The 131,760-nt window shown below is 43.1% G+C and overlaps 1 protein-coding gene across 1 annotated transcript; it reads right to left on the bottom strand.

The window, feature by feature from the left end:
* Nucleotides 1-12,503: 12,503 nt before the first annotated feature.
* Nucleotides 12,504-120,171, bottom strand: HS3ST2 (heparan sulfate-glucosamine 3-sulfotransferase 2). Its single transcript, XM_010358207.2, has 2 exons — nucleotides 119,238-120,171; nucleotides 12,504-14,315 (listed from the first exon to the last, which is right to left on the bottom strand). Exons 1-2 carry the CDS (start codon nucleotides 119,720-119,722, stop codon nucleotides 13,697-13,699), a joined length of 1,104 nt encoding a protein of 367 aa, XP_010356509.1. The 5' UTR covers nucleotides 119,723-120,171; the 3' UTR covers nucleotides 12,504-13,696.
* Between the last annotated feature and the right edge of the window lie 11,589 nt (nucleotides 120,172-131,760).

Raw genomic sequence — 131,760 nt, 5'->3', positions numbered from 1 at the left:
ATGACTCCAGCCCTTCATGACCAACCACCAGGTAGGTCAACTGTCCTAACATCTTGGGAATGGGTGCATGGGGCTGGGAGAAAATTTCCTTGGTGTCACCACATGTGGATTTGAAAACTTGGGCCTCCCAGACAGCTGTTAGATAATGCAAAATAAGATCCTGATGTCAAAGATTAATAAGCATGTAAATAATATCATTTCATAAGATTTGAGGGGAAAAGCAGTATTTTAAATTCATATATTAATGTAATTTTAAATACAATCCATCAGAGTAACTAAAATAAATGAGACATTACAAGCAGATGGCTATCTCATCTAAATTTCTAAAAGTTTGTATTATGTTGAAACGTACGAAATTGCTACTTTTGTAAGTCAAAACAGCTAAGTATTGGCAATTTCATGTGGTTCAACTTTACAAACTCAAATTGGCAGAATACTTTAAAAAATACCATTGGGAAAATAGTGGATCATGTTAGTGGGGGCAGGCATTTATGCTACAAGGTGAAAGTGGCACCTTGGAAGTATCTGACCTCAGAATCTTTAAGGATAGGGCCGTGATGGCATTTTGGAGATTCAGTGGAGTGTTTGTTGAATTTTTTACTTAACTGAGAACATTTTGGGAGACAAACTCTTGGCTCTTGACTCTCGGTGATATGGAAATGGAAATGGAAATGATATGGATATGGAAATGTTGGATGTACACAATCTGTTGTAGGGTCATCTTAACCAGCAAGATATGAAGTGATTTCATATTTCAATTATGATGATATACCTAGAAATTATAATGTCTGTTGACTATTTGCCCAATTTTTTTGACAGATAGATCTTCTTTCATACAATGTCATAGAATACTTGTCTTTCATACACTCACCAGTGACGTTAGTGGCAAATTGCTTGCCTCCAGCTAATGCCAAAATTGAATGGTGGAGGTTCTAGGGAGAATAAGATCATCACTCTTCATCTCTTGGAATTCTACCGGCTTTCTCACTCTGTCAACCCATACCACCTATAATTTGCAGTTCTTGCACTGTATCACCTTGATCCCCCCTAGACTCGCCCTAATAGAACCATTATTTCATACGCTTTCTAATTCATACTTATCATTAGTTTGTATAGAAAATAGCAATATGAGGATTATCCTAGGATTTCCGGTGAAAATAATTATAGAAGATCCACTATGTTGACCACCATCTCTTATATAAAGAGGAAATGAGCCCTGTCTCCTTGGAGCTCACATCATTAGACCAGATGATGTCGTAAGAGACACATCACCCATCAGGTTTCCTCCTTGTTTTTGCTGTTAGGAAACTCACATCTATGTTTGAGCTCAATCATCAGAGAGCTTTTCTCACTATAGTGTTTCTTTATACGATTCTACCTCCCTCTTGATTCCACGTGAAATTGCCAATACTTGGGTATTTTGACTTATAAAAGTAGCTATTTCATAATATATTTCATACGTCTTAACATAAACTTTTAGAAGTTTAGATGAGATAGCCATCTGCTTATAATGTCTCATTTATTTTAGTTACTCTGACGGATTGAATTTAAAATTACTTAACTTTTTGTCAGGAATTTTGTGTTGACCCCTGTAGCAACTCCACCCCCAAATGTCAGCTTAGTTTTGGAGAGCAGGCTTGGTCACATTCCCATGCTATACCCCTGTCTGCTTGTTTTTGTTGCTATAAACAGAGCACCAGGATTTTTGTCTGATTTCTTAGTATGAGCTCCACTTCTCCGTTAGTAATATACTGGACTTAATGAACAGTAGGAAAAAGACAACGTATATCTGTTCTCCCAGGTCTAACAAATTTGCTGATGGCAAATTCTTCTTAAAAGACAATTTAAATTTTACTGTTGCAGCATACATCTTTTCCTCATAAAGATAAGAAATTAGAGTTAGAAGTTGTTGATTTGAGCTGGCTGTGTAACCTCAGACAAGTCACCTCTAAAAAAACTTCTGGGATTCAATTTCTGTCCTCTGTAGAATGGGAATAAAAATCTTTGTTATTACAAAGATTAAATGATATAAAGTATATGAAAGGACTTTATTTCCTTAAGCCAGTATACAAGTCATGTTACAATTATTCAAAGGCAGGAGGAAAATTGAAGTCTTGTATAAAATACCTTTGTGCCCTAAGTACTTTGCCCTAAGTATCTTTGTTTCTTCTTATTACCCAGAAGCTCCTTGCTATACTTCTGTCCAAGGGCTTGAGTGGCTACAGCTTTTGGAAAAGGATCCAGGACTCTGACGGTGGAGTGTATTGCCCTTAAAGCCACTGTGAGGACCCTGGAACTCTACCCCATGAGGGCCAGGTTCATCTGAGTACAGTGAGCTGCAGAGCCCATGCTGATCTGCGACACAGCAAAATGCCCAGCGTGGAAGGGTAGTTAGGTCAGGGGCTGAGCTGCAGCTACAGTCAAGCTATAAATACATCCTTCCCTCTAGGCCTGGAGAGGAACAGAGTGTCTTCCTAGAAGCCTGAGGGCAGGATAGCAGGCCCATCAACAGATGGCAAGATGCCAGCCCACGGCAAGGCTGAGCATATGTCAATTGACTGGAACTCCACAGATAAGCTGCAGACAGGTGTGCTGGGGTGGGTGCTATCCATTAAGTATGTGTCAGTCAGCCATGATCTAATTAGTCATGTGCAGTCAATCATGTTCTGGTCAGATGTGGATCAGCCAGACACATGTCAGTCACACAGACTCATCTCCAGTTCTTCAAGGCTTGTGGGAGTAAAATAAACGTCAGTCACACACACGTCCACTGGGTGCATTTCCATCAAACACTCTGTTGCATGAGAAAGGGGCACAAACCACGTGCCCCCAGCAGCATGCAGGAAAAAGGCTAATGTAAGAATTAAGAAGTTGCTAGAAGCCCTTCCATCCTCCCTGGCTCTTCTCTTACCACCTTTCTGGTCCCTTTTCCTGCAGTCTGAGTGTGCTATGTACCCAGCAGTGCAGATGCCACATGGTGGGGGACAAAGAAAGTGGAGCGGCATCTTACTCAGAGATTGGGTTCTGGAGTGAACAGGTCAGATGACAAAGGCACAGAAGCAAAGTCGCCTTGAGAAATCCCCTCAGTCCAACTTCGCCAGTTTTACCTTCTGTGCATTTGGGCTGCTATACAAAATACCACAGATCTGACAATTTGTAAATAATAGAAATGTCTTTCTCACCGTTCTGAAGACTGGGAAGTTCAAGATCAAGGTGTTGACAGATTTAGTTTCTGGTGAGAGCCTGGTCTTTTCCGAGATGGCATCCTGAACACTGTGTCTTCGCACAGCGGAAGGGATGGAAGAGCCAAAAGGGGCCAAACGCACTCCCTCAAGCCCTTTTTAAAAGAGTGCTAATCCCGCCCATGAGGGCGGAGTCCTTGTGGCCTAAACCTCCCCAAATCCCCAATACTGTTGTATTAGGGATTCAGTTTCAACATGAATTTTGGAGAGGACAAACACTCAAACCATACTGCCTTCCATCATTGCTGCACATTGCTGTTGATTCAGTTGGTCAGAGGAAGTAGGCGGCTTGCGTTTGGGGACCACAGAGGATAAAAAATAAGTAATAACTAACATTAGAATCACAGTTAGTAGGGAAAAATGCTCACACCGTGAAGGGTATGCCGAGATCAAAAGGACAAAAGGTCTATGTCTCCTTTCTCATGGTTATCCTGCAGGATATGTTCATGAACAAGATAGCAGGTAAAATTGCTTATACCATTTAAGTCATCTCTTTTTTTCTCAGTTCGACAGAATAGGGTTGGATTTAGGTGAGTTAAATGCTTTATGAGATGACTCCCTTGCATCATCAGATGAAATGCAATCTGATTTGCTTTAGAGGTGTTGAAAATGTGTTTGGTCCAGTTCCCAGAGCTCAGGCTAAATCCAGGCACCAGGCCCACAAGTGCATAAGAAAACTCCAGGGCCTCAATGTGTTCTCTCAGGTGTTCCCTGGCTACGGGAAGCAGGGAGAGTGGTGTGCCTGAGCTTGCTAGTTCTGTCTCCTGAGAGCTGATTGCACTTGTCTCTTCCTAATTTGCATGCAGCGATGCCACTTTGGTAGCTTGAAATTGGCCCAGGTGAGTGTATTTACACCAGGGAAATTGGCAGATGCTGCAAATCAGACGTCTTTCCTTCCCCTGATACTCCCTCAGAGAGCTAGTTTATGAGCTGGAGATAAAGGCAGGGAGAAGTTGGTGCTGGGGGCACTTGCCTTGAGAAGTCAAGTGGAAGGGATAGTGAGACAAATTGGAGGTCTCTAATGTGGGAGGTGCTGGAGTCATTTTGAAGATTGGTTGGAAAGTGTTGGTAAGCTAAGAGACAGCTTTTCCAAATAGTTGAAGTTTCATTGTAACACAGATTGTTAAATTTTCCCCCAATATTCATTCTCTCCTTCTTCCGTAGCAGAAACTCCAATTCTGGGTTGTCAGGGAAGCAATGTGTTCAGCTAAGAGATTACATTTTCTGGTCTCCTCTGTAGTTAGAGGTGGCCAAAAAGATGTTCATATAAGTCACTGGGCCAGGTGTGGTGGCTCACTTCTGTAATCCCAACACTTTGGGAGGCCGAGGCAGGTGGATCACCTGAGGTCAGGAGTTCGAGACCAGCCTGGCCAAGATGGTGAAACTCTGTCTCTACTAAAAATACAAAAGTTAGCCAGGTGTGGTGGTGCTCACCTGTAATCCCAGCTACTTGGGAGGCTGAGACAGGAGAATTGCTTGAACCCAAGAGGCGGAGGTTGTAGTGAGCCAAGATCACGCCATGGCACTCCAGCCTGGGCAGCAAGAGCTAGACTCCATCTCAAAAGAAAAAAAAATGAAAGAAAGAAAAAAAAGAAATAAGTTACTGGGTAGAATTTCTGGGAAATATCCTCAAGGGGGGTTGATTTAGTTAGAAGGGGTAATTTCTTTCTTTTCCTTTTCTTTCTGGCTACAACATAGATAGGATGGTTGGAGCCCCAGCAGCCATTTTGGACCATGAGGACGGAAACCATGGAAAAGGATGGTGTGGCAGAAAGACCAAAGGAGGCTGAGTCCCTGATAACATAATGGAGCTGCTGCACCAACTTTTAACTGACTCCAGACTTCTTTGATTTGAGAGACTAAATCCCAGATTTATTTAAGCCACTGTTGTCAATAAAAAGCAGTTAGGAATACAGTTCCTAGGCCGGGCGCGGTGGCTCAAGCCTGTAATCCCAGCACTTTGGGAGGCCGAGACGGGCGGATCACGAGGTCAGGAGATCGAGACCATCCTGGCTAACACGGTGAAACCCCGTCTCTACTAAAAATACAAAAAAACTAGCCGGGCGAAGTGGCGGGCGCCTATAGTCCCAGCTACTCGGGAGGCTGAGGCAGGAGAATGGCGTCAACCCGGGAGGCGGAGCTTGCAGTGAGCTGAGATCCGGCCACTGCACTCCAGCCCCGGCGACAGAGTGAGACTCTGCCTCAAAAAAAAAAAAAAAAAAAAAAAAAAAAAAAAAAAAAAAAAAAGGAATACAGTTCCTAGAAGGCACATTCATAGTTTCATTTCACACTAGAAAAATGGAATAAAATGTGTTATAAGTTGTTTGCGGCAGGAAGGGGGCTTGCTTTTTTCCCTCGAGGTGATAAAAGCAACATGTTCTCAGTATTTACCAGGAAACCAAAGGCAAAGTTCATTGTCACAATGTGAGGAGCCCCACTGAGACAACTATTTATTGGCCTAAATTGGTTTTTCGGATCTCTGGTGCTGAACACTGGGAGGTGGTGTGAGAGGGTGAGGAGACTGCATATGTCTACCTAGGAAGGGGACTAAACAGGAAGGAGACCAGCAGCCCATCTTATCCTTGGAAAGGTGGGTTTGTATTTCTGCCCCTAGTACAGGTAGGTAGGATGTGAGATCCACCTTGAATCTATGGGAAAGCTGAGTATACTCCCTGGACTGGGATATGGTGTAGATGGGTCTGGGGTCAAATCTTGTGACCAGAATTTAGCCCAGTGGCCTTAATTCTTGGTCCCCATTTCCCCCACCTAAAACAATCATGCCTCCAGGTGCTTTTCAGACTGGCATGTAACACTCTTCCAAAAGATGAAAATTGCTCTCATTCTTTAAGACAGGGCTCTGCTGTCACCTCCTCCTATCCCGATTTTCACCAGGAAAGTCTCCACTCTCTTCTCTGTGCCCTTCATCACATAGATTCCACTTATTACATTAAATAGTAATTATTTGTTTATACGACTCTAATTCTCATTAGTTTGGGGGCTCCATGGGGGTGCAGGAAGGAAGGCCAATATGACTGTGCATCTCTGGAGCCCGGCTAGTACACCTAAGTGTTCAAGGCTAAGTGAATTAAATCCCATCAATTATTCATTTTTAAAAATTCATCTAGTAGGTTCTTCATCAAGTTTAAGGAAAAAATGTAACCCCATTGTCCCTCTGGGGCAAGCTTGTCCAATGAACAATTTGGTTCAGCTTTTATGTAACAAAGTTGTGAGTTGTTTCTCAGCTGCCCAAACCCTCAGCTCATGTAACCTAAGCATGCTCACATGAACCAAGCTTGCAACTTCTGAGGAAACCTAAGTGACCAGACCAAGGAGCGGGGACTGAATGGAGAAGCAGATATCACACGGCAGGATCCAGAATCCAATCAGATCAGGCTCTGCTGTCACCTCATGGCAGGACCCAGTCAGATCAGGCCTCCTGACATCACCTTATTTCAAGATCCAATCAGATTGCACCTCATTACCCTATGCTTATGAAACCTGACCCAGCCCCAGCTCGAGGAGGCACTGCTTTGGAAGCTATCCCTGGTGTTCCTCTTACTGTTGCGAGTAATAAAAACCCCCTTGTTAAACCCCTCTTGGTTGTGGTCATTGGGCTGTCACTGGCCAAGCTACAAAACCTATCCATTGTGTGGGTAACAAGCTGAACTTCATCTAAGAGGTTGAGAGATTTATCATAAGTGGGAGAAGAGTGGGAGAGTATTCCATGGCCTTCTTCATGAAGTTCTTGCTGATTCTGTGTTGTTCTCCTCGTTTATATGACCATAAATTCTTGCATTGCTCCAGTTATTGCACTTTGCTCACTGTCTCATGTGTCTCCTGTGTGACTTGCTCCAGGACAGTGCTTATACTCTGGCAATCAAGGGTGTAGTCTTGAGACTAGAGCCTGACTTGACTCCTGGCTCTACCAGATGTGAGAACTTTAGACATTTTCTTTACTTTTTTTAAGCCTTACTTTTCTCATCTCAAAATGAGGAGAGCATCAATATCAGCTATCACGTTTGAGTGTGATTCCAAGCACTTCATATGAATTAAATTTGTTGAATCCTCATGAAGCCACTATGATATCGGTACAATTCTTAATCCCCCTATTTTATAGATGAGGAAACTGGCACAGGAACCTAAAATAACTTGCTTAAGGTCTCAGAGTAAGAAAGTAGTAAACTAGGGATAGAACTTAGGCATCCGTGGTCTTAACCACCACACTGAATAGTTTTACTTTTGACTACACTTTGAAATAGTACTTGCCTTGGCCGGGCGAGGTGGCTCATGCCTATAATCCCAACACTTTGGGAGACCAAGACAGGCGGATCACAAAGTCAGGAGATCAAGACCATCCTGGCTAACATGGTGAAACCTCGTCTCTACTAAAAACACACAAAAAATTAGCTGGCCTGGTGGCGGGCGCCTGTGGTCTCAGCTACTTGGGAGGCTGAGGCAGGAGAATGGCGTGAACCTGGGAGGCAGAGCTTGCAGTGAGCCGAGATCGTGCCACTGCATTCCAGCCTGGGCAACAGAGCCAGACTCCGTCTCAAAAATAATAATAATTAATAATAATAATAAACTATTAACAAAAAGGAAATAGTACTTGCCTTACAGAGTTATTGTAAGATATGGAAAGCACAATTGCTGGCATACAAAAAGCATTCAATAAATGTTACCTGTCATTACATCTGCACTTCCCTTTTGCACACATTCAGTAAATTTTTGTTGAATAGTTTTGAGTGTTAATAAGTGTTTATGAGGATGTAATAAAGAGACACATACACACAAGAAGACACAAAACCACACATAAGTATGCATCCATGGAGAGACACACATGTGCATACCAAAAGGACTGAATGTGGAGTATGAGGAATCACTAAGGATCACAATACCAGCAGAGTTGGAGAAGCTCCTGAAAGGCAGAGCTAGACAAATAGAAAGAGTCTTGGATGTCCAAAGGCAGAAGTATCTCAGTGCTAATTTCCAGATCATTCAGGGACATGGAATCCCAGTGAATGGGGAGGAACTGTAGACAGGGCTGCCATGCAAGACTGCAGTTTGTGCCTTACAAAAAGATGCCAGCTGGGGGCTGGGGGGCAGAGCGGGGGCTGATATCCAATCTGTACTCCATTCACCATGCTGTATACTCAAAATGCTGTGTCCACCCCAAAGACACACCTTTTCCCATTTATCTGCCAATGAAGAGTGCCTTTTTCTAACCTCACAAAGGCTAATGATGGCAATAAAGATCCCAAGAGACCTGAGTGATTTCAGGCAGAAGATAGAGCCGAGGAACAGGGTCTATTCTTGTGGTTAAGCAATGATCAAAAGGGCTAACATTCAGGTTAGAGAGCCCCAGAAGTTCATTCATGTACTCAAATAATTATTAAGTACTTATGTATGTCAGGCACTATGCTGAAAAATATGAGCATAGTCCCCACTCTCATGTAGCTCCCAGACCTCTAGAAGAGACAGATATCAAACAAGTAAACTAATATATAATGTCAGATAGTGATAAGTGCTATAATAGATTTTTAAGAATTACAAGATTGAGAGTGACTGGGGAAGACAAAGGGCAAGTTTTGAGTGGATATTTGAGCTTAGAACTGGATGATAAGAAAGGGATGGCCATGAAATCTTGAGGATTAGCCATTTAGGAGGAACAAGTTGGTGTCAGAGTTTAGGGACAATAAGGACACCCAGAGATTTACCATCCCAAGTGGGGCATGGTTGAGAGTGAAAGAGGCAATGTTGATAATTATGCCAGGACAACAGGTATAAACTGGGTCTGAACTGGGAAAATCAGAGTGAGAGAGCACCTTACCCTAGGGGGCACAGGGACTGGGTTTATCTGGCCAGAGACTCTGGAGCCCAGCGTTTAGACTGAGCCACTTGATCCTGGGTTGTGAAAGTGATTTAATTCACCCATTCATAGGAAGAAGGAAATTGCTATGAGCAGTTCGGTAGTTCTGTCAGAGCTGCAGCTGATCTCAGCCAACAGAAGTACTGGAGCGGTGGTGGATTCCACCTGCCAGGAATAAAGGGAATATGAATGGACTGCCTACTACGTGTGAGGCAAGTGTTTTCTCACTTAATCTTCACAACAAAAACCCCTTGTCATGCGTACAAATGTCCCAATTTACTGATGATACAATTGGCTCAAAGAAGTTAAATAATTTCCCCAAGGTCATGTAGCTAGGGAATGACAGAGGTGGGATTCAAACTCAGACCTATTGGGTCTGAGCAAATTGTGCTTGCTTCTATACCATATTGTCCTTAGACAGAGGCAGGGGAAAGAAAGCAGAGACTGAAACAGGTACAGACACATTCCAATATGTGTGGAGAAGCATACTCACATATTGACACAAAGCCACAGAGAGAATCAGAAACACCTGGAGGCTTTGCTACATTGATATGGTTCTGTGGCCAAGACAGCCAGATATCCCTCAATATCTGTTCTCCCCTTCTTTCATAGAATAGCCTAGTTTTAGCTCAGTATAGTGACACCCAAATTAAAGATTACACTTCCCAGCTTCCCACACATCTAAGTGTGACCAAATAACTATGTTCTACCCAAGAGGGTGTAAGTCAAAGTGGTACCACTACCTTTGCACAACCACAGGAGGCACCATTCACAATATGAAGATGCTGTGAGTAGAAATGATGTTGCAACCTCAAATGGAAGAGGCATGTTCTTCCTGTGCCCCTTTTTGCTCCTAAGAGATTGAATGTACCAACGAACAATGGCAATAGAACTCTGATCCACAACCTCTTCAGCAACCTGCTTGGGAAGCCAGACCACAATCCCTGCAGCAACTGGCCCAGAATGAGAAAGACTTGCTCAATAACTGCCAGCTCCTCCATTTTTTGTCCCTGCTTCCAACTCAGGACCAGACAGAGAGTCACATAAACCTCTGAATCAATCACATAAGATGCCCGTTTTTGTTTTGTTTGTTTTGATTTTTGTTTTTGTTTTAGATGTCCAGGCTACAGTGCAGTGGTGTAATCACAGTTCACTGCAGCCTCGACCTCCCTGGGCTCAGATGATCATCCTGCCTCAGCCTCCCAAGTAGCTGGGATTACAGGACATGGCACAATCCTAGCTATTTTTTTTTTTTTTCATAGAGACAGGTTTTCACCATGTTGCCCAGGCTGGTCTCGCACTCCTAGGCTCAAGGGATCTGCCAGCCTCAGCCTCCCAAAGTGCCGGGATTACAGATGTGACCCACTGCACCCAGTCAGATGACCCACTTCTAATGAGCTCACTTCCAGCTTTCCTATGCTAACTACCTACAATCAGGCACCCCTGAAGCCTTCTCTCTTTTCCAGTATGAACCTTTCCCACTGTTCTACCAGCCTGTGAGTTTCTGCCAAATGCAAGACTCCTTGCTAGAGCAAGCTCTGAATCGATGACCTCTGCTTGCTCTCTTTTGGATAGCCTTCATTTATTTCTACACCCTCTTCCTGCTGAGTGGAATGCAGATATAGTAGGATGCATGGGTCTCCAGTCTCTGGTGTCATGGAACTGCCGTCCACTCCAGGCTGTTAGTAAGAGAGAAATACATTTCAGCCTTTTAAGACACTGCCATTTTGTGTCTCTGTTTCAGCAACCTAACCAAACACACACACATGCACACACACACACACACACACACCCTGAGGAGCCTTTCTAGTTCAGATTGAACATTCAAACTTCATCTATTTAAAGCATACTAATTTGGAACTTGCACAAGTTTGCCCTGGGGCAACCTGGGTAAAAGGGTCCATTTGCACTGGATTAAAAAATCAGAGTTTGCTGAGCAGATTCATGTACTCCAGATTTTACTCATTTAAACTAGGATTTTTAAGCATCTTTCATTTGCATACAATGATTGAGATGATAATTACGAGAGACTCATACCTATTCATTAATACTTGAAATTTACTTAGTCCGGGCAGTCTGAGAGTGCTTGTCATGCAAAGGAATAAAGCTGCATTTATGCGCACAAAATTCAAAATTTTCATCAATTCTGACTGATCTCTTCAGAATAAACAAGCAAATTGCATTGACTCCTTCTTAGGCGATTCCTTTGTGTCTCAATGCACTTCTGTCTCCCATTGGATATGGCTTTGGCCCCTATAAGGCCCAGAGTTACAGAACACCAAATGCTTTTGGATGGGAAGTGTATAAGGGCAATTAATTAATGCCCATATACAGTCTGCCCTTTTTCTGATCACCAGAGGCTCAGGGCCCCAACTTCCAAGCAGGAATGGCTTGCACCCTGTCACTTCTCCAGATCCACAGGGAAAGCACAGAGGCAGACCTGCAGAATTGATTTCTTGATGCCACGGATCCAGTCATTTGATTCCCTGCAAGACACTTGGGTAAGGAAGATGGACCAAGATGCAGAGTTGTTGTATTACACTTTAGTGTCTTCCACCCTTATAAGTCAAAACTGATCTTCAAGGAGCCTCTACTGTGCCTGACAGAGCACACAAAGTCCACGCGGTCCCCAGATGTTCAACAATCCTTCCTTGCTTCCTATGGATACATGGAGCTATCTGGAAAGCATCACCCAGAAATGCAGTTCCTTGGGACACCCTTATCCACAACCCCAGACCTCCAACATCCATCCACCCTCTCACACATTCAACCATCACACATCTGCTATGTTCCTACTACATCTTAACAAGATATAGTCTTGACTCTTGAGGAGTTCATGGTCTATAGTGGAGGCAGAGATTTACACATTTACACAAATAATTATAATCTAGTATGATAAAAGCTGCCATTGAGTCATGTACAAGCTCCCCAGTGAACAGAAGAGTGAGCAGACAGCTTAGCTGGAGAAGGCTTCACAAATATCAAGCAAACGACACTTGAGTGAAGGGAGCATGGGTTTCCATTAGCTGGAGACGTGTCAGGGAAGAAAGCATTCCAGGTGAAGGAAATGGCATGGGAATAGGTATGGAGACTTGAAAAACGCAACAAAAGGCACATCGTTCTGCAAGGTTGGAACAGAGGATGAAGGAGAAACTGTAAGTTGGGGTCGTCTTGGGTGCCATGCTGGAGGATTTGGGCTTTACTGGAGGTTATGAGATACATTCAAGCCAGGGCTGGGAACTCAAATGCCTACAAGAGCCCAGCAAATGACAAGTCAGCAAAGGAGGGTGCCTACATGGGAGCTGTAAAACTGGGGAGTGCAGGTTCCATCCAAAGGCAGCAGCCAATTGTTGCCATGATGTGGGGCGGGCTTAGTGTAGTCAAGTCTCTCTCTCTTTTTTTAATAGGAAGCTGGAAATCCATATTTTTTACATACGAATGCTCCCAGTTTCTAACTGTTGACAGTTATTTCAAAATATCATCCTGGCCAAACAAAAGGATATCTGATGCCCCATCAACCTTTGGACCTTCAGTGTGGCACTTCTGATCTAAAATTTCTAAGCAGAGAATGAACACAGACTTCTGTTTCAGATAGAGGGTGTTCCCATAGATCTCACATGATCTTTCTGTCTCAGCTTCTGCCACCAAGAACTTCTTTCCTCATCTCCACCACTTTGCCTCTGCCCCAAGTAGTCCTTGCCCTCCTCCCTGACCCCTAGACCACCCCCAGCACCAGCTGCCTTCTAGCACTGGGAGAAGTTGAATTAATGAACTGTGCTGCAGACCCAGCTTACATAGAAAAACCCAGCATTAAGGACACAAGAGAGCCGTATTTATTTCACATGGACAAGCATGATTCCATTGCATGCTGAACATGAAAGCTCGAATGAGCAGAGTACCCGTAACAGCAGAATTATGTGCTTTTGTCCACAGGGAGCAGGGAGAATCACAAAGTGTTTTCAGAGACAGTGTTTTTCAAGCACAGTTGAGACCACAGGCTCTGAAGTCAATGGTTTATTTCATCACCAAAGGGTCTGTCTCCCAGGAGTGGCTGGAGGTGCTTTCAGCTTTGCAATCTCTCAATGAATTGCTAAGGTCTCAGGAAGGCTAAGGATGGTCTCCCATCCCACCACCCAGAGCATCTTGAAGAAATGAAGCTCAGAGGGAAGATACATGCCACTTGGATTTAACAAGGCCACTCCTGCATGGACAATGACAGAGACTGACCGCTGTGCCCATAGCAACAGAACCATCATCGCTTATAGTATCTATCATCACTGGAACATTCACTCTTCTTAAAGCAATTCCCCAAGGCCCCTTATGGGCAGAAAGGAGAATGATTCTGGAATTTACTGGACATGCCAGGAGCAGATCAACTTTGCTTGAACAGACTGATGAGAGATAGTGGCAGGGACTTTCTGTTCTCTCAGCTTTAGCTGGGCTTCCTGGTTCCAAGATGATGCAGCTCAAGGTGGGAAAGGGGGCTGGAGCTGAGATTTGTTGGAGGGAGAAGATCAGAGGGTCTGGGAGCAAATCTCATGGAAGAGATAAGCAGAAGAACCCTTGAGAGCCCTTTCCTCTCATGGGCTTATTCCCATCTGAAGTCCTGCCCAACAGTTTCATAAAATTTGATATTGTAAGGTCTATAAAATTCCCGGAGCTGGTCTATCACTTCAGGATCAATCTGTACATGAGTTCTCCCTTTTGATTTGCCCAGGCACCGAGGCAGGAGGCTCGATTCTGTTTTTTTCAAGCAAGGGAATCCTTTGGTCTTGTTGAAATAGAAGTGCTTGTCCGTGATGAATCTCTTAATGCCCAGGAAGTCCTGGACTCGCCCCATCTCGCCGGCCGGGTCAGTGATGAGTCGCTCGCCACTGACGAAGTGAATCTGAGCTAGCGGGAAGTACTGCAGCCAGCTCTCCAGGTGCAGCACGTACATGCCGATGCGGATGGCATTCCACGACACGTCCACCAGGCCCAGGGTGCGGTTGCGGAAGGAGAGGCCCTCAAAGGTCGGGATGTCGGGCTTCTTGGAGAGTGTCTGGGTGTAATCAGAGATGGCGCGGGTCACAGGGTTCCGCACGACCACAATCAGCTTGGTGTCTCGGGACATGTTGAAGATGCGTCGAGGAGCCTCTTGAGTGACGAAGTAGCTGGGCGTCTTCTCGAGCGTGATCTGGCTCTCCAGGGTCCTGGGCATCAGGCTCCTGTGTGGGCAGAAGGAACACATCATCAAATAGGTTTGCCTGGGGCCAGGCCTCAGGCCCAGCTACATCAGCCCTTCCACCCAGGGACCTGTTGCATCCCCCTCCTCGCCTCTGTTCCATTCAAAGCTCTCACCTGGTGAGGGACTCACTTTAAATCTTGTTGCTTTTCTTTTCTTTTCTTTTTTTCTTTTATTTTGAGACAGGGTCTCACTCTGTTGCCCAGGCTGGAGTGCAGTGGTACAGTCACAGCTCACTGCAGCCTCCAACTCCTGGGATCAGGCTATCTTCCCATCTCAGCCTCCCAAGTAGCTGGTACTACAGGTGTGCACCACCATGCCTGGCTAAGTTTTTCTATTTTTTTGTAGAGCAGGGTCTCACTATGTTGCCAGGCTAGTCTCGAACACCTGGGCTCAAGCAATCCTCCCACCTCAACCTCCCAAAGTGCTGGGATCACAGGCTTTTTTTCTTATTTAATGTTTAACCTGTTTGCTTCAAGACTGGAAACAATCTAAGCATCCATCATTGTGAGCTAAATAAATTGTGGAATAGCCAATTAATAGGGTTAGGTAGATCTGTATGCATTAATATGGAATGACTTCCAACATACAGTGTTAAATGAAAATAGGCAAGATACAGCTTGTACATCTTAGGAAGGTTACATAAGGAACCAATAAAAGCAGTTGCTTCTAGGGAGGAAACTCAAGGTGAGTGCAGAATTAGAAGATGAGGGATAAATGAGAATTACTTTTCTTTTTTTTTTTTTTTTAAGGGACAAGGTCTCACTGTATCTCCCAAGGTGCAATGCAGAGTTACAATCATGGCTCACTGAAGCCTCGAACTCCAGGGCTCCACTGATCCTCTCATGTCAAGAAGCCGGGACTACAGGCTCATGCTACCACTCCTGGCTGATTTTTAACAATTTTTTGTAGGATGGAGTCTTACTGTGTTGCCCAGGCTGGTCTTGAATTCCTGGGCTCAAGTGATTCTCCTTCCTCAGCCTCCTGAGCAGCTGAGATTACACGTGTAAACCACCATGCCTGGCTTATTTTTTGCATTTTTTTTGTAGAGATAGGGTCTCACTATGTTGCCCTGGCTGGTCTCAAACTCCAAGCTTCAAGTGATCCTCCTGCCTTGGTTTCTCGAAGTGTTGGGACCATAGGCACAAGCCACTGCACCTGGATAAGAATTACTTTTTATTTTATAACCTTTAAAACTGCTTGAAAATTTTAATGCATTTATTACATATTCAAAAATTACAAAGTAAGCCACTGAATATTGTTCTGGCAAAAGATATTTCTCCAAATATATTAAGAAAATCTTTTTTTGGGGAAAAAGTCTTGTCTTGCAGGAATAGCAACTGTTTTAGATATGAGTTCTGACGTCTTCTTCTGCTGAAAAACGGTTGAAATACATCCTTTGTGTAGGCTTGAACAAGCCAAGAACTCCAGGCTGGTTGGGACCTCAGTCAGGAGCCAGGCTATGTAACCTCTCTTTCCCTTGTTTTTTAATTTACTGGCTCTGCTTGAGACCTTAAGGGATCTGGGAAGAAGCACTGAAGTCTCTTTCCCGGGAGCATCTCATTCAGACCTTGATGGAGGGGAGCATCCCTGGTTCCCAACCGCTACTTCTTGATGAAGGTCACCGTTGATCCTTACGTGCATTTTTCTTAATTCTAGCTGCGCCTTAGAACTACCCGAGAAGTTCTTTTCCTTTCCTTCCTTTTTCCTTCCTTTCCTTTCCTTCCTTTTCTTTCCTTCCTTCCTTCCTCTCTCTCTCTCTTTCTTTCTTTTTCTCTCTCTCTTTCCCTTCCTTCCTTCCCCTTCCCTCCCTCCTTCCTTCCTTCCTTCCTTCCTTCCTTCCTTCCTTCCTTCCTTCCTTCCTTCCTTCCTTCCTTCCTTCCTTCCTTCTCTCTCTCTCTCTCTCTCTCTCTCTCTCTCTCTCTTTTTTTCTTCTCTCTTTCAAATATGTCTGGGCTCTGTCCTAGAACAACTGATTCAAAATATTCAGGGGGGAGATATACTTATATAAAGTTCCTCAGATCATTTTAATGGGAAGACAGAGTTGAGAAACACCTTTCCCAAGCCTAATGTGGTAGGAGGCGGGTCTAGACTCCAGAGGCAGGACTTGGATATGGGACCAAATTGAGGACTAGCTAAAACAGGGTGAGGTGGAAGCAGCTTTCCACAAGACACGCCCACCAGTGTGCCCTGTCAGCTTACCACTGCCATAGCAACGCCCGGAAGTGATCATCCCTTTCTATGGCAACAACCTGATGACCTGGAAGTTACCATCCTTTTCCTAGGGTGGTAAATTTCTGCCTAATCTGCCCCTTAATTTGCATGTAATTAAAAGTGGGTATAAATATGACTGCAGAACTGCCTCCAAGCTGCTACTCTGGATATTCTGCCTATACACTACCCTTGTAGGGTAGCCCTTCTCTGCAAGGAACAGTGCCTCTGCTTCTGCTGTACACTGCTGCTTCAATAAAAGTTGCTTGTCTAACAACACTGGCTTGCCCTTGAATTCTTTCCTGGGCAAAGCCAAGAACTCCCCGAGGCTTGCCTGCCCTGCATCACTAACACTATGATTTACCAACCCCCAGAACATTCATTCTCGCATCCTTTGGAATATCAACTCCCAGTTCTTAGCTTTCTGCTTCCCGGCTCCTATCACTCTCTCCACCCAATACCCTGGCCTCACAGTTCTTTGACCTTTGCTACTCCAAGTATTTCCATTTTCTCTTTCCTTCACCAACTCTTTTTCACGGCCATACCATGGGTCATGTCATGGAAATTTGCCTAACTCTGAAGTGGTTAATTCAGAAATTTCACTCTAAGACTATGTAGAAGTTTGAATGGTGACCCTCCAAAAGATATGTCCACCCACAACCTTTGTTCTGTTTTGGGTTTTGTGTGTGTGTGTGTGACAGAGTCTCAAGCTGTCACCCAGGCTGGAGTACAGTGGTACCATCAGGGCTCACTGCAGCCTCAATCTCCCCTGGCTTAGGTGATCCTCCCATCTGACAACTCCCGGGTAGCTGGGACTACAGGCACTCGCCACCACTCTTGGCTAATTTTTGTATTTTTTGTAGAGACAAGGTTTCACCATGTTGCCTAGGCTGGTCTTGAACTCCTGGGCTCAAGAGATCTGCCTGCCTTGGCCTCCCAAAGTGCTGGGATTATGGGTGTGAGTCACCATGCCCAGTCCACCCAGAACCTTTGAATGTGACCTTATTTGGCAAAAGGGTCTTTGTAGATGTAATTAAGGACTTGCAGATGAGATCATCCTGGATTAGAGTGGGCCATAAGCCCAGTGACGAGTGTCCTTGTAAGAGAAGGGAGGAAGAGTCACACATTAAATATGGTGACCTGAAGACGAAGGCAGAGTGTGAAGTCAGATATCTACAAGCCATAAACACCTAGGATTGCCACAAGCAGCCACCGGAAGCTAGGAGAGAGGCACAGGGCAGATTCTTCTCAGAGCAATCAGAAGGAACAAACCCTGTGAACAATTTGGTCTCAGACTTCTATCCTCTAGAACTGTGAAATAATGCATTTCTGTTGTTTTAAGCCACCCAGTTTGCAGTAATTTGTTGTGGCAACCACAGGAAACTACAGATTACAACCTCGTCCCTTTCTACCTTTTCCAGTCTCAAACTTCTTATACCCATTTTCAAATTCTCTTGATTTCACTTTATTCCATACCTTCCCTGGACCCAACGAACAATCATTTCAATAGCATCATCTTCATCCTCATCCATTTTCCCATTCTAATTGCTCTCCCCAGTCTCTAATAATGCATCCTTCCAGCCTTTTCTCCTTTCCAGGTCTGTCCCTGGGTTGCCAAACAGCAGTGGAGAAAATTGCTGGCATTTACAAGTAGATCCTTACTATGTTCATGGATTCTAGCTTCCATTGAATCTTCAATACTGCTCAGTGATCTTATATTTGTCTTATCAGGCCCTTTCCATCATTTTTCATAGTAAATGTTTCCAATTCTCACCATACACTCCCAGCCTGAATCCTGTCATCCATCCTTAATATGCAGCTAGTCTCCCATGACACTAGAAAGGCATAAGCTTTCAATCTAACACCTCAACTCCTTCAATCTGCCTCTACTCCAGCTTAAAGCTGATCCTTATGTGCAACCATCCTGAGTCCCTCCTGCTAGTCTCAGAGAACAAGGTACACAAGGGCTCACCCATCCACCTGTGCTTAGATCCCTTCCCCTTCTGCCTTTCCTGCAAACACACCCATTAGCGCCTTGAACCTTCTAATTCATTGCTAGGCTGATACAACTGATCTCTTACTTCCAGGCCCAAAGTCTATGTGGACCCTTTCTGGTTGATTGAAATAGTACTTATTCGTATTAAGTAGGACAATTTAAAAAAATAGTATTTATTAGTATTGAGTAGAACAATTAAAAACAATTTTTTAAAACTTGAGTAGAACTAATTTTGATAAAGTAGTATTGAGTAGATAGTTTGCATTATGTGCAAACAATCACAAGGGCACTTGAATAGAATTCTTTGGCTGGATTTTCTTAGAAATCAGGACATATTATATCGTGACTGTGGCATATATGGTAATTAGGTATTGGCCTGTATGACAGGAATAGATGAAATTACATAAGGGTAACAGTGCATTTAAACTGTGTTTAAAGACTTCCCAAACTCTACAGGGGCTATTGAAATAAAGGTCTTTCCCAGCACAAGGAAATTGACTTGACTTGCCACTAAACAGATTCCTTTGCAATATCCTTCAATACGCTAAAGAATATCCAAGAAAGGAATTGAGGACAGATTTTCTAAGCTTACTTGACTATAGAGCTGTGAAGCACCAATTAACATCTCTTTTTGTTACCAGTTTGGAAAATGCTGACCAAATCCAGTGATCTCCAAAGTACCACATTATTCCCCCATCTGTGCACTAAAGTGAAGCTCCATCCTTCTAATTTCTCTTTTTCTTTAATTTCCTTTTTTTTTTTTTTTTTTTTTTTTGAGACGGAGGTTTGCTCTTGTTGCCCAGGTTGGAGTGCAATGGCACAATCTCAGCTCACTGCAACCTCTGCCTCCCGGGTTCAAGCAATTCTCCTGTCTCAGCCTCCCAAGTAGCTGTGATTACAGGCATGTGCCACCACACCCAGCTACTTTTTTGCATTTAGTAGAGACAGGGTTTCACCATGTTGGTCAGGCTGGTCTCGAGCTCCCGACCTCAGATGATCCACACACCTTGGCCTCTCAAAGTGCTAGGATTACAGGCATGAGCCACCGCACTCAGCCTACCCTTCTAATTTCTAATTGGTGTTATCAGTTGCAAAACCAAATGGCAAATACTAAAGAAGATACAAAAATCAGGCTGCAAACACGCTGTAGTCATGCCACAAGTCAGAGGGCTCCTGGGTACTTCAAATTTTCTCTATCCCATCAAAAAACACCCTTGAATATTTATTTCTCCTTGTGTCATTGGAATAGAGTGTTGAAGTTCTGTGTGATGATAATGTGCAAAGGTACTGCGTATACCTTCCCATGCCCTGTGCACATTGGAGGAAGGCGTGATTAGACTTTGCCTTGGGGCTCATCTTTCTCCTTTATGTCACTATTTAAATTTTGCTTACTTGTTTCCAGCTGCTAGCAAACAGCTGAACTTTTCTCTCACCCTGCAACCCTTTTAAGTTTTTGCCTCCTTTGTTTTCTATGTAGCTCTGCAAAAGTTACTGAAAGAATAATCTAATGCTCATTGTTTGGACTTTCCTCCCATCTGTTATTTTAACTTGCTTAGAAACTATTTTCCCTACATCTGGTAACAGCCCCAGATTTTTCCTTGAGGACTACCACTCCAGCTTTGGACAAAATCTTGGTGGGCCAAGGGTGGGGGTACATGTCCAAAGTTAGGCTATTGGGAACCAATTGTGTTACAAAGACTAAAAAGGTGTCATAAAGATTGAAATTCCAATCAGATATAAAACCCTAGAAGAGATTCCTCATTAGTTTCTGTTGCCAAATCCCTGCAGCTATCTAGGTTCTTGCCCTTTCCGAGACCTGGCTCTTCCCCTTTCTTCTGGATTCTGTGAATTACTACACATCCTTCCAGTAAGTTTCTACTATTTTAAATTAGAGTTGGTTTTTGTTGCTTGCAATCCAAGAATTTTAACCTGTCTTTTACAGTCTGGCCTCTTGTGATGGTTTGAATATTTGTCTCCTCCAAAACTCATGTTGAAATTTAATCCTCAACATGGTACTATTGGGAGGTGGGGACTGTAAGTGGTGATTGGGTCATGAGGGTCTGCCTTCACAAATGGATTCATCTATTCATGGATTAATGAATTAAAGGATTAATGTGTTAATGAATTAGTGGTTTATCATGGGAGTGGAACTGGTGTCTTTATAAGAAAAGGATGAGAGATCTGAGCTAGTAAGTGAGCACACTCAATCCCCTTGTCATTTAATGCCCTGTGCTGCCTCAGGACTCTACAGAGAGCCCCTACCAGCAAGAAGGTCCTCACCAGATGGAACCCCTTGACCTTGAACTTCTCAACCTTGATAACTGTAAGAAATAAATTCATTTTCTTTATAAATCATCCAGTTTCAGGTAATCTGTTATGAGCAACAGAAAATGGACTAAGACACTTATTTTCTGTTGAAGCTATACTCACCACTTGATTATAAATTCCATGAGGGCAGGTCAGGGTGTATCTTAATTGCAGCTGTGTCTCCAGAGTCTACCACAATCCATGGCACAAGTAAGGTCTTTATCAATATATTTGAAATTTAAATGGAGTCAGCAACCTATCTAATCCATTTATGCATTGAAGCCCTCATCCCCTTTACAAATTCCTAACCCTTCCCAAACCATTCTGGAACTTCTCAATGGCCTGCATTCCACTTCTCTCATGCTGGTTTGTGTTTGTTTGTTTGTTTGTTTGTTTGTTTGTTTGTTTGACACAGGGTCTTGCTGTCTCCCAGGCTGCAGTACAGTGGCACAATCTCAGCTCACTGCAGCCTTGACCTCCCAGGCTCAAGCAATCCTCCCGCCTCAGCTCCCCAGGTAGCTAAGACCACAGGTGCCTGACTATTTTTTTTTTTTTTTGTATTTTCAGTAGAGACAAAGTTTCACCATGTTGCCCAGGCTGGTCTTGAACTCTTGGGCTCAAGCAACCCATCCACCTCAGCCTCCCAAAGTGCTGGGATTACAGGCGGGAGCCACTGCACCCAGGCCCACTTCTGTCATTCTATGTGATCCTCCTGGATGACCTCATTTCTTCCCCAGCCTTTAACCATCACCTAAGAGATGCTGACACACAAATCTGTAACTGCAGCTCCAACTTAAAGCTTTCCTATGTTCTTAACTGGAATGCCTGTCTATGGACTGGATACCTCAATTCAACAATTAACATTTTCCTCCCCAGATTTGTTTCTCTCTTTTGCCTGCTTTGCAAATATCATTATGAAAGGAGGAAAACTTCAGAATCATTCTTTTCTCTTCCTCAAATCAAATGCCTTTCATTCTTGTAAATTTACCTCCCCAACCTTCTGAAGTCTCCAGCCTCCTCCCTTAGTCCACGAACACAGCCGCAGGCCCTTGTCAACTCCTCCTCAGACCACAGATTTCTCTCTGCCCTCCATGTTCCTATTCTTTTTTCCCTTTTCAACTCATTTCATGTCCACCAGGGAATTCAATCATGGATTCTAAGCTTTCTGGAACAAATCCAATTAAGTCAGGCATCAGTGATTCTTTTGAATAAGGTCTGTATTCCTTGGCTTGGCATTTGAGGCCCTTGTCTACCTTTCTAGAATTAATCTCTTGCTCCTTCCTTGGTAGCCTGATGTTCATGCCATGCTGAACATAAAGTCCTCTCCCCAGACAGGAACCTGCCATTTCATGTGTGTTTTGCACTTGCCAAGTGTTTTATTTTTATTTTTTAAGACTCTGGTCCATCTTACTTGTCTCTCTTGCCCTGGTGAATGCCTACTCACATTTCCAAGTCCAAACCAAAAGTCACACACACCCTCTGTAAACCCTTCTTTGTAACCTCATGGCACTTTGTATAACCACCTGCTAGCACCATCATCCCCTTGTGTGGGAATTGTTAGTTATGCATCCATTTATGCCAACAGATCCTCAGCAACTTGCACGTCTCTTGTTCATTTTTACCTCCCTCACATCACACCTAGCATACCATAGGTGCTCAATAAATGGATCAAAGATCCGGTGTCAGAGTTGGGGCCCATTGAGAAGTGGCCCTTGAGTCCTCAGAAGTTGTCAGTGCTGTTTTATAAAGCTCAGCCCTTCTTTAGCATTCTGGCCTCAGGCAGCTAGTTCTGCAGGGAACTTTTCTGTTGTTTTTAAGATTTCATTGTGCCCACAGGGGCTCTGGCTCACGACTGAGGGGGAGTCCAAGCTCTACTTCACCAAACTTTCCAAATGTAGGAAGGTAGAATGAGATTTAAACGAACGTCTCATGCCATTTCTGTTTTGCCACATGTACACTGTCCCTAGCCCAAGGCTCTGCCCTGTGGCTGGTGGGGAGGGGGTGGTGAAGTTAAGCTGCATGCCAGGACCACTTGAGGGGGTTTTGGAGCAATACAAATGTCTGGGTCCCACATCAGACTAATTAAATCAAAAACTCTGGGCATGAGGCCCAGGTACCTGCAATTTTATTTATTTATTTATTTATTGAGACAGAGTCTCACTCTGTCGCCAGGCTGGAATGCAGTGGCGCAATCTTGGCTCACTGCCACCACCACCTCCCAGCTTCAAGCGATCTTCCTGTTACAGCTTCCTGTGAAGCCAGGATTACAGGCATGCACCACCACGCCGAGCTAATTTTTTGTATTTTTAGTAGAGATGGGTTTCACCATGTTGGCCAGGATGGTCTCGATCTCTTCACCTCGTGATCCACCTGCCTCAGCCTCCCAAAGTGCTGGGATTACAGGCATAAGCCACCGCACCCGGCTGGTACCTGCAATTTTAAAGCTCTGCAGATGATTCCAGTGGGCCACCAGTGCTAAGAACCACTGTGGCAGACTGCACCTTCCTTTAGCCACGTGTCCCTTAATACAGTTGCTCATGAGAATTAACTGGGTACATCTTGGAGAAAAAATTCCCAGGTCCCTCTTCGGTACATTCCAATTTCAGTGGGTTTGGGGTGCAGTTCAAGAATATGCATTTTAAACAAGCTCCCCCCGTGATTCTTATGATCAGAGAAGCTTGGAGCATACAACCTCAACAAACGGTATTCTCATAAGTAACATGGGCACACTCATTACTACCTAATATATTTGATGTTGATTCGCGTGTTTACTGTCCCTGGCCACACCCATCCCATCCCACGGCAGATGGTAAATTTTGAGAGTGAAAATTGCTGTCTATATTATTTACTGCTCTACTCTCTATGCCTGGACAAAGGCTGGCACTTAGTAAGGGTTCAGAAAATACTTGCAGAAGGGAAAAAATAATAAAGACAAGGCTTTAATCTTGGAACAATGAGGCAGAATCATACTGTTTGTACTGATGAAGATGTGTCCCTCTTTCTATGCTATAAAAGTCTGTACTCTTTCACCCTAAGGGAAACATCACAGACTTCCTATAGCCCCTTCCAAAAGAAAAAAGAGAAAAAAACCCACCCAAGTACTCTCTTGTCATCCTGAGGCTTTCTGGAAATTATATTTTTGACCCACACTGGGTTACCCAGTGGAACACAAGACAGCTCCCTTGGAACCCACTATCCACCGAAGCAACATCCCTTGCTCACACGTGCAACCTGCCTGATGTCGGGCCATCATCGGGAACTTACAGAGCTGGCACACCGCTAATTATTACTGATAGGATTCTCTGGAAGGTTTCATTTTCTGCTAAATTTGTACACTCTTTATATGTGTTCTGGAAGACCCGGCTGCCTGGAGGACTGTGGTGATTTATTAGCTTCTAACTGGGCAACCAAGCTCCTTGAAAATCATTGCAGTCTCCGGAGAGATAATTAAGAGCGGAAGAGGAGGGAAAAGGCCTTATTGCAGGAAACTGGTTCTTCAGACCAAACCTGCTAAAGCCCCACACACTGAGCCATGTGGCAGGCGCAGCACCTGTGGCCGTTTATCCTCGTCTAGTTGAGCGTAGTCATGAGCTCCCTCTCACACTGTGGGATCATTTCCTTCCAAGTCCACAGCCCCAAATCCTTACACTTACGTGACCCTGGAGCAGGTCACTAAGTTTCAGCTCAAACTCCAGCAACCATTCTCATTGCTCACAAAATAGAGACTTCACCAGGATTTCTGTGGCTCTTCCTGATCCTGCCCATGGCCCCTCCTGGGCTCTGGCTAGACTAGATTATTTGAAGCCAGTCTGTACTCCTTCAAAAACTGTATCTTTCAAGCTAAGGGAACTTTGACATGTTGTACCCTTTGCATGAAGCCCTCCTTAACCCGCCTGGCAAAACTTCATTTCTCAGCTCATCGTCACCTCCACCATAAAGCCTTCCCTGACTGTGCCCTGATTATTTCTCCCTTCCCGGAGGAGTTAGGTGTTGTTTTACTCTTGTGATTCCATGGTACCCACTACAGATATAACCCATTTTTGATACATCATCTGAGTCTATCATCCCTCTAGAGTTCATTGTCCCTGAAGGCAGGGATCATGACTGTGGCATCTCTATATCGACAGTGTCTAGTCCTCTGCTGGTGTGCAATCATGGATTCATTCATGAGGCAAGTGTTTACTCAGCACCTACTATATGCTGGGGATACAGAGATAAGTGAAGTGCAGTCTCTTTCCTCAAAGAGTTAACAGCTTTGTGTATCAACTGGGACAGGAGGTGGCAGGGTCCCCTTTTCCTAGTGTGAGGGGCTGCACCTAAACTTGGCTTCCTATAAGAAGCAGTAGCTTTCTTCCTCTGGCAGGAGAGGTTATCCTTGAACCCAGTTTCTCATACGTCCTCAGGTACTCAGGTGCTGGGCAGCTGGCTGTCCCAGATAACTCCTGTAAATAGCTGGTATCTAAATCCACTCAGCCAGTTGTTTGATTATTCCCCAACTGACAAGGCTGCTCTAATCCCTGTACTACAAGAGGGAAGTTGATAAAGCTGGAGGGGCAGAGTCCCTTCATCCTTGGGGCATATACCACATTGGGTCCAGGCCCCGGCAGTCCCCTCAATGAGATGGTGAGAAGAAAGGGTAATGTTGTCCTTCTCCCTCTTCTGTTGTGACCCACGGCTTGCAAATGTCCCCAGTAAAGCCTATTCCTTTATCCATCCCTTGTGTATTGTGGAATTTATCCCTAGTCCTGCTGTGTGACAAGTGGAGACTACAAAGGGATCCTTCTTACATGGCATGTCCACATAGAGGACCACTGAGCAAAGAGATTGCACCTCACTTATTTTTGTATCCCTGGTGTATAGTAGGTGCCCAGTAAACACTTGCCTCAAGAATGAATACACTACTGCATGCCAAGCACAGGATGAAGCATTGCCAATACAGAGATGTGACAGTCATGATCCCCACTTTCAGCTACTGGCTACTTTAATGGCTGGGTATGAGTATAGGATTTGGAATCAAAGAGACCTGAGTCTTGTCACTTGCTAACCATAAAAAATGGGTACACAGCAGTCATCAGACATACACGTGGTCATCGGTGCCTTGGTCATAAGACAATAGCTGACACATTGCACAGTGACTGTGGGCCACATGCTGTTCTAAACTCTAAATCATCTCACTTGATCTTCACAATAACCCTACAAAGTAGGAACTCACACTATTCCAGTTTTTGTGCTAAGGAAACTAGGACACAGAGAACTAAAGTAAATCAGCAAAGCAACACAGCCAGTTTGCAGAATCTAGATTCAAGTGTGACTCTCACACAAGAAGAAAACGTGAGAATATAAAAATGAATCTTGGCATGAGGACAGCCTTTCTAGGCATGAGACAAAAATCATGAAGGAAAACATGGAAAAGTTAGACTCTCAAAAAAATGTAAGTCCCTGGAATAGAAAAATACCATAAATAAAAAGAAAATGACTAATTGGAAAAATATCTGCAGCACCTACACTATAAACACAGAGATGATTTCATATCTATTTTTCATATATTTTTATGTTTTATATATTTTTACAGACACATTGCAAATCAATAAGTAAAGGAGAACCAGCCAGTAGAAGAAAGGATCATAGGCATGAGAAAAGAGCTAATAAAGAGCTATGAATAGAAAATAAACATATGAAAAGATAAATCTCTAAAATTAAGGAAACACAAACTAAAATCATGATGAGATACTATTAGTCACCTGTAAGGCTGGAAAAAATTGTTTTTAAAAATTGTAACAATTATGACAGCAAGAATGTGAAGAACTAACACTCTCCTAATTTTGGTAGGCATATACACTGATGCAGTCTTTAGGAAGACAATTATACATTATCTATCAAAATGTAAAATGCACATACCCTTTAACCCAGCAATTCCACTCCTGGAAATGTATTTGCACAAGTGCGTAAAGACTCATGTGCCAGCAGTTCATTGCAGCATTTGAAGTAGAGATGGGGAGGCATCTCCCAAGGACACCTGCATAGGTTGTTCCCAGAAGGCAGGTCTAAAAGGTAGAAAGGATATGGGAGAACACCTACAACTAGGAAACAACACCCTTGGACTATTGTCTAAGCAGGAAATAAACTTTTCCTAGGGATTTGCTTGTTATACCAGCTAGCATTAACTTAGCTACTGCAACATTGTAATAAAAAAAAAGAGGACATCTTGGCAAGATGGCCGAATAGGAACAGCTCCAGTCTCCAACTCCCAGCGCGAGCGACACAGAAGACCGGTGATTTCTGCATTTTCAACTGAGGTACTGGGGTCATCTCACTAGGGAGTGCTGGACAATCGGTGCTGGTCAGCTGCTGCAGCCCAACCAGTGAGAGCTGAAGCAGGGCGAGGCATCGTCTCACCTGGGAAGCGCAAGGGGAAAGGGAATCCCTTTTCCTAGCCAGGGGAACTGAGACACACAACACCTGGAAAATCAGGTGACTCCCACCCCAATACTGCGCTTTAAGCAAACGGGCACACCAGGAGAATATATCCCACACCTGGCCGGGAGGGTCCCACGGCCACAGAGCCTCCCTCATCGCTAGCACAGCAGTCTGCGATCTAACCGCAAGGCAGCAGCGAGGCTGGGGGAGGGGGCGCCCGCCATTGCTGAGGCTTTAGTAGGTAAACAAAGCCGCTGGGAAGCTTGAACTGGGTGGAGCTCACAGCAGCTCAAGGAAACCTGCCTGTCTCTGTAGATTCCACTTCTGGGGACAGGGCACAGCTAAATAACAACAACAACAAAAGCAGCAGAAACCTGTGCAGACGCAAACGACTCTGTCTGACAGCTTTGCAGAGAGCAGTGGATCTCCCAACACGGAGGTTGAGATCTGAGAAGGGACAGACTGCCTGCTCAAGTGGGTCCCTGACCCCTGAGTAGCCTAACTGGGAGACATCCCCCACTAGGGGCAGTCTGACACCCCACACCTCACAGGGTGGACTACACCCCTGAGAGGAAGCTTCCAAAGTAAGAATCAGACAGGTACACTCACTGTTCAGCAATATTCTATCTTCTGCAACCTCTGCTGCTGATACCCAGGCAAACAGGGTCTGGAGTGGACCTCAAGCAATCTCCAACAGACCTACAGCTGAGGGTACTGATTATTAGAATGAAAACTATCAAACAGGAAGAACACCTATACCAAAACCCCATCAGTACGTCACCATCATCAAAGACCAGAGGCAGATAAAACCACAAAGATGGGGAAGAAGCAGGGCAGAAAAGCTGGAAATTCAAAAAATAAGAGCGCATCTCCCCCTGCAAAGGAGCGCAGCTCATCACCAGCAACGGATCAGAGCTGGTCAGAGAATGACTTTGACGAGATGAGAGAAGAAGGCTTCAGTCCATCAAACTTCTCAGAGCTAAAGGAGGAATTACGTACCCAGCGCAAAGAAACTAAAAATCTTGAAGAAAGAGTGGAAGAATTGATAGCTAGAATAATTAATGCAGAGAAGGTCATAAACGAAATGACAGAGATGAAAACCATGACACGAGAAATACGTGACAAATCCACAAGCTTCAGTAACCGACTCGATCTACTGGAAGAAAGAGTATCAGCGATTGAGGATCAAATGAATGAAATGAAGTGAGAAGAGAAACCAAAAGAAAAAAGAAGAAAAAGAAATGAACAAAGCCTGCAAGAAGTATGGGATTATGTAAAAAGACCAAATCTACGTCTGATTGGGGTGCCTGAAAGTGAGGGGGAAAATGGAACCAAATTGGAAAACACTCTTCAGGATATCATCTAGGAGAACTTCCCCAACCTAGTAGGGCAGGCCAACATTCAAATTCAGGAAATACAGAGAACACCACAAAGATACTCCTCGAGAAGAGCAACTCCAAGACACATAATTGCCAGATTCACCAAAGTTGAAATGAAGGAAAAAATCTTAAGGGCAGCCAGAGAGAAAGGTTGGGTTACCCACAAAGGGAAGCCCATCAGACTAACAGCAGACCTCTCGGCAGAAACTCTACAAGCCAGAAGAGAGTGGGGGCCAATATTCAACGTTCTTAAAGAAAAGAATTTTAAACCCAGAATTTCATATCCAGCCAAACTAAGTTTCATAAGTGAAGGAGAAATAAAATCCTTTACAGATAAGCAAATGCTTAGAGATTTTGTCACCACCAGGCCTGCCTTACAAGAGACCCTGAAGGAAGCCCTAAACATGGAAAGGAACAACCAGTACCAGCCATTGCAAAAACATGCCAAAATGTAAAGACCATCGAGGCTAGGAAGAAACTGCATCAACTAACGAGCAAAAAAACCAGTTAATAACATAATGGCAGGATCAAGTTCACACATAACAATATTAACCTTAAATGTTAATGGACTAAATGCTCCAATTAAAAGACACAGACTGGCAAACTGGATAAAGAGTCAAGACCCATCAGTCTGCTGTATTCAGGAGACCCATCTCACATGCAGAGACATACATAGGCTCAAAATAAAGGGATGGAGGAAGATCTACCAAGCAAATGGAGAACAAGAAAAAGCAGGGGTTGCAATCCTAGTCTCGGATAAAATAGACTTTAAACCATCAAAGATCAAAAGAGACAAAGAAGGCCATTACATAATGGTAAAGGGATCAATTCAACAGGAAGAGCTAACTATCCTGAATATATATGCACCCAATACAGGAGCACCCAAATTCATAAAGCAAGTCCTTAGAGACTTACAAAGAGACTTAGACTCCCATACAATAATAATGGGAGACTTCAACACTCCACTGTCAACATTAGACAGATCAACGAGACAGAAAGTTAACAAGGATATCCAGGAATTGAACTCATCTCTGCACCAAGCGGACCTAATAGACATCTATAGAACTCTCCACCCCAAATCAACAGAATATACATTCTTCTCAGCACCACATCGCACTTATTCCAAAATTGACCACATAATTGGAAGTAAAGCACTCCTTAACAAATGTAAAAGAACAGAAATTATAACAAACTGTCTCTCAGACCACAGTGCAATCAAACTAGAACTCAGGACTAAGAAACTCAATCAAAACCGCTCAACTACATGGAAACTGAACAGCCTGCTCCTGAATGACTACTGGGTACATAACGAAATGAAGGCAGAAATAAAGATGTTCTTTGAAACCAGTGAGAACAAAGATACAACATACCAGAATCTCTGGGACACATTTAAAGCAGTGTGTAGAGGGAAATTTATAGCACTAAATGCCCACAAGAGAAAGCTGGAAAGATCTAGAATTGACACTCTAACATCACAATTAAAAGAACTGGAGAAGCAAGAGCAAACACATTCAAAAGCTAGCAGAAGGCAAGAAATAACTAAGATCAGAGCAGAACTGAAGGAGATAGAGACACAAAAAACCCTCCAAAAAATCAATGAATCCAGGAGTTGGTTTTTTGAAAAAATCAACAAAATTGACAGACTGCTAGCAAGACTAATAAAGAAGAAAAGAGAGAAGAATCAAATAGATGCAATAAAAAATGATAAAGGGGATATCACCACCGACCCCACAGAAATACAAACTACCATCAGAGAATACTATAAACACCTCTACGCAAATCAACTAGAAAATCTAGAAGAAATGGATAATTTCCTGGACACTTACACTCTTCCAAGACTAAACCAGGAAGAAGTTGAATCCCTGAATAGACCAATAGCAGGCTCTGAAATTGAGGCAATCATTAATAGCCTACCAACCAAAAAACGTCCAGGACCAGATGGATTCACAGCTGAATTCTACCAGAGGTACAAGGAGGAGCTGGTACCATTCCTTCTGAAACTATTCCAATCAATAGAAAAAGAGGGAATCCTCCCTAACTCATTTTATGAGGCCAGCATCATCCTGATACCAAAGCCTGGCAGAGACACAACAAAAAAAGAGAATTTTAGACCAATATCCCTGATGAACATCAATGCAAAAATCCTCAATAAAATACTGGCAAACCAGATTCAGCAGCACATCAAAAAGCTTATCCACCATGATCAAGTGGGCTTCATCCCTGGGATGCAAGCTGGTTCAACATTCACAAATCAATGAACGTAATCCAGCATATAAACAGAACCAAAGACAAAAACCACATGATTATCTCAATAGATGCAGAAAAGGCTTTTGACAAAATTCAACAGCCCTTCATGCTAAAAACGCTCAATAAATTCAGTATTGATGGAACGTACCTCAAAATAATAAGAGCTATTTATGACAAACCCACAGCCAATATCATACTGAATGGGCAAAAACTGGAAAAATTCCCTTTGAAAACTGGCACAAGACAGGGATGCCCTCTCTCACCACTCCTATTCAACATAGTGTTGGAAGTTTTGGCTAGGGCAATCAAGGCAAGAGAAAGAAATAAAGGGTATTCAGTTAGGAAAAGAAGAAGTCAAATTATCCCTGTTTGCAGATGACATGATTGTATATTTAGAAAACCCCATTGTCTCAGCCCAAAATCTCCTTAAACTGATAAGCAACTTCAGCAAAGTCTCAGGATACAAAATTAATGTGCAAAAATCACAAGCATTCTTATACACCAGTAACAAACAGAGAGCCAAATCATGAATGAACTTCCATTCACAATTGCTTCAAAGAGAATAAAATACCTAGGAATCCAACTTACAAGGGATGTAAAGGACCTCTTCAAGGAGAACTACAAACCACTGCTCAGTGAAATAAAAGAGGACACAAACAAATGGAAGAACATACCATGCTCATGGATAGGAAGAATCAATATCGTGAAAATGGCCATACTGCCCAAGGTTATTTATAGATTCAATGCCATCCCCATCAAGCTACCAATGAGTTTCTTCACAGAATTGGAAAAAACTGCTTTAAAGTTCATATGGAACCAAAAAAGAGCCCGCATTTCCAAGACAATCCTAAGCCAAAAGAACAAAGCTGGAGGCATCATGCTACCTGACTTCAAACTATACTACAAGGCTACAGTAACCAAAACAGCATGGTACTGGTACCAAAACAGAGATATAGACCAATGGAACAGAACAGAGGCCTCAGAAATAATACCACACATCTACAGCCATCTGATCTTAGACAAACCTGAGAGAAACAAGAAATGGGGAAAGGATTCCCTATTTAATAAATGGTGCTGGGAAAATTGGCTAGCCATAAGTAGAAAGCTGAAACTGGATCCTTTCCTTACTCCTTATATGAAAATTAATTCAAGATGTATTAGAGACTTAAATGTTAGACCTAATACCATAAAAACCCTAGAAGAAAACCTAGGTAGTACCATTCAGGACATAGGCATGGGCAAGGACTTCATGTCTAAAACACCAAAAGCAACAGCAACAAAAGCAAAAATTGACAAATGGGATCTAATTAAACTAAAGAGCTTCTGCACAGCAAAAGAAGCTATCATCAGAGTGAACAGGCAACCTACAGAATGGGAGAAAATTTTTGCAATCTACTCATCTGACAAAGGGCTAATATCAAGAACCTACAAAGAACTCAAACAAATTTACAAGAAAAAAACAAACAACCCCATCAAAAAGTGGGCAAAGGATATGAACAGACATTTCTCAAAAGAAGACATTCACACAGCTAACAGACACATGAAAAAATGCTTATCATCACTGGCCATCAGAGAAATGCAAATTAAAACCACAATGAGATACCATCTCACACCAATTAGAATGGCAATCATTAAAAAGTCAGGAAACAACAGGTGCTGGAGAGGATGTGGAGAAATAGGAACACTTTTACACTGTTGGTGGGATTGTAAACTAGTTCAACCATTATGGAAAACAGTATGGCGATTCCTCAAGGATCTAGAACTAGATGTACCATATGACCCAGCCATCCCATTACTGGGTATATACCCAAAGGATTATAAATCATGCTGCTATAAAGACACATGCACACATATGTTTATTGCGGCACTATTCACAATAGCAAAGACTTGGAATCAACCCAAATGTCCATCTGTGACAGACTGGATTAAGAAAATGATGCACTACGGAATATTATGCAGCCATAAAAAAGGATGAATTTGCGTCCTTTGTAGGGACATGGATGCAGCTGGAAACCATCATTCTTAGTAAACTATCACAAGAACAGAAAACCAAACACCGCATGTTCTCACTCATAGGTGGGAATTGAACAATGACATCACTTGGACTCAGGAAGGGGAACATCACACACCGGGGCCTATCATGGGGGGGGGGAGGGGGGAGGGATTGCATTGGGAGTTATACCTGATATAAATGATGAATTGATGGGTGCTGACGAGTTGATGGGTGCAGCACACCAACATGGCACAAGTATACATATGTAACAAACCTGCACGTTATGCACATGTACCCTAGAACTTAAAGTATAATAATAAAAAAACAAAACAAAACAAACAAAAAAAAAACCCAGAAACACCATGTCTATCAGAACAACAGTGAGGCCATATGACAGATTATGATTTGGCTGTCAAGAAATGAGGTGGATCTACAAATACTGATACCAAAAGGAGTCAACATAATATTAAGTGAAAAAAAGCAGGTTGCAGAACAGTAAGTTTAATATGTCCCTATTTACGTACAAAATAAACACATGCGTGCTAGTGCCTATATGCATAGACCTCTTCTAAAAGGATACACAATACATTTAACAGTTATTACCTTTGGAAAATAACCTTGGGGAATCTGGCCTGGGCTGTAGTGTAGAATGGGACTTTTTCACCTTTAGCCTTTTGCATTTGGATTTATTTTTCTCTTTGCCATGCACATGTATTTTTTGTCATTTAAAAAAAAACTAGCTAATGAAAAAGCTATTTTTAAAAGTCTCCATTGATATTATTTAGGATGAAGAAAGCCTCTACTGTGGAGTGAGGGGGAGGAAACATGTCTGCAGTGGCTGAGGTGTGGGCGGGAAGGAAGGATATGGAAGGTGAAAATGTATAGCTCCTTTCTCAAGAAGCTTGCTTGGAAAGGAGGAACGGTGATTGTGGGTGTTGAAGGAATGTTTTTGCTGCTGCGTATACAGCTCTGATAAGTTTCCAGGCAACTGGACTTCAATTTCTTCAGCCCCATCTGCAGCTGACCGTGGGACACTATCTGGAAGTAACTCCCAGGATATCTCTTCTTCTGTGGTCTGGGCTTAACTTCTCTCCCTGCCCTCCCTTCTCTCTGGAAGTGGACCCATAAGCCTGTGCCTCTCACACTTTAATGTGCATTTGAATTTGCGTGTTGGGTTCTTCTTGAAATGCAGATTCTGATTCAGTAGGTCTAGGGAGGGGGTGCTAAGAGTATGCACTTCTAGCAGGCTCCACGGTGAGGCTGATTTTCTGCTCCCTGGGCCATCCGTTGAATTGCAAGGTCTTAAGGCAGCCCCAGCAATACTGGTACAAAGGACATAGCCAATGAATATTTATTGCCTTAATCGGAATCGGCTAATTGATGTTGGGTGAAAAATTGCGGATGACTTGAATTCAGAAAGCCTGGATTGGAGTCCCAGCTTTTCCTTTTCCTGGCCATGTGACTTTCATGTTAGTTTCTTCACCTGCAATGTGTGGATCATGGTAATGCTGACTTCACCTGGTTGTTGTGAGGTCTAAGCTCCGAGAGTCCCATATAAAGTGTAATGCACTGTGACCATCTATCAGTGAGTTCCTCTTTCTCTACTTGATTTCCCCCTTTAGTTCAAGTCTTTTTCATTTTCAAAAAGCTAGCCATTTATCCCTTCACCTGCTCCTGCGACCGTCCTGTATATCTCCTTTTCTTCCCAGCCAGAGTTCTTGAAATAAAGCTCCATGGCTCCACTTCCTCACCTCACATTCATCCTCTTGCTCCGTCTCCTCCCACCCCATCACCCTCTGAAGCAGTACTCTCCGAACACAACCCTAAATGCTAACTCCACCTCGAATCTTGGTCTTGTTTCACTTTTCTGTGGCCTCTGAAGCACTTGCCTACTCCCTGCTTGTTGAAACTTGTTTTTCTTCCTTTGGGAACACATTCTTTCTTCCTCCCCACCCCTGCCTCCCACTGACCATTCTTTCTCCATACACACTTCAGTTATTTCTCCTCAACTTACCACTTCTGATGTCTCAATTAATGGCCCCACCATTCACCAGTTGTCCCAGCAACACCCATGTCTAATCTATAACCAAATTCAATTGGTGATCTCTCCTCACTCACTCCCTTCCGATGTCTGTCCCAGCCAGCTCAGGACACACCACAGCTCTCTTCACTCATGATCAGAGCTGTGGGGAGGAACTCAGTGCCTATCTCTAGCTAGGCTCTACTTTGTAGCTTCCAGCCTGAGGCAGCTTGCTCTCGTGAGATGTTCCCCAGTGACATTAGCATCCAGGAAACAAAATGGCACATGGGGACAGTGATGGTGCCAAGTGGAGGCCAAAGGGATCTTGATCCCCCTCTAGTCTCCGTCAGTCAATCAGAGTGAATGCATGCCCTGAAACAGCATGCATGGCAACTCCCAGACAAGCTTTCTATCCTTCCTCTGATGGGGCCACTCCTACCCCTTCCCCCATATAGAAATTTTGAAGCCACCACCTCCAGAGAGAATGATGGATCATCCCTGAGTACCTGCAGGAGACCCTCAAAAAGGGCCAGGAACCTGTACAAGAAGCTTCCTGAGGCAACACTGGGAGCCAGGAGCACCTGACTGCCCTCTCTTTATACTCAGTAGGGCAGAGCACTGCTGGAGAACACCTGAAATCACAGGTTGGTTCCACTCCAGACACCTGATTGCCAACACAAAGGGGGCTGATATGGTTTGGCTGTGTCCCCACCCAAATACCGTATTGTAGCTCCTGTAATTCCTGTGTCTTGGGAAGGACCCGCTGGGAGGTAATTAAATCACAAGGGTGGGTCTTTCCCATGCTGTTCTCATGGTAGTGAATAAGTCTCATGAGATCTGATGGTTTTATAAAGGGGAATTCTCCTGCACATGCTCTCTCTCTTGCCTGTTGCCATGTAAGACGTGCTTGTGTTCTTGCTTCACCTTTCACCATGATTGTGAGGCCTCCTCAGCCATGCTGAACTGTGAGTCTATTAAACCTCTTTCCTTTACAGACTACCCAGTCTTGGGTATGTCTTTATTAGTAGCATGAGAACAGACTAATTCAGGGGCCTTCAGTACACAGCACAATTCCGCCATGTGTCTCTGGACAACTGGCTCTCTCACTCTGCATGACTATTTCAGACCATTCCCATTCTCTGCAAATGACTAAACCCTGCCCTTTCCTGCCACTGTCAGTAGGTGACCTTGCATCCCATTCCACAGACAATATAGAAACCATTAGAATGTAATGCCCTCAATATCCTGCTACCAAGCACATAACGTTTCCTATTCTGCCCAGCACTAGGCTGAGGATGGAGCAGGTCAACCCAGCCGTTTCCTGATGCCAGCTTCCCTGCTCTGAAACCTCCCCCACCACCCAGTTTCCTGCCTGAATTGTCCACGTAGTCCCCACCCTCCACCATCTGCACCCTCATCCTTTCCCACCAGATCTGAAAGCTTCCCAGGCAAACTCCCCAGCCAACAACTGCATGAGTCAGTGAGTTTATTTTGTTTGTTAACACCAAGCTTTACAACCTCACACTTCAGAGTCCCCCGGGGGTATTAATGGTTTTGCAGGGATGAGTTCCGCAAGCCAGCCCCACTTCTTGCAGCATAGCAGCGCCCCCTAGTGGCTAGTGGGAGATGATCCAATTGCAGTGGTTGGAGCCAACACCTGTTGCCTCCCTGGAAGAAATTAACCAATGATAGGAATGCTTTCCATTCTGACTCCCGAATGTTGTCTTTGTATCAGGATACATTAAGCTCCATGATTGCAATGGGTGAGCAGGAGCTGGCTTTCTCATCATGGAGGGAGCAAGGGCCATGCACTGGGAAGTCAGCTGCCTACATATAATTCATGTCTCAGATGTGCCTAAAACCACATGTGTAGTTGTTGGGTCACTAATACTCCTGCGGGTTCAAGGCCTGCCTAAACTATACACATGTGAGTTCTTTTCTAGGCTTTTGTGTAGAATGGTCCAGCTCTGCACTTCAGTTCTGGAAGGCATTTGCAAAACCCAGCAACATGAACTAGCAGACACTCTTGAATCCCCCAGTCATTTCCTTTCTGTCTCTAGGGCTGTGCTGTTCTTTTTGCCTGGATCACTTTACTCTGGCTCTTCCTGTGGCTCAATCCTTCTCATGCTCAGGTCTCAGTTAGAATGTCACCACTTTCAAATGTCACTCTCTGAAGTGGCTTATTTCCTCATCACTCTAAGCACAATCTGTAATTACCTTGCCTCTCTGTTTATCTATTGCCTTCCCCCCTCCCCAGGTTAGACTGTGGACCCCATCGGGAAGGTACTGTGCCACTCTCTTAAGTGGCTTATTTGGCTTATTTCCTCATCACTCTAAGCACAATCTGTAATTATCTTGCATATCTGTTTATTGCCTCCCCCCTAGTTAGTCTGTGAACCCCATCAGGAAGGCACAGTGTCTTGCTTGCTGGCTGTGGTATCTTCAGTCCTTGTCACTGTGCCATGCCATCATAGGCAGGCAAAAGAGAATGAATCATACCTACCAAATATTTTGCTTGTTAAATGAATAAGATGGGAAGGAATCAAAGCCTAAATCAAGAAGATATGAGCTCCTGGAGGAAATGCAGCAGCCTGAGATCTTTAGAAAGAATTTCCCAAAGTGTGTTTACTTATCATCTGTGGCGCACAAGTGATTCATGGATGAAATTTACATTTTTTACAGTTACATGTTTATTTTAATATATTTTAGAAAATTGGAACTAGGACATCACTTTTACTTAACTGACTTCATTGTTTAGGATGAAGCTTAAATACATAGTGAAGGTAGAAAATGTAAATTGATCTAAACACAAATATTAAGTAAATAATAGTCTATGTCCTTGAATATGGTAAAAAGTTGATCCTTCAGTGACTAAAGTTTGGGAACCTCTAGCTCAAAACAATGTTGGTGCGGCCAAAGGGAATCTAAACCAGAGTAATACGAACTCAGCAAATATTTACTGAGCACCCACTCTTTGCCAGCCATCTTAATAAAAAAAATAATTACAACATGTGTTAAAGGAAAAGAAAGAGAACAAGCGTAATGAGGAAATTAATTGATCAGAGAAACCCTGGGGGACATTTGAGCAGAAGGACAAGAGGTGAGCACAGGCTTAAGCAAAAAGACAAGGGTAGCATGGCGGCACACGCCTGTAATCCCAGAACTTTGGGAGGGCTAGGTGACTGGATTGCTTGAGCTCAGGAGTTTGAGACCAGCCTGGGCAACATGGTGAAGCCATGTCCCTACAAAAAAACACAAAAATTAGCCAGGCATCGTGGTATACACCTGTAGTCTCAGCTACTTGATGGGGCTGAGGTGGGAGGATCACTTGAGCCCAGGAGGTCGAGGCTGCAGTGAGCTGAGATTGCGCCATTGCACTCCAGTGCCTGGGCAACCAAGCAAGACCCTGTCTCAATTAACAAAATAAAAAAAAGAAAGAAGAGAAAAGAAAGAAAACAAAAGAAAGAAAGAGAAAAGAAAAGACAGCAAGACGACATGAAAAAACAAGGTATGGATGAAGTAAGCTAGTACCAAAAAGAATAAAAAAATACAACTATACGGACAACAGTAAAGAGCAGGATTAGTGAGGTCAAAAATAAACATCAGAACAAACTGGAATCTGATCTTAGGCTTCTAAAATAAAATTCACGAGATTGAGCTGATGAGAGAGAAAGTGGGATGGTAGGCAACTTGTAGTTTGCTGATGTTATTGAAGAAGAAACCTAAAACAAATTGGACAGAGCTATAGGCAAAGATTTCATTAAAGAGACCTTCCCAGAGATATAAGATAGCTATGTGGGTATATTAGAAGGTCAGCCTAGTCCCAATGAAATAAAACTCACATCCGTGAGGCTGAATATCCATCATCCATCCGTCCATCCACCCACCCGTCCATCCACCCACCCATCCATCTATCATCTATAATACATAAATACACCAGGACAAACATTTTAAATTATAGGTAAAATTCCAAAATTCTACAAGTATTACAGGCACCCAGGGCAGATAAAGCAAACAAAACAGTTTTTCTACAAATTTAAGCCAGTCAAAGGCCTTTTAGCAGCATTAAATGCTAGAAAAACACATATTATCATCTAAAGAGTTTTGCAGAAAAAAATGTGTAACTCCTAATAACAATTATTATTGAGCTAACATGCTTGTGAAGGCAAAAGAAAAGTGTTTTATGGCATGCAAAATCTTGAAAAGCATTAGATCCTGCTCTTCAAAAAAATCCCTTGAAAAGTAAAACAACATCCCGAGTGATGGTGTGGAAAAGCTCAAGAATGGAAAAGTTGTATATGAAAGGACAGTGATGGGGTTAAACAAACACTAACCCCAAATAAATAATTCATGTAGCTTCTAATGTCAACGTTATGCTTTTAAAAAAGATACAGACAGGCATGGTGGAGTGCACCTGTAGTCCTAGCTACTTGGAAGGCTGAGGCGGGAGGATTGCTTGAGCCCAGGATTTTGAGTCCAGCCTGGGCAACATAGTTAGACCCTTTCTCTCTTAAAAAAATATAAAAATTAATAATTTGATGCATCAAATCCGCATTAACGAAGACTGAAAAGTTGGCAATACAGGAAGAAAAGGAGAAGGGACAGAGAAAAATTACACAAGTCTCTTTACTAAGAGATACTATCTACTCATTTACTCTATTAGAAAACTGCAAAATGAACTACTATAAACAGGATACATACTTTCCAAAATAGTGGAAAATGGAAAAGAAAAGAAAATCGTTTGGCTATATAACAAAAGACACAGGGGATAGGAAAGTGAAAAAAAAAAAAAAGCACACATTTTAGGGCAAGTTGAAGAAGTATAAAAGACGGATTGTATTAATATTAAAAATTGTTGGGAATGGGCCAAACACCACAATTTTCAAAATGACAACAATAAGAGCATTTGTGTTCACAAGACCACCCCAGAACACACAGGCAGGGACATTTTATACGAAAATGGAGAGGTGAAGATACATCACGAAAATGTAATGCTAAAGAAAGCTAGAGATAGGATATTAGGCCGGGCGCGGTGGCTCAAGCCTGTAATCCCAGCACTTTGGGAGGCCGAGACGGGCGGATCACGAGGTCAAGAGATCGAGACCATCCTGGCTAACACGGTGAAACCCCATCTCTACTAAAAATACAAAAAACTAGCCGGGCGAGGTGGCGGGCGCCTGCAGTCCCTGCTACTCCGAAGGCTGAGGCAGGAGAATGGCCTAAACCCGGGAGGCGGAGCTTGCAGTGAGCTGAGATCTGGCCACTGCACTCCAGCCCGGGCGACAGAGCAAGGCTCCGTCTCAAAAAAAAAAAAAAAAAAAAAAAAGAGATAGGATATTAATTCCACAGAAAGTAGAATCCTAGGAAAAATATATTAAATGAGACAAAGTGAAACATTCAATATTGAAAAAGGTGCCTGTAATCCCAGCACTTTGGGAGGCTGAGGCAGGTGGATCACCTGAGGTCAGAAGTTCGAGACCAGCCTGGCCAACATGGCGAAACCCTGTCTTTACTAAAAATACAAAAATTAACCGGGTGTGGTGGCAGGCGCCTGTAGTCTGAGCTACTCGGAAGTCTGAGGCAGGAGAATAGCTTGAACTCAGGAGGTGGAGGTTGCAGTGGGCTGAGATCGTGCCACTGCACTCCAGCCTGGGCAACAGAGAGAGACTCTGTCTCAAAAACAAAAACAAACAAACAAACCAAAAGAAAAAAAAAAAAAAAGAAAAAAGGACCAATTCATAGTTGGAAATTGTACATAACACGGTGAATCAAACTCAGCTTTTACTTCCACTCCCTCTCTGGTGAGCACTAGATTGATAATAAGTGGATACAAAATATAAATATCAAAATGTCAAAGAGAAATGGTGAAGGGTTGGTGGCAGACAACAAATATAGGCATATTTTTGGAAGAAGGGAGGCTAATTTGTTTTTATTGATATATCTATTCTTTTTGAGACAGGGTCTCATTCTGTCTCCCAGGCTGGATTGCAGTGGCACGATCATGGCTCACAGCAGCCTCCAAGTCTTTCTTTTTTCTTTTCTTTTTTTTTTTTTTTAAAGAGATGGAGTCTCGCCATGTTGCCCAGGCTGGTCTTGAACATCTGGCCTCAAGTGATCCTCCCACCTTGGACTCCCAAAGTGGCTGGGATTGCAGGCGTGAGTCACCGCACCCGGCCCTGAGGCTGATTTGTGAGAGCCATTGGACTTAGAAAAGAGGAGAAGGCTGAAACTCAAGTAGCTGTGGGAAAGGAGGTGCCACTAAGGAAGAGAAAGTGAGTTCTTGACACAGAACCTTCCAAAAGCTCAGGAACTGGAGGCACCAGGGACCCCAGTGGCGGTGAGAGTTTCGAGAAAAGGCACAATCAATGTGAGAGGTCTCTAGAAGGAGGAGCTACATTCACAGAGCCTTCCCCCTGCCTACAGCCAGGCAGCTAGCTGCCCTACACCTATTAGGACAGCAGAGGGAAGATTATGTCTTGGAGATTTTGAACCAGGGAGCACCCAGGGTCAGTGACATAGGGAACAGAGAAGAACGTGGTGAGGCACCAAGCCAGAATGCTGGCAGGAAGTGTAGCTACTCCTACCTGACAGTGGAGGAGCCATTTCAAGAGAAACTGACCAAAGTGTCGAGTTCAATCTACCAGAGCACAATGTATTGCAAGAAAAGCATGGACGGGCATGGTAGCTCACGCCTGGAACCCCAGCACTTAAGGCCAGCACATCATTTGAGCCCACGAGTTCAAGACCAGCCTGGGCAACATAGTGAAACCAAATCTCTACAAAAACAAAAAAATTACTAAAACATTAAAAATAATAAAAATAATTAGCCAGGCATGGTGGCATGGGCCTGTGGTCCCAGCTACTTGGGAGGCTGAGGTGGAGGATCGCTTGAACCTGAGAGGTTGAGGCTGCAGTGAGCTGTGATCATGTCCCTGCACTCCAGCCTGGGCAACAGTGGGACCCTGCTTCAAAAAAGGAAAAAACGTTCCCCTTCCTGTGTCTGTGTGTTCTCATCGTTAACTCCTACTTATGAGTGAGAACATGCAGTGTTTGGTTTTCTGTTCCTTTAAAAAATATATGTATTTTAAAAAGGAAAAAAGAAAAAATAAAAGCTGCCAAATCCCATCAAGATCAATATCATTGCATCTAATCCAGTTATAATTCAGTGCAGAAATAGGTCAAAAGAAAAAATTATCATCTCAACACATTCTGAAAAAGCACTTAGTAAATTCTACATCTATTACTCATTAAGGAAAAAAATAATAATCTTAAGAAAGCAGGAAGGCTGCATCTTTAATGTGAAACAGAATATCCATCTCAACCCCATAGGCACTAGCATATTGAAGGATGAAATAATACCAATAGCTAACATTTATTGAGAGCCTTGTGGTAGACATAGCTATATGAGCTTTTACATGTATTATCTCATTTAAATACCACAGAATATCATCAAGGAGCTATTACTATTAACTTTATAGTCTTATTATTAACCTTATTATCACTTGAGGGAATTAGGCAGAGAAGTACCCACCCAAAGACCCAAGAGACTGAGTAGTGAAGCTAAGATACAAATTCAAGTGTTTTTACTCTAGTACCTGTCCCCATCAACTCCAGACTACAAGTCTCATTAAAGTTTGGCAAGGCAAAGATGTCCCCTAACACAATTAATATTTAGTATTGTTCTATAATTAAACTCAATTAAAACTTTAATAACTGGAGAGATGGAAAATTGTAATGTTCGAAAGACATCAATTCTTCTCAAATGAAGCTATAAATCAAGTGTAATTCCAATCCGGATCCCAAAAGGATTTTAAAAATTGAATTTGACATAATAATTATAATGTTTCTATTGGATCAGTATATTAATGAAAAGAGCTAATGCATTTTGAAGAGCCATGGGGGATGGAATTGTAATAGTCAATATTAATATATATACTATAAAGCTATAGTAATTAAAACAGTGTGGTTCTGGCTCAGGAACAGACAAATGGATTAACAGGAGAGAATACAACATCAGAAATAAGTAGAGCTATGTGAAAAAAAACACGTGATAAAGGTGGCATTTCAAATGAGTTGGGAAATTATGAATTATTGGGGCTTTGTTGAGGCAATTAGTCAATCATTTGGGGAAAAAATGGTGTTCGGTTTTCTCATTCATACCCTACCCATTATTAATTCAAGATGAATGAAATGATTCAATGTTAAAAAGAAAACGATGAAAAGAATTAAAATATCAATAAATATGTATATATTCTCGAGAATTGGGGAGGCTTTATAACCATGGTATTACTAGAAGAAAGCAAAGAAAAAGACTTTAGATGAACCACATAAAAATTTTAAAGTATTGGAAGACAAACACTCTTAGAGGAAGAAAATGCAAAAGATAAACTGTGTTCCAAATACAATAGATAAATAGTTTCAATACAAAGTTTTTATAAATCAATAAGAAAAATGTCCCACTAGAAAACTGAGGAAAGATATAATTCCTGAAAGAAGATATAAAATTGGCAATATATTCACATTCGTTAGATATCAAAGAGATACAAATTAAATCCAAGATAGCATTTTGACCTATCACAGTGTTAAAAATTATTTAGCAATCCATGGCACATAGAAATATGCACTCTTATAACGTATTTGGATTGCAGATAAGTTTAAATTTTATGGAAGGCACTCTCTATAATTTATCCTGTCAAAGTATTAAGATATTTGCAAAAAGATGGATAAGGATGCTTAACTTAGTATTATTTATTTAAAGTGGTGAAATAATAGAAACAGCCTAAGTGTAACACAATGTTAATATTTATTAAATGATAGCACATTCATTTAATGAAATGCTATGCTGTGATTATAAATAACATTTTAGAAAATACTAGAGATATAGGGAAAATGCCAGTGTAAATCGGTAGGTTAAAAAAAATCAGAAAATACTTCATATGCACAATAACTGGTCTGTATATTTGTGTACTTGGATATTAAAAGGAAGACATAATTTTTTCATGATATTCTGGTATTCTCTACTTCTCCCAACCCTATAAAATATACCACTTGCAGTTCTTGACGACTTTTCCTGAAAGATGTGTAGAACAGCCTATTCTTTGTTTGATTTTCATACAAAACCCTTCACTGCTTTACTCCCTGTGCACTTATAAATTCGAAATAGGAAGCTTCAGCACAGAGGTAGAGTCCATTTCAGCCAAACAAATTATTACAGTAACTTCAAAGAGAAAATCAGGTGTAGATGCATAGAATATATTGCATGGTACATAAGAACATATTACATTGGGTCTCTGAGGAGGGAACAGAAGGGCTAAGGGTTGGAAGGAAACTCATTTTTTATTGTGAGACATAATTCCTGAAAGAAGATAGAAATATTGCAAAATATTCAGTCATTAGACATCAAAGAAATAAAAAATTAAATCCTTTGTAATTTTAAAATTGATTTTTAATTGTAATTATGAATTAATGTTTAAGTTAATCCTTTGTAATGTTAATCCTTTGAAATACAAATGATATCCTCATTGCACCCTTTGACTTCTTGGGTCAAGTGCATTTTTTTTTTTTTTTTTCCAAATGAAGATTGTACAAGGGAAAAGTCTGAATTTCTGTTTTGTTGCTTACTGTTGTGCGGCCTCAGGCAAGTCACTTAACCTCACTCTGAGCCTCAGTTTCCCCATTAAAGGGGATAAAATAAAACTCACTCTGCAGAAGTGTGGAAAGGCTTTGAGATGATGCATGGAAATTTCTCAGTATGTTCTGATGCATAGTAGGCACTTGTTAGTTGTAGTTATGATTAACCTTGTACCTGCCTGAAGCTGTGGGAGAACTGAAGCAGAATGTAATTATCCATGTTGGAACCAGGCCAGGATACCTGAGTCTTGCAAAACATGCAGCTGAATGTTCAATCAAGATATGTAAGTACACAGCCTCAGAACCTACCCAATGCTTTCCCCTAGGGTTCAGGAAGTAAAATGCATTTCACCATAGCACATCTGCTCGTTTTTTAAAATTCCATAACTAATTAAGCAGAATCCTCATCAGCGAGCTCTATGTGGATTAGCTAAATATGTCAGCAAACTCTGGCCCTTTTCTGTTAAACACAGGTGATTTCTTCTATCTACTAGCACCTCCAGCCAGTTGCTGAATGCCTGGAGAATTGGATGGTTAAGGCTTTTACTTAATCCACGGAAAGGCACTTCTCATGCAATGGGTCCGTTTGATAGCTCTTTAAAATTAGGAAGGCCCGAGAGTTTGGTGGTTAAGCCTACAGACTCTGGAATCTGCCTGACATGGTTTCTAATTCTACTTGCCCAACTCCTGAGTAATCAGGGGTAAGCTATTTAACCTCTTTAAGCCTCAGTTTTCTCCTCTGTTAAATGGGTCAAATTGTGGTGCTTAACCTCCTGGGATTATTGTCATAATTAAGTGTGATGTACTTTGTACAGTGCTTGGTGCTTGGTAAGACCTAAAAAGTTTGACAAAATAAAGATGTATGTGCTTTTGCATTAAAAGAACCTTCCTCAGGAAGGTCACCTATTGCAGAAAAATGTATATAACTGGGATCTCTTTAAAGAAAGTTTTAACAACAGGATAAAAGCAATCACAAAGAACATTCACATTGTCCTCTGTGGTAAGCTTATAAATAACTGGCTTTTTAGATATCCCTAAAGGTAAAATATGAGAAAATGTATCATTCTATTGTGGTCAAAAACATTTCAATGATTTCAAAGAGAAAAAAAGTAAAGCAATGCTCCTTTAAAACGAAAATCCCTGTAGGAAACCCCAAAGTCTGTGATTATTAAATGGTATCTCTCATATCTCCCCATTTTTCAATGGGCATGTTGTCATATACATGTAACTAATTATTAGTTAACTCTAAGCCCTTGTGTGGAAAGTAATATTCGGATTAGCAAGGAGGTCAAAGGAGAGATATCCGAAGCTTTTTTCTTTTCTGATTGTACAAGATTGTAATGAAGGATATGTGGGGTTTTCCTTATTATGCCAAGCAAGAATCTTGAAATAGAGGAAATTATTCACTGGTTAACTATTATATCGTGAAGTCAATCCTAAGAATAGTCACTGCTGAAAAGGCAATAATCTAGTCTGTTGTATTTTACTTTATTTTTAAAAAAATATTTTTGTCAAAAGTCTGTTATTTCCTGGAAATGTATAGGCAATTCCCAAACTCTCCCATCTCATCTCACTTCCTGGTTGTGGTATAAACCTGTTGAATGTGTAAAGGGTAATCCCTACTGGAAACTATTTTAGTGAAAAACACAAATCTAAGTTGTAATCTTGTTTCCATCACCTAAAAATTGAGGTACACTGAACAAGTCCCTTAAGCTCCCCAAGTCTCAGTTTCCACACATCTAAAATGGAGAAAGCAATTCAGGTTGAGTATCCCTTATCCAAAATGCTTGAGACTAGACGTGTTTCAGATTGGGGATTTTTTCCAGATTTTGGAATATTTGTATTATATGTACCGATTGAGCATCCCAAATCCGAAAATCCAAAATCCGAAATGCTCCAATGAGCATTTCCTTGAATTGTCATATTGGTGCTCAAAATGTTTTGGATTCTGGAGTATTCCAAATTCTGGATTTTCAGATTGGGGATGGTCAACCTATATATTTCTTACAGGGCTTTTGTGAGGCCTCGGTGAATGATTCATATGATTAAATAATTGCATATGAAGTGTTGGCACATGTTATAGGAGGTCCTTCACAACTTCCCTCTGTACTTATTATCATTGCAAATAAGTTTGATTTTGATTGTAAATTTGTCACCAAAGTCTGTGAGTCTGAAACTTTCATTGTTGTCTCTGCTTATTCCTTTGTCTGTTTTTAGGAAATGTGTGTCTGTGTTTGTGTGTGTGTGTGTGTCCAAATTTTTGCATGTGAATTATCAGGTAGACACTTCTGTGTGTGGCTAAAGCATAAAGGAACATGGGCCGACCTCGACTGTCACGATGCCATGGCTGTTGTACAGTTTTGTCAACAAGTTCATTCAACATTGACAGAGAGGGGAACTTGTTTGTGCTATGTACTGTCCCTGGTGCTGATAGCAAATTTTTGCCTTAATTAAGGAATTCATGTTTTAGCCAAGAAGACAAAGGGCTACAAAACAAAGAGAAGTGCTCAGGGCGGAAATGCAACCAAGGTGCAATGAGAGCCTGTGAGGCAGTGGCACCTCACTCTGTCCCAGAGAGTGCAAGAGTGTCTCAGTTAAGCCAACATTAATTTGGTTAAAGCTACATCCAAACTAACACTCAGATGAAGTGGTAGCCAACAACAGATCATATAGTTTCCAGAAGGAGCAAATGGTCAATGGTGTCTAATGCTAAGAAAAGCCAGAGACGGGGCCAGGCGCGGTGACGCATGCCTGTAATCCCAGCACTTTGCCCGTCCGAGGCGGGCGGATCACGAGGTCAGGAGATCAAGACCATTCTGCCTAACATCATGAAACCCATCTCTAATAAAAATACAAAAAATTAGCCGGGTGTGGTGACGCACACCTGTAGTCCCAGCTACTTGGGAAGGTGAGGCAGGAGAATTTATTGAACCTGGGAGGCAGAGGTTGCAGTGAGCCGAGATCGTGCCACTGTACTCCAGCCTGGGCAACAGAGCAAGACCCTGTCTCTAAATAAATAAATAAGAAAGAAAAGAAAAGAAAAGCCAGAGATATTCTTGAAAAGTAGTCTTTGTATCTGTGAGATTACACAGCCTCAGTAAGATGTGGGCATAAGAGCACAGATCAGTTAGCTTTGAATGAGTGAAAGAATAGTGACTGGTTTAGGGAGTGTTCAGATTTGTTTCTCCTGTCCCCACTCCAGAAACAGACACAGAGACAAGGATTTAAATACAAGAAATGTATTTGGAAGGTGATCTAAGAAAACACCAGAGAGTAGGACAGAAAGGAAGCCAATAAAGTGTGTGCTGTTAAGCCAGTTACCACTGTGGGAAACTGAGGCTTGGTCCCACTGGAGCTCTGGAAGGCAGTGTGGGATCCAGCCTAGAGTTGTCCCAACTGAAGAACAAGAAAGCTGTTGTATTTATCCTCCACATCTTTGTCTGTTATTCACTGAGGGCTGGCTCCAGGCTTATGAAGTCTCCAGAATTTTGGCTTGCAGTGGCATGATCATGGCTCACTGCAAACTTGAACTCCTGGAAGCTTGAGGGATCCTCCCACCTTAGCCTCCTGAGTAGCTGGGACTGTATGCACATACAACCATGCCTGGCTAGTTGTTGTTTTTTTTTTCCCCCATAGAGATGGGGGTCTCGCTGTGTTGCCCAGGCTGGTCTCAAACTCCCGGCCTCAAGGGATCCTCCCACCTTGGCCTTCATGGGCCAAGAATGCCCCTACTGAGTCACAGCCTTCATCATGTGAGGGTGAAGACTAACCGGGATCTGAGCCAAGCACCGATCGTGTCTGCTACAGGTGCACGCAGCTGTGTAAATAGTTTGGAGGGTGCTATAGACTGAGTGTTTGTGTTGCCCCAAAATTTATATGTTGAAACCTAATCCCCAAGGTGATGATATGTGAAGGTCAGGTCTTTGGGAGGTGATTAGCTGATGGGCACAGAGCCCAGTGAATGGGATTAGTGCCTTTATAGAATAGACCTCAGAGAGCTCCCTCATCTCTTCTGCCTTGTGAGGACACAAGAAGATGGCTATTAGTTAACCAGGAAATGGGGCCTCACTGGACACTGAATCTGCCAGCACCTTGATCTTGAATTTCCCACCCTCCAAAACTGTGACAAATAGATTTCTGCTGTTTATAAGCCACCCAAACAGATGGAGACAGTGGGAAATGGAAGGATTTGCAGGAGCAAGGTCATGTGCTGAAGAGCAGGGCCAAAGATTTACAGTGGACTGAAAGGTTTGAAATGGCCATTGGGGGAATGGAGTGGGAGGTTCCCAGGTGCACACGATAAATCACTAGAAATGCTAGGGACTCTGATGAATTGTGACTCATAATTTAAAAGTGGAATCAGGCCAGGCATGGTGGCTCATGCCTGTAATCCCAGTGCTTTGGAAGACAGAGACAGGAGGATCATTTGAGGTCAGCAGTTTGAGACCGGCCTGGGCAACATAGCAAAACCTCGTCTCTATAAAAAGATGTAAAAACTAGCTAGGCGTACACCTGTAGTCCCAGGTGTGCTTGGGAGGCTGAGGTGGGAGGATTGTTTGAGCCCAGGAGTTCGAGCCTGCAGTGAGTCATGATCATACCACTGCTTTTCACCCTGGGCGACAGAGCAAGATCCTGTCTTTAAAAAAAAAATGAAAAAGAAGTGGAATTGAAGCCACAGTAACACCAAAAATGTGAAGTATAAGCCAGCAAAGGAAAATAGAGTAAATGTCTCCCTTTTTGGATTCTTGAATTTGTTGTGTTTCTTCAATCTATGAAACAGAGGTCACTCTCTAGGTGGTAGAAAAATAATTGCGTCAGGCCCGCTACTTAAAGTTGTGCCAAGTTGTTTTCTGGCCAAGGGTGCCCAGCCAAGGGAGAAATGGAGGTGAAACCAAGTCTTTTTTTTTTTTTTTTTGAGACGGAGTCTCGCTGTGTCGCCCAGGCTGGAGTGCAGTGGCGCAATCTCGGCTCACTGCAAGCTCCACCTCCCGGGTTCCCGCCATTCTCCCGCCTCAGCCTCCGAGTAGCTGGGACTACAGGCGCCCGCCACCGCGCCCGGCTAGTTTTTTGTATGTTTTAGTAGAGACGGGGTTTCACCGTGTTAGCCAGGAGGGTCTCTATCTCCTGACCTCGTGATCCACCCGCCTCGGCCTCCCAAAGTGCTGGGATTACAGGCTTGAGCCACCGCGCCCGGCTGAAACCAAGTCTTTACTTAGTTTACCAAGCTGTCTCCCCTACAACTGGGCTTACAGGGAAGTGGCACTCTGTCTATTTTCCATGAGGTCGGCAGCATCCCTGCACTTCACACAAGAAGCCCGGGGATTTGGGCCAATGTAGGTCTTCAAATATGGCTCATCAAGGCCCTGTGTCCAATGGAGAGACGTGAACACAGCATTTTACATCACCGCATCCCCAAGTTGTACTTCTCAAGAAAGGTTTTCTGCCCATTAGTATCAGAGAGAGAAACAGAAAGCTATATTTCAGTTTGTTTATTGCTCTAAAGCATCTGTTACTTTGCTATGTTTTGCAGGGAAACTTGGCATCTCATATTCATAAATGAGCTGCTTTGGGTTTAATTGTGCAGCTAACTTGAGCTATAAAACAGAATCTGTAGCTGCCTGGAGAGGGTTTTGAGGGAAAAGCAAATGAACCTCCAGGGCTACTTTGCTTAGAAGATAATCTGTGAGTTAAGGGCATCCCCTGTAAGCCATGTACATTTCGCTCTCAGTGTTGGGGTATGAGGGACCTGGGCTTCCACGCAGGAGCCAGGAAAGAAAGGCTGATTTCTGATGGCCTGACCCTTGGGGACAGGCTGAGTCAGCTGGACTGGGCCAGATGGTCTGTCCCTATCTCTGACTCCAGGCATTTTGTCGACCAGTGACCACAGTGGGTAGACTGGGTGACTGTCTGCAGAACCTTCTGCTCAGTCTTCCCCACTTTGCCCCTGGTAGAGGAGTATCTTCAGTAAAAATTAAGGACTTGGCTGGGCGCAGTGGCTCACACCTGTAATTCCAGCACTTTGGGAGGCTGAGGCAGGCAGATCACTTGAGGTCAGGAGTTCGAGATCAGCCTGGCCAATACGGTGAAGGCCCGTCTTTATTAAAAATAGAAAAATTAGCCAGGCATGGTGGCATGTGCCTGTCATCCTAGCTACTCGGGAGGCTGAGGCAGGAGAATCACTTGAATCCAGGAGGCGGAGGTTGCAGTGAGCCGAGATCCCGCCACTGCACTCCAGCCTGGGTGGCAGAGTGAGACTCTGTCTCAAAAAAAACAAAAAAAAATTGAGGACTACATGGGATCCACAATGACATACAGTGAAGTCTTCTAGCAGAGAGTGAGATTTAAAGTTCTGTTCTTCCTGGGTTTTTTTTTTTTTTTTTTTTTGCTTCTTTCCCCCTCCCCCCCCCTCAATTTTATCTCTAGGGACTATGGATTGCATTGACTCTAGAAGATTTTTCTATATTGGAGGCTTACAGAATCAAAGTTGGGGCAAGACTTTTCTTCTAAGGCACCTCTCACAGATCCTTAAAGAGGGAAAATGGGGAATGGGGAGGGGGTGGCAATATGGCAATTTTTAAGAGTGAAAAATGTTGGCTGGGAGCGGTGGCTCACACCTGTAATCCCAGCACTTTGGGAGGCCAAGGTGCGCGGATCACTTGAGGTCAGGACTTCAAGACCAGCCTGACCAACATGGTGAAATCCCATCTCTACTAAAAATAAAATTAGCTGGGCATAGTGGCACCTGTCTGTGACCCTAGCTACTCGGGAGGCAGAGGCATGAGAATCTCTTGAACTGGGGAGGTGGAGGTTGCAGTGAGCTGAGATCATGCCACTGCACTCCAACCTGGGTGACAGAGTGAGACTCTGTTTCAAAAAAAAAAAAAGAGAGAGAGAGAGAAAGGAAAAAGAGTGAAAAATGCAATGGGTCAGGGCTGAGAAGCTACAGGGCAAAAGGAGGGATGGTCAAGGTAGATGTCTAGGTGGGATCAAAGCCTGACTAACTTTGCACAAGGGATAAAACTGAGAGTATATATATATATATATATATATTCCCGAGAGAGAGAGAGAGAGAGAGAGAGTGTGTGTATGTATGTATGTATATATATATATATATATATATATATATATATATATATATGGCTCACTATAACCTCTGCCTCCTGGGTTCAAGCAAGTCTGAGAAAATATATATATATATATATATTTGGAGACTATATATATATTCAGAGAGTATATATATATCAGAGAGTATATATATATATGTATATTCTCTATTTTGCAGATTGGAAAATGGAAATTAGGCAAGTTACCCAAGGCCATCCAGTTCAAAGATAGCAAAACAAAGGTTTGAACCCAGAAGCGACAGGACCTGTCCCAGGGCTCAGGGAGAAGAAGAATGCGAAGCTCCTTCTATTATGGATAGAATCCTGTGATGAGAAGCTACGGAGAGTCCCGCCAACACCCGCATCCTTGCCATAAACTATTGTAAATGAAGTTGCTGCTTTTCCTTCTACCTTGGCAGGAGCTCCAGTGTGGAGTCAGAAGAATCTGGGTTGAAAAGTCAGCCTAATCTCTAACTAGTGTGTTCTTATACAAATTATTTAACCTCTCTATTCCTTGGGTTTCTATCTATAAAACAGAGACAGTAGTAGTAACACTTCATAGGGTTGTTGCAAGGATTCAGTGAGATAAAATGAGATATATGATATCGTGTAAAGCCCTAAGAATGGTCTCTGACACATAACAAGTGCCTTGTAGGTATCAGATGTCAAAATTCACGTTTACATGGTGCAATCTGGGTCAAGCATAGCTCAACTGCTTTCTTGACCCTGGGTCTTTCCCTTTTCCTCTGTCTCTGTGACTTGCCCATTGCAGAAAAATGATAGAGCCTTTATCCTCAGTGGGGCAGGACCAAATTGTTCTGATTTCTAGAAGTGGGTCTGGAAGCCACATCTATGATTTTTCTCTACGAGGCCCCAGAGGGGTGAGGGAGGTCCAGATCTCCTCTGTGGCTGGCTAGGTGGGTGCCCCAACTTTTCCTTCAGGCAGATCCCGAAGCCAAGTTTAAGAGGTGATGAGTAGCTATGGAATGCCTAATTTTGGCCTTGGGTTCCAGATGCATTCTTCAATCTAGCTTGATCAGGAATACAAGTATAAATTATATTTTAATGTCCATCTGCACCTATTTTTTAACTTAGTTTAAAACCAGAAAGTGAAGAGAAGCATTAATTGTTGACTTCAAACCTCAACTGAAGGAAAGTGTACAGTTTAGCCATCATCTAATATTTTACCTTCAATCCAAAAAAACACAAAAAACAAACACCAGTTGCATAGTTATTCTAGCCACTAGAGTGACTTTCTAAAAGAGCTCACTTTATTTTGTGGATTGTGCTAATTGTGGATCCCTGGACTTCCTACCCACCCTGCGTAGCACAGACCCAATTTCTCCTCCACATAACAGCTTTTCAAATATTTCTATCTTAGATAACTCTTTTGTCCCAGAAAAAGCTCCTATTCATTCAGCTCTTTCTCATCGGACCTGTTTTTTAGTTTCCTTGCCCTTCTGGCCTCTCCAATTTTTTCTGGCTCTCTCTAAAAGGGTATAAACCCTCAGACTGAGTTGTGGGTCTGATGTTATGGACAATAGTTGTCTGATACAACTGGGCTGGTGGGACACTTCCTGAACTTCTTTACAGTCATTTGCTTTCATCTTGTGGTTCTCAGAGTCAAGAATGGCTCATGTGCTTGGGAACTGGCATCTGCTGCACTTTACAATATTCTGCAAGCACTATAAAGTGATCTGAATTTTCCCCAAATGGAGTATATAGATAGCAGGAATGTTGCTATGGTCTGGGAATCTTTTCTTCTTTTCTTTTCTTTTTTTTTCTGAGATGGAGTCTCTCTCTGTTGCCAGGCTGGAGTGCAGTGGCATGATCTCAGCTCACTGTGACCTCCGCCTCCTGGGTTCATGCGATTCTCCTGCCTCAGCCTCCTGAGTAGCTGGGAATACTGGCGTGCACCACCACACCTGGCTAATTTTTGTGTTTTTAGTAGAGACAGGGTTTCACCATGTTGAACAAGATGGTCTCGATCTCTTGACCTTGTGATCCGCCTGCCTCAGCCTCCGAAAGTGCATAAGCCACCACACCCAGCCTCTTTTTTTTTTTTTTTTTTTTTTTTCAAGGAGTCTCACTCTGTCACCCAGGCTGGAGTGCAGTGGCACAATCTTGGCTCACTGCAACCTCTGCCTCCTGGATTCAAGCAAGTCTGGCTCAGCCTCCTGAGCAGCTGGGACTATAGGCATGTGCAACCATGCCCAGCTAATTTTTTCATTTTTAGTGGAGACAGGGTTTCATCATGCTGGCCAGGCTGGTGTCAGACTCCTGACCTCAAGTGAGCTGCCTGTCTTGGCCTCCCAAGTTGGTAGGATTACAGGCATGAGCCACTGCACCCAGTGATCTGGGAATCTTAATGCAGCTAAGTTTACTCCCTCACTGATCTCCAAGGTTCTCTTGAAAACCCTAGGTATATCATTTTTTAAATTTTTTGAGATGAGGTCTTGCTGTGTTGCCCAGCCTGGAGTGCAGTGGTGCAATCATGGTTCACTGCAGTCTCAACATCCCAGGCTCAATTGACCCTCCCACCTTAGCCTTCCTGGTAGCTGGGAACACAGGCGTACACCGCCAAGCCTGGCTAATGTTTAAAAATTTTCTGTAGAGATGAGGTCTCACCATGCTGTCCAGGCTGCTCTCGAATTCCTGGGCTCAAGGACTCCTCCCACCTCGGCCTCCCCAAGTGCTGGGATTGCAGGTGTGAGCCACCACACCTGACCTTGTATATCATTTTTAAAATGTGATGTAAGAAATAAAGATTTCGTGCAAAATTTCTCAGTTATAAAATTTTGGCAAATTATTTTTAAATAACATCAACAGCTACAAAAACAAACAACAAACAAACAAACAAACAAAAAACATGGTAAGAGCCAAGTAAACTGTGTCTCCTGATTCTTCAGGCTACTGTCTGCCAGTCTGCAGCCTGTATGCCTCAGCCACTGGCCTATTCTTCTTTCTTTTGCTGATGTTTACGAAGGACCTGTTTGATTCCAGGCACCTGAGAAGATGCTAGGAGAAGAGAAGTGAGTAAAGGACCCACAGTTCTTGTACATGTGAATCTTGCCCAGAACTAAAGTAACCTATGAACCTTTGTCATAAGTCTTTTAGATGCTGTGAAGAGGCTTCTCCAGGTTTCCAAGGCCCCCAGGAACCCTCCTGTCCTCCTCTTGCTGAGAAGTTAGGATTCTGTCGTGAGAGTCATCTTCCCCTATGTTGACCCCTTTGTTCCCACTCCTGTCAGCTTCCTGCAAGCTCTGCTTTCTCTCAACCAGCTTCTTTTGGCTCTTTCCATTCCAATATGGCTGAATGTGGATTTTGGGACCCTCTTAGAGCATGGAGCCCTCTGGAAACTGAGAGGAGATGAGGAAACAGGAACAAGGGTAGAGACAGAGCAAGAAGCAGGGCCCAGAAGAGCCCTCGGAGCCTGCGGTGACCACGTGGACTCAGCCCTGTCTCCTCCTGACAGCGCCAATGTCTGCTCCATGCAGCAGCAGGCAGAGTGTCCTCTCAACGCTCGGCAGTGGAGTAGGAAGGGAAACAGCATCTCACAAATCACCTGCTGAAGTTAAGAAGTGGTCAGGAGGCTTCACAGGTGTTCCTTTCAACTCTCCCAGCAGCCCTACAAGACATGTGCTGTGATTATTTCTACTTTTCAGATGAGGGAAGTGACTTTAGACGAGGGAAGTTCTTTCCCAGAATCATCCAGCTAGTAATTGGCAGAGCTAGAATATGAATGGGGATCCGTCCTTTGGTTGCAGATGATGGAAACTCAGTTTAAACTCGCTCAAACAACAAAGGAATGTATTGCCACACATACTTTGAAAGTCCCATGATGCACCTAGTCTCAAGCCCATCCAGATCTAAGGCATCCAATAGCACCCCTGGGGCTCTCTGTATCCATTCCTCAATTCTGCTGTTCTCTGTATGTTCATTTCATTTTGCAGATCGCTCCCTTCAGATGACTGGCAAAGGTGTCTATTAGCACCTGGGCTACATAATCCTCACAGCTTGATCCCAGAGGAAAAGACACTTATTTCTACCAGAGTCCATAGACTGTATCTTAGGGAGTTTTGGATTGACCCATTTTGAGTCACATGCCATTCCTGAACAAATCCCAGTGGCCAAGGGGCATGGAGTTCCCTGAGTGGCCAGCCCAGGTCATGAGCCCATCTCCATGGGAGAAGGACAGCATTATACACTCCTTGACCTGGGCCACATGGCACAAAAGTCTCCCTAGACAAAAATCCAAGTGGTACCAGCCAAATAGGGGATTGGATAGGTAAAACAGAAAATATAGACAACAGATGTATATATCTGGGTGACAGAGTGTATACATTTGTTTTCTATACTTTGTTACTGAAGATTTCCCTCCTCCCCCCCCCCAGTTTTTATTTTTAATTTAACTTTATTTTATTTTTAGAGACAAGGTCTCACTCTGTCACCCAGGCTGGAGTGCAGTGGCATAATCATGGCTCACTGCAGCCTCAACCTCCCAGGTTGAAGCGATCCTCCCATTTCAGCCTCCCATGTAGCTGGGACTACAGGTGTGCCACCACACCCAGCTAATTTTTTAATGTGTTTAGAGATAGGGTCTTGCTATGTTGCCCGTGCTCACCTGAAACTCCTGGACTCAAGTGATCTTCCCACCTTGGCCTCCCAAAGTGTTGGGATTATAGGAATGAGCTACCCCCAGCCCCCACACTTTTATTGGAAAGAAGACAAATCAAGATAGGAGAGTTAGCAGCTGTGAGCCTTTCCTTATGTGGTTTGATTACTCTCCAATACCTAAGTTAGCAGAATGTTCTTCAACAGTCCCAGAGGCTGAGCTCTGTGCTTTATAGAGCTTTGTGCATTTTCAGAGGCCCCTTGTTCTTTCTCACCATGACTTACCCAGTCTATGGTTGGAAATCACAGTTTCCCTCCCAAGTCCCTGAGTCCAGTCTGGGGTTCACGGTCATGAAAAATCCCCGTGCTTTGATGGCAGAAGGCAGAAGTGACTGCCTTATCTTCTCTGGGAGCCCAGGGAACAATTTCAGACACAAACATATTGGAGGAAGAATTCAGCAGTGGAGTTGGTACCTCCAGATTAATTTACACTCCAGAGGCCCCCAGAGAGACTGACAGACTGATGGATGGCAATGCCTGCTGGGTGTGCGACCGCATTAATGCTGCCAGGAACTCAGCTCATTAGCTCAGAGCTCCTTTCCTTCCCTTGCCACACCTTAGACACAGCTAATCTCATGTAAAGTGGGGCCAGCTCACTCAGGTCACGTGCACTCAATATCCGATCCCTGAGATGGATTTCCAACTGGGATGCTCCTCAGCAGAGTGTGCTCATCACCCCCACCCCATCCACCCTCTGCCTTTATCCTTCCAAGAGCATGGTGCAGAATACCTGGCAAGAACACAGTCCTCAGAGGAGCTCAGTTACCTTCCCCTGAAGAGCCCAGTAACAGTTCTGAAGGCGGGAGCGCTCGTGATATCAGCAGTCCTGCCTGCGGGGGCGTTAGCTATTAGAAAGCTCTGGAGATCATCTACAAGACACTGAAACACCTGGTGGATTCTGTTGGAATCCAAAGAAATTATCAGTGAGACTAGTTATTTGCTCAGAAAACAGAGCCTGGGTTTGGGGCTGAAAACAGAGATGCTGGGTTGGTGACGACATAGCACTGTTGCTGAATTTGAGCCCAGGCAGTCTGCATAGATGGCCCTGGCACTGACTTATTAAGATGGGGGCTCAGCTCATAAAAAGAGAGCATGAAGCGGCCAGCTGGCCTTTTAACTTTTCTCCCTCTAAGATGGTTGCAGAAATATGTAGATAGGGCTTTGGGCAAATGCCAGGAGACCCTCTGCCCTGTTCCCCTAACTTCTCTGACTTCGTCTCCAACCATCTCACCCTCCCTTACTCCACTCCAGCCTCACTGATTGTTTTGCAATTGAACATCCAGACACCTGCCTACCCCAGGGCCTTGGCACTTGCCGTCCACCCTGCATGGAATTGCTTCCCTCAGATATCCACACGGCTTTTCCCTCACCTTCTTCAGGCTTGCACTGAAATGTTACTCTCTCGGGGGGACTTCCCTGACCACATGTCTAAAATTGCAACACCCTTCCCTCAGTACCCCTCAATTACCCTCAATTCTTGTTGTTGTTCTCTGCCTCACTTACCGCCTTCTAAAATTCTCTATAATGTACTTATTTCTTTTGTTTTGACCTTGTTAGGCCCCCGTTTCATATCCTTCAGTGTTTCCCCCGGGCTTACAGGGAGGATGCTTCTGATGGTCAGTGAGCCCGTCATCAACTAACCCTGCATCACAGACCCAGATGGTTAATCCCTTTCAAATCCTCCCTCAGTCAAGGACAAAGTCTCAATTTAGTGTTAGTATGACTCAAACATGTACGAATCTCCCTTCTTAACAAAGACAGGGCAGGTCTCAGGCTCCGAGCCTTCCACGGGCAACAGTGTCTAATCAGAATTGAGTAACATCATTTGGGTTTTGTTTACTTATTTCTTTGACAAAGGATCCCTGTTTTCCACTTTCTGCAGTGTTAAAAAGTTGACCTTCTAAAAAAAATTAAGCAAAAAACTCGGGTAGCTGATATGAAGAAAATCACTAAGGGGCTACATGAATGACAGAAGTTTAAGACATCATAATGTACACAATAAATTCTAAATATGTTTGAGCAGTGGACTTGGAGCTTTCCAGACCTGATACTAGCTGCAATCTTAGACACTCTCCTCTGCACAGTCTGGACTCTGGTAATACAGGAATATTTAAGGTTTCTCCCAGCACTTAATACACTTTTACACATCTTGGCCCAGAACGTGCTTCCCAGCATTGTCTGGTGGGTGGGGTCCTGCTTGTCCTTCAGGTATCAGCACCAGCATCACTCCCTCCAAGAAGCCCTCATTATCCCCCTCTATGCAAGAAAGAATTCATTCTTTGCTTCTCTCTGCCTCCTGGATACCTCATAATACCTGTATTGTTGCACTCATTACACCGCACTGTCTTACTTGGTCAGACAAGCAGCACCTTGAGGGTAGACGTTGCCTTCTTCCTCTTCATTACTGCCATGCCTAGCACAGTGCCTGACTCGTATCAGGTACTAATAAATGTTGAGTGAAACACCATCTTACATACATTCTGTGGATGATTTGCTTGCCTAGTACTTTGGAGTTAGGGGTAGGTCTGGGATGAAATCCAAGCTGATACAAACCTGCACCCTTCTCAGCATAAGTCATGATCCTACAACTGTCTTGGATTTTCATATCCTCTCCTCTGTACAAATGAACATCTCATGGACCAATAAAGAAAGACATGCATCCTCCGCTCTGCAGTAAATCGCCAGGCCAACCTAGTGTGTTAGAAGGAGGCTCCGTTTCCCTGCCTACTTATAACCAGTCTGCTCATGTTGAGTCAACTAGTTGGCAAATTTAGGAGAAGTCACCGAGCACGCCATGGTCAGCAATCCTCCCTGTCAATCCTGCTAGGACTAGCCAGCCTCCAACAAAAGTCTTCCTGCTCCTCTGTGCCATCCATGCAGAGAGAGAGCTCTTTGGGGGAAAGGTTGCAGTCACCCAACTATTCAGGTGACCGGGTGGGTGAGTCTAACCCAGCAGGCTCTAGTGACTTCAGAACTAAAGTCATATCTCCCAGTCACATTCACCAGTGATATAGCTGACATTTTATCATTATTATTATTATTTCAATAAGCTTTTGGGGGAACGGCTGGTGTTTGGTTGCAGGGATAAGTACTTTAGCGGTGATTTCTGAGATTTTGGTGCACTTGTCACCCAAGCAGTGTACACTGTACCCGATGTGTAGTCTTTTATCCCTCATCCAATGTTTGGTTTTCCATTCCTGAGTTACTTCATTTAGAATAACGGCCTTCAACTCCATATAAGTTGCTGAAACTGCCATTGTTTTGTTCCTTTTTATGGCTGAGTAGTATTCCGTGGCACATATATACCACATTTTCTTTATCCACTCATTGATTGATGGGCATTTGGGCTGGATCCATATTTTTTCAACTGCAAATTGTGCTGCTATAAGCATGCAGGTACATGTGTCTTTTTCATATGATGACTTCTTTTCCGCTGGGTAGATACCCAGGAGTGGGATTGCTGGGTCAAATGGTAGATCTACTTTTAGTAGATCTCCACACTGTTTTTCATAGTGGCTGTGCTAGTTTTCCATAGTAGTGGCGTTTCCACTGGCGGTATAAAAGTGTTCCCTTTTTACCATATCCATGCCAACATCTATTATGTTCTAATTTTTTTTTAAATTATGGCTATTCTTGCAGGAGTCATGTGGTATTGTATTATAGTTTTGATTTGCATTTCCCTGACCATTAGTGATGATGAACATTTCTTTCATATATTTCTTGGCCATTTGTATATCTTTTTTTTTTTTTTTTTTTTGAGAATTGTCTGTGCATGTCCTTAGCCCACTTTTTGATGAGATTATTTGTTTCATTCTTGCTGATTGTTTGAATTCCTTGTAGATTCTGGTTACTAGTCCTTTGTCAGATGCATAGTTTGCTATAGCTGACATTTTGATGGCCATTTGTCTCATTCTTGACTCGACTCATTTTGAACTTGGGAGGGGAAGAAAGGAATGCAATATTATATGCAGACATGTGTCACTCCACGACAGAGATATGTTGTGAGAAATGTGACATTAGGCAACTTTGTTGTGTGAACATCACGAAATGTACTTACACAAACCTAGATGTTAGAGCCTACTACACACCCAGATTATATGGTATAGTCTTGTGCCTAGGCTACAAACCTAGACAGCATGTTGCTGTCCTGAATACTCCAGGCAACTGTAACACATTGGGAAACATTTGTGTGTCTAAATACAGGAAAAGAACATAAAAGTATGGTATAAAAGGTTAAAAATGGTATACCTATATAGGGCACTTACTATGAATGGAGCTTGCAGGACTGGAAGTTGCTCTGGGAGAGCCAGTAAGTGGCGAATGACTGTGAGGGCCTAGGACATTCCTGTACACAACTGCAGGCTTTATAAACGCTGTACACTCAGGCCACACTGCGGTGGCTCATGCCTGTAACCCCAGCACTTTGGGAGGCTGAGGCGGGCAGATCATGAGGTCAGGAGATCGACACCATCCTGGCTAACACAGTGAAACCCTGTCTCTACTAAAAATTCAAAAAATTAGCTGGGTGTGGTGGTGGGTGCCTGTAGTCCCAGCTACTCAGGAGGCTGAGGCAGGAGAAGCACTTGAACCCAGGAGGTGGGGGTTGCAGTGAGCCGAGATCGCGCCACGGCACTCCAGTCTGGGCGACAGAATAAGACTTCATCTCAAAATAAACAAATTAATTAATTAATTTATTTGTTTATTAAAAGTATTTTTCTTTCTTCAATAACAAGTGAATAAGAGAACCTGAGCTCACTGTGACATTTTGACTTTATAAACTTTTAAATTTATCTTTAACATTTTGACTTTTTTGTCACAACGCTTAGTTCAATATCTTTGTACAGCTACACAAAAATATTTTCTTTATCTCTTTATAACCATTTTTCTATTTTTTAAAAAAATTTTACTTTTTACTTTTTGAACATTTTTTAAAAATTAAGACACAAAGACACACATTAGCCTAGGCCTGCACAGGGCCAGGATCATCTATATCACTGAAATTGCCTAGCAATGCATTTTACAGCACACACCCCCATCAGTAAACGATACTTGACTGTGTAGGTGAGTGTTCTGTCACTGCTGGTCGCTATTACGATTGTCCCATTAGGACACGTTCTTGCAGTCTTGGCCCCGACGCCCTTCCTTGTATGTGATTTGGGATTGATCATCAGGCTCCAAACACTCTCAGCTGCAGAGGAGTCCTGACCACTGTATCGACTCAGCCCTTCAAGGTTAATGGCCTAGGAACTTAGGATCCAGAAATCTGAGGAGAACCAGGAGATTTGTCATTGGATCAAGTGGTTCAGCTTCCTGGGGCCTGGAGGTATAACAGGTCCCAGTCCTGTCTTGACTGTAACAGGTTCCAGCCCCAGCAGGTGCCTCTGCCAGCTCTCGGCAGTGACATTTACAGTGAATAATGCCTCGTTCCAGACAGCATATGGCCCTGGCAGAGTCTGGCACCCAGGAGAGAGACTCACAGCCATATGGGCTCACTGCCTATGGTCAAGTCAGACCACACAGGGACGCATGGGTTGGGAGACTCAGACGGGATCGCTGTGAAACCAGGCTTGAGGACAGCGGTGTCTAGGCTTTGCTGGAACCCTGTTTAGTGCAATTGCCAGTGAATAAATTCCACGCAAATCTGAGAACTTGCAGATGGGACGTGGAGGAGGAAATCTCACCTTCTGAACTTATCTCCTGTAAAATAAGTCTGGAATAAGCATCTTTAGGGTCGATATGAGAAGCAAAAGGTAGATTATTAAATAGCCTTTTACTTGGGTTTATCTCCATGGCTGCCATTTGAAATCCTAATACTCAGTTGACAACTAAAAGTTGAAGGAACAGTTTTCTAGCTTAGTTTATGGTCCTGAGGGGGTCTACTGTTTGCAAAAACGGCTACACGCAGTCCCCTTCCTGTATTAACGCCCTGTGGTAGTGCCCTCCCAGGATGACTCAAAACTTGGCTCCGGACTTGCTTTGACCAACAGGATAGTTGCAAATGTGGCACATGCAGACACTTGAAAAGCTTTTGAGCACTGAAGCTTGCCCTCCTGCTGTTCCTGGAACCCTGTGATCTCCATTGAGCAAGCCCAGGCAAGCTTGCTGAAGAATGGGAGATCACTCAGAGATGGGGCAGCCTCCATCATCTCAAGCACTCTGGACCAAGCAGCCATCCATCAGCCAGCCCTGCAGTTGACCCACTAGTTGATCCCAAATGCATGAGTGAACCCAGTCAAGCTCAGCTAAACCAGGCTCAGTCTAGAACTGCCCAGGTGAACTCAAGCCAAACTGCTAATCGGTAGAGCTCCTGGACTCTACAAGTGGCTGTTGTGTTAAGCCACTAAGTTTTGGGGTGGTTTGTTACACAACAAAAGCAAACTGAAACACACAGGTTTTGTTTTGTCAGAGGTTGCCAAGATAGACTAGGCTTAATCCTGGTAGACTAGGATATCTGCCCAGAACATCCCAGAATGGTCACTTGTAAAGTTTAACAAAGACAGTGACTATACATTCAAAAATTCCTGCACCAAAAACAAAAAACCATCTCCCATTGCTCTTGCTCTTCTAATCTAGTTTATCTGTTACCCAGCAGGTTTAGAGGTTGAGAAAATTGTCCAAGAAAGTTGTCATTAAAGTGAGATAAGATTTAGTGAACATTTAAATGTCTGCCATCTTCCAGCCTTTGAGCTTGGTGTTTAAAGAATTCTTGGTTTCCTTTGCCCCCACCACTCCCATTTAATAACCTATGAAATAGATTCTTCTTCTACACGTGCTGGAGATGAGGCTCAAAGAAGTGGTGCTGGTTTTCCCTTGGAGTGATGGAGCAAAGCTTTGAATTCCACTCTGCTTGCTCTGAAGTTAGACTGTTTTGCTGACACCCCAAGATTCCTCTTCCAGCAGACACTTTTTGACCACTACTTACATGCCAGATACTTTTCTAGATGCTTTACGTGAATAATTTAATCCTCAACTCTAGCCCAACACAGCAGTAAGTATTGCTATCATCACTTTATAGATAAGGAAACTGAGGCTCTGAAAGGTTAAGAAACGTGTTCATGATCACATGTCTGGTGAGGGGTTGAGACATGATTTGACACAGGGCTTTGTGGCTCCAGAGCCCAACTTCCAGCCAGAGATCTCAGTACTAATGGTTGAAAGTCTGGAAGTCATTATATAAACAGCTTTTATACAATGTGACTCTTATAAACTAACATGAGGGCTCTAGGTAGGGAAGCCAATTGGCAAATAAGTCCATGTTTTGGGTTCTCTGGGATGATGTTAGGGAGAATCTTGTCCAGGGCTGCTCCGTCCTCAACCTCAGTGAGGCAGTCCACTGGACCCAGTGGTCCACATCAGAGTTGCTGGTTGAGGTACTTACGTGGGCCAGGCAGGTAACAGATAAGTGCAGTGGGCTGGGTGGGGCTGGTGGGGAACCCTAGAGGGTGTGCCCATCTAAAGAAGGAACCACTTCTTTCTGGCTGATTATTTATAAGCAGGAATATAGGTCCAGTGTTGCCCAATTTCCCCGTTTTTCAAGATAGAACTATACATTTTTGGTATGTTTTGATTTTTAAATCAGCAACCAATAAAAGAATTTTTTCTCAAAATACCCTGTGAGCCCCGCAAAACTTCTCTGGATCAAATCTCATCCAAGAGCAGCATTTGCTATATTTGGTATAGGAGATAAAGCTCTGGGGTAAATGACAATAAAAATCAGAATGCATTGAAGGAGGGATAAGCCTGGAATAATCATCCTCAGGGTCGATATGAGAAGTGAAAGGTAGATTATTAAATAGTCTTTTACTTGGGTTTATCTCTAGGGCTGCCATTTGAAATCCTAATGCTCAGTTGACAAATCACAAGATTGTCCCACTTCTGTGTAGACAGCAGATTTATAAGCCAAGTTCTGAAATTTTCATCTCAAAATGTCTGCTGTACTATTGGCTCTTTGGGTATCCAAAGTATACAGATCTCATTTCCATCAACAATAAACAGACTGTCTGGAGAAGCCCGGCCACCATCTGTAATCGTTACACCGGTACCAAAAGAAATGTATTTCACCTGGTCACTTCCCTGCAGGGCTATTCCAGGTCTGTTTGCACCTCCCAAGTGAGTCCACCCTGGCCCTGAAAACGAATCCCTTCCCTGCCAACATTGGCGTCGGAGTCACACAGGTTTCTAATCCACAAGGTGTTACCGCTAACAGCTGCCCTCAATGTAGGAGTCTTTCTGGTTTCCCTGAGACTTGCCTGTCAAATCGCAGACCCCTGTGGATAGAAGGGCATTGAGCCAGATTCATCCATTCATCAAATATTTATTGAGCATCTACTATGTGCTAGGTACTTTTCCTGAGCCTAGAGATAGACTGAACAGAAGAATCAAAATCTCTGACCTATGGAGATTGTGGTGTTGTGGGGATACAGACAGTAAGATGCATAACAAAGTACAGATGATTGTCAACTTAAAATGAGGTTACATCCTGCTAAATCCACCACAATTTGAAAATATATTAAGTTAAAAATGTGTTTAATGCGCCTAACCTACTGAACATCGTAGCTTAGCCAAGTTGACCTTAAACATGCTCAGAACACTTACGTCACCTTATTCTTGGGCAAAATCATCTAACACAAGGCCTCCCCCACCCCCCACTTTTTTTGTTTGAGACAGAGTCTTGCTCTGTTGCCAGGCTAGAATACAGTGGCACCATCTCGGCTCACTGCAATCTCCACCTCCCGGGTTGAAGCAATTCTCCTTCCTCAGCCTCCCAAATAGCTGGGGCTACAGGCGTGCACCACCACGCCCAGCTAATTGTTGTATTTTTAGTAGACACGGGGTTTCACCATGTTGGCCAGAATGGTCTCTATCTCCTGACCTCGTGATCCGCCTGCCTTGGCCTCCCAAAGTGCTGGGATTACAGGTGTGAGCCACTGCGCCAGGCCCACAAAGCCTATTTTATACGAAAGTATTGCATAGCTCATGTGACTTATTAAATACTGTACTGAAAGTGAAAAACAGAGTGCCTGCGTGACCAGTTGAATGGTTTCTACTGAAGGGTTATTGCTTTTGCGCCATCATAAAGTCGAAAAATCTTAAGTTGAACCATTGTAAGTTAGGGATCATCTGTATCTAATGGTTAAACCAGATTAGGTGGTTATAAGTCCTAAGCAGCAAAAATAAAGCAAGGGAGTGACGGAGGGTCAGGGAGGTTAAGACTGTGCAAAGGGTGGCTGGGGAAAACTTCCCTCAGAAGGGGAGTTTCAGTAAAGACTTACAAGGAATGGAGGAGCTGGGCATGAGGCTCTCAGAGGAGCAAACATTTCAGGTGGGAGAAACACGAGTGCACAGTCTCCAAGGTGAGAATACACCTGGTGTCTCCAGGGGACAGGGAGGAAGCCGGTGTTGCTGGAACAGAACAGGCAAAAGAGAGAGTAGCTGGGGAGGAGATCAGAGAGACAAACAGGAACAGGCATTGGGTGTAAGACCTTGGAGGCTGTATAAGGACTTCAACGTTTACTCTGAACGAGATGAGAAGCAGAGGAGTGACGTGATTCGACTTATGCTTTAGCAGACCTGTGGGCTGCTCTGCTGGGGACAGACAGAAGAGAGGAAAGGGCAGAGCACTAATCAGTTAGAAGCTGCACATGGTTATCCACGAAACAGATGATGGTGGCTTGGCTGAGAGTGAGTGAGTAGTCGTCATATCTGGATACATTTTAATCCTGGAATTATTCCTGTCCCCATAGGTTATTAGGCATTCCTGGGCGGGCTTCAGGGGCTCCAGAACACCACAGAATGCTGTTTTATGTATGATATATGCATGAGCGAGTCAGAAGAAGGCAGTGTATCCCAGGGCATCACAGTCAAGTGGCCCAAGTTCAAATTCCACATTAGCCACTTTCTGTAACCCTAGAGGCAGGTATAAATCTCTCTCTAAGCCTCAGTTTCCTTACCTGTAGGCTTGGAGATATTAATAATTATACCTACTTTATAAACACAATGTGAGAATTTAAGACTATGTTTGCATAGCACTTCATAGTAAGTGTTCAATCTACATGAGCTATTTCCATCCAATTTTCTCAAGGAGTCTGTGACCTAAATTAAGATTGAGTTCTGAGGCTTTGCCTTCATGCTGAGATAGACTGTAGGTGCTGAAAGAGGGCTCCTTTGGCTTCCCTGATCTACCTTAACAGGAGGTGGAAGATCTTAGGTTTTTGATATGGTTTGGCTTTGTCCCCACCTAAATCTCATCTTGAATTGTAACTCCCACAATTCCCACATGTGGTGGGATTAGAACCCAGTGGGAGGTGATTGAATTAGAGTGGTGGGTTTTTGCTGTGCTGTTCTCATGTTAGTAAATGAGTCTCACAGATCTGATGGTTTTAAAAGGGGGAGTTTCTCTGCACAAGCTCTCTTTTTGTCTGCTGCCATCCATGTAAGTCATTTCTTGCTCCTTCTTGCCTTCCACCGTGATTGTGAGGTCTCCCCAGCCATGTAGAACTGAAGTCCATTAAACTTCTTTCATTTGTAAATTGCCCAGTCTTGGGTATATCTTTATTAGCAGCATTAAAACAGACTAACACAGTTTTTAACAGAGGCCTGCTCTATAATCTCAAATCAGGGAACTGAGTCTTGGGCCAGCTAAGTAATTAGCAATAACCTGCCCAAGATTACAGAGCTAGAAAGTGTCAAAGCTGGATTTGAACCCACAGCTATCTGATGCTAAATCCATGCCTTTAACTACAACACCATGCTGCCTCCCATGGGTGTTGGAAGACCTTTTGCTCAATGATTTGTCCAGCAGGCCAGATGAGGGAGGTCTCTATCAGGAAGCGTCAGGATCAGCTCTGTCTCTGAGGGCTAGTTTTACAGAGCATCCCTTTTCACTAGGCTTCCGGGCTGTTCCAACAACAACACACATCTCATTTGCAGTTCTTGCTGTTTAATACCTGTTAGGAAAATGCTAATTTCATTGTAGGTCCCACTGCTGTTCAGAGGATCACAAACAGGCTCATCATAAATCAGCAAGGGACAGCATTTACACGTGATTCCCCCATAGACTCTACCAGTGGAGCCTCCTAAAACTGCTGCTTCATTAATGGGCCATCTTCATACCAGTTAATGTCTAATTACTGACACTAATGGGTCCATGTATTTTAAAAATGAAATTATAGGTTTTATTCAATTAGGAAAAGCACTAGATAAACTGCTGAATAAATCTGGCAAGAGACACACAGGACCGGTAGTTAAACAGGCGCCCCCAGCTCAGGGACCTCAGAAGGCTGCAGCAGCAAAATTAACGCCAAAAGGAAACAAATCAATGCCCAGAATTGAAAGACAGAGCACGGCAGTGGATGAATTTATCTTTAAATTAACAACAGTCCTGGGTAGGGCCCAGGCTCAGAAATGGATCTGAAACTTAACTGCTGTTGGCTTCAGAATACTTCCTGACTTTGCATTCTCTGGCTGATATACATGGAAATAACACATCCTGCCATGGAGGGATAAACACTATTAACAGTGTGTTGTAGATCCTTCCAGACTTTCTTTTTTTTTTTTTTTTCTTTTTCTTTCTTTTCTTTTTTTTTTGACAGAGTCTTTCTCTGTCGCCAGTCTGGAGTGCAGTAGCATGATCTCAGCTCACTGCAACTTCCGCTTCCCAAGTTCAAGCAATTCTCCTGTGTCAGCCTCCTGAGTAGCTGGGACTACGGGTGCGCGCCACCATTCCCAGCTAATTTTTGTATGTTTAGTAGAGACGGGGTTTCACCATGTTGGCCATGATGGTCTCCATCTCTTGACCTTGTGATCCGTCTACCTCAGCCTCCCAAAGTGCTGGGATTACAGGCGTGGGCCACCATGCCCAGCCTATCCTTCCAGACTTTTAATGTTCTTATTTGTATGTCTGTGTAATTTTTGTGCATGTGTAGTATTTTTAAAAAATAAACAGAATCACACAAATTGAGTGCATCATTCTGTAACCTTTTAAAACTTGATCATATACAGTGGGTAATATTCTGTATTAGTTGTTTACATCCATTTACTTAATCTTTTCAAAGAGCTTATAGTATTCCATACCAATGTCCCATATCAGACACTTGTTTGGATTTTTTAATAGTCAAACAAAACTATATGAAACATCCTCAAAGTTAAGTATGCATATACCCTTTATTTCCTTGAAGCTGTTTTCTAAAAACATATCCTAGAAGTGATTGAGTCTAAAGCTTTCGCAAAATATCCTTCCAAATATCCTTCCAGAACAGTTGTACCAACTGACACTCATAATAGCACTAAAAGTGGATCTTTTCCATGTTTCTCAACTGCAAAAAACGCTATCATTATTTTGCTCCATTTTTTCATGCCTACTGAGTCAAGCATTTTTTCCTTTCACTTGCTGATTGTCCATTTGAATTTCTGCTTTTGCACGTTGCTTGTTCATGTTCATTGCACAATGTTAGGTTGTTTATCTCTTTCTTATTTGTATGTCATAAATCTTTACAAGCTCAGGATATCCACACCTCGACTTTATATGTTGCATATCCCGTTACCCATTTTGCTGGCTGCTTTGCCTTGTGATTTTCTAATGTAAACACATTTTACATTTTTATGTAGTCCAATTTCTTAGTCTTGTTCTTGGTGTTTTCTGTCTTTGGTGCCATGCTTAGAAAATTTTCACCATTCTGTAACTTAAAAAGTGGTTTCATTTTTAATGTGTAAGTCTGCAATTATTTTGAGACTTATTTTGGTATATATGAGGGAAGAATTAGTTTCCAAATGGCAAGCCAGTTGTCTCAACACTATTTGTTAAATAAGTCTTTCCCACTGATTCAAATGCCACCTTGCCATATAGTAAACTCTATTTTTAAAATGGATTTTCTCTTCTATCCCACTGATCTTTCCACAGTAGTATTATACTTTTAATTACTATAAACTTATGTTTTAAAATAATAATCTTACTCTCCATGTTCAGATTTTCTCCAAGTGTTCGCACCAATCTCTAGATGAACTTTAAAAGTGAAAGTGTTCTTTTAATAGGAGTTTCCATTTAATTAAATAAAGTGAATAAATTAGAAGAGAATTAACATCCAGGTATATGCCAGGCCCTGTACTTACTCAGGTCTTTTGTTTATATTATCTAGCAAAGTTTTATAGTTTTCTTCATGCAAACTTTTTATCTTTCTTTTTTTGAAACAAGGTCTCACTCTGTCATCCAGGCTAGAGTGCAGTGGCATAATCTTGGCTCACCACTCCCTCGACCTTCACAATCACCACAGTGATGCTCCCACCTCAGCCTCCCAAGTAGCTGGGACCACAGATGCATGCTACCATGTCTGGCTAACTTTTCTGTATTTTGTAGAGATGAGGTCTTGCCATGTTGCCCCATTTGTAGAGACGGGGTCTTGCCATGTTGCCCAGGCTGGTCTCAAACTCCTGGGCTCAAGTGATCTGGCTACCTTAGCCTCCCAAAGTACTGGGATTATAGGCGTGAGTTACTGAGCCCAGCCTTCATAAAAATTCTTTCTGCATATTTATTCAAATATTTAATATTTTGGTTTTTGTTGCAGGTAACCCTTCCTCTGCCCCAACACACACACACACACACACACACCATATTGTCAAATTTGTTAATGTATGTGTGTGTGTGCGTGTGAATTCTCCCGTCTGCCAAAATCTTTTATTAGTTCTAGCAGATTGTCAGTTGGTTTTATTCGTTTTTACAGGCAGACAATACCATTATCTGCTAATCACAAAACAATATGACTTCTCTTCAAGATTTGAGTCTATTTTTTTCTTTTTCCTTGTCTTGTCACATTGGCTATACCCTCCAGAACAATACTAAATAATTGCAGTCATGTTGTTCTGGGTTTAAATGCTGCCTTAAACATAAGGTAAGGAGCCAGTCAGGTATTTGTTCTTGATTACATTAAAGACCATCCTTTAGTCCTAATTTAGGATTTTGTTTTCAGAAATGATCATTGACTTCCATCAATGCCTAATTTAAAAGCTATCCATTTGATTGTGCATTTTCCCCTCTTTTGACCCACTATAGCGCTTTAATTATATTACTGGGCATCCTAATAACAAGACATTCTTGGCATCCTTAGAAGGAATCCTATTTGGCTACTACACATTTTCCCCCCACCCTGCCTCCCTGAATTCTCTAAATGCAAATTTATCTTTGCTAATTTACTTGAATCCTATTGGCTCCTATATTATTCACATTTTATGCATCTGTATTCAGAGTTTGTTGTCAGAGTAATCCAGTTACTCAGTAGTAAAATAAACAAGGAAGTATGCTTTTTTAATATTTCGGAAACAGCATAAATAGCCTAGTTCCTTGAAGACTGGATTGAACTCATATATAAAATCTTTGGGTCTAGCAGCACTTTTTTTTTTTTTTCAGACTGAGTCTCACTCTATCACCCAGGCTGGAGTGCAGTGGTGCGATCTCGGCTCAATGCAACCTCTGCCTCCCAGGTGCAAGCAATTCTCCTGCCTCAGCCTCCTGAGTAGCTGGGATTACAGGCATCTGCCACCACGCCTGGCTAATATTTTGTGTATTTTTAGTGGAGACGGGGCTTCACCATATTGGTCAGGCTGGTCTCGAACTCCTGACCTCGTGATCTGCCCGCCTCGGCCTCCCAAAGTGTTGGGATTACAAGCGTGAGCCACTGCGCCCGGCCTAGCAGCACTTTTTTTTGGACATTATTTACAAACATTCCAATGGTTGTTGGAATATTCAGTTTTTCTTGAGTCAATATTTTTTTTCTAGCAAAGTATCTTCTTAAATGAGGTTTCAACTTTTAATAAATGCAATTTAATTTTTCAAAAAATCTGCATTTTATCTTTCTAATATTGTGCAGATGAGGTTTTTCTTTTCCTTTTTTTCTTTTTTCTTTTTTTTTCTTTTGAGACAGAGTCTTAGTCACCCAGGCTGGAGTGCAGTGGCAGGATCATGGCTCACTGCAGCCTCAACTTCCTGGGATCAAGTGATCCTCCCACCTCAGCCTCCTGAGTAGCTGAGGTGTGTACCACAATGCCTGGCTATGTTTTTATTTTTTTTATAGAGATGGGGTCTCCCTATGTTGCCCAGGCTGGTTTCAAACTCCTGGGCTCAAGTGATCTTCCTGCCTCAGCTTCCCAAAGTGCTGAGATTACAGGCATGACCCTTGATTTATCTAGCCAAAGTCTGTCTATTTTGTCTTTTTAAAACAACAGAACTTGGGTTTATTTGTTAATTACAGTGTCTTGAGGGCCCTCTTCCTAGGAGAGTGGTAAACATGCAATTTGTATGCTCTCAGTCACTAGGATAGATGCACTCTGGGCTCTGCTCATTCTCCATCTCCCTTTCTGTGAGCAGACCCATCACCCCCAGGAGGGACTCCTGCAGCCACATTTGGACTGAATAACCCAGCCCTCTTGATCTGGACCAGACCAGCTACACACACGTGGCTCAAGCTACCACAAACGATCTCTCCTGGGAGCTTGGAATTGAGAATTAGAGATGCTAGTTAATGTCTGCCATGTGTTGAAACCAATAATTATCACCTTGGTTCCCAGGTACAGTTCTTCATGAGGTCCTGACATATTTCTTGTGTTGGTTCCACGAAATATCCTTGTAACTTGATAATTAACCCTTTCTCTGCCTTATCTAATTGGAATATGTTTCTGCTGTTTGCAGCCAGAGGATTCTTGATGAAGACAGTCACTGAGGGTCAGGCATCCATCATATCACCACCTCCAGAAGTAGAAGAAATTATATGCTGAGCATGTGGGTGCAGCCTCGACTGAAAGGGCAGGGTGGATTGGATGACTGCCGGTCAAACCACAGATCAAATGATCTGAATCCAAATGATCCAATTGTCCAGGGTAGTTGAGTTTACATGCTGCAGGAGCCAGGCATGAATTTTTGGTTTTTAAGTTTATATGTTACTTTGAGACTTCAATTCCTACTCTACTAAGAGAACGTTTGTCCTATATATTTGAGGTTTTCTAGTCACTCGAACTTGAGGGTAGGGGATTTCAGATAGAGTGGAGAACCCTGCCAAACTCAACATGGGAAGTAACTGTGGAGCACTGAGTGCTGGGAACCACAAAGGATGAAGGGAGAGGATGGCAAGTAATTACCACTGAGCTTCTTGCACGGCCTAGAGAGCTATGGGTTATGCTTAGAGAGCCAGAATGGCCCTCATTGATGGGACTTCTAGGCAGTCCCTTATGTGTGAGCCTTGCGAGCAAAGGCAGCTTGCTGGGTCAGAGGCACTGTCACAGGAGCTGATGATTTTAGGGGCAGCCAGAAGATGCGTCCCAAGACAGACAGATGGTAACAATAGACACTGGGGATTAATACGGGGCGGAGGCAGGGGCGGGGGCAAGGGTTGAAAAACTAACGGTTGTGTACTATGCTCACTCTCTCGGTGACGGAATCATTTGTATCCCAAACCTCGGTATCACACAATATACCCAGGTAACAAACCTGTACGTGCACCTTCTGAATCTAAAATAAAAGTTAAAATTATTTTTTAAAAAAGAGAGCAAGACAAAAGGTCCTTCAGAAGGGCCCTGGCCAGGGAGGTTTTTGAGGGCATCCTGGAGGAAGAGGAGCATTGAGTCAGAGGACACACACAAGTGTGGAATGACAGCAGTGAGCGAGGTGGCCATTTTTAAGAGCACATTCAGGAGACTAAGACCAACGTGATGGCCCCAAGGCGGGAACAAATCAGCAATGACGTCTACTGATGTGCTATCCCAAAGGGCAAGACTCCAGAGGTACATCATTCTCAAACATGCATCATGAGTTCTGTTCATCTGGAAGCACTAGTGGGGCTACCAGAAATTCCAGAAGATCCTACAGAAGCTTATTTGCAATTTCTAGTGCCTCGTTGGCAGCCAGGACAACTGGGAAGACTGTCTGTAGTTGGCTGAGGAATGGTCCCCAGCAGGTCCTAACCCCGGAACCTGGAAATGTGACCTCATTCAGAAAAGCAGTTTTTGCAGATGTCATTAAGTGAAGAACCTTAAGTTGGGGAGAGTTTCCTTAGTATTCACTGCATTCCAAGCTATGCTGGATGTTGAAGACATAAGCAGTGAACAAAACAGACCTGGATGTTGCCCATGAAGGCTGCCCCCTGCATCCCCATAGGAGATGTTTCAAATCTTTACTGTCCACTCCATGCTTCTTTCTTGGCTATCAAACTTGCTTGGCTTCTCTGGGAAGAAGAAAGCCATCAGTCATGCCTTGAATACCCCTTGAGCCTAGGAACGTGGTAGACATGTCTCGGACTGGCAACCTGGCTGAGTCCCAGGTGAGAAGACTGGTTTGCCACCCAGGTTCCTGAAAATGAACTTTGATCCACAGGACAGCAGTAGAAGCTACCGAACCCACATATCAAATGATCTGAGTCCAAATGATCCAATAGTCCAGGGTGGGTGAAGCTTACATGCTGCAGGAGCCAGGCAGATAACAGAAAATGTGTGAGATAGCAATGGTATAACATGACTATATTGAACAGCTGGGATTGCAAGCATAACAGGTGCCTGGTTAGTTTGCCCTTAAAACATGGTGGGAGACCAATCAAACCATTTCAACAGATCCACAGGCTCCATCTAGCCCACAGCCTACCAGTTTGCAACTTTTGCTTCTGATTTCCAAAAAAAAAAAAAAAAAAAAAAAAAAACTGAGGAGAAGCCTGCCTCATGAATGAGACACACACCCACACACACACAGTTGCTTTTAGATCCTGTAACAGGAATGCCTAATTGGTCTGTTGGTGCATTTCTCCACTTATTCGTTCAACAAATGCTTACAGCGCACCTGTTAAGTTCCAGGTGCTGTACTCGGCATTAGGGCTACAGCTGTAAACGAACCAGAGAAATGAACTCATACAGCTCACATTACCACAGTCGGGGCGGAAAGACAAGCAGTGAACATTTAACAAGTACATTTACTTTTCTCTATGAAAAACATAAACAGGATGGGGCAGCTATTTCAGACAGGAAAGGTCTCTCCAATGGGATATACTGGGCTCAGGTTTGAATGATGAGAGGAGGCTGAGATTGGGGAGCAGAGCTCTTTAGGAGACCAGTGCAAAAGTCCCGAGGCAGGGAAGTGTCTCTGCAGGTTCAAAAGCCAGAGAGGGCACTGTGGCTGGAGGGTGGTGAGCAAGGGGGAAGTAGGAGGTCCACAGAGGATTGCAGCAGCCATATCACATGAGATGCTGGAGGCCACAATAAGAGATGTGTATTTTATTATTTTAAGTTCCCTTGACCCATGACTTCTAGAAGGAGGTTCCCTCCCCAGTTCTGGATTAAAAATTGTATTTCTTTTAGTTACTTTTCTCTAAAAGTCTCTGACTGTCAATATCTCCATGCACCATGTGGTACTCAGATGATAGCTCAGATGCCTGTGGAAGAGGAGAGGGCCAAGGCTGATCCTGGGGACTGTGGCTCCTCCAGCTTCTGGTCGCTTCACCTCCCCACTGACATTCCAGGGCAAGGCCCCAAGTCCTCCAGGCATCTCAGAAACAAGAAACTCCTCTCCAGCAAGTACAGGTGCTATTTATGCCAGTAGCCAACTGGGTTCAACTCTGGTCAGATGCAGTCAGGGCAGCTGCCCCCAGGCCACAAACAGAGACACAAGTAGAGAGATGGGCCCACAAGTATAGAGTCTCTGATGGACCCCCCAGAGTGGGCTGTGGTCCTAGAGGCCAGAAGAGAACGTTATATATCAAAACTATGATATGCAACTACGATATATAAAATACATTTTTAGGCCAAGTATAGTGGTTCATGCCTGTAAATCCCAGTGCTTTGGGAGGCCAAAGCAGAAAGATTGCTTAAGCTCAGGAGTTCAAGATCAGCCTGGGCAACAAAGTGAGGCCCTATATCTATAAAAAAATTTTTTTAGGTGTGGTGGGTGCTTGCCTGTAGTCCCAGCTACTCAGGAGGCTGAGACAGGAGGATTGCTTGAGCCCAGGAATTCGAGACTGCATTGAGCTATGACCACACCACTGCACTGCAGCCTGGGTGACAAACCAAGATCCTGTCTCTCTATACGTACTTATATTAAATATATATGCATATATTACTATATTAAATATACTATGTGTTTTACCATATATTGTAAGATGTTAAATACACATTAAGGGTATTAAATTATTAAATATATGATATTTTGTTTCATACTTTTATACACTCATAACTGTGATACATAAAGGCAATTTATATATCTAAGACTATGGCTTTCATTGGTTCCTTCCACAAATTTTTATTGGGAGCCAACAATTGCCCAAAATGGTGTAAGTGTTGAGGATTGCAGCAGTGAGCAAAATAGATGGCAATTCCTGCCTGGAGGTGAGAGACAGACTTATTCCCCAAAAGTAAGTGATATGGTAAAAAGTGATCATTGCTAAATAAATAAATAAATAAAGCACAGAAGTCAAATGGGGAGTTCTGATGCGTATGCGGGGTGATATGCTTTGGCTGTGTCCCCACCCAAATCTTGAATTGTAGCTCCCATAACTCCCATGTGTCACGGGAGGGACCCAGTGGGAGGTAGTTAAATCATGAGGGTGAGTCTTTCCCCTGCTGTTCTCGTGATAGCGAATAAGTCTTATGAGATCTGATGTTTTCATAAAGAGGAGTTCCCCTACACAAGCTCTCTCTCTTGCCTGACGCCATGTAAGACGTCCCTTTGCTCTTTGTCTTCAACCATGGTTGTGAGGCCTCCCCAGCCATGTGGAACTGTGAGTCCATTAAACCTCTTTCCTTTGTAAATTATCCACTCTCAAGTAGGTCTTTATTAGCAACATGAGAACAGACTAATACACGGGGAGTGAACTTGACATGTTTGAGGTAGAGCTATGTGGCTGGACTTCAGATTGAGGAGGATGTCAAGGACCTGGGGAGCACACGCTCAGATCCCTCCCATTCTGCATCCACCCCACTGCCAATCACCCCTACATGCCCAAGTCAGAAATCCCCTCGGACCAGGTCCAGACCAGATCAGAGTAACTCTCATGCCTTGGAAATAGGCATTTGTTGCCTGCACCCTCACTTAATACTGCTCAGTTACTGCTGGAGATTAATGTTTGTAGGTTTCACTCAGCTATAAATCATAGATTATAGATTGCTGGAATTTTCCATCAAGCCTAGCAGTGGGAATTATGAAATCAGAGGTAGAGAATTCCTCTAAGATGGGCTAAGAAAGCAACTCTATCAAGAAAGAACCCCTTTGACCCAATAAGGAAGACTTTGAGATAGGAGAGTGGGCACAGTGGATTCATAACACGAGACCCATAAAAGATGTAAGGAATCTGACAGCTATAACACTGAAAATGAGAATAAGTAGTAAATCACTGATTCAATTACATTTTCAGCAAATAACAACAGAACATGGGCTAAATTCAGTTATCTAGCTTTCTGCAAATGTGTGAGGCCCCAACATCTTTCCTAAAGTATCCCTTCTGTGTTAAAAATTATGAAAGGCAGTTTGCATTGTTTGCAAATAAGAAAAATAACTTCTACTCTGTATACTGCAAAATACTTAATACTAGTTGCTAAGGTGAAGGTTTTGGTCTTCTTAGAGCATAAGTAACATTTGACTGGGAGAACTGGGCAGGGAAATAGAATCAGAAAAATAAGGATAAAGTGTTTGTTTGTTTGTTTGTTTGTTCATTTGTAGGCAGTATCTTGCTCTGTCACCCAGGCTGGAGTACAGTGGCACGATCGTAGCTCACTGCAGCCTCGAACTCCTGTGCTTAAGGTATCCTCCCACCTCAGCCTCTCAAGTAGCTGGGACTACAGGTGTACACTATCACGCCTATCTAATTTCTTAATTTTTTGTAGTAGAGACAGGGTCTTGCTATGTTGTCCAGGCTAGTCTTGAACTCCTGGCTTCAAGTGATCCTTCTACCTCAGCCTCCCAAAGTGCAGGGATTATAGGTGTAAGCCACTGCACCTGGCCTAAAGTGGTTTTATCATATTTCAGATCAGTAAGACTTTGAGCTTTCTTTATTATACTGATATAGTACTTTGCAATCCATACCTTGAATTCATGCACATTATCTCAGAGAAGCCCAGTGAGGGAACCATTTTCCTCATTTTACAATACAGAAACAGACTCAGAGAGGTCAAGAGACTTGTCTGAGGTCACACAGTACAAAGCTGGGACTTGAACCCAGGCTGTCTAGCTGCCAGTTTGTCTTTTTCTACTCTCACATCCTTATAAAATTGACTTCCTCCCAAGAATAGCTCACTTCCTTTCAAACAAACAAAAAAGGATTCCAAAATAAGCTCTCTTAGAATTATATTTGTAATAATATAGTGATCTAATTATCATGTACTTCATTGTTTGGGAGCATAAAACATCTTGATTGTCTTAGCAGCTGAATTTTCTGGTTAAAAAGCTCAATTCACATCACAAACAAAACATGCATGGTTATACATCTATTTTGATAGTCCAAGAGCTCTTTTTTAAAATTAAAAAAACTTTTGTGGGTACATACTAGGTGTATATATTTATGGGTTATATGAGGTATTTTTATACAGACATGTAATGCATAATAATCACATCAAGGTAAATGGGGTATCCGTCCCCTCAAGCATTTATCCTCTGTGTTACAAACAATCCAGTTATACTATTTTCGTTATTTTTTGAATGTACAATTAAATTATCTTTGACTATAGTCACCCTGTTGTGCCAGCAAATACTAGGTCTTATTCATTCTTTCTAACTGCCAAGAGCTCTTAAAGAGGGCAAAAGTGTGTGTTATTCTTTTACCTTTTGTGTCTAGCACAGCGCCTGGCACATTGTAGACATCCGTGAGGGTTTGTAAAATGAATCAAAGAACAACCACCGCAAAAGCTATCCTACTTAAGAATCTCTCACATCTCTCCTTCAGCTCCCCTCCAATGTACTGAGTGGCTTATTAATTATGGATGGAAATGGAAGCTCTGAAACAGAAGCCGATGTGGGTATAATCACACCCTGTTTTTGCACGATCATAAGTAGATTATTAAAAATGGATAAGGCAGCCATAATTGGGCTCCAGCCTACCAGAAATCTTAGAGGAAGCAGATGGAGCATTTGGGCATTTTCTATGCTTTAATCTAAACCAGCAGAAAAAAAAATTGATTAGAAGATTGTCTTTCACATTCCATTATTGATGTCCGGGCTATCATTAGCAAACGGGTCAGTGTAAAAGCTTTCCCCAGCGCAGAATCAGAGGCACGGAGATTTTATTTAGAGCAAGTTAAACTTTGTTCCATTTGTTAGGTTCTTTGCATAGTTTAGGCATTTGGCCAACCTTGTAAGTGAATTTTTCCCCAAACACATTTCCCTTTCATTTTGAAATGAGGCTGGAAAGGAAATGATATTAACGTGTTTTCCACTGTTTACGCTTTAAAATCATCTCAAATACTCATCAAGAGGCTACAGTGAAAATCACAAAGAGGTGCTTTCCTAAAAGAAAATAATCAAAAGGCCTCCAGCTTGAAGAAAGAAGACGGTGGTTGGGTAACATACGTGTGGAAGGATGCAAGAAGCCTCTTGCGAAACAATTTGCATTCATACTGACTTGTGTTTAAAATTATAGCTGTGGAAATTAATAACATTACTTTCATCACTATACTTAGCACCAGGAAATCACATACAAAGTCATGGGACTGAGACCTAACTGATTTTTTTTTTAACGAGGTCTTATTTAGCCTCTCTGAACCTCGCTTTCCTCATTTATGAAATGATCATGATGGTAATACATATCTGTGGGGGTGCTGGAAAGATGAAACGGCATGGTGCACACGAAACAGCTAGGATAGTGCCTCGTATATATTATATATACATTGTATTAAGGATTGCCATTGAGATTACATAACATCTGTTGAAAATGTTTTTATTCTTACCATTGAATGACACCCACAGGCATCAGATCTGAGCATGGAAAAGCCTTCAGAAATGACTCAGCTCTGCGTTCCCATGGAAAGGCCCAGAGAAGTAATGTGACATGCCCAAGGCAGAGAAAAGTCAGGACTAAAATCCAGGCGATTCCTTGCCTGGACTCCTGATTGCAAAGTACAGCTCCCCAAGGCCCTCTGAGGTCACGGTCAACTGGACACATCAGCTACTGAATGGAAGCAGACACGGCCTCTCCTGATTCTCCAGAGTCAAATCCAGCTACCCCAGGAGGGACTTCCCAACACTCTTTCCCATCAGAAGTGCTCAAAACCCAAAAGATAAAGGAGGGGAGAGTTGAGTTTCTTAGTGGAGGTTATGTGTTTTGGGGATACGCATGGGAGCAAGAGAGAAGAACAATGCTACATTAGCAATAGGATTTCTATTTCTGGGAAAAGACAGGGGACTGAGGACTTACAGACTTAAAAGATGCAAAAATAATCTGAAGAAACTGCATCAGGACTGGCAGCTCAGGGAAAGGAATTGCAGGTCATGGAAACAAATATTGAGTAAAGATATCTTGACAGGACTGTCACTTGTCACCAGTCTACATGGCATCTTTATATGATTAGCAAAAGGTGTCCCTTCCTCAAAACCCTACTTCCATCTGCTGGAAAACTGTAAAAGTTATGCAAATCTATAGTGTCTATGATGTAACTTGGGCCCCTTACATATGCATGGTTGTGCAGTGCACAACCTGCCCAGTCTCACATGGCATCCCTGCTGAGCCAGTTCACAATTTACTATACTTAGGAAGCAGAGTGCTTTTGCAGAATTAAATGGAGAAGTCTTCTGTAATGTATGTCTATTATTTGTGCCATCTACCAACGATTCATCCTTCTTATAGTAATGATACCCCAACATTTCTTTTTAGAGTTTGAGTGGGGCAGATCCAAATCTCTGCTCAAGAAGTGAGTATATGACCCATGCGCAAACCAGGCAGAACATCCCACTCGCTAGTTGTGATGAGTGGTCCAAAGATGAGCAGGTGACCCAGTCAGAGCCAATGAGTCACAACTAGAAGTTTTCTGGGAATGCTGGGAGAAAAGAAAATTCTGTTGCATTTGGAATTGTGAGGATATAAGGGTTGAAGCATCACGTCAACATAAGGGGTCTGAGAATGAAGTCAGCATATAAAGTGGAGAGGAGACAGAGAGAGAGAGAGAGAGAGAGAGAGAGACCCCAGAAGCCAGATGACTTGGAGTTGGGAGAGGATCAGAGATTGAAAAGGAATGCTTTCTGAGTTCAAGAGCAGGGTGGTAGGAGAGCCTTCCAGATGATTAGAGAGCAGCAGGGGCATGGTAGTTGCAGCTGGACAGGAGAAATTTCCCAAGGCAGCAGGCATTCTTGCAGGCATGGTAGGAAGCAGCCAGCCAGACACAGCCTAGAAGCTGAAGATATTTGAAACCTGCCATGGTGACCTTGTCAAATGTGGAGAAGTCACAGGCCAGGGCTGGGACTGTCTGTGGCCTCACCTTCCTTCTGTGTCCCCAAGGATGCTCAGCCACTGAACTTACAAAACCCCCCAGCTCAAGGGGAAGCTACTAGAAGAATCCATTGCCCTCTGCTTGGGAGGACATGCCAGACCCAAATAGAACTCTCATCAATTAGAAGCAATAAACAAGGGGAGAAATATGAGGCCTATGAAAAATGCCTATGTCATAAAATGGGCAGACGAAAAATGTGGTTTGGAAAATGATTTACTGCAGGAAATAGAGTAAATTCCAATAGCATTTGCTTTCTACTTTTCATACATTTCTTTTTCAATGCAGACTCCATGCCAGAAAAACATAGACGAGTTGAGAAGAAAAGAGATTAAAGTGATTGTAGTTTAAAGCCAGAAAGAAATTAAACCATTTAAAAATGCATTTGAGGCTGGGTGTGGTGGCTCACGCCTATAATCCCAGCACTTTGGGAGGTCAAGGTGGATGGATTGCTTGAACCCAGTAGTTTGATAGCAGCTTGAGCAACCAAGTGAGACCCTGTCCCTACAAAAATTTTTAAAAATTAGCTGGGTATGGTGGCACATACCTGTAGTGTCAGCTTCTTGGGAAGCTGAGGTGGGAGGACTGCTTGAGCCTAGGAGTTTGAGGTTGAAGTGAGCTATGATCATACCACTGCACCCCAGTTTGAAAGACAAAATGAGACCTTGTCTCCAAAAAAAAAAAAAAAAAAAAAAACATTTAATACAGTAACAGATAAATTAACAATGTAGAAAAGCAATTCAGTGATAACAAGAAACTTGAGAAAGTTTCTCATGATTCAGAGGAAAAGGATAGAGGGAAGCGGTGATAATCAAGACAGACAATGTGATATAACACATAGGAAATGTATGTCTGTGAACAAGATACCAAAACAAGTACAATAGAAGCAATATTCAATATGAGGGAAAAGTTCCTGAATTAAAGAAAAACCTGAACCTGTGTTTCAAAAGAGTATAAATCACATCAGAAAACAATTCATAAAAAAGAGACTAAAACCTAGATATGTATCCTGGCACAATTCTAACTTCAAGGAAAATAACTCTATAAATACTCAGGGGAAAAGCCTACTATAAAGGATAAAGTCAGCCTGGTCTCAGACTTTACCTCCCTAACAGTAGACATCAAAGATGATGTTGAGTTTCAGGGTTCTGGAACCCTGCAACCCCAGAAATCTACACACACAACTAAGTTGCCATTCCCCTGTGCACAGCAATGGGAAGATATTCTCAGATATTTAAGGCTCAATACCCACATTCTACATGACTGAAATCAAGTTCCAGCCAATCATCAGCTGATTAAAAATACAATAGTGAGACCACATGGGTCCATGCTTAGAAAATGAAAATATGGAGAAAGTAGATGCTCTTCTAGGAAAAGACAAATCACCAAAATTGACTCAAGAAGAGTCAATCTGTTGAGGCCAATAAGTGTGCCAGGCTTCTTGCTTGACCAGACAACCAGCCTCAGAGGATGCCCTGTCTCAGTGGACTTTTATTTTGGCTGCAGATGCTGGGGAGATGCCTTCCTTGGAACTTTTGTGATCCTGGCAGCCTTCCAGTCTTGGAGGAGGCCCAGCCACTTCTGCTGTAGGGACCTCTGTCTGTCCCACAGCGCTCTCTCCTCTTCTCAGGATGGGAAGAAGGAAGCTGACTTCCGTGGCACCTTCAGACCCATCTCATGTTGAAGTCTCTATCATAAGGATGAAGCTATCCTAGCATCTGAAAACCAATGCTGATCATCCTCCAATTAGCGCTGATCTTTGTCATGGGAGTAAGGGGAGGAAGAGGGGAAGATGTAGATGCCTATGTTCAAGTCCCCATCTTCCCCAGGAGGCCTAAATTCTCTCTTTTACCCATTCATGGATTCCTGAAATAGTACTGGTAGAAACTGTTACGAAATCCTTCCTCTTTTCTGTGGAAGATGCCATTTAGAATCCTTTAACTGTCATACCCAACAACATAGATGAATTTTAAAACTTTAGGTTGACCAAAAGAACCTCGACACAAATGTGCATATCTTGCAAGATGCACCATATGAGTCCACGTGTAAGAAGTTTGAAAACAGGCAAAATTAATCTCTGGTGATAGGAGACAGAATAGGGTAGATTTGTGGGGGTAGTGACTGTCTGGAAAGGTGCATGGGGGACTTTCTGAGGTGATGGCATGTCCCAGACCTTGATCTGGGTACTGGTTACACAGGTGTGTGCAGATGTAAAAATTTATCAAGCTGTACCCTTCCAATTTGTGCATGTTGCTGTATGCAAAGTTAAACCTCAATTCTTAAAAACTCTTGTGGGTGAAATAGGTAAGCTGATATAAAATGGGATGCATGTTCAGTAGAGAAAGAAATGTTTCTATAATTTCTTTCGTGTAGATTAGTCAGAACCCGATTTCTTTCTCGGTTTGGAAACCAAAACTACATAAAAATATCCTAAGGGATGTGGGGATTTTATGAAGGACCAAAAGGAACATTTTTCGTCTTTTCTGGAAAAGCACAGAATGAATTCAGTTCCTTGGGGAACGCGAGTCACCATCAAGGGCATGTGGTCCTCAGGGCCGGAGAGTCAAGCCTGGAATGATGAGAGAAATGGCTGAGCTTTTCTGCAGGAGAAACACGCATTAATAACCAGCTGGAGAAAATTCTTCAGACAAATTGGATGTGACAGAGAGGGGAAGGGGCAGGCTTTGTGAGGCAGAGAGTCATTAAGGGCTTCAAAAGGCAAGAAAGAGGATGACACAAAGCTTGAGGGAGGAATCTTTGGGGTCCAAGGTAGTGCCTTCTTCTCCCAGGATGTCTAAGAACTAGTACACATCTGAGCTCATCTGCAGGACTGCCCTGTGACAGAAGGAATGACTGGGGACCAGAGCCAGCAGGGAGATTGCAAAGTTTTACTAGAAGGAACTTGCCTACGAAGCTTGCCTCATAAAACATGGTTCTCACATTTGCCATTATATCTGCTATTTACTACCACAATCATGCTGCATTTAAAACCTCCCACAAAACTCAGAGGTTTCAAACAGAAATCACTTATTTTTGCTCCTGTGTCTACACTAGGAGCTCATTTAGACCAGGGTTTCTGAACCTCAACACTATTGACATTTGGGACCAGATAATTATTTATGATGGGGGCTGTCCTGCTCACTGTACTGTTTAGAAGTAACCTCTATCCACTAGATGCCCATAACATCCTACTCCTAGTTGTGACAACCAAAAATGTCTCTAGACATTGCCAAATGTTTCCTGAGAGGCAAAATCACTTTCAGTTGAGAACCACTGTTCTAGGCTGAGCTTGAGCTGGGCTCACCTGGGCTTGTGTCTAAGCTTCAGGTTGGGTCCAAGCCTGCCCCACATGTCTCTCATCTTTTTGAGATGAGCCATCACCCAGATGGCTCAGGGTGTTCTCATAGGTGACTGCAGAAGGACAACCCCATGAGCACATTTCAAACGTCTGGTCACGTTACATCAGCTAACATCCCTAGGGCACCGCAGTGCACACAGTCAAGCCCAACATTGATGGAGTGAGGAAGCACACCTTGCCCCAGTGGAGGGGAGATGGGAGCGAATATTTATAGAATAATAATAAACTATCACAGCCATCAACACCACAATTGGCTTGAAATTATATTAGTCTAAGGAGTCCTTCACCTTTTATCTTAAATTATCCTAGAGGAGACCCAGGAAATATGATAAGTAACTAGGGGATGGGAAACTCCTAGGAATCAGGAAAGTGTGGATTGTATCTGAGATTCCCTCTTTCAGGAGGATGGATTTTCAACTTTATTCTTAAACCCATGTTTTACGGCTATACCACTCCAACGAGGAGACAGCTGGGCTGCAATGGAGAAAAAAATAGCATCAACTTAGAATCAGAAGGCTAAGTTCTAGTTCTTGTTTTGCCACTTACTAGCACTTTGATTTTGACCAATTCCCTTGACGCCAGTAAGACTTGGTTTCCTCACTTATAAAATGAGACAAAATCAGTTTCTACCCAATAGAGTTGATGTGAGCATTAAATTACATCATGCACATAAAACGCAGGTGGTTTATATACATGATGTAATATATGCCCCATCAGTTCCTCCCCTCCCTGTACACACAGGATGCTCTTCACACAAGAGATGGGGTCTCATTCCCCTTCCCTTGAATCTAGACTGGACTCAATGACTTGCTTAACTAGTAAGGCAAAAATGATGCTCTGGGACTTGTGAGACCAATTTATAAGATGTCCTGCGGCTTCTGCCTGGGTCTCTGGAAATGCTTGCCCTTGAGCTGCTCCTTCCCAGAACCCAGCTGCCATGTGCAGGAAGCCCAGGCCCTACAGAGAAGACATGGGTAGTTATTCTGGTTGACAACCCAAGCTGAGCTCACAGGTGACAGCCAGCAGCAACTCCCAGCCATGCGGGTAAGTCATCCTTGACATTCATCCCAGTAGAACCCTCAGATGGTTACAGCCCAGCTGATATTTAACTGCAGAACTGAAGCTGTGTGACATATTCTGGGTTTTTTTGTTGTTGTGTTTTTGTTTGGTGTTTTTTGTTTGTTTGTTGTTGTTGTTGTTGTTGTTGTTGTTTGAGAGGGAGTCTCATTCTGTCACCCAGGCTGGAGTGCAGTGGCACAATCTCAGCTCACTGCAACCTCTGCCTCCCAGGTTCAAGTGATTTTCCTGCCTCAGCCTCCCAACTAGCTGGGATTACAGGTGAGCTTCACCACACCTGGCTAATTTTTGTATTTTTAGTAGAGACAGGGTTTCACCATGTTGGCCAGGCTGATCTCGAACTCCTGACCTAAAGTGATCTGCCCGCCTTGGCCTCCCAAGGTGTTGAGATTACAGGCATGAGCCACTGTGCCCAGCCTATATGAGAGATTGTGAATAAGAACAGCTTAGCCCAGTCATCACATGGAACCATGAGAAATAATAAATTATGGTTCAAGCAACTAAATTCTAGGGTTGTTTGTCACATAACAATAGATAACTGGAACAATGGGGCATGCCATTATAAGGTATTATTTTTTAGGGCGATATCACACATATATACCTACAGAGAGTATTACACCCACTCAAGCCCTGACATAGTTACTAGAGTGAACAGTTACAGTTGCTGCCATTGTCCTTCATTCTGATCATGCTACATATCACTGCATTGGAGGGAACCACCCTTTCCCTACATGTGTTTTGGAAAGGGGCTCCCATTAAGGGTTACCCGTTTTATTAATAGCAAATACAAATACAGGATGCCTAGTTAAATTTAAACGTCAGATAAACAATGAATGTTTTTAGTATAAGTGTGTCCCATTCAATATTTGGGACTTACTTATACTAAAAAAATTGTTATTCATCTGATATTCAAATTTAGCTGGGAATCCTGTATTTTATTGTATGGGAGCAACTCTACTCCCACACCCAGCCCCAGGAGCGAGGAGGACCTTACACTTAGCCAGTAATGGTAATGCACTGTATTCCGCTAGCTACGGTTATCCCTTCAGGATGGCTATATTACCCCAACTGGGGTAATGGGAGAGGGAATCCCAGGACTGGTGTGAGAACTATTCAAAATCATCCTGTCCCTTTGGCTGAATTAGGTGCTGTGAGGTTATCGAGTAGAAGCCAAGAACAGAGATTAGCCAGAGGAAGCAGATCTGAAAGATGGAGCATAATGGTATATAGTCTGTGTCCTGAATCAAGCCTTGTCTGAAGCTGCCTCCAGGCAGACATGCTGAGAACAAGTGTATAATTTACTCCATTCCTTTTCCTTTTCTGTGATGACCTTAGAAGCCTATGTTGAGATGAAGTGTCTGTCAAATGGGTCCCTGAGGGGCCAGAGTGAGCACATTGATACCTGTAGGACATGTAGCTTGAGCAAGAAACACATTTTTGCTGTGTTAAGCCATTGATATGCTGTGGTTGTTACTGCAGCACAACTGAGCATATTCTGTCCTCCTAAATAGATTCAGAATAAGAACTAGGCCCCCCCTCCAAAAAAAAAAAAAAAAAAAAAGATAGTATTTCCATATATAGAAGATGAGCTGTAACATTTCTGTATTGCAGACATTTTAGTAAGAGGTTTGTTTGTCCTTAATTTATACTGTTAGTCTCTGGGTGGGCTGGCTTATTTTAAAGAGAGGATTGGGATAAAGAGATAAATGCATACATCTGTGAGATCCTGTTGACTGGAAATGGTGAGACAGCACGAGTGTGTTCCTGTAGAGGGTCAGGGAGTCATAACGGCCAGGGAGTTGGTCTACGTTTGTGAAACCTGCTATTTAGGGCACATTACATGCTTCAAGTCCGTCTGGGTGTACATGCCACATGGAAGATCATTCCCGTTTCTTAGATGAGAAAAACAAGGCATAGAGATGTAAAAACACCCACCCAAAGCACAGTGAGTCAGTTTCATTGTCCAAACCTGCTGGATTTTTAAATGTTCTAAATGTGAAAGCTTTTAAAGACTCTCACATTGAATGCAAGATTTTATAAAAGCAGCTGGATAATTGTAAGGCGGGTGTAACCTGCTGGTAAGATGAATGCAAACAATCTAACGGCTTCAGAAAATCACCACCATGCATGGTACGGTGTCAGGGTTCCTTCCCTCGGCAGCCAGCATGGGGATAATCATAGAGCCTCATGTTAAGTTATGGTCTCTCTAACAGACAGCAGAGAACAAAAGGGAGAGAGAAATCAACTTGAATATGTAGAGCACTTTTCCAAGAGACCAGCAGGGAGGAAGGTGAGTGAGAAGTCACAGGATACTCAAGACTGAATGCAGAGAAACAGAGCCAGGGAATGCAGTGGTGGAGGCGTATGTGAAGGTAGAGAATTCCTTTCTAAAGGTATTCAAAGGAGCATATTTCACAACTGCACTCAGAAGCAATCCTGAGACTTTTTTAAAAATGCTGTATGGAAGTTCTTTTTCAGCTTGAGCTAAAGCCATCATCTTCTGCTCCAGTCTCTGGTGAACATCAGTTAATGTCTGTTCAAAAAATCTTGACAGAACACCTATAATGTGCTGGGGATTATAGGAAATAAAATCAAGGGGAGGAAGCTAGCATTTTCCTAGTGCCTATTGTAGGCACTGTATTGGCAATAGTCCAAATTCATTTAGTCCTTGTGACAGCCATCAGAGGTCTTCTTGCCCTTGTTTTCCAAGTGAGGAAACTGAGCCTCAGAAGATGAAGTGACCTGCCTAAGGTGAAACAGGCAATAAGTGGTAGAGGCTCCTCTGACCCCAAAATCCAGGCTCTTCCAGCTACATTTTGCTGCAGCCATGTAGCAATAAACAACAAATGAAACATAACAACAGCAATTAAGAGGCTTACCAGCCAGTTGAAGGAAAAGGACACATTAAAATAAGAATTATACGATTCCAGAAAACACATGAGGCTGACCTGATCAGGCAAGAATTGAAGAAGAAAATGAGACTATGAATTGAACAAATATTTCTTTCTCACTCTTTCTTTCCCTCCCTCCCTCCCTCCCTCCCTCCCTCCTTCCTTCCTTCCTTCCTTCCTTCTTGCTTTGCCTTTCTCTCTCTCTCTCTTTCTCTCTCTCTCTTTCTTTCTCTTTCCTTCCTTCCTTCCCTTCTTTCCTTCCTTCCTTCTCTTTTCTTTATTTTTTTCTTTCTCCTCCTCCTCTTTCTTCTTCTTCTTCCTCTTTCTCTCCCTCTTCTTTTTTATTAACATCAGGTGTTTAGAGTTAATCGTACTCCTGACTCTATGGCTTGATAGCTTATCATGTATGCCCTTTGCACAACTCCTTTAAAAAATATATTTATAAATTCATGTTTTCAGTTTTATCCTCATTCTTCTCTTCCATTCCCCTCTCCTACAGGCACTCCATGAGGAAACATATATCTAATGGATATCTTTTGGCTACAGTATGATCTTGCAAAATGTATATTGTTTTGCAATATACACTGCATTTTTAAAAATTTGCACGTGGGCTTCAATAAATTTGCAAATGAGTTTTTAAAAATTTACATAAATGATATTTATCTAAATGTCTCACTTCCTTTCTTGCATTTTTTCACTAGGCACTATGCTTTTAAGATCTATCTGTGTAAAGAAGGTGTGGTATATATACACCATGGAATTCTATGCAGCCACAAAAATGACATCATGTCCTTTGTGGGAACATGGATGGAGCTGAAGGCCATCCTTCTTAGCAAACTAATGCAGGAACAGAAACCCAAATACCATATGTTCTCACTTATAAGTGGGAACTAAATGATGAGAATACATGGACTCAAAGAGGGGAACAGCAGACACTGGGGCACACTTGAGGGTGGAGGGTGGGAGAGGGGCGAGGATCAGAAAGAAATAATTATCTGGTACTAGGCTTAGTACCTGGGTGATGAAATAATCTGTACAACAACCCCCGCCATGGCATTAGTTTACCTACGTAACGAACCTGCACATGTACTCCTGACCTAAAATAAAAGTTAAAAAAAGATCTATCTGTGTTGTTTTGTATTCATCACATTTACTGATTCTCAGCACTGTAGAGGAACTCCACGTTGTGTATCCCCACTTTTGTATCCCAACTCTGCCAGAGATGGACATCCAGACTGTCTCCAGCTCCCCACCGTCATAACCCCCGTGTAGTTACTTTCCTGGAACTTTTTTTTCAAATTAAGGTTTATGAGACTATCTTTGAGTTACATGCCTAGGAGTGGATCTCTGGGGTTTGATATGTTTAATTTGACAGCAATGTCAGATTGCTCTTTGGAATTGCCCTGGTCCACTTTCTCATGAGCAGTACATGGAAGTTCCTTGAACCCCTCATGACTCCAACGCGTGGCAATTTTCTCATTGTTGCCAGTGCAATTGGTGTGAAATGACAGCTCAAATGGTGGTAATTTTAATATCTCTGATGACAGAGGAGTTAACGTAAACATCCAGATTTTTAAACATCTCACTGTGTGCTTGACACCATAGGTGATATGAAACATACATATGACTTGGCCCAGACTCTCACTAAGCTTACATGAAGGTACAAAATAAGACCAGGAATATAACAAGCGAGGCATTAGAGGTGACAGCAAAAAAAGGGTTTGCAATGAGATTATTGGGCACACCACTGCCCATAGCCAACAACAATATATACACACATACATATATACACACATATACATATACACACACACACATATATATATACACACACACACACATATACATATATCCTTCTTTTTTATTTTTGAAATCGAGTCTTACTCTGTCGCCCAGGCTGGAGAGCAGTGGCGTGATCTCGGCTCACTGCAACCGCTGCCTCCCAGGTTCAAACAATTCTTCTGCCTCCGCCTCCTGAGTAGCTGGGACTACAGGCACTCGCCACCATGCCTGGCTAATTTTGTATTTTTAGTAGAGATGGGGTTTCACCATGTTGGTCAGGCTGGTCTCTAACTCCTGACCTCAAGTGATCCACCAGCCTTGGTCTCCCAAAGTGTTGGGATTACAGGCTGGAGCCACCGCGCCCGGCCTCATAACCAACAATAATATATTAACAAGTGTTGACTTGTCCTCTTGGCCTAATGCAGCAACCAATCTGAAGTGTCAACTCCTGTCTTCCGATCTTGTAATAACATCAGACAATAAGGGCCTTTTGTCAATGAGAAGAAAACTCAATCTGAAAAGACTGGAACTTTACCAGAAGTTGCATTTGCTTTAGCACAAAAGTCTTACCTTCAGCATCCTACTAAGTTACTTCTTGTGTTGCTAAAGAAATGTTGCCATGATGAAAGAGACATCATGAGGCCTGACAGCAAAGTAGCCTGACCTAACATGGATTTTTGTATCAATAGAAACGATAGATAAAATATCACAAATAGGCCGGGTGTGGTGGCTCACGCCTATAATCCCAGCACTTTGGGAGGCTGAGGTAGGCAGATCACGAAGTCAGGAGTTCGAGACCAGCCTGGCCAACATAGTGAAACGCTGTCTCTACTAAAAATACAAAAAATTAGCTGGGCGTGGTGGCAGGCACTTGTAATCCCAGCTACTCAGGAGGCTGAGGCAGGAGAATTGCTTGAACCCGGGAGGCGGAGGTTACAGTGAGCCAAGGTCACGCCATTGCACTCCAGCCTGGGCGATAGTGTGAGACTCCATCTAAAAAAAAAAAAAAAATCACAAATAAATAGATGAGTTCACACAAAAAAGGAAATTCCTGAATGGCAGAAGTAATGACAGCATTGGCAGCTGGAATGATGCTATAGTAGCCTACAGAGCCTTAGTGGATGAAGGTGTACTGCCCCCTGTATTAGTCTCTTCTCCCATTGCTATAAAGAACTACCTGAGATTGGGTAATTAACAAAGAAAAGAGGTTTAGGCCAGGCACAGCAGCTCACGCCTGTAATCCCAACACTTTGGGAGGCCGAGGCAGGTGGATCATGAGGTCAGGAGATCCAGACCATCCTGACTAACACAGTGAAACGCTGTCTATACTAAAAATACAAAAAATTAACTGGGCATGGTGGCAGGCACCTGCAGTCCCAGCTACTTGGGAGGCTGAGGCAAGAGAATGGCGTGAACCTGGGAGGCGAAGCTTGCAGTGAGCTGAGATCACACCACTGCACTCCAGCCTGGGCAACAGAGAAAGACTCCATCTCAAAAAAAAAAAAAAGAAAGAAAAAGAAAAGAAAAGAGGTTTAACTGTCTCACAGTTCTGCAGGCTGTACAGGAAGCATGGCTGGGGAGGCCTCAGGAAGCTTTACAATCGTGGTGGAAGGTGAAGGTGAAGGTGAAGCAAGCACATCTTACATAGTGGGAGCAGGAGGAAGAGCGAGAGAAGGGCAAGGTGCTACACACACTTAACCAGATATCGTGAGAACTCACTCGCCATCATGAGAACAGCAAGGGGGAAGTCCACGTCCATGAGCCAATCACCTCCCACCAGGACCCTCCTCCAACACTGAGGATTACAATTCAACATGAGATTTGGGTAGGGACACAGATCCAAACCATATCCCTCCCAGAAGGACTGAAGGTGCCACCCTGAGTTTATATGAAGAGGTTACCTAGAACTGAGACTCTGCATAGAGTTGAGAATCTTATAGAGGTTGCCACTTTGGGGAAGGAATACTAGGGAAGCTCTTCCCACTAGCCCCTGGGAACTGTAAGGAGCTTTGTCTCTACTCAGGGCTCTGGGAAGAAAAACTAAGTCTTGAGAAATTGAAAGCCTGAGCTTGTGTCTAGTGTGACGCAGGAATCCCAAGGTGAGAAATAAACCAAAAAGCTTGTCACAGTGCAGCAGAAGTGAAATGTAAAGCCACTCAAAGGCTTCCACACCTGGGACACATGGCACTCACATGGCAAAAAAATGAAAAATGAAACTCAGCTAAAATGAGCTCAAAATTCAAAAATTATGAAACATACCAGGAAATGATTCATCATAATGGAAAGTAAGAAGACATATGTGGTGTTTTGATGTGTGTGTGTGTGTGTAGGTTTTCATCCAAGATTCCCAGTTCATAACTCCCATATCCCTTGTTACAGTCTTTTGTTATAATGTTGGGTGCCTTAGGCCTTAGGAAACAGTGTCTCTTTCTTGCCTTCCTTTCTTGCCTTCCTTTCTCGCCTGCCCCAAGGCAGGACTCTAATCTTCCCCACCTTTCTGACTGTGGGTCTTCAGATCCTCCCCAGAGAGGGTCTCCACCCTATACGCTGGAGAAACGAATGCTGATATCTTGAAGCTTCCACAAAAACCCAACAGAACAGGATTCAGGGAGTTTCCAGGCAGCTAAATACATGGAGGCAGACAGGAAGGCAAAGAAGAGCTCATCCACGAGCTCAGGGAGTGATGCACCACACCTCCATGCAGACAGAGCTCACTCACTGGGGACGCTTCCAGACGTCACCCTTTGTATATCTTCATCTGGCTATTTATTTGCATCATTTAAAAGAGCCTTCTTCATAAACTGGCAGATGTAAGCGCTTCCCTGAGTTCTTTGAGCCACTCTAGCAAATCAATCTGTCTCAAAGAGGAGGTCATGGAAACCCCAACTTGAAGCCAGTCAAACTTGAAGCTGATCAGTCAGAAGTTCTGGAGGCCTGAATTTGCAACTAGCAGGCAAGGGGGAGCAGTCTTGGGGACCGAGTCCTCAACCCATGGGATCTGACACTGTCTCTGGGTAGATAATGTCAGAATTGAATTAGAGGACACCCAGCTGGTGTCTGCTGCTTGGTGATGGGAAATTAACCCAAAAGTTCATCCTAGTACAGCAGAAGCAAAACGTAAATCCACTCAGTGGCTTCTACACTTGGGATACATGGCACTCACATGGCAATGTGTTCACATACAGACACATACATTTAGTCACAGAGATCTTATTCTGGGATTATGATTTTTGTAGTGTGAGAGTAGAAGAAAAACATGGTTTGAGGAAGTTTTTCCCTACACAACATGTCAAAAAGAGAATGGCATCTTCCTCAAAACTTGAAATAATAGAGTAATTTAAAAGAAACTATAAAATAAGTATATTTAACACAATGGAAGAGATTCAAAAACCAGAAACACTAATGAAAGAAGAGCACATTATGTGGCACGACGGGACAGACAAATCCCAGTTTTGGCAAAAGCCTTTCCAAATCGAGCCTTTTTCTTGTTAAAAATACATGCTCTAAACAAATGAAAAATCACAGAGGAAGTCTCTATAGCTCAACACAGAGAGACTAAAGGAAAGTAAGCTAGGTAGAAGGTTAAGAGATGGGAGGAATACATCCAAAGGTGTAACGTGTGTCTAACAGGAGGCTCTGGGAGGAGGAAGTAGAGATGATGGAAAAGAACATAAGCAAAAAGATGATGGCTGAGAATTTTCTGGGACTGATAAAAGGCATGAATCCTCAGAATGTGGAAGTAAAATGTATTCTGATAAAAATATAAATGAGTAGAAGGGTGGTTACCAGAGGCTGGGGGTGGGTGAGGAGATGTTGATCAAAGGATATAAAATTTTCATTAGGAGGAATACATTTGAGATCTATTGCAAAACATGGTGACTAGTTAATAACAATACATTGTATTCTTGAAAAACGATAAATAAATAAACTAATCCATGTTTAGACACATTGTAATAAAATTACAGTACTCCAGCCAGATTACAATACTCCAGCTGGACACAGTGGCCCACACCTGCAATCCCAGCATTTTGGGAGGCTGAAGTGGGCGGATCATCTGAGGTCAGGAGTTTGAGACCAGCTTGGCCAACAACAGTAAAACCCTGTCTCTGCTAAAAATACAAAACTTAGCCGGGTGTGGTGGCACATGCCTTTAGTCCCAGCTACTCGGAAGGCTGAGGTAGGAGAATCACTTGGACCCGGGAGGTGGAGCTTGCAGTGAGCCAGGAGTGCACCACTGCACTCCAGCTTGGGTAACAGAGCGAGATACTGTCTCAAAAAATAATAATAAAATAAAATAAAAAGAAATTACAGAACTCCAAAGATACAACAAAAAATGACCAGAGATAAAAGACAGGTTGTTTAGATTCTGAGAAGTTTTCTCAACAACAAAAGGAAAGTTCAGAAGATTCTGGAATTATGTCTTCCAGGATCTATAAGAAAATAATCACCAACCTAGGATTCCATACTGAGCTAAATGTTTAATTGAAAGAGAAGGCAAAACAGAGACATTTTCATTAAAAAATATTTACAGAATTCACCAGTGAAAAAAACCACTACAGGCAAGTGAACTCATAAGAGGAAGTAGGTGAAAGAAGCAATAGTAAGCAGGGGAATTAGGAAAACTTCTGGATAAATCTACAATCTTGTTTTTTAAAAAGGAAGCAATAATGATGATATGGTTTTGGTTGATACAAACACGGTGTAATTAAAATACTAGACAATCGCATGGTAGGTGCGGGTGGTGATAGGAATTAGTGTGTTAAGGTTCTTGTATTATTTAGGGAGAAGGTAAAATATTGAGGAATTCTGAACTGTTAAGTCAAGTAAACATGGTAAGTATAACCACTAAAGAATATAAGTAGAACAGACAATTTACAAAGTAGCTGAAGGGGAGAAGTCAGTGAGGCTATAAAGCTGGTTTGTGATTAGGAGCAGAGGAAGAAATGCAGGTAGAGCCAAAAGAAATTCAGGGAGTGAGACCGGGCACCGTGGCTCATGCCTGTAATCCCAGCACTTTGGGAGGCCAAGGCGGGCAGATCACGAGGTCAGGGTTTCGAGACCAGCCTGGCCAACACAGTGAAACCCTGTGTCTACTAAAAATACAAACAATTAGCTGGACATGGTGGTGGGTGCCTGTAATCCCAGCTACTCGGGAGACTGAGGCAGGAGAATCACTTGAACCCGGAAGGCAGAGGTTGCAGTGAGCTGAGATCGTGCCATTGCACTCCAGCCCGGGTGACAATGTGAGACTCTGTCTCAAAAAAAAGAAATTTAGGGAGTGCTTCCATAGAATGTCATCACCTACTCCAGATCCACTGGTATTTCTCCTAATAGTATGAGGATGGTCATGGAGAAAATGATAATTCCCCCATTCTTTCTAGCATATAGCTGGATAAATTGCTGCTGCCTCCCAGTGCAGCCAGAAGCCTGTACTGACCTCTGTATGCACACTGACACCATCAAAGAATTCCTGTTTTGTCAGCCTGGGCAACATGGCGAAACCCCGTCTCCACTAAAAGTACAATAAATTAACCGGGCATGGTGGCACATGCCTGTAATCCCAACTACTGGGGAGGCTGAGGCAAGAGAATCGCTTGAACATGGGAGGTTGCAGTGAGCTGAGATTGTGCCACTTAACTCCAGCCTCGGCGACAGAATGAGACTCTATCTCAAGAAAAAAAGAAAAAAAAAGATTCCTATTTTATGAGCTCCTGTTGGTAAATTGCAAAGGTTTCTTTATCCAGCAAAGAATATGCAGACTAGGCTGGAAGTGACCTCCCTGACACAAGTATGAAGGAAATGATGTGGCACGAATTCATCGTAAGAAGTCTTGGAGAAATCTTGTGCCCTTTGACCTCTGGCCACCCTTACCAGGCAAAGGTGCCTATGGAATCCTCTGGCTGGATTTGCTTCTGTTTACCTTTGTAAGTCAGGTGCCTGTCACCATCAAAACCAAAAATCAGAATTGATTTGATGTCAAAGATGGCATGTGCTTTGCACCACAATTCCAGCTCCTTGTGCAATCTAAACATCAACCACATTATCATTGAAACTTCCTTTGGGTAAGATTAAAGGTTACTTGTGGTCTTATTTTGCACAACGTTGAGTTTATATTATTTTCCAGAATGAGATGAAAAGGCATAGATAGCTCTTTGTAAAGATCACATTCATATTGCATGGTTTTGAAGGCAATCGTCTTCCACTGAAATAGGATGCATTCTCTGCAAAATGTTGCATGTATGTATTTACAAATTTGGGGGAAAGAGATGGCAATGTAATTTTCATCATATTAATGGAGAAATTTATAAACAAAACCAGGGTAAGAAGCATCCAAGGCATTAATTCTAACTAGCAAGAGTAACAGGTGGCTGATATCAGAATCTTTAGGTAAAAGGGGAAAAAACTGTATGTCATCTCAAAAAAACAAAACAAAACCATACAATATCCTGACTCGAATTGAAGAAAAAGACTGAAGTTACTGCTACCCAGGAAAGAAAATTTCACATAACTCTCAGAGTTACCTATGCAGCAGCTTTTAAGCCAAGAAGAAAATAATGTTGTGAAATGCTGCTGTAAGGTATGATTTAATTTATCAAGTGTGATTGACAGACCATTCAAAATTACAACTATTCTGAAGCTCCAGGCAGGGAGGAGCATTGTTCTACTCCTCCTTTGCCACTTAGACTTTTGTTCTTGTCAGGAGCTCCTTCCAGGTTTTCTGAGCCCTTTTCAGTCTTTCATGCATTTGCAGCTATAAGTCAACAGTCTGATGTGTTTTCAGTGGGTTCCTGTGAGCCTTGCTGAGTCCTGCCCCATCCATCTGGTGCAAACCCTCATTCATTCATTCGACAAATATTTATCAATCTTTTTATGTGCCAAGCACTTTTCTAGGCACAGAAGCTGGAGGCATAAGCAGGGCTATGCTTCAGTTTGCAATAATGCATGGGTGTTTGAGGATGTTCAGTACAGCCAAAGAGTGAGTTTACAGGGTTGTCAGAGGCAATGCAGGGATATGCACTGGGTTAATCACAGCCCAGTGCCATTCACAGATTGGGGAAACAGTGTTGGCTTGTACTGTGCAGGCTGGACTCTGCAGGGAAGTATGGGGTTGTGTTTGCTGCTGGGCAGTGAAGGGCAGCAATGGCCTGGACTGGTGAAAAAGGAAGGTAATGAGATCCAAGGCAAAGCAGCAGCATCCCCTGAACTCTCTCCCAGGCTTCAAGAGGTCATAAGGCACAACCTAGCAGATACTGGATGATCCACCCAGCTACCTAGCACAAGGAAGAACTGACTTTTCATCAGCTGCTTGCCTTCACACACCATTGCCCTTTAAACAGATTGTCTCCTCGCCCCATCACATTCTTGCCCTTCTCCATGCCCCCTGCCCTTTCATAAATGCAGCTCCAGAAGCTTCCGCGGTTGAGTTTCAGCAGCTGTGGACACCTAATCAATAGCTTTTCATAACGATTTTCTCCCCAGCCAGGACTCTGGTCCAAACTATTCAGCTACCATACACCTGGATTGAACTAAATAAGAATGTCAAAGCAGCCAAACAGGCCATTTGTCGTCTATGATTTTTAAGGACTCATTCTGTGGCTGCTGTAGGAGAGAGGCCTCCACCAACTGTTAAAAAAAGCCTCTTTGATCCAGTGTGGCAGGCATGCTTGCATCTGAAAGGCGCAACTCCAGGCATACTCAGCGGGTCAGCTTCAAACATATTCCAGAGGAATCCAAAAGGGAGACTTCAAAATCCTGGGCCATGGAATAGTGCATCCTGAGCCCCCTTTGAGCTCAGGAGCTAGATCCTTTGTCTAGCTCTAGAATCTCTTTGTGCGAAAATCCCTGTGAGTACTGCACAGAGGGATTTTTGCACAAAGAGATTCTAGAGCTGGACAAAGGATCTTTAAGTCTATTTTCTCCAAATTCAGTCATTCACATGCAATGCTCACAGTTCCTGCCATGTCCTTGCACTATTGTTTACTTTATATTTTTCTTTGAATTCCACTCACTTTGTTTTCACTTACATAAAACTATTTTTTACCTACAATTTTGTTAGACACTTAAATGGAAAACCGGTACGTCTTGCCACAGACAGTAGATATATGTAAAAGCACATGCAGAGAGTTGAAAAGATTAAATTCTTTTTTTTGAAAACATTAAATTCTGACTAGTGTGTTATAGATCATCTCACAGCATCACAAAAAGAATAAGTAGAATAAAATAAGATATTTTGAGAGAGACCACATGTACATAACTTTATTATAGTATAGTTATAAGTGTTCCATTTTATTATTAGTTGTTGTTAATCTCTTAGCAACAGTAATGTGCCTAATTATGCATAACTCTTACTGTCCCTAATTTGGACCTTAAACTTTATCATATATAGATACAGATACACACACACACATATATAGTGTTTGGTATTATTGGCAGTTTCAGGCATCCACTGGGGATCTGGGAACACATCCCCCTGGATAAGGGATTACTACTGCAATATCGAAGTGGAAAACTCCTATATAGTACTTGCTATGGGCTCAGCCTTCCTCTAAGCACTTTACACAGTTAATTCCTCATTTTTCATATCATCCCAGTATGATTATTACCCCTACTTCACACGTGGGAGAATGAGGTGTAGAGCAGATAAATAAGTTGCCCAAGAGAACACAGGTTACTAAGCAGAGGAGCAGGGAGTGAAACTCAGGACAGTCTGACTCTAGAACCTCTGTTTTTACTTAAATAATGGGAAAAAAACTGTATAGGCATCCAGGAAGGGAAAGCAATGCAAAACAGTTTGCCAACAAAGGGGAAAAAAATGGTCCTAGCTGACATCAATCTGGTCCTCTGCCACACACACACACAGATGACCTAAGACAACAGATCCATGATTTCAGAGGTGCTTTTAAAAAGATTTTGTCTTGGCTGGGCATGGTGGCTCACACCCATAATTCCAGCACTTTGGGAGGCTGAGGTGGGCGGATCACTTGAGACTAGGAGTTCAAGACCAGCCTGGCCAACATGGTGAAACCCCGTCTCTACTAAAAAATAAAAAATAAACAAATACCAAAAAAAATTTAGGCTGATATGGCGATGCATGCCTGTAATCCCAGCTACCTGGGAGGCTGAGGCAGGAGAATCACTTGGAACTGGGAGGCAGAGGTTGCAGTGAGCCATCCTAAACACTTCAATTCAGTTGAATTATTGCTCATGTGTGAGAAAAGCAGAAAGATATTTTAAACTTGCACAGCGGTCAGGTTAAAGCACTAACTGAAAAAAAAATAGTTACTCATAAAAGTCGATCAGCTGATTGAGAGATAAAAACATGCAACTAAAGAAAGGTATAAATTAGTGGAGACAGGAAGGAGAGGACCAGAGCCAATAAACAAGAATGTAATTGTAGATACAGTTATAAAGCTTAAGTGAAGCATCCAAGGTAACATTGTCCTGCTTCCTCTTCATCTTCTGCCATGGTTGTAAGTTTCCTGAGGCCTCCCAGAAGCAGAAGTCGCTATGCTTCCTGTACAATCTGCAGAACTATGAGTCAATTAAATCTCTTTTCTTTATAAATTACCCAGTCTCAGGTACTTCTTTATTGGTAGTGCGAGAACAGACTAATACAGACGGCATGTCTCTATTAGCTTGAAAATTATTTTAAAAATCATGCTAAGAAAATATCTCTAACATGTAACCCGTGTTGTATAAGGATTAAATGTTAGATTTTTATCTAATCCTTTTTTCAGTATCATAAAGATGCTTGAGCCCTTCACAAATTGTGGTTATATCCTCTTTCTCATTCTTAATTTTGTCTGTTTTTGTTATCTCTTATTCTTGATTAGATACCATAAATGTTTGTCTATTTTATTGTTTTTATTTCAAAGAATAAGTCTTGGGTTTGTCTTTTTAAGAATCAATGTTTCCGTTTCCCTCTATTCATTAATTTCTGTTTTCATCTTTCCAAAATACTTCCTTGTTTCTTTGTCGTTAACATTCCACTCACTTTTGTGGTTGAATCCTTAGCCAATTCATTTTCTTCATTTAATAAAGAAGCTAAGTTGCTGCTGAGTGCAGCTTTGGCTACATCTGACTTGTTTCAGTAAGTATTGTACGCATCAGTATTTTCTTTATGTTATACAACTGCGGTTTTGAAATTTATCTTTTACCTGAGTAACTGACAGCTGCAATTTTAACTCCCAAGGCTATCTTTTTTTGTGATTTGTAAGACTTCTCAATATAAACAGGTTATTTAGTAATATGGAGGAACATAGAGGTGGAGAGAGAGCCCAAAGAATTGAAAATCTGTTGCTTCCGTGAAGCAAGAATCAGAAGGCAGAGTAGTCAGACAGTAGGCTGCTATTTTGTGATAAGCCTTATAATGTTATTTACCTGTTTAAACTATGTAGACATGTTATTGTTGTTTTGATAAGCATTAAAATCACAAAAACAAAGTGGAGTAAAATACTTGGCATCCATAACATGTATAGAATTGGGGAAGAGGGAGGTTTGGAGTCGGTGTTCTCTAAGTAACTCTTTGTTACGTCTTAGTGTGGTCAGATAAACGAGTACTATTAAAAATACAAAAATGAAGAAAACAAACAAACAAAAAGTATAGAAATAGCCTATATCACTTCCACCTCAGAGGGAAAAAGAGGGAATAAAGAAGGCTCCACCAATCCAGTATTGAAGAGTCAGGAGAAGAAGAAAAAAGAAACAAAAAAATGAGCAAAATGAATATTTGAAAAGTTCAAATACGTTGATAATCAGAATACATAAAAAATTCAGACTTTCTTACTGAAAGATGAAGATGATCACACTGGATGAAAATGTAAAACCCAGCCAAATTCAACTCACTAGAAATATCTGAAGTAATAAAACACTAAAAGATAAAGTCAACCCACTATAAGCATCATTAATCATTAAACATCCTCTTTTAAAAATGGAAAGGAATATCTCCAACAGGGAAAAAATTAAACAAAAATTTCAGAAAATGAATGCAAATGGGCAATAAATATTTTTAAATAACTACCCCTAAATTCAAATTAAAAGAAGATAGTTTTCATGCATTAGATTGACAAAGAGCAAATAAATAGGTTGCTAATAGTCAATGTTGACAAGGATGTGGAAGAAAGCCCTTTCATACTTTCATGCTAGGGAAGTATAAATCCTTCAGCTATATTGCCATAGGGGTGGGTAAAACTTGATAATTTGTATCAAAAAAATGGATACTTTTTAAAGGATGGTTACCCTTAAACCCAAAAATTCCTCTGAAATAAATTTATTCTGAGGAAAATCATTGGGTATGATACTTGCTGCTGCCCTTTCATTGTTAAGGAGCAAAAAGTGGGGACAATTTAAATGTCTATCAGCAGGCGATCTGGTTAGTGGTTGTATAAATAATAGTATATCTATCCAACTAGATGCTATTTAAAATAATTCTGAGCATTTAAAATGATTCCATAGATACACTTATTGGCATGGAGAGATATCTGCATCACATTGTTAAATAAAATTGCAAGTTATAAAATGGAAGATAAAGCATATGATATCCACTATATATGCTGATACAAATAGCAGTATAAAATGGTGTATTAAGTATACACATGATTTGTCTAAAATGGCAAAAAGCAAACTCCTAACAATGATTACAACTGTGGGTACACTTTAAGTAATTTTTGACCTTCTTCTCCAGCTATACGTGCTCCTAGGTCATTGCTGCTGCTTCCATGAATTTAATTATCATCCATGGGTTAGCAAGACACACATTCTTGCCTCCAGTCCAGGTGGCTTCAGCACAATCACCAAAGTGTGTGCACTGACAACCACACAGGTAGTGTCTGAGTCACCTAAGAAAAGAAACCCACTCAACCTTGCCCAAGTGAAAAATGGTGGTTATGGAAGAATGCAGGGGTGCCTCGTGTATATAAAGTGCAAGCAGTACAGCCAGGCTTTAATGGCTACAATGGCTACTCTCTCTGTCATATACATAGTCTCTGTGTCCAATTCCAGATCAACACCATTGGTGGCCCATCTTTAGCAGAGGCTGGGGAGTGAGGTCTTGTAGCACACGAGCCTCTGGGAAGCATGAGTTCTCTACACAGTACTGAGAAGAAGGAACTGAGGGCATCAACAGTCCAGGGTAGATGCTCTCCCCAGCTCTGGGGGTGTTCTGGCTGGGAAGGGTGCATCAGGAAGGTTTTCATCCTTGCTGAGTTGGCTCAGGATGTAGGGTGGGTGGGGTGAGCAACAGGGATGCTTCTCCCTCAGTCCTCAGGCTATCTGGTGGGCAGGAGGTCATCGGTGCTGTCAGTAGATTGTGAACTGTCTTGTTTGGGGAAAACCCCGGGAAACCCCTTCCACTGTGGCTCATGGCCCATCTTTCCTCATCTTATATCCCCTCCAACTTCCCCCAGGACCTTCAGGTGGATCTTTTTATCCACCAGCATTCGCTCCTATTATGAGATGCATTTCCCATAGCTGCCTTCCAGTATCCTGATCTCATGCCTTTCAGTAGAAGCGTGGCTGGACATCTATGCTGGCCACCCTGGCCTCAGACCACAGTGGAATCTTCCCAGCCTTTACTTCAGACCCCATCATCATTCAGGAATGTGGGTGTGGGATGGGGAAGACTTGAATACTGTCCGCATCCACATTCTAACTCATAATAAGGATGAAAGTTTAGGGAAGCTTGTGAATTCCCAAAATGTGAGGGCTCGATCTCTTTGATCATTAGGAACCACACTCTGTTGAGGGGTGTAGGATGCTCACCAGTTGCTGAATTCTATAATCAGGGATGTTTCTTGAATAAAGATTTATTTTTTTAATTTTATCTTCAGATCAGGGACAGTAGCTCATGCCTGTGATCCCAGCACTTTGAGAGGCTGAAGTAGGAGGACTGCTTGATCCCAAGAGTTTGAAACCAGCTTGGGCAACATAAAAAGATCCTATCTCCACTAAACATTTTTTAAAAAAAGATTAGCTGGGCATGGTGGCACATGCCTGTGGTCCCAGCTACCCAGGAAGCTGAGGTGGGAGGATCACTTGAGCCTGAGAGCCCGAGGCTACAGTGAGCTGAGATCGTGCCACTGCACTCCAGTCTGGGCAACAGAATGAGATTCTGTCTGAAAAATAAAAATAAAATAAAAAATGTTATATTTTAAAATTATCATACAGTAAAATCATCTTTTTATTGGCATTCACTGTATGAATTTTAACACATGTATAGATACATGTGACCACCACCACAATCAGGTACAGAGTTCCCTTTGGGTGTCCCTACAGAACACCCAGAAAACTCGCTTGTCTGCCTCTTGTGGTCACCCCTCCCTGCTGCCCTAAGCCCTTGGAACTACTGATTTGTTCTCTGTCATTTTCATTGTGTCTGAGAGTGTTATAGAAATGGAAACATACAGTGCATAACCTTTCTTCACTTGGCATAATGCCTTTGAGATTCATCCAAGTTACAGTTTTTAAGAAATAATAAACAAAGACTTCTCATCAGTGATTTAAACTGAGATTGTAAAACAAACAATTGGGTTAGCCCTCAGGTAACATATTAGAGAGCAGATATCAGAACTTATCAAACCTACAGTCCAGATACAAATTATGTAAAACTGATCCAGGAAAGGAGACCTAAAAATACTGTGGAGTTGAATCTTTTCCTCCAGTTCTTCACGTCTGCACTTGCTTTCCCATGATGCCCCATCAATTTGCAATTGAAATTGGAATCACAGCTTTTTAAACCACCCAGACTTTGTAATGTCAGCCAGACCCTCCCAGGCTATTGATAGACCATGACAACCAAACATGATAAAATAATACAGTGCCATCAAAGCAGGGAGAATCTTAGTGGGCATTTCCCGACATGTGGGATATGTACCACTAGTGTCTAAAAACAAATTTAGGTGGCACATGATATGGCTTTAAACGTCGTCTAATCACATCATTAGAAGATAATTATCTTTCCTTTTCCATCCTATTCAAGTCTTCTTATTCCATCATGGAGAAAGTCTTCATCGGGTGCTAGAATGTCGTTCACACCTTTCTTGATCTCTCTCTGGAACAGAGAAATAGGTAGCCTCATGTAGAACAAAGCATAGGCAATTGTATCGGGCTGGAATTGCACTGCATTGTTTGGTTTTCACTGCATTCATTTTATGACTACATTCTATTTCTGGCAAGAGATGAGGAGCCTCATTTAGGATGGTGATATAAAGTTTCAATTTTAAGTAAATGTATTTGAGTAAAAGTTATGAGTGGACCTCAATACGATGTAAAGTAAATGGAACTATTTGTAGATATGTCCAAAAAACAAATCATGAAGATGGCACACAAATGACTGAAGGATGGGAGGCAATGTGTTAGATGTTGTAAAGGACATTGATGACCCAATGACTGGCGAGATTTGTAGACAGTTTGTCCCAGAAGCAAAGCAAAGTTTGGATGGTCTCCTAGCTCTTCCACCAAGGGTTCATGCATCCAGACTCTCAATACTGAACTGAGAACCAATCCCAACAAACCTCCATTTGCATCAAAACTTTGCTTGACTTTAAAGGAAATTGTATCATCTCTGAGGCCACCTTGGCAGGTATTCATTCTCCACTCCTCTCTGTCCCACCATCCCAATGTTCCTCTGTCATTCTGCAGGTGCAAAGTACTGATCAAGGGTGAATAGAAATTCTTCCCAGCTGACCTTTATGGTGCACTCCTACTCATCTCTTAGCCTCCTCCTGTTAGCAAGACCACATGCTCCAGGTTAGACTTCATCTACACCAATAGAATGAGAGAGGTACTCACCTTCTGTGCAAGCAAGCTGATCTCTGTGAGCACCTCTACCCAATTGGCTGCCTTGGCTTCCCTAAGTGCTAGGATTACATGGTCTATCAATTGCCTGGGAGGGTCTGGCTGACATTACAAAGTCTGGGTGGTTTAAAAAGCTGTGATTCCATAAACAAGAACCTGTGAGCGCCTCTACCCAATTCAGGTGGCTAATGCCAAGAGAAGTGTATAGGCTCTTTGTTTGGTGCTCCAAATGTGTCATTGGGAGTTGGAGGCGGTGACCAAGTTGCAGAGAGCTTCTATCCCACAGAGAGACATCACAAACTCAACATCCTACAGGGAGTCTGCGGGCATGTACATGAATGACAATAAAGAGAGGTGGAGATTGCTGGCTGGCTGGCTGGGGCCCAGTTCTATAACCAAACGGATTTCCCCAAGTATGGGTCATCTTGGCTTGAGATTCTTCTCTGTATTGGCCCAGTTATTAAGACCTCAGCTCCCCTCATATTGACCAAGGTCCGTATGATTACGGTGAGTGCCTCTTGTCTTCCAAGCACAGCCATCAGCTTAGTGATTATTACACCTCCTTCAAACACAATCAGGGAAGCAGGACTCAAGATTGGAATAACAAAATCAAACACTTTCTTATCACATTGAATCACTACAACAACCTAAAAGGCAGGAACACTTCATCATATCCTCATCTTACATAGGAGAAGCCAAAACTTGGAAAGATGAAGCAACTTGCCCCACAGCCATGGCAGAAGCAGGATTAGAAGCTACTAGTACCTATTTCTAAGATCCACCTTCCTAGAATCATAAGAGGGCAGATTGTAGTTCACATCCAGCCCACAGACATGTCCTGTTTGACCCACAAGTGTTCTATAACAGTTATGAATCAGTCAGATGTGATTATAAATTGAGAGTTCACTTTCTTTAAAATGCTATACTCAAGTTTTTCTTTAAAAAAAAAAAGCCATAACTGGGAGATCTGGCCATGCAGAGATATCAAAAATATCATTTAGGACTGACTACTGATTGTCCTCTCTAAATAGACAATCAATACCCTATCTAAATGGGACCAAATACCCTATTTAAACAAGATTTGTATAAATGGGACAAGTCCCCACCTATTCTTCATAACCCACAGCCAACTTCATTCATTCATTTATGTGCCCACAGAATCCCTAAGGATGTTGAGTTTGTGATGCCATCACTACTTCCACCTGCTTCTCCATGGGATAGGAGCTCTCTGCAGCTTGGCCACTGTCCCCAGCTGACGACGACATATTCAGAACAGCTCAGAACCTCCCCATCCTTCTACATACCTCCCTTGGCACCAGCCACCTGGACAGAAGGAGGTGCTCAGAGGTTCATGTTTTAGAGACTACCTTGCTTGCACAATTGCCATTTGAATGATGACCAAATTTGAGAACCCGTAAGTGGCTCTGACATGAGTACTTCCCAGAGTCACTTCTGGTTATTTCTCTTCTTCATCCTAGGCAGGAAAGAACAATTGAATTAAGTCAAGTTCTTTCCCTCTCCATGAAATCAGTGATAGACAAACATTTGGCCAAGTTACCCAAGAATTTCTTGTTAATGGAGAAGTTTGTGCTAGAGAAAATACAGGAAAGGGGGCCTAAAGTAGGGACTGCACCACCACAGAGCTTTGCAATGACTTAACTCATTTTTCAAGGAATTAATAATTCAGATCCCACAGTGTTTCAGCTAGAAGTGGCCATAAACTTCAGAGAGTTTAACCAACCACTTCTGAAAATGGGGATTGATCCTAGGAAATGCTACCTCCACTTTAAGCCATCTCGCCTGAGCAAAATGAAAGCTGTTAGATGATTTCACGTCTTCATTAAAACCATCAAAGCAGAAACTCACTGCAAAGAGGCTGCCAAGGCAGAGAACATTTCCCCATGCTTCAGCAGCTTTGGGAAAGTTGGAGAGATTCAGATTCTGACTATCTTGCAGGAAGGTGTTATCATGTTCAATTCTGCTTAAGGGAAGCCACACGCACAAGCCCCCTAATCTGGCAGTGTCACCACAGCAGCCACCTCCCCATGCATGTTGATGAGGCTGGAACAAGAATGAGAAACAGGGTGGCTCCCATTGAGTGACACATGCCCTTTCTGGGTTGGAGAAGGGCTAATTTAACCTTTAACAGATCTCAAGAGGTTACCTAAGAACTCTGTATTTATAAAAAGGGCCTCAAAGATCTCTAGAAATGAGGAGTGTGCTATCTCCTACCTATGGGAGATGGCAGATTCCTCATTGGGAGTGGAGACTCCAAGCTACAGTAGAACATAATGTTCTTTTCTTTGGTTAGTTTAGGGACATCTATAGATAGACAGGACCAGTCAAGTGAGGGGCTGTATTGGGAAGTATATTTGGTTCAGCCTCCAGCCTGTCACTTGTAAGGAAGAGCCTGAAAGATAGCAAGTCCTTAATAGGAACTTGGGCCGGGCACAGTGGCTCCCGCCTGTAATCCTAGCACTTAGGGAAGCCAAGGCAGGAGGACTGTTTGAGCCCAGGAATTGGAGACCAGACTGGGCAACATGGTGATACCCTGTCCCTAAAAAATACAAAAACTAGCCGGGCATGGTGCCTCATGCCTGTAGTTTCATACTAGGGAGGCTGAAGTGGAAGGAGCGCTTGAGCCTGGAGGGTCAAGGCTGCCGTGAGTCATGATTGTTCCACTGCACTCCAGCATGGGCAACAGAGCAAGACTTTGTCTCAAAAAAAAAAAAAAAAAAAAAAAGAAATGCTATCATCATCCTCCTCAGCAGCAGCACTGCTACCATCATCATCACTAACGCTGTCTTTCTTGAGTCCTCTCTCCCACACTTTGCCCCATGCAATCATCAGCAAATCCTGCCACTGTCCCTTCAAAGCATATCAAGCATCTGTCCCCTCCCCCGTCTCTCTTCACTACTGCTCGGCAACCACTTTTGCAACAGCCCCCTAACCAGTTTTCCTCCTTCCATCCTTACTCCCTTCCATAGCAGCCAAAGAAATCCTTGTAGAGTGTAAGTCAGATCATATAATGCCTTCACTCAACACTACCCAATAGTCCCGCATTTGCTCAGAGTAAAAGGCAAAATTCTTGCAAAGACCTACAAGGTCCTGCACCATCTGGCCCCTGTTACCTCTCCAAGTTTATTTCGCATCCCTTGTGCACTTCTTGTGCACTCCACCCTGGACGCACTGGCCCCTAGGTTTTCCTCAATCATGCCAGCCACGCTCTGTCCTCAGGGCTTTTGCATGTGTGCTGCCTCTGCTAGAACATACTTCTCCCAGATCACAGCATGTTTTCCCTCCTCACCTCCTTCAGATTGTCGCTCAAATATTGCCTTCTTTGCTAGGCCTTCCCTACCCACCCTGTTTAAAATTGCAACACACTCCCCAGACCAAGTACTCTCTCTCCTCCTCCCCATATTTTCTCCATGGCACTTACCACCATCTGACATAGATATGTTTGACTGACTTATTTATTAACTATCTCCTTCTTACCCCGTGGAAAGTAAGCAGCATGAAGGCAGAAATTGTTGTATTTTTTTTTCATTCCTCTCTCTCCAGTGACTATGTGGCTGGCACACAGTAGGTGCTCAATAAATACCTATTGATGACTGAGTCACCAGCATCCACATTCCACATTCTTTCAGAACCAGGTGTGGCAAGCTTAACAAAGGGGTGGACCAGTTTGTAGCTCCAGAACAGACTCATCAATTCCTAATCATCCCTCATAGCTAAGAGTATTCACTCAAGGCATATTAATTGAGCACCCACTGTGTGCCAGGCACCATTCTGAGCTTCAGGGATATGGCCATGAATAAGACAGACAAGGTTCCTGGTCTCTAGGGGGAGTTTTCAGGCTAGTGGGGAAAACAGTAAGTAAAAAAGAAAATGAACACAATAATTTCAGATGGCAGTGAGAAGTAAGAAGTAAATAAAGCAAGGTGGTGAGGAAAGATAGAGTGGAGAGGAGGTGAGCCAGCCTAGACTAGGTGGCTGAGAATGGTCTCTTTGAGGAGGTAACATTGGAGCTGGGACCTGCATGATGAGAAGTAGCCAGACCTGAGATGCTCTGGGGGAAAATGATCCCTGTAGAGGAACAGCAGATGCAAACACCCCAAAACATAGGCACCAGCTCTCTTGAAAGCCTCTTTTGTTTGCCCTGGGTGGGGGCCCCTCCTCTATGACCCCACAAATGCTGGGAGCTTTCTCTGTCTCTCAGTAAGTCTGACTACTGAATTTCTCTGCATCTTTATCTCTTTAAAGGAGAGATAAATTCTCTTTCCCATCTTCATTTCTCCAGGGCTTATCACAGTACCTGGCACATAGCAGGTGGCCAATAAATTCATGTGGAACTCCTCCAGGAAGCTTTCCCAAATTCCCCTAAATGAATTTTCCCTCCTTTCCACGCTACTTACCATAGCTCTCCTTGTATCTCTAGTATGGTACCTATTCTCATCTGACTTGTGTGCAAACTTTCCATGGACATCTAGTAGCCTCACCAAACATTGAAGAGCCCAGAAGCTCTGTGTTATATTCATCTCTGTGTCCTCAGCATGCTGCTCAATAAAGGTATGATGAAGAAATCAATGGCCAACAATGACAACTAACAGGTTTTTAATACCCTCCCGTGTGCCACAGATGTTTCGAGCACCTTCACGTGTAATTGTTCATTGGATCCTCACAGCAACCCTATGTGGCAGTCAATATGATTAGTCCCAGTGTGCAGATGGAGGAACAGTGTGCAGATGAGACTGAGAAGCCACTGGTTGGCACACACGCAGCTTGCATGTGGTGGAGCTGAGATTCCAACACATTTCTTCTCATCTCAGAGTTCGAATTTTTCATAGCTGTGCTGAAACTGCCTTCCATAGTAGTTTCTGCAACTTTATCTCCATTTTGAGTTCATGCTTGGAATCTGGGCTTCTCTCTCTCTCTCTCTCTCTCTCTCTCTCTCTCTCTCTCTCTCTTTCTCTCTCTGTCTCCAATAAGATCTGTCTTTGTATTGCTTCCGAAAAAGCCCTTGTGCCACCATGAGGCCTTGCTTCAATGCCTACTCATCTCTCCATCAGCCTCAGGGTTGATCTGGGGTTCTTTCACCCAGCAGCAAGCACTGAGGCTAGGGGGCACCCTGAGCTGGCAGAAAGCCATCTCTCCTTAATTGACCATCTGCCCTATTAAAGGCAAGTTTGGGAAGCCCTGTTTTCATAGACACCCTCTACATTTCCTCTGTTAACAATATAAGGGAAATTCCAGGGACCATTTTCTGCAGTGGGTCTTCTTTTACACAGTTAAAAGCACACAAAGAAGTTGCATTGTCTTCCGCTCTTGATCCAGTGAAATTAAACTGCCTGAGAAAGCAAAATTGACATCCTACCCTGCCCTGTGTGTAAGCTTCATGTCATGGTTTTTTTTGTTTTTTGGTTTTTGGTTTTTTTTTTAGAAGGAGTCTCACTCTGTCACCCAGGTTGGAGTGCAGTGTGCTATCTCTGCTCACTGCAAGTTCTGCCTCCTGGGTTCACACCATTTTCCTGCCTCAGCCTCCCAAGTAGCTGGGACTACAGGCACCTGCCACCACGCCCGGCTAATTTTTTGTATTTTTAGTAGAGACGGGGTTTCAACGTGTTAGCCAGGATGGTCTCAATCTCCTGACCTCGTGATTCACCTGCCTCGGCCTCCCAAAGTGCTGGGATTACAGGCATGAGCCAACACACCCGGCCCATGTCATGTTTTTATGCCTCACATCATGTTTTCCAGAATGGAAGAAAAGGTATTTTGCATCCTGAGATTTTGCAAAACGGACACCCTGTCTCACATGAGCCTCGAAATTAAAATAAAGAAGAGCCTTGTGCCACTGTCTCATAAATTGCTGATTCTCTAGTGAAAACAACTTTACCTCTGACTTTTGTGACACTGACGCCTACAGATATATAACAATCTATGTAGATATGATAATCGTGGAGAATACTGCTGACTTTTCACCAGTAAGAATAACGAAGAAATCCATTGTAACCCTGTGAGTTTACATTGTTTTTTAAATGCCCACCACACCCTTGATTCAGGGAACCTGGTTCTTGGGAAGGCTACACTCCCTTGTAAATATTGCAGGTCAAACTCTCCTCTTAGTGCTCAGTTTTGTTCTGAGTTTTCTTTTGGCTCATCTCTCCCAATCACTAACACGTTAAAGAAACCTGAAAAGCTAGAAACAATCTCACTCTGTCACCCAGGCTGGAGTGCAGTGGTGCAATTATAGTTCATTGCAGCCTCAAACTCCTGGGCTCAAGTAATCCTCCCATATCAGCCTCTCAAGTAGCTGGGACTACAGGTGCATGCCATCACGCCTGGCTAATTTTTGTTTTTTGTTTTTTTTTAGAGACGAGGTCTCCTTATATTGCTCAGGCTGATCTCCAACTCCTGTGCTGAAGCGATTACCCAGCCTCGGCCTCCAAAAGTGCTGGCATTACCACCATACCCAGCCCATCATTGGATTTACTTAAGCTGAGTTTTCAGCAAATTCCAGCAATATTTCCCATAACGTCAGTTGTGTACCTCATCTTGGTAATTTTAGGTACTACACAGACCTACTAAATACCACCACATCACACAATGAAATGTATTATCTCTCCCTCTTCACCTTCATTCCTTCTGATTACATCAAGGAGAAACATCTCACATTGGTATTGACATTTCTTTAACTGCTCTTAGCAGTGTCCCCTAGTATCCTCTTTTAAGCAAAGATGGAAAACACTGTAGGCTTGGAACATTCCAGCCACACTAGAGAACAAAAATTCAATCACACTGTTTTGTTTTCAATCTAACTTATTTTTATGATCACTTTCTAATTATGGCAAGTGTTGCTGGTTTTCCATTTAGGGTGGTTTAAAATAAAGTTGCTTTTAAACAATATTTATTTTAACTATACTTGCACAGTATGCATTAGATTTGCAAATCCACAGCATATCTTTAGAAAGATACACAAAAACAGGTACCTATGGTTGCTTCTGGGAAGAGGAACTTCTTGGTTGAAAGATGAGGTGAAAAGAAAGGGATTCATTTTCTCTGAATATCCTTTGTCACTTTTGAATTGCACAATACAAATTTATTTTTTTCTGAGACACAGTCTTGCTCTGCTGCCCAGGCTGGGGTACAGTGGCACTATCTTGGCTCACTGCAACCTCTGCCTCCCAGGTTCAAGAAATTCTCCTTCCTCAGCCTCCCAAGTAGCTGGGACTACAGGCGTACACCACCACGCCCGGCTAATTTTTGTATTTTTAGTAGAGATGGGGTTCACCATGTTGGCCAGGCTGGTCTCGAGCTCCTGACCTCAGGTGATCCACCCACCTCGGCCTCCCAAAGTGCTGGGATTACAGGCGTGAGCCACCACACCCAGCCGAATATCTTGTCTATTCTAAAATATATAAACTGAAGGGGAAAATGTGTTCTTTGTGATAAATTCTAATTTTTAAATGGGTTATCTTAAGCAAAAAAATTAATAAGGTCAGACGAGATGGCTGACACCTGTAATCCCAGCACTCTGGGAGGTCGAGGCAGGCAGATTGCTTGCGCCCAGGAATTTGAGACCAGCCTGGGCAACAAAACAAGACCCTGTCTCTAACAAAGGATTTTAAAAAGTAACCAGGTGTGTTGGTGCACCCCTGTAGTCCTAGCTACTTGGGAGGCTGAGGTGGGAGGATCACTTGAGCCTGGGAGGTTGAGGCTGCAGCGAGCCTTGTTTGTGCCACTGCTTGAGTCTCAAAAAAAAATTAAGAAAATAATAGTAGAGGTCGTGCTGGGCTTTGGCAAATGTCATGAAGGTGGCACAAGAATGTCTGAAATCTGAAAAAATTCTCCCTCCCAAATAACTCTGCCACCATTTGGAAGGCAGCGTGAGCCTCCACCCAGATAGAGCAGACACTTCTGGCTTTCTCACGTGGGGAGTGTTCATGGTGGCAGGTGGCCATGGGCACTGAGGTGAAGCCATTGTCAGCTCCTCTGATTTGAAAGCTTAGGAAGACACCCAATGGACCCATGCCCAGGAAATCCATGTGATGTTCGGGCTCCAGATCACCCAAGCCCAAACCTCTGTCTCATGTGCCCTGGAAAAACATACTTAATAATAATTCCCCTGTTCCCTGTCTTCACCCTGTCCCCTTATCCCACTGAGAAAGCCGCTGGGAGCACAGCATTGAACCAACAGCCCAGCAGTGTAGCTTGACAGGCAGCAATTACCTCAGAAGCACAAGGTCATTTCCCCTCCCGGGTGGCTTTTACCCACCTTGTCAAGCTGTTTGTGAACTTCACAGTGCTTCAGCCCAGCCATGCAGCCCATTAGGAGAACGAAGTGGCAACTGAGCCGGCCTACAGCAGCCTGGCACCGAGCCTGGCCCTGAGCCTGGCCAATGGAAAGCATTTGACAAATGAATGGATTAACCCGCACCAGAGTTAGCTCCAGTGGAGACAGTGAGTCCCACAGGTTTAGGTTGTCTGCGTGACTTATGAGCTCCCTTAAGGCTGACTCACTACCCCCCAAAGCCCCCCCCCATCACCTGCCCTGAGCCCTCACAGGTAGAGATGACCTCTCCTCAAGTCCTCCAGGGGATCTGATCAATAGGGAACTGTGTGCTCCCACTCCCTCCCCACCCACCCTGTCACTCAGTCATTCAGGAATGATTCATAGAGGTCTAAGCAAAGAGAGGGAAGTTATTCTACAGCCCTGCACATCAGATACACAGAACATTACCAAAGCATTACCGAAGCATAAATGCAAGTAATAGCACCTGTTGGGCATTGACTCTGCTTCAAATCCGTTAGGGCCCTTTGGATGTGTCCCAGATATGCGTAAGGCACAGCAAGTGCCTCTGTACAGCAGGCCATGAAGGACATGCCCACCATCACATCTTATCTCCTGTGAGTACTAGCCCCACACCTTCCCTAATTTCAGGATAGTTGCTTTCAGGGAGATGGCATGGGTAACATTCAAAAATATAAAATGAATTCAGCTCCTGGACCAATCAGAAGAGAGCCCTGCTGGCTACAGAGATGAAGCAGGGTCTAGTCACTGGCTCTTTGGAAGATCCAGAAAGTCCAGGTTAAGCTGGGGAAGCCGGGTCTCCCAGGCAGAGGGCATTTTGGGAATCAGTATGGAAACATCCTATATCTTCAATCTAAGACACCATCAATCATAAGATACATGCTAATTTCGGAGATGTTAAAGATGCTTCTCAGAATCTCTCAGTGGTATCTTCGCATGTTCACATCCAAAACAGCCTTAACAATGTGTGTAGCTGGAAAGTACTGGGGCTGTGAGCATCTTCTCCACCTAAAATTCTCCTGTACCAAGTGATAGGGTTTGGCTGTGTCCCCATCCAAATCTCATCTTGAATTGTAGCTCCCATAATTCCCACATGTTGTGGGAGGGACCAGGTGGGAGAGAATTGAATCGTGGTGGTTTCCCCCGTACTGTTCTCATGATGGTGAATAAGTCTCACGAAATCTGATGATTTTTTATGGGGTTTCCCCTTTTGCTTGGCTCTCATTTCTCTCTTGCCTGCTGCCATGTAAGACATGACTTCCACCTTCTGCCATGATTGTGAGGCCTCCTCAACCACATGGAACTGTGAGTCCATTAAACCTCTTTTTCTTTATAAAGTACACAGTCTTGGGTATGTCTTTGTTAACAGTGTGAAAATGGACAAATAGAACAAGGCTTTGGGGTAAGCCTGTTCTTCATTGCAACCTCTTGCCAGTCATTCTCAGCTCCAAGGGGAAGGGAAACCAGCTCTTCAAAAAACTTCCTTGAGCAATGACAGTTCTCATTGCCCATTCTGAATGTTCCTCTGTGCCTGACAAGAACTGTACATTTGCTGGCACTAACTATTATATCTCCAGCATGCTACAAGGCTGACAGAGTGCTGCAAGACAAATGGGGGGGTTATGGACTCAATGGTTTCATTTAATCATAGTGTATGATGTTCGCCTGGACCAAGACAGGGAATTTCTGTATAAAAGCCTAAGTCTGCATAGATGCTGCAATTGTGCATGCAGGTTCACGTGTGTGGGTGTGCACACACATGCATCTGTGTGCACACCCAGTGAGCACAGATCAGTCTGTTTCATGTGTTGATCAATTTGTTAAAAGATGATAAAACTGTCTGCATTAACTACTTCATGCAGGAGGCCCCTTACTTTCTGCCTTTGATTTTATTTTTTTCTAAGGTTTTGCATTTCCAGAGAATTGGGCTTTGCAATTAGAATATGATTTCTTGATTAAAATGAACTGGAGATCTTATTCTGTGATTTTTATTCTCTTTCTTACTTAGACTGTTGCCTCTGGGGCAAATATTCTGTCTTCTTTGCTTTGCGCCATCCCAAGAACATCATCGATGCTGAACAAATAAATAACCAGAGTTGTGAAGTGAAGGCTGAAATTTATAGAATAGGCTCATCTATCAAAATTTGGACACCAGAACACAGAGTCAATTATCACATATTAACTTGCTCTTGTTGGCATTTCAATGCGTTTAGAAAAGATACACTTCCTCCATACACGTTCCCCTGCCATACCAAAACACTAGCAAAATTGAGAACACTTCAGACATAACTCAGCTTTCCCTATGACTCTAAAAACTCCTACACACAGCAAAGCTTATATCTCTTTATAAAAGATGACCCTGAAGAGTCTATTTCACATCCAAACTTTCTTAGAATGGAGGGCATCCTAAAGATAACCTTAGATTTGGAAAAGCATTTTCACGTAGTCTTACTTGATTTTTATAAGGTTGCAAAGCAGTTCAGACATCATTCCCATTTCGCAGGTAGCAAACTGACACCCAGATATGTGAACTGACTTCCTGTTAACATGGAAGGAGGGAAGGAAAGAGAAAAAGAATGGAGGAAGGAAGGAAGAGAGGAAGGAAAGGAGGGGGAGAGGGAGGGAACAAAGAAAGAAGGAAGGAAGGAAGGGAGGGAGGGAGGGAGAGAGGGAGGGAAAGGAGATGGAAAGAGGGAGGGAGGGAAGGAAGGAAGGAAGTGGGGAGGGAGGGAAGGAAGGAGAAAGGGAAGGAAAGGGAAGGAATAAAGACGAAAGTATGGAACTATCTTTATAGCAATTGATTAATTCTTCAGCCCGATTTAGTAACAGCAGCAGGGTTAGAAACTAATATTTTAAATACTAACAGAATTAATACTGATAACAGGAGTGTCGTAGCAATTAGTAGTAATAACAGTGTAACATTACTGCCTTATTTTTATATGTCGTAGACTTTTCCCGGGCAATTTCATGTACAGTTTTGCATTTATTCTTCACAACAAGCTTCTAGGATAGTTACTACAGGTCCCATTCTATGATGAGGAAGCTGAGACTTGGGAGAATCACCTTTCTTCAAATCATACAGCACCTAGGTGACCACCTCTGGTCTTCTGATAGTGGGTCCTGTCCTGGTTCCCTCATCAGCCTGGTGTTGCTTTGCCCACTTGTCCAAGAAGCTAGGAGATGCCACCCTGCAGCTGTTACCTCGGGGAGGAAATGTGGGTGGGGGAGAACCCAGGCCAGAATACATAGTTGAGGTAAGCATCAGAGATGGCATTGCAGAAAGACAGCAAATTGGAAAGAACCCACTGCAGAAGGCTGGGTTCTTTGGTGGTGGCCTGAACTGGACTGGTTCCCAAGAAGGGGATCAGGCTGAGGACAAGAAGGTGCAGACTCTGTCTCCTGGTGTCTCCAAATGATGGTGTCTCTCTGGCTATATTACCCGGCCTTCAGCTTTATCTCCATTTACCCACAGAAAGAAGCCCCTTCTTTGTGTTAAGGGTAAAGCTTTTGATTTTTCCACTATCTGGATTTCAGCCTCCTGACCAGGAAGTTATCACCAGGGGCTTTGATGTGGGCAGATCGAACTAAGATCCACACTGGCTGCAACTTTGCAACACCCCCTTTGGAAAGCACAGTCCACTCCAATGGGTGCAAGGGTTCTTTGGCCATGTCTGCCCAGTGAACCCTGGCTTTATGATGGGAAGCTGTGAACTGACAAGGCAGTGGACAGAGAGGGGAACATCCTATCACCCACCGTACATAGCTCATGGAATTCAGGAAGAAAGTGAGAACGTGGGTTTTAAAGGATTCCAGAAATCCCCATGATTTCTGCAGTTAATGCATATGACTTGGCCATAATAAAGAGAAATGTACATAAATGTTCTTTATATACAGAAAGATGTTCTGGAGGTTATGGAAACAGCATCCAAGTGGAGTAGCATCACTTGCGCAGAAATGGCAATCCACAAGCTAAACACTTGACTCGAGGGGTGTGGATTTGTAACTGAAAGAAGCACAAACCACACAGCCCTTTCCTGACACTAGAGCCTCCCAGCTTTCCTGGTCAAGCAATGGGGAGAGGGCAATTACCATCAGAACTCTAAGATAATCTTTTAGAAATATAAAGTAGGAAAAGGTGGTAGAGGGGGAGAGGAGAGAGAAGCGGCGCTGTCAGCGTGCTTGATGTTAAATAAAACCTACCAAGACTCAGCTGAGAATTTTAGCAGAATCCAAATGTGCTAAAAAAAAAAAAAAAAAAAAAAAAAAAAAAAAAAAAAAAAAGGCATGGCTCCCATCTCTAAGGTTCACAGCTAAGCTGGCTTAGAATCACACATGCCAAGCTTAAAAATAAAAAGCAGCCATCCCTGAATGACAAGGACTCCGGGATGGAAGCCTGAGGTATGCTGTTTGGTGGTGGAAGGAAGAGAGGGGAAGGAGGAGAGTCTGGGTTCAGGGTATAGGTATTTATTGGAAGGCACGCTATCTGAAAGCCAGATGCTCAGAATTTTGCTGTTTTGCACTTAAAAGGCACTTCACATTGGCAAAAGGTTTCATAATGATCTTCAGATTTTCCATCGAGGAAATGCTGGCCTGCATTCGAATGTCATGGCTGACCCACTCCGGGCTCTGCTGTTCAATGTGTTTGCCTCCCCCATCCCGGAGTCTGGCTCAGACAGTGCCCACATGCACCTAGACGGGATGCCCATGAGTCATAGTTTGGAAAGCACAGGGGGCTATTGGCATTGGCACGAAGCCAGATCTGTCACTCTGTGCCACCATACCCTATTAACCAGACATAATGGTGCTGGGGCCACCCACAGGCTAGTTAGCCCCTGCTTGGCTGCAATGGGGACAGACTATGTGTTGGCTTGCTAAGGACGGTGCATGACCCACTCGTTGTCCCCACAACCACAACTATTGTGGGTCAGAGCTAACCTGCAAAGGTGCTAAATCAGGCCTGTGGTCCCCCTACTTTTGGTAAATCCAGGGCCTTCTGTTATAAGTCCAGTAGGGTCCTCTTTCTAATGAAGTTGTCCCTTGTCCAATATGCATATGACCTCTACTGCCTAAAGCTGTAGATAAAAATAGCAGATTTAGCCTCAGCTACTGTGTCAGCTACCATGTTACCCCTCCCCAACGTCATTACTATGCAGATGTTTCTAGAAAGTCTTCAAAGGGTCAGGCGAATGGTGAGAATTCTGTGACCTATGTGTTAACAGGGAGCCCAGACATTACACCCCCAAATGTGGGCCGATCCTACACTTCAGCACCATACAGGGCTGGGGAGGCAGATGGGCATTGAGGAGTGGAGGCTGCCACCTTACAGAAGCTTTGGTCTGTGCCTTGACACCCCCGGTGGGGATCATTCTCCTCCCTGGCATGCATGGGCAGCATAGGCAGTCTATGCATTACTGGCTGCCCCTAGGACCCTCGCCAGCCTTCACCCACATGCCCACCTTCAAATTCCACATTTTGGCTGCTGGCTTAGAAGTATCACTTAACGTGAAGTGTCTTTTTTACACCTTTAAGGCACTTTAGAAAAGCCTTGGAAGGTATACAGGGCAAGAACTGTTCTCCTGCCCATTGGGATGGATGAGAAAATAGAGACTGATAGAGTTTAAGAAACTTGCTCAAGAGTAAGTGACAGACCCAAGACTCAAATTCAGGGCTCTTTCCACTACTCCAAGACCATCTACCCAGGGCCAGATCTACTGGGGATCTCAGCCCCGGTACAGCAGCAAATACCTGGGTTTGAGATTGAGACTCCCTAAAGCATCTTTCTTACTGGAGACCTCTGGGGATGCGCTGTCATTTGACCTGAACTCTGGGGACCTTTCCCAAACAGAGCCTTGCTGCAAGGAGTCTCTGAACTGCCTTCCCTTTCTCAGGGTCCTTCAGGTGCTGGGTACCAGCAAAGACCTACAGAGGGTCAGGATGGGGTCGTGTTCAGGCATCACAGGTCCTCGCCCGTCCCTTCCTTGAGCACCCTAAGGGCTGGTCACAGAGGGAGTTAGCCCTCCAGCTGGCACTTAGGTTTGACTGGAGATAATCCTTTTCCAACGACTCCGGTGACAACAGGGAACGCCCTCTGCAGTTCCAGAAACTGCCCATCTAGATTATCACTGGGAAGTTCTGGGTAAATTCTGCTATAGTCCCCCATGGCCCGACGTGTCAGCCTGAACCCATACAACGAGACGGGTTAAAAGAAAAATAAAACACAAGAGACGGATGGCTCTCCTGATGGAAGCGACCAGAGACCCGGCGCGCGGAGCTGAGCTCCTGGTCCTTACCTGTACCAATCCAGCCCGCGGCCGTAGTTCCTGTCAAAGAAGTGGGGCTCCGTGCCCAAGGCCCGCACGTCTGGGTGCACACGGATAAACTCCAGCACGGCCCGGGTGCCCCCCTTCTTCACGCCCACAATGAGGGCTTGGGGCAGCCGCTTGGTACCCAGCTTGGATGAGCCGGAGTGGTTGGAACCCGAGAGGCGAGGGGCGGGCACGGCGGCGGCGGCCGCGCTGGGAGCGCTGGGCTCGCTGGGCGTCGGCCCGGAGGGATCACAGGGGCGGGACTTCTGGAGAAGTTTCTGGCCGCCCGCGCTGGGGCCGCGGAGGCAGCGAGGCGCGCCCAGGAGGCGGCTCCGACCCAGGTCGTCGCAGCAGCACAGGAAGCTGTAACACAGGTAAGTGCAGGAGAGCGAGAGTGTGAAAGCGAAGAGCAGCCTGCGCGCCCTCCGCGGCTGAGGTGGCCCCGCGCGGCCCAGGACCCTATAGGCCATGGCTCCATGGGCCCGCGCCGGGGGTCATGGTTTCCGAGGGGGCACCGGCGGCGGAGCTGCTGTGGCCCTGCGGTCGCCTAGAGGGCTCGCGTGGCGCTGCCCCGGTCGCGCGGATCGGGCGTTGGGGGCGCCGTCTTCTCCGGGCGCTGCTGGCCGGGGTGCGCTCCGTGCCCCGGGATCCCGGGAGCAGCTGCTCCTCGGGGAACAGGCGGTTGCATTTCCAGCATCTCCCGGTCCTAGACGATGGGACTCCGGGCAGCCGGGCGGCTCGGGCGCTCCCTGGCTCTTACGTGCGCCGGATTCGGAGCGCGCCCAGCGCCCGAAGCCCCATTCCTGATCCTCGGAGCGCTGCGCACGAAACGCTCGGTGGCGGCGCGGCTGTGCGGGCTGGCGGGTGGACCGAACGGTGGCGCTGGAGCGGGCTGCGATCTGGCTCTTCGGGAAATGCCGAGCGGAGCGCGCTGCCGGCTCTATTTAAGGAGTCGCCTGACGTCAGCCGCGCGGGTCCCCCGAGCCCGCGCCGCGCCCGGGGACCTGGCCCGCCCCCTGCGCCCCCACTCTCTTACCCCTCCTAGAAACATAGGACGCGGGCGCTCCTCAAGCAGGCCACTCCCTACGGAGCCCCAGGCCAGCTTTGGGGCGGTGAAGCGAAGGTGTCAAGACGCAGTACTCCTCCGGGAGGCTGGACAACCCTACCACGCGGGCCTCTACACACCGAGGGACACGAACCCAGGTCGAGTTCGCGCAGACATCCAGACCAGACAGACCAGATGCAGACGCAGGCACCCTGCCCTGATGCGCGGTCCCACCACCCTGACCCGCACAAGCACGCACAGGCAAAGAAGCACACACGCCCTAGCTCGGACACACCCCCACACGGGGAGGAGAAGTCCCCTAACCTGGGCCCAGATACTCCCACAGGGACACTCCCCCCGCTCTCGACATCTCGCCAAATGGACACACACAGCCCAGAATCGGACACGGAGCGCACGCACGCCCAGGACTGGGACACGCGCTGTAGATGGGATGGGTGGAGGAGCCGAGCGTGAGTGAGATTCCGTGACTATTCACCCAAGCTTCTTAGCCCCCCGCACGCTGACTCACACTCCGGCGGCTTGCTCTGTCTCACACCTATGAGGCACGCGCACCCCAACCCATTTTCACCCCACCTCTCCCCGGGCCTGCCCAGAGAGCGAGCCCCAGAGCGGCAGACTCCGCGCCAGGAGGGTTCCTCTCTTAGCAGCCGCCGCCTAGCGGTAGACTGCTCCCCGGGGAGCTGTCCAGGGTACTGGAGGGTCGCCGAGGGCTGAGTGCCCAGGGCTTCTTCACGCAGAGACACTAGGATGAGGAAACAGAGTACAAGGAGAACGTATCCAGGAGCAATTCCACTTCGAATGATTCCTAAGTGAATGCCCACAGGACAGTTCTCGGTGACCATGTCCAGAACAGGCTTAAGTGACGATCTCCAGTACTTCCCTGGGTTACCATGCTGTTACCTTGGATCAGAACCCTGCATCAGAACAGGCCTAAATGGCCATGGCCAAGAACACAGCTGAGTTGTCCTTCAACAACAATGCCAATGCCAATTCACCATGTCTGGGTGTTCACAAAGTGACCCCACCCCCCTCCCCGAGAAAGTCTAGATGACCACCATCGCCCCCACCCCCATTGCCCCCACCCCAATCAGGTTATAACTGACTTCCTCCCTCAGGGCATAAATTGATCATTAGGTTCTGTGGATCTTAGCCCAAACCAAAAAATATTTTGTCCCCAAACCAGTCCCATCCCTGGAAACCTTAAACCAATTCTACTGCAGATAATAATAATAGCTACCAACTTTTTATCAAGCACCTAGCATGGGTTAACTGATTAAATATTCACCACAACCTATGAAGTTGTTACTATTATCCCCACATCACTTTGCTGTCTTAATTCTAATAGTAGCTAGCATTTACCGAGTGCTTGTTTTGTACGAGTTATGCGCTAATCACTTGACATGCACTACCTCATTTATCTTTGGAGGTAGATATTATTGTAATTCCTAATTTACAGGCAGTGAAAAGAAGGTTTTAACAAACATATACACAGTAACTGGCAGAGCTGGGATTAAATCCAGGCAGTCTGACTCCAAGATTCAAGCTCTTAGTTACAGCACTTTGCAGCTTCCTCACTTCCTTTGACCATTATTCATATAATTCCATCCTAGGCTCCTCTCCTGGATGTGAGCTAATTTGTCTATGTCTCTTCTAAAATCTTGCACCTGGGACTGCATGAGGAATTTCAGATATGGATTGGAAAGTTCAACAGGACTCTCACCTCTCTTTTGTAAGTTCTATTTCTAGTAATGCCACCTAAAACTCCATCATCTTTTTATTGTAGATATATCATACTGCTGATATCTCAAACTTGCAGCCAAGTAACATCTCTAAATGTTTCTTACAAGTGCTGCTGATTAAGGCACAGCTACCCATACTGTGCTTGTACAGTGGGCCTTTTTGGACCCAATATGTAGGTCCTTATAGATTTGACTTGATTACATTTCATCTTGTCTCATCAGTTCACTGCTCCAGTTTTTGTCAAATGTCTATTTGAAGTCAAACCATGAGGTAGCTTTCATTTATTCAAAAAGAAAAAGTAGAAAGATTGTATCCCAGCTTTACCCTTTATTCCAGGTGTACTTTGGGCAAATGCACCCCCTGTGAGCCTCAGTTTCCTCAGCTGTAAAATGGGAAGTTATGATCCACCTTAAAAGCCTCTCAAAGTTTAGATGTTGTGTAATTCTATGATTCCATTATCCAAAGCATGAACCACTCACTTGGCATCATGTAATTTCCACAGTTGATCACAATTTAATTAATTCATCATTCTAATTGTTAATAAAAATGTCAAAACAAATATACTGAAAGGAGTTCTTCTCCTTCTTTTGGATGGGGGGAAGTGTCTCACTCTGTTGACCATGCTAGCATGCAGTAGTGCAATCATAACTCATGCTGCAGCCTCCATTTCCTGGGCTCAAGGGATCCTCCTGCCTCAGCCTCCTGAGTAGCTAGGACTACAGACATGTGCCACCACACCTAGCTAGTTTTTAAATTTTTTGTAGAGATGAAGTCTTACTGTGTTGCCCAAGCTGGTCTTGAACTCCTGAGTTCAAGTGATCCTCCTGCCTCAGCCTCCCAAAGTGCTAGAATTGCAGACATGAGCCATAATGTCTGGCCTGAAAGGAGCTCTTATATATACTTTGAATAATTATTCACATCATGAACCTGCTATTTTTGTATTCCATTGTTAAAATTACAAGGTTAAATGTGGAGTCATCTGCTACGATGAGTACTATTTCCCTTAGAAAATAAAACATGAATATAATGATTTCTCATAATTCTGTGCTTGGTTTAATTTTTAAATAATTTTTAATCTTTGAATTCATAAACTGTGATATCCCTGGGTACTCAAATATATAAAAGCCAGAAAGATTTTCCTCTTCAAATTTCCAATCAGAGTAATGACTGACTTGGATAGAATTTTTTAGACAGTGAGATAGTGGTCCATCTCCTATACCTTTATCTCTTTACAGTAGCAAACATGATTCTGCTTTGGGGGTATCAGGTAGGATTATGTTGGGTTGTGTAGTTTGTCAATTAGCACTCACTTAAGCAAGGTATGTGCTTATTTTTGTATCACATGAAAGTCCAGATGAAGGTAATTCAGGACTCGTATGGAAGCCCAAAGTGTTTGGGACCCAGGTTCCCTCTATCTTGTTACTCCACCATGCATTTCCTCCCTTCTAAAGTCATCACATAGTCTACAATGATTTATTCTTCTACAGCCATCATGTTCATATTCTGGTCATCAGTAAATAAGTAAAGACATGCAATATCTCTTTAAGGACATTTCTTGGAAGTTGCCTGTATTATTTCCACTCATTTTCAATTTGACAGCATTTTATCATTTATCTTTCTAGCTTCAAGAGATGCTTCAAAATGTAGTCTTGATTCTGGATGGCTATGTGCCTGGCTAACACTTTGAGATTTTGTTATCAAGAAAGAACTAAAGAATGGTTATGGAAGACAACTAGTAATCCTTACCATCCTTGGACAAACAATATTCCATCTTTTTTTCCCATGTGATTTGTATGGGTTGAACATAGTTCAAAGACAGGCATATGACACCTGAAATCATCACTTTCTAATTATATTTCAAGGACTGAAAGTATCTCAAATCTTTCTAGTTAGAATATAGCACACAACTTTTGTTAAAACTATTAGAAAAGAGAAACTCTTCTTTTTCTGAGATGATGAATTAATCTAAAATAAGCCTGAAGCATCCAATGGTCATCTCTACCATCAAGTGGAGAAACTGACAATGAAGCCAACGAAGAGGAGAGCAGAACTGACAGAGGGAGATTTAGATTCCTGATAATATCCTTTGAACCTCTGAATCTAGCCATGCTGAATGCATGGACCCTGGACTTTATAGCTCCAGTGATTAACTGTCTTTCTGTTAGCACTTGCAACTGAAAGAGTGCTGACTTTTGAGAAATGTCTGTTCATATCCTTTGCCCACTTTTTGATGGGGTTGTTTGTTTTTTTCTTGTAAATTTGTTTGAGTTCTTTGTAGGTTCTGGATATTAGCCCTTTGTCAGATGAGTAGATTGCAAAAATTTTCTCCCATTCTATAGGTTGCCTGTTCACTCTAACAGACACATGAAAAAATGCTCATCATCACTGGCCATCAGAGAAATGCAAATCAAAACCACAATGAGATACCATCTCACACCAGTTAGAATGGCAGTCATTAAAAAGTCAGGAAACAACAGGTGCTGGAGAGGATGTGGAGAAATAGGAACACTTTTACACTGTTGGTGGGATTGTAAACTAGTTCAACCATTATGGAAAACAGTATGGCGATTCCTCAAGGATCTAGAACTAGATGTACCATATGACCCAGCCATCCCATTACTGGGTATATACCCAAAGGATCATAAATCATGCTGCTACAAAGACACACACACACGTATGTTTATTGCGGCACTATTCACAATAGCAAAGACTTGGAATCAACCCAAATGTCCATCAGTGACAGACTGGATTAAGAAAATGTGGCACATATACACCATGGAATACTATGCAGCCATAAAAAAGGATGAGTTTGTGTCCTTTGTAGGGACATGGATGCAGCTGGAAACCATCATTCTTAGCAAACTATCACAAGAACAGAAAACCAGACACCGCATGTTCTCACTCATAGGTGGGAACTGAACAATGAGATCAGTTGGACTTGGGAAGGGGAACATCACACACCGGGGCCTATCATGGGGAAGGGGGAGGGGGGAGGGATGGCATTGGGAGTTATACCTGATGTAAATGATGAGTTGATGGGTGCTGATGAGTTGATGGGTGCAGCACACCAACATGGCACAAGTATACATATGTAACAAACCTGCACCTTATGCACATGTACCCTAGAACTTAAAGTATAATAATAAAAAAAAAGAGTGCTGACTAATACAATAAACAAACAAAAAGAGTTGCTCCCTCAGTTGCAAGGAATAGGTACCATTTTAATAAAAAAAAGTGGTGGGGTGCTTATTTTGAAGGATATGCACATATCAGGACTACAGCCCTTCCAAATTTGAGACAGTCATAGGATCCAGTTACTTTCTTCAACTTCTCTCCCTTTCTTGTATCTTATTTATTTTGCTTCTCATTCTTAACTGCCATTGCTCTTTGTTTATGAATCAGTAAGGGTTAGAGAAGTTAAAAAAAAGAGAGAGAGAGATTTGGGATATCTCATACAGGAAAGGAACTTTGGGGTAGCTCACAGAATTAAGAAGAAGGCTGGAGAACTGGACTCAAATAGAATAGTAACCACAGAGCACATTACACTCTCTTTCTTTTCTTTTTCTGAGTCCATTTTTCTTTTGCATCAGCATTCTCTTGAATCTTCCTTCCCACTCTAATGCCCTGCATTCAAGACCTTGAATTTAAAATTATAAAACAAGGAAATTTTCTTCCCCGTCAGTCTTTGGGCCTAATCAAGCCTTTTTATTCAATTTTATTTCAGTGTGTAAGCTTCAAATCTGTTCCCTAAAGCAGAGTTTTGCAAAAATATGAGAAAATGTCCCAAAGATAGTGACTCCTATGAGGCAAAGGACATTGAAGTGGAGCCACATGGTCTGCAGGGTCTGTGAGGTACAAAGCTTGCATCTGAATCAGAGGATGTGCATATATCTGCTACATTTAGGAAAGAGGTTGAGAGTGAGAATAAGAGAAGATTTCAGTTGTGCTTCATTCTTTGGATAAAATCAGAGGATAAAAGCTCAAGGGGCTTCCAGATACTGCCCGTAGAAAGGATTCAAATCTAGAAGACCAGAGACCTGGTTGATTTTAAGAACTCTGTAAGATTCCAAACCCTTTGTTATTCTCCATGTGGGTGACTTCTGTTTTTGCCAATAATAATAGTAGGTACCATTTATTGAGAATTTACTCTGCACCATGGACTGGTGCATTTAGATGTATGACCTAATTTAATACTCTCAATAAACCAACAAAGTAGGCATTATTATTATTATTCCTATTTTATAAATAAGGAAAGTCTCAGGTAGGTTGAATTTTCCATGTTTCTACAGATGTTACAGGCTGAGGGAGGGGGAAATTAGTTCAAAAAAAAGCATTAATGGGGAGATCCAGGATCAGGTTTACTCATCTCATAATAGTCCCGTGGGTCAGTACTGTTTAGCACCTCCATCTCCTATGCTGCATTATTTAAACCACACTATATTATCTCTCCCAATCTTACCATCTTGCCTTCTTAATGCAACTGTGAACTCCTTAGGGGCAGGGACAAAATGACAAGTTCTAACTCAGTCTGGCTCTTGGAATTTGGGCTGCATATTCATGTTGGGACTTCTCCCTTGGTTTCTTTATCCCCTTCCCCTTCTTTGATGGACCACTAACTATTACCCACGTTGGGGCTTACAAGGAAGAACTAACATTTTATTTCCAAATATATCCAGCATGGATTATTTGTAATGGCAATGATGATACTAAGCCTGTTTACTTGAACAATAATATAGTAGGGCTGACATAGTAATGCACCCTCTCCTCTAATTTTCCTTTTATCTGGAAGCAGATAAAAATGACACTACTGAACCAGGGGTGACCACAATTGTTATCACTTTCCTAAAATACAGACCTTAATGGTATATGATGGAATAAATGGAAGAATATCTAGCTATAGAGAACAATATAGGGAGGTATCTTTATTGTTTTGTACTGATTTTTTTTTGTTTCCCTTTAACATTTTTGTTCTATAGGTAATATATCCTCAGTGTAGAAACAATGAAAATACTGGTAAGAAAAAGGTCCTCTAAATCATAACACCCAGAAATAACTATTTCTAATATTTTATTTACATCCTTCCAATTATAAGTGTATTTGTATGTTTGCTTGCTTATGGCTCAGTCCATGCCTACTGTTTTGTAAAGTTTTGATTTTTTCAACTTTGTAAAAGTGTGACTTTCTCTATTCTATGCCATTAAATACGGACTTATGTAATAACGAGCCTAGTACTTTTAGAAAGAGAAAATAACTTTATACTGAAAATGCTAGATGTAAGGATGGTGTGAGTCTGCAGCTAACACGAATGGAGAAAACCTAACCTGCATGTGAATTAACTCAGTACAGAAGTAAGCAGAGTGACAGTGAAAGGCTGAGTCTTGATAATAATGCTTGAATCCCTGGATCCAGCTTTGCCTAAAGCTTTCTCTTTAAGAGGCAGTAAAGCAGAGTGGTTAGGAGTGCAGTCTCTGGAAGCAGACTGCCTGGGTTCAAATCTTGGCTCTGCTACTAGGTTTTAACAGGGTATTAATAGTCATGCACTTAGAACACAGCCTGGCTAACAATAGGCCCTCAATAAACATTAGCCATTATCATGCTGAAAACTTTTCAATTATAACCATCAATAATTTTTTTTGGCTTAAGCCATTTTGATTGATATAGATATGTACTTTTCAACTAGATATATATCTTTCAACCAACTTGAAATTTTATTGAAAACAAAATAAAATCGCTTTGTGTTCTCAGTAATCACTTAAGACCCTTCTTGCTTTGAATCCAATGTATCTCCTTGGTATTTTAAATGTTTCTAAGGAAGAAACCAAATATTCTCTCTGGACATAGCTCATGGCAGGTGTTCAATAAGTGCTTCCTGGATAAATAGACAGATAATGCCTTCAAACACCCCTTTGCCTGAAGGACAACAATTTTAGCCATGAGGGCATGGTACAACTTATCTTAAAGGACCAAATTCTCTGTTGATTGATCACCTCCTTTATGTCCTCTCTTCCCTCTTTATTCAGTCAAAATTCCATGGATAAGCACGATAATCAACTTTTCTCTTATAACCATCAACTCGTTGACCATCTCTCACTGTGCTGTATTTCTTGGGTTAAAATCAACTTTCTTCCCACTCAATGTCTGCACCCGCACAACCGAACACAGCGAATGTACAAGCATGACGACTAGTCTCACTTAAAATTCATCATTTCTATTCTCAAGAGGGCCCTTAACACTTCCTAGCAATCATACTATATTTCCTAGTCCATTCATTCTCAGGCTCTATATAGCTACTTAGTACCCTCCCTCCTCTTTGCAAACCTCTAACGCTTTCTCCACTATCCCCATCAGCCAACGGCCTTGCGTTTTCTTTACTGGTAAAGTAGAAGAAACCAGAAGAGAATTTTTATGACCACCTCTACTCACCTACCTGCATCTGTGTTCATATACTTTATTTTCTCTCTTGTTAGTATGATTTTTTTATGGTCGGTTTGTTTTTTTTATCTTTTATTTTTATGAGTACATGGTAGGTGTATATATTTATGGGGTGCATGAGAGGTTTTGATACAGGTGTGCAATATGTAATAATCACATCAAGGAGAATGAGGTATTCATCCCCTCAAGCATTTATCCTCTGTATTTCAAACAATTCCAGTTACACTTTTTTAGTTACCTTTAAATGTACAATTAAGTTATTACTGAGTATAGTCACCCTGTTGGGCTATCAAATAGTAGGTCTTATTTATTCTTTCCAGCTACCTTTTTGTGCCCATTAACCATCCTCACCTCCCCAACTCCACGCTCACCCCACTATACTTCCCAGCCTCTGGTAACCATCCTTCTACTCTCTGTGTGCATAAGTTCAATTGTTTTGATTTTTGGATCCCACAAATCAGTGAGAACATGAGATGTTTGTCTTTCTGTGGCTGGACATCACTTAACATAATCACCCCCAATTCCATCCATCTTTTTGCAAGTGCCTATCAATATGATTTTATTGTCTGTGTTTTTAGATAAAGCCAACCTTGCCACTTATACACATATCAAATCCACTCTTGTCTCCTCCAGGACATGACCCCAGAAATCCTTCACTTTCCCTCCTTTATCATCAATTTCCCCTCTCCACTGGGTCCTTCTCATCAGCATACATGTTGTTATTTGTGACATCTTAAAAAGAAAAGAAACTACCTTATCTTGACCTCACCTCTGCCTTTCTAGTGCTCTATGAATATGCTTCCCTTTACAACTCAACTCCTCAAAAGAATGATCTTCAGTGCTCCCAATTGCCCTGAACCCATTCCAATCAACTTTTGCTCCCACCTCTCCCCTCTCCTCTACAACTGTTCTTCTCAAGGTCACCAATGAACTCCACATTGTTGGACTCAAGTCAATTTTTCATCCTCATTGGTTCTACGCATTTGACACAGGTGACACTTTTTTCTTCTTGAAATGCTTTGTTCACCAGGATTTCAAGATGCCGCATTCTTCTAGTGTTTCTATCACTTCTCTCCTTCTCCTTTGAAGCCTCTTTTGATGATTTCTTTTTGCCTCCCTGACCCCTAACTTGTAGTATCCTAGGGATTAGTCTTGAGACATCATCTCTTTGCTACTTACATTCATTCTTTTAGTGATATTACAAGTCTCATGGCTTGATATACCACTTACATGCTATTGAGTCTCAAATGCATACCTTTTTTCCCCTCAACTGTCTACCCAGCATCTCTACTTGGATGCCTAATGGACATCTCAAATAAACATGTCCCAAATTGAACTCTTACGAGTTCCCTAAAGCCTGCTTTGTTCATAGTCTTAGTCATATAAATAAATGACAATCTTAATCTTCATTTGCTCAGGTCAAGAAAAGTTAGTCCTGATTCCTTTCTTTCTTATACTCCACACCTGATATGTGAGCAAATCCTGTTGATTCTCCCCTCAAAGGCTATACAGTAGTCCCTCCCCATCTGCAATTTCGCTCTCTGCATTTTCAGTTACCCACAGTCAACCATGGTTTGAAAATATTAAGTGAACAATTCCAGAAATAAACAATTTGTAAGTTTCAAATTGCACAGCATTCTGAAGAGCATGATGAACTCTCTCCCTATCCTTCTCTGTCCTGCCTGGGACGTGATTCATGCCTTTGTTCAATATAGCCACACTGTAGATGCTACCCCACCCGTTCATCATTAATAGCCGTCTTGGTTAACAGACCAACTGACCAACTGTTGCAGCATCACAGTGCTTGTGTTCAAGTAACCTTTATTTTACCGAATAATCACCCCAAAGCACAAGAGTAGTGATGTGGGCATATTGTTATAACCGTTCTATTTTATTATTAGTTATTGTTTGTGTTTTTAGATAAGTTAATCTCTTATTGTGTCTAATTTATAAAGTTTATCATAGGTGTGTATATATAGGAAAAAACATAGTATATATGGAGTTCAGTACTATCCACGGTTTCAACCATCCACTGGGGGGCTTGGAACATATGCCTCTTGGATGAATTTGACTGACTCACCATCTCCATTGTCAACAGCCTGGTCCAAGTTACTATCCTTTCTCATCTAAATTCCTGCAATAGCTACTGACAGACATTTCTTTCCTCTGGGTTCTGTTCCCACTCTTTCATATTTTCCTTTGAATTGCAAGATGCTGGAAGTCTGAAAACTACATTTCCCAGAATCTTTGGCCAGCTGGTTTTCCAGTTACATTCACCCACAGGAGATCCTGGCAGAAGACTGAAAAACAGATGGAAGGAAGAAACCACGTTTTGCTTCTAGAGATATCGCATATAGCATTAGCAGAAACAGCAGGGGTGGCTATGTGCAGACTTATAATTTCTTTCTTGTGTTGCATGGTGGTTGAAGTGGGCATTCCTACATCCTCAGCAGCACAGAATTCATAGGTCCTGGCTCCCACATGTTTAATGGACCCTCTACCTCTCAGACAATTTTGGGTGCCCCAGGATCCTGCAATGTTAGCGGAAGTGTGACCTTCTGGCTTCCTGCAAGGTGGATGTGGCCATGGTTCCTAAGGCAGCAGTAACAATAGCAGATGCTCCAACTATCACAGCGATGTAGCAGTCATGGACTCTGTTAACACCACTTTCCCTTGATCCTCCAGTCTAGGAATGTTTTTTGCAGTTATTAATTTTTCAGTAACTTCCATTCTCCCCTTTTTGCTCCTCCAACCCTTCCATCACTTTTAGGACAAATTCCCTCTATTAAATCCTTTCCATTTGAAATACCCAGAGCTGTTCTGTTTTCCTGAGCAGATGCTAACTGACAGTCCTCTAACAGATCTTCCTAAAGTCCAGTCTCAAAAAGAGGAATCCTTCTATTTAAAGCCCTCTATGGCTTCTAATATCACTCAAATAGAAGTTAACACTTGTCAACCTGGTAAGAAACCTGAAGCTAAACACTTGTCGACCTGGTAAGAAATTTTTTAGGACAATAAGCCAAAATAATACTGCCAACTGCGCAGATCACTCACCTCCACCTTGACCCTACACTGTTCTTAAGCAACAAACAGACTAAGAACTGACCCCATTTGAAAACGAAAAATAATCAGAAGAATCCGGCATGGGATCCATGAATAAATACTACATAAGAGGATGATTTTAACCTGATTCTTCTTGGTTCATGCTAACATTGTGACTTTTCCCACCACTATGTTTGAACTCTCACAGTCTGAAGCTCCTCTTAATCA

This window comes from Rhinopithecus roxellana, chromosome 20 (assembly GCF_007565055.1).
Source record: "Rhinopithecus roxellana isolate Shanxi Qingling chromosome 20, ASM756505v1, whole genome shotgun sequence".
NCBI lineage: Eukaryota > Metazoa > Chordata > Mammalia > Primates > Cercopithecidae > Rhinopithecus > Rhinopithecus roxellana.
Note: the sequence above shows the minus strand (reverse complement) of the source record. Positions and strands in the feature narration are given on the sequence as shown.

Excerpts from the sequence above, each read along its gene's own strand:
- HS3ST2 (XM_010358207.2), bottom strand. The coding sequence starts at position 119,722 with ATGGCCTATAGGGTCCTGGGCCGCGCGGGGCCACCTCAGCCGCGGAGG. Across the intron at positions 14,316-119,237 it reads CGCGGGCTGGATTGGTACAG|GAGCCTGATGCCCAGGACCC; the intron begins GTAAGGACCAGG and ends CTGCCCACACAG.